The following is a 144,179-nucleotide window of genomic DNA, read 5'->3' as shown; positions in this document are numbered from 1 at the left end:
GGCACACCTGTCTTCAATCACTTCATCTTCCTGTCTACAAAAGCCTGGTCTTCACTCCACTACGCTGCCAGATAATTCCGTCATGTTCGGTAGAGCTCTGTCTTCTTACATTTTGTATCTTGTGCTCAACTTGCTGCATAGCCGTATCTTGCTGCCTATTCTTCTAGTGTTGCTAGAGGTTTTTGTACTTTCTTGTGGTTTTTTCCCTGTTGTACTCAGGTCGTTCTTTGTGCCTCACCGTGTGCCTGAGTTTTTTCAATCCATCCTTCGGTGAATATTCTACGAGCCAGCCAGCTCCCTGCCTCCACCGCCTGCTCTTGTTTTTTCTTATTGTTAATAAACCTTTTTTGTGACTGACCTGCATCAGTATCTGCTTTGGGGTCCAAACAAAACCTGTACCTACCAGAATTATCTGGCCACCATGGACCCCGCAGATATTGAGAGGATCAAGCAGGCAATATCCTCTCAAGGAGCCCTTGTAGGGCAGCACGAACAAGCCCTACAGGAGATTGTGGACACTCTTCGCAACCTTACCACCAGTGTGACTCAGCTTGGCGGCCGTATGGACCAAGTCTCCACTCCTCTCACCACACTGACAGCTCCAGCTCCCCCAGCTCCCCCAGCTCCTCCAGCTCCTCCAGCTCCAGCTCTTCCAGACATCCAGCCCAGCCACCCCCGTGAACCCTTCATCCCCACACCTGTCAGGTATTCAGGAGAGTTAGGGTCATGCCGTCAGTTCCTTCACCAGTGTTCTCTTGTGTTTGATCAGCAGCCATTAACGTATTCTACTGATAAATCTAAGATTGCTTTTATTATGAGCTTGTTAATTGAGAAGGCATCAGCTTGGGCGGTGGCTATGGCTAACAGTAACTCACCCATTAGTCAGTCTTTTCAGTCACTTACTGCTGAGATGCTGAGAGTTTTTGACCATCCGCTACAGGGTAGGGAGGCCAGTAACCGGCTTCTTTCTTTACGTCAGGGCTCAGATTCTGTTGCTAGTTACTCCATTGATTTCCGCATTCTTGCAGCTGAGAGCGGGTGGGATGAGAAAGCCTTACAAGGGGTGTTCCTTCGTGGCTTAAGTGAGGAGTTAAAGGATGAGCTAGCTGCTCGGGATGAAACCTCCTCCTTAGAAGAGTTAATTTCTTTGGCCATTCGCTTAGATAACCGCCTCCGTGAGAGGCGTAGGGAGAGAACAGGCAGGCAGAGTTTCCCTTTTCCCCTCTCGAAGCCCAAGTCTCCCCGGCAGCTGGCACCATCTGCGTCTCTGGAGCCACCTTCCTGCAGTGTTTCTCCGCCTACGGTCTCATCACCTCACAGCAGCGAGGAGCCCATGCAGCTGGGGAGGATGAGGCTCACCCCTGCAGAGCGTCAACGCCGTTTCCACCAGAGGCTCTGCATTTACTGTGGCCAGGCTGGCCACATCCTAGCCAACTGTCCCACTCTGCCAAAAGAACAGGCTCATCAGCCACAGGGGGGGCGGTGGTGAGCAATGCATCTGTCGTTTCTCCCCCCTCCAATCGCATTCAGCTTAAGGGTACTGTGTCATGGTCACAAGTTTCTCTACCTCTCCAAGTCTTGGTTGATTCTGGTGCTGATGACAATTTTATTGACTTTGATTTTGTTCTGCAGTCTGACTTACCCACAGAGCCCCTTCCTGAACCCAAGGACGTTTTTTCCCTCGATGGAAAGCTTCTCGCCCGTGTCACTCACCGTACTGCCCCAGTTTCACTGCTACTTTCTGGTAATCATCACGAGACTCTTTCACTCTACATCATTTCATCGCCCACTTACCTGCTAGTGTTAGGTCTCCCTTGGCTTAAGTTACACAATCCACACATAGATTGGTCTACCTCATCCATCACCAATTGGAGTCTGTTTTGTCACTCACATTGCTTACACTCAGCCATCCCCACCACTGCCACCATCACACCAGTTCCTCCCAAGCTTGTTAACCTCACCTCTGTCCCTGTTGAGTATCACGACCTCCAGGAGGTTTTTAACAAGGATCGTGCCTTGTCTCTACCTCCTCACAGGCCTTATGACTGTAGCATTGACTTGCTCCCTGGCGCCCCCTTACCTTCCAGCAAACTGTATAATCTCTCCAGGCCCGAAAAGGAGGCCATGGAGACTTACATAACTGACTCCCTTGCTGCTGGAATCATTCGTCCCTCTTCCTCACCGTTGGGCGCGGGGTTTTTCTTTGTTGATAAGAAGGACAAGACTCTACGCCCCTGTATTGACTTCAGAGGTTTGAATGACATAACTGTTAAAAACAAATATCCCCTTCCACTCATTGACTCAGCCTTCGGTCCCCTCCACCAGGCCACTGTTTTTTCCAAGTTGGACCTCCGCAATGCCTACCACCTGGTGAGAATAAAGGAGGGGGATGAGTGGAAGACTGCCTTTAACACTCCTCTGGGTCATTTTGAGTACCTTGTAATGCCTTTTGGATTAACCAATGCACCAGCAGTTTTTCAGGCACTCATTAACAATGTCCTGCGTGACATGCTCAACAGATTTGTGTTTGTTTATTTAGACGACATCTTAATTTTCTCTCGCTCTCTCCAAGAACATGTCCAGCATGTTAGATTGGTGCTGCAAAGATTGTTAGAGAACAGACTCTGTTAAAGCCGAGAAGTGTGAATTTCATGTTTCATCTGTTAGTTTTCTGGGTTTCGTGGTGGAGAAAGGGCAGATCAAGACCGACCCTGCCAAGGTTCAGGCAGTGGCTGAATGGCCCACTCCTACAACTAGAAAGCAACTTCAGAGGTTTCTGGGGTTTGCAAATTTTTACCGCCGGTTTATCCGTGACTATAGTCGAATTGCTGCTCCACTAACCAAACTTACTTCTGTGAAATCTCCCTTTGTGTGGTCACCTGCAGCCGAAGCTGCATTTGTGAAGTTAAAGTGCATGTTTTCTTCTGCCCCTGTGTTGTCTCACCCTGATCCTGCAGCTCAGTTTGTGGTAGAGGTTGATGCCTCGGACTCTGGTGTTGGGGCAGTCCTCTCCCAGCGCTCCACCTCGGACCAGAAGCTGCATCCCTGCGCATTCTTCTCCCGCCGACTCACCCCGGCGGAAAAGAATTATGATGTTGGGAACCGAGAACTGCTGGCGGTAGTTTTAGCCCTCCAAGAATGGAGGCACTGGCTGGAGGGCGCTATTCACCCATTTGTTGTATGGACTGATCATAAGAACTTGTCTTATCTCCATTCCGCCCGCAGGCTCAACTCACGCCAGGCTCGGTGGGCCCTGTTCCTGGGCCGGTTCAACTTCACGCTCACCTACCGGCCGGGATCCAGGAATGTCAAGCCTGATGCCTTGTCACGTCAGTTCGCCCCTCCAGTTGAGGAGTCATCTGAGGAAACCATCCTGCCATCTTCCTGTGTGGTGGGAGCAGCCAGGTGGGAGATTGAAGGGGTGGTCCAGGAGGCCCAAGAGGATCATCCGACTCCCGAGGATTGTCCACCAGACCGGCTGTTCGTGCCTCCGTCTGCCAGATCTCCTGTGCTCCAGTGGGGACATGGCTCCAAGTTTGCTTGCCATCCAGGTTTTCATCGGACCCTGGCCCTTCTTCAGCAGCGCTTCTGGTGGCCCTCCATGTCCGCTGATACGAGGGAGTACGTCTCCGCCTGCGCCGTGTGCGCTCGCAGCAAGGCATCTCACCGTGCCCCCGCTGGCCTTCTTCGCCCCCTTCCCATTCCTCACCGACCTTGGTCTCACATCGCCGTGGATTTTGTCACCGGCCTGCCTCCATCGGAAGGTAACACCACTATCTTAACTATTGTTGACCGTTTTTCCAAGGCTGTGCACTTCATTCCCCTGCCTAAACTACCTTCTGCTCTCGAGACTGCTACTCTGCTCATCCAGCATGTCTTCAGACTTCATGGCATTCCACAGGACATAGTGTCAGACAGGGGTCCACAGTTCTCCTCCCGGGTATGGAGAGCCTTTTGCCAGGCATTGGGGGCGTCGGCCAGCCTGTCGTCAGGTTACCACCCACAAACTAACGGTCAGACGGAGCGGGCGAATCAGGACCTGGAGGCAGCCCTTCGATGTGTCACCTCATCACCCGGTTTCCTGGTCCACCCACCTTCCCTGGGTTGAATATGCCCACAACTCCCTGGTTTGCTCCGCCACAGGTATGTCTCCATTCATGGCTTCTAATGGTTTCCAACCCCCACTGTTCCCAGCCCAGGAGACGGACGTGGCAGTTCCCTCAGTGCTGGGGCATCTCCGGCGTGCCCGCCGAGTCTGGCGTGAAGCCCAGACAGCTCTCATCCGCACTGCTGCACCGCACCAGAGACTGGCAGACCGCCACCGCACTCCAGCCCCAGATTACCAGCCTGGTCAGAAGGTCTGGTTATCCTCCCGTGACCTCCCACTTCAAACCGAATCCTGGAAACTGGCACCCAGGTACATTGGCCCTTTTGAAATTGATCACATTATTAATCCCAGTGTGGTTAAGATAAAGCTGCCTCCCTCCTTGAATGTCCACCCGTCGTTTCACGTGTCTCTCCTAAAGCCAGTTTCCACTAGTCCTCTGAGCCCTCCGGCCGAACCCCCTCCACCCCCCCGGATCATTGACAACCACCCTGCATTCACTGTCCGGCGGGTGTTGGATGTACGTAGGCGGGGCCAGGGTTTCCAGTATTTGGTAGATTGGGAGGGGTATGGGCCAGAGGAGCATTCTTGGATCTCTCGCTCCCTCATTTTGGACCCTGATCTCCTCAGACTTTTACTCCCAGCACCCAGACAAGCCTGGTAGGCCGCCAGGAGGCGTCCCTTGAGGAGGGGGTACTGTGATGATTTCGGTTCCTGTGGTATGTTTTTGTGTTTGTTCTCTCTCTCCCTCCCCCTTTCTTCTGTTCTGCAGTGCATGTGTGTGTCAGGGGGCGTGGCTGGCTTCTCCTGCAGCAGCAGATGAGGCACACCTGTCTTCAATCACCTCATCTTCCTGTCTACAAAAGCCTGGTCTTCACTCCACTACGCTGCCAGATAATTCCGTCATGTTCGGTAGAGCTCTGTCTTCTTACATTTTGTATCTTGTGCTCAACTTGCTGCATAGCCGTATCTTGCTGCCTATTCTAGTGTTGCTAGAGGTTTTTGTACTTTCTTGTGGTTTTTTCCCTGTTGTACTCAGGTCGTTCTTTGTGCCTCACCGTGTGCCTGAGTTTTTTCAATCCATCCTTCGGTGAATATTCTACGAGCCAGCCAGCTCCCTGCCTCCACCGCCTGCTCTTGTTTTTTCTTATTGTTAATAAACCTTTTTTGTGACTGACCTGCATCAGTATCTGCTTTGGGGTCCAAACAAAACCTGTACCTAACAGAAATGAACCAACCAAGAGTACATGTTTCCCTGACATTAGCATGTAGCTAAATGTAGCAGTGTACTTGCTGCAGGAAAATGATCGTGTGGAGCAGCTCTTTCTCCCATTAAAAAAAAAAAAGTAAATAAAAGCTTCTAAATCCAACTGGACATATTCCAGCGAGAATAGGACCCGAAACTAGGAAGAAATTTACAACATCAGCAAGCAGGATTACGTTTCTCTGATGTTAGCATGTAGCTATATGGAGCAGTGTACTTGCATCCAGGGAATGACTATAACAGTGTATAGCTGCACTTTTCCTTGTTAAAAATCAAAAATAAAAGCTTCTAAACACTACAGTATACTTTCCTGCAGAAATATGATCCCAAATTGGTGAGAAATTAACAATAGCAAAACTTGGCAACCAAGTTTACATTTCCCTGACATTAGCATGTAGCTACAGCAGTGTACTTGCAGTCAGAGAATGACTGTGTATATCGGTACTTCTACTGTTAAAAATCACGCCAAACGGACATACTCCAGCAGGAATATGATGCAAAAATTGAGAAATTTACAACATTAGCAACCAAATTTACATGTTTCAGTGACTTTGGGATGTGGCTACATGTAGCAGTGTACTTGCTGCTAGGGAATGACTGTGGTACTTTCTCCTGTTAGAAGTAGTCAATAAAAGCTTCTTTACACAATTGGACACACTGCAGTAGGAATATGTGCTGAAAATGGGGAGAAATTTATAACATCAGCAAATAAGATTACATGTAACCCTGACGTTAGCATGTAACAACATGTAGCAGTGAGCTTGCAGTTGATTGTATAGAGTGTAGGGATCCTTTTTAACATGACAAATCACCATTAAAATCTCCTAAACCAAAATCTTCACATGTATCTAAATGTGGAAGTGTACACTATGTAATGTAAACTCTGGCAGTGTGCCTGGAGCAGATGCCCATAAAAAAATCTGTCACAAGCTGATGTAAACATGTAGCCAAAATCAAGAAAAAAAATTGGAAATAGATTATTCACAGTGGTCTGCAGCTTGAGGTCTTTGCTCACAGGGATTACTTTCATATACAGTCAGGTCCATAATTATTTGGACAATGATAAAACACCCAAAACACAAGCAAGAAGTGCAGACGGCTGCAGTAAAGGGCTGGCAGAGCATCACCAGGGAAGAAACCCAGCATCTGATGATGCCTATGTGTCCAACACTTCAGGCAGTCATTGACTGTAAAGGATTTGCAACCAAGTATTAAAACTGACTGTTTAATTGATGATTATGTTAGTTTGTCCAAATACTTATGAGCCCTTAAAGTCGGGGGACTGTGTGAAGAAATGGTTGTAATTCGTACACGGTTCATACTACATTTTTGAAAAAAGCCTTAAATGAAAGCTGAGAGTCTGCACTTTAAGCAGGTATTCATTGTTTCATTTAAAACCCATTGTGGTGGTGTACAGAGCTAAAATGATAACTGTATCATTGTCCAAATAATTATGGACCTGACTGTACATTTACTTCATTATTTGAAACCTTGGCCACATCTAGTATGAACATCGGACATAAGGGGCTCTATTTAGATGGTCTAAAGCGGACGGCGGACGGCATGCGGCGCATGGGCATGTCCCAGTCACTTGCTAGTTAGACAGCGCATTTTCAGACTGTGTGCCATGGCGGAGAGTCTAAAAGGGCTGGACTTACTCTGTGAATTAGTCATGGGTGTGTTTTGGGCGTATCATTCCATAAGCCAATCAGAGTGTCACCTCTCATTCCCTTTAAGAGAGGTGCGACTGGAGCACACGGTGGAGAGCTAGTTAGATGGCGGACCTACCAACTGGAAAGAGTGAGCGTTTTACAGCTGAGGAGATGATAAATGTATCTCTATATCGACTGTCCCGTCACATCTGATGACAGATCAAAGGGGATTGGCACCGTTTGGCACGTTTGGCACGCGTAATGGAAACCCAACCTGATTTGATTAACACAGCTGCAAACTAATAAGTTCACATCCCTCTCAGCCAACCACAAACAGCCACAGCATCAGATAGGGAGTATATATTCAGCATATGTCATCTTAGAAAAGTCAGAAGAAAAGAAACAGAGTGAGACTGCGAGAGAGAAAGAGAGTGCGTGCGTGCACACGAGAGAAACACTGTTAAGTTATTCAATTTTATTTTAACCCGGGAGGTTAGAGAGCACAGCTCCCTCTCCAGCATCCTGAACCCCCCCACCTGAAGGTGCAGGAAGGGCTGGTCCCGTGGCTGCACCCGGGCCGTCTGGTCTGGCTGTGCGCGGGCTGCGGAGCTTCCCCCGGGTGCCCCCGGCTGTGTGGCGGGCTGTGCGGCCGCTGTGCATCCTCATCCTCCTCCTCCTCCTCCTCCTCCTCCTCCTCCTCACAAGATGATCTTCAGTTTTACGTTCTAAAAGCTTTTTTTTAAATATACATTTGTACTTGTAGGGCTACAAGTTTACGTTTTTAGTTCACAGAAGCTGGTTATTGTTGTGTTTATGTCAAAATAAAGTTTATGAAACGTTTTCACATCTTTGATTTTGTGATTTACATACCAAAATGATCACAATTCATTTGGGAAAGACAAGTTCATTTTACAGGCTATGCATCATCAGCCCGTGGAGGTCTGCTCGCAGTTCCATATATTCGGACACTGCAGCTTGGACCTCCCGGATTATGATGATCATTATTACTGTGATTAGATCATTCTGATTAATGACTGGCCATTAAGACGTGTTTCTGATAAATATTTTAATGTGCACAATAATAACCTTCCACACTGTAATCATATTTTTATTTGTTATCTTTTGCATATGTGTGGCTGCTCCGTGTGTGTCTGAGCAGAGTGCACGTGCGTTGTGCACCCGCCTAGAGACGCATATTACTAACTTGTTTAACAGCGAAATACTGCGCCGTTGACTTTAGACCAGGTTTTTGTTGGTCACTAGCGCATTTGCTTTTCCTGTCATCTAACTAGCAATGTGCCATGACTGCGCCTGACCACTCCTGACCACTCTGACCACAACTGCGCCGGCATCTAAATAGCAATGACACTTGAGACATGGATTATGTGCCGTCCGCTGTCCACTTTAGACCATCTAAATAGGGCCCTATATATTTTACAGAACATACGGAAAAGGATAATAGGCCCTCTTTAATTAATGTAGGATCCAGTGTTTTGGAGATTGAATCATACCATGGACTAAAAGTCAGAATAACCTCTCACAATAACTGCAGCACTAAACTGCTGGAATACTCTAAAACCATGTTTTGGTCTGTACATTTTACAGTAGTTTGGAGCATGGCCATTACTAGGGATCATTCAGGACCTTCAGTATGGCTGCAAAAGGTTGCATTACTTCACCTAAAACCCTTGCACAGTAAATTCCTCTGCCGACACCTCAAATCTATAGCTGTGATAACATAGAGAGACATTATAGATGATTAAAATGCTGAAGCTCAAACTCTAGGAGGAATATATGAGAAAAGCAGAGTCTTCAAGTTTTGAAGGTGACTTTTTGAGCTGTGTTAGCTTTTGTTTGCTTCTGAAGGAAAGAGATAATGCTGTGATAAGCATATATTCATAGAGGCTTTGGTCAGACATGTCAAACAGTGGTTGCAAATGATTCTCTGAATTTGGTTTTAAGAGGAAAAGGAACAATGTGGGTGGTGTTTGCCTCCTCAGCACATTCTATTGATTATCTAGATAAGTAGCTGATAAAAAAGATTGCTGAGCTGTAGGGAGTCTGTGGCAATTTTCTGACCTTGGTGCTCAGGGGACAAACCCTTACTGTGTGGTACCTCAACAGAATAATGTGATCATTGACTTCTTCCATAGAGTCCTGAAACCTGGAAATGAGTTAGCGCTTTTGTTTTTGGAGAGATGCCTGAAATAAGGTCTGTGGTTAACAAAAGCTTATGAGACTTACATATATTGTTCTATGGCCTTAAATATGTCTGTCAATACCCCACTTGTGAAATTTGAAGCCTTTATGTGTCTTAAAGGGGCTGTTTGTGAAATTCAGAGTGTAGGCTATGAGCTGTCCAGACACAGGACATGGCACAACATGGGAGTAGCTGAGCAGCTAGAAGCTAACAATGCTAACTCCATAAACAGTGCTAAACAATGGTAACAGTGCTATCAAAGCTAACGGTGTTTACCTGGGGGTAAGTGGAATGTGGGCTCTATGCTTCTGCAGCAACGCAGTCTCAATATAAGTGATAACGGGTGAATGCACGCAGTGAAAAGTGGTTGCAATGAGCTAGCCAGCGAGATACACACATGGGCTAACATGGCTGTACCAGCCTAACACAGCAAACCAGACAAAAGTTCAGACTACAAAACACAAAGAGGCAATGTGACTTCTTTCTCTGCTCATGATGCCATTACTCCACTATATCTTTACATGGCAAATATTGGTTCTCTGCTATATTAATGCTCTGAATGTTGCATACAGAACATTTAAAAAAGAGGTTGCCAACAAGTGGTAAAATAAGACTCCAGAAATTGTCAGGGTCATTAAATGTCACAATGCCAAACACGAATTCAACAAGCTTCAAGGAACAACAACATGCTTTAAGGCCAAATTGACATGATGGTGAAACCATAGCATAACAACTTCTCCCTGTGTCACGTGATGCCATTTGGCCCCAAAAATACTTTTTTCCCATAGATGTACTATTGTGAAAGACATATCTGTAAACCAGTGGATACATTTTTTTGGGAGAGTCACAACCCCCGTGAAATGATTTGTTTCAGTATCAGGATTTGATCCATTTGATCTGATAAAATTTGGAAAGTCTGGAAGAGCCACAAGACTAAATAATTTTCTTCTCAATTCAAGTTAGCTGACACCTATACCGGAAGTCAGACGCTCTGCCGATGAAAGTCTCTAGTGCACCTGCTCAATGGGTACAAAGATGCCAAAGATCCAGGCTTTTTCTAAGTTCAGAAGGCTTCAACACTACCACACTAAGCAACATTCGTAGGAACAATTTTTTCTTGTGGCAATTGCATTTATGCCTCACAAATCATAAAAGTGATTTTCATTTTAAAAGATGAATTGAACAAAACACCTAAGTATCATAAAGTATTGTTTGCCACTTATTTTCAGCAATGATCTGTAATTTTAGTGCTTTTTGGTTTGTCAGATGAAGAACTGAGATAATTAGCTGATTAAGAGGTAGGTCAACCAACAGAAATATAATCTGCAACTACTTTAATAATCTCCAGACAGTTTGCAAACAAAAATGATTAACATCCTGATTCCAGCACCTCAACTGCAAAGATCTGATACTTTTGATCTAGTACTCTAAATTTTGGACATGAACATGAACAAGATTGTGCAGCCTTTGGAGAAGTAAAAGATTTCTTGTTCAGTCAGCGTTGCACAGCAAAGTAGATACAAAAGATAGTATCACAGCCTCCTTCACGGAAATAGATATCTTTATGTAATATATGGATAGAACATATACTTTGTAAACCCAAAGGTTCAGGGCTGTACGAACAGAATTCGCCATCACAATGGAAGCAAGATGTGAAACCTGAATCCTGAGCTGAAAATAATCCATTAGTGAAGGCTGTTCTTTCAATCCATCTGTGAAAAAAAAAGCTCTCTGTACACCCCCAGACTCCCAACCTCATGCACCTGGGCATTTAAACACACATACACACACTATACAGACACACACTTACACACACCTCCAGGAACGCTTTGCTTGAAACTGACATCCATGCATTGATGTCCGCCCACCATCCCCTTCTGTCCTTTCTGTATCCATGTGTGATGGAGAGTGTGTGTGTGTGTTCTTCTGTTGTGTGTATGCACCCTGTGTGTAGTGCAAACTAAATGTGTGCATGTGTTTGTGTGTTGCGGTGTCTGTGTGCGTCTGTCGTTCATTTGTAAATGTGTGTGTGTGTGTGTGTGTGTGTGTGTGTGTCACTCACGCAGCAGATACTCTGCAGCATCTTGGTCGTAGTCTGCATCGTCTGGGAAATGATTGATCTGGGAACACACACCTCGCTTCAAGCCTGAAAAACGACAGAAAAGAAGAGGAGAAGAGGGTGAGGAAGAAGGTAGAAAAAAGGAGAGAATTGACGAGGAGGAGAATAAGAAAGAAATACAGAGTGTATTGTTTTGCTCTTGTCTCCATCTTTTTTCTACCATTGTTGCAAGAATGATAGGGATAAAGAGTGAATGACCAACAATCGTGGAAAGAAAAATAAAAATGGGGGGAAAGGGCTAAAGAAAAGGAGTGGTGATGGGGAGCTAGAGATATGGAGGAAGAGAGCGAAGAAGAAGAAGAAGAAGAAGAAGAAGAAGAAGAAGAAGAAGAAGAAGAAGAAGAAGAAGAAGAAGAAGAAGAAGAAAGGGAAGTAAACAAGCTAACAAATGTAAAGACAAGACGGACAGATGAACTGATGATGAGAAAGTAAAACATGAGTTACAAAATGTGAAAGATGTAGGGAGCAAGAAAGACCTGAGCTCTGAGAGTCTGCAAGAAAAAATAAGTTATTGTACAGTATAATTATTTACGAACATACAGCCGATCAGATAAGCAGTTGCTGAATAGCTGTCAACCAGGATTGTACAACCACACTAGCAGGTCTTTAGGCTGTTTGGTGCTTTGATGCTAGAGTCAGCATTCTCACAGTGACAATGTTAAAACAATACTTCCCCCCCAAAAGACTATTTGTCTGCCAATTACTCACCCCATGTTACATTGAATTTTTTAAGACAGCATTGTCTTTCTTGCATGCCTCCACAGTGAACAAAGAACCAAAAATTGAAAAATTTCTTGATGAATTTAAGTCAAAGGGGTCCACGTTTAATAACAACAAAAACTATGTCAAAGTGTTGGTTTACAAACTCCCACAACTCATGCAGCATAATCAGTCTCATTTATCCAGTTGTATGCTCAGACAGCCCTTTCTGATGAGGAACTGAACGTGAACCTTATTTCTTTAAAAGCCAGACTCCATTGACAAAAACAATAATTTTACCTTGCTGAACACATGAGCTGCTGGTCTACTGCTGCCTCTATCTGTTAATTAGTTTTATTGTGTGACTTTGGTGTTTTAAAGAGTTAGTTTGGATTCATCAAAGTCACACAATAACACAAACATATATTGAACAAGGCAGCAACAGACCAGCAGTGTGTTGCAAGGTGAAATTACTATTTTTGTTAATGGAGTCTGGCTTTGAAGAGAGTACAGACAAGTTTCACTATTAGTTCAGTTCATCTTAGGAGATTGCTGTCTATGTGGGAATTACTGAGCACACTATTGGATGATTGAGACTTGGATTATACCGCATGAGCTATTTAAGAGTCTACACAGATATTTTGACGTAGTTTTGTTGCCAGTAAAAGCAGTTGCCTTTTACTCTAAATCATCAATAATTTTCTCAGTTTTTGGATTCTTCGTTCACCATGCAAGAAATTAACATTTTCTTTACGAGTTCGGCGCAAGACAGGATGAGTGAGTAATACACAAATGGTCATTTGACAGATGAAGCATTCCATTACCATGCTGCAGGTATAATGTTAACCGTGTTCACTATTTTAGGGTTAGCATAAAAGCATGCTAACTGGACAAAGGTACTGGACAAATGAAAATTTTGACTTGATGATGCATGCGAAGGTACAGGATCATCAAAGTTATTAAAATATATCCTTAGGTAGGCATGGATATCTGTACTAAACTTCAGGGCAATGCTTCCAATAGATGTCAAGACATTTCACTCAAAACCCCAAATGTCAACATCACGTTGGTGCTGGAGGAAAAGTCAGGGCTCACCAGAGTGATAGGGAAACATGGTGCGTCTTATTTGTACTGGGGAGTCAGAATTTCCAAGTCCCCAGTTGGAAATTTCAACTGAAACACCCCTTGAAGTCAGATTTCCAACTCAGGAAGTCAAATTTACCTCACCAACCCCAACCTCAAAATCCAATATGGCTGCTCCATGCATCAACAGTGGTTAAAGCTGTAGTAAAATACAGTTCATAGCACTTCGGTCTTATTTGCGTCTCACTAAGACACTCATATGCACAGTCCTGTCCAACTTCTTTCATTGGAAAAGTTGCTAGAGTTTGTATATGCACAATACGTTGTTATCAACTGGTATGGCTAACAATGCCTAAGATGGCTAGAACTGGTATTGCTAACAACATCTTGGCTTTCCGACTTGCTCGACTACATCCCAGTCAACTCAGGTTTGACATCATTCCCAGCTTCGACCTCTGACTTCAAAGGGAAATTAATTTTTTTTTTTTTTTTTAAATAATCTACAATTTAAAAGCATGGTAATCTTTATGATATTATTGTCAAATCAAGTGAATGGAGACATTCTAATTTGTTTTGATCTTTCACAATAAATCAAATCAGCAATTACAATCTGTAATTTTCTTGAGAACATATTATATTATTATTGTTATATGTCGTCTTTCTCTCTTCTGTATGGCAACAGACACTAAGTGGGCTTTTCACTGCCTCCACCGTGTGCCATTACCAGACTCACTGAAAGCTTTAGTTGTGAAAAAACAGCAGCCTGCTCCTGTTTTGTTCTTGTAAATCATAACAGAAACTGCATCGGTATGCTTAGATTTCTTTTTGAGAGGAAACGTTTGTTTACCTTGACAGCTATTTGTGCATTTCATGAAAAAAATAAATAAACATCAAGAGGAGAAGAGTGATCCCATGTTCCTCTTGCAATAAAGTGAGAGATAGAAAAAAATAAAATAAAATAAAGAATGTGAAAAGGACACTTCACACACACGTGCAAATAAACAAAAGTCAACCAAGAAAAAGCAAAATCAGATATTTTCAAGACAGACTATGGCATACAACATGGCCGCTATAGGACAGAATTATTTATCCTATGGGACCGGGAACTTATAGACAGAAGCGGGATCCATAAATGGGCTGAATAGACTGGCAGATTGGCAAAGGACAGAGTATCTGTCTGACACCTGGGATGATTTCTGAAAAACAACAAAAAATCTTTCTAAATGAAAAAGCTTTCAAAATCAAACTATTAAACCTGATAAACTACTTCTGGATGAAACTTCTGAAGCTCCATCAAATTTCCTTTCATGTCAGATGTGATTGCACACAGCGGAAAACGCAGCGAAAAGGCTGCTGTTCTCTTGTTTATGATAATTATACTACTGCCTCAAAATGAATGTGGTAATTTACTGGTGTTAAAATGCAACTTGTCACGCCTTTAACTAAAACACAAGAACCTTTATTATAGATAGCCGCGGCCTGTAAACCTCATCTTGTATATTTGTGAGCGTGTTGTGTGTGTCCTGTCCTATTAAATCTGTCTGTCAGCTGCAGCAACGCAGGAAAACTACTTAATCATACACTGGATGAGTCACCACTCATATCTGAGCTCCGGGGCATTGTGATGAGTTTTATGTTGAATGCATAGTATGAGTGTGTACTGTATATGTAAGGGTTAGTGTGTGCCTTTGCATGGAAAAACAAGTGCCAAATTAAATACCAGAATAAGTAATGGCATTGTAGATTTCTGCAAACCATGGATATGTTACATTTGTATGTTATTATGTAGCGGATATCTTAAAACTTTGTTTACTTCCGTTCCAATAACACTGTGGGTAACATTTGGTTAGGTTTAGCCACAAAACCCACTTGGCTATGGTTAGGAAAGATCATGTTTTGGCTACAATATCCGGTTTTGGTGGCACAATCCCAGCTGGGACTGAAGTAAGCTCTTGGCAACTAAAAATGAAGCTCTAGTGAAAGTTCAGACAGGAAGACTGTAATTTTGCATGCTTAGACCTGCAATTTATTCCTCATACCATCTGCCATACAAGCCTTGCATACATGCTTATTCACAGTTTCTTGTTGTCATTGTCTGGGACTGTCAATCAAGATATCAGCGGATGCCAGTTAACCAACAGCACAGCAACACTCCTTCATTGTTACCTTGCTGCTGTCTTTTTAAATGTGATTTATTTGCTGCTTGTGGTATGTTCATGCTGCAGCCTGCACCCTCCACTCCCCCATCATCCCCTGGTCTACACAGATTCATCGGGCTCATCAGCCACATCAGCCTCATTAGCTTCTTCAGCCTATCAGACTCATCAAAGTCACCAGCTACCACCACTAGCATCAGGACTCCATTGGGGATTTATCTTGCTGCTGCTCAAGGCTGATGCCCTTGAATTACAAATTCTCCCTATAGAGTGTAAGTGCCAACATTTCTCTGTCAAGTCTTAATTATCACTTATCATCTATTAAACTGTACACCTGCAATCTGTATTAAACTTTTTTTTTCTCATTCATTCGTCTCTCCTGATCGACCTGTTTTTGGTAGCACGATCTTGGGTGAAATGGAGTGATGTCTCTGGAAAAACCAATTCTTGTGGCAGAACCCCCGGTGAAGCTTTGGGTTACTTAAAAACCCTTGCGTTTGGTGGCTGAAAAGCTGCTGGAAAACACAACAATGACTCAGTAAAAGAACAATCCATTTTGTTGTTAATGGTCTCAAATATAGACAAAGTGATAGTTCCCCAAAAGTGAAGCCAAAACATCTCGATTGCCCCCTGGTGGCTGGCTGCAGTTTAGGTCATAAATGCCTCCAGGTTAGTGGAAGGTACATGGTGTTTTTTTGTTTTTCTTATGAGTTTGGTTTTATTTCTTTGAGTGACAGTCATTGTGCTCGCAATCAACGGTGCTGCTCGCAACTGGTTGGACTTGTGTATTAGCAGGAACTTGACACCATTGAGACTGCGACTGCACAGACTCATGGCTCCGAATGATGTCAGCAGGGCAAGATAGCAGCAGCTGTATCCGTGATATTTTGGGTCCTTTTTTGTACAGTGGGAGTGGTGGAGAAACCTTGTACATCTCCATACACAGTCTATGGTCTTGAACAGGATTCTGCACATCAGCAGATGTTTCACCTAGGTGTCACACCATCCACCATCCCCTCAACCTCTGTAGTATATGAGCTGGCAATGTCAGCTCATATACTACGTCACTTGAATGTTGATATGATACATATGAAATGTACAAATGTAAAATATTTCTGGTTTGCAGAGACATACAATGCAAACATTTTCTTTAAGTGGCTACAAGTGGATCAGGAAAAAATGAGGCAAAGCTCAGATCTATACATGCTGACATCTCGTCTTAATTGTGTGACAATGCCAAGATGCAGCAAAAAAGTAAACACAGGGGATCATATCAGCTTTTCTAATGTCTCACAAGGTCACATAGCTGGAAAAGTTCAACCAGCATCCACTCAGGCTGCTCCTTACCAATTATGAGATGTCACTGACCTCATAACAAATCTGAAAGGTTAACAAGCAGATCAACAAACACTCACGTAAGCAAAACTGGAGCAATTTATCATACTAGCAGCGTGTGTTTGTGAATACGAGCACCTATTTATGTCTGTTCTGATTACACTGACAAACACACTGACCTCAGCAAGACCCTCAAGTGGCCAGCACATGACAGAACAAATACACATTTAACCCCCAACGCATCGAAAGGTTCCCACGGCCTTGCAAACTCATACGCGCACACTCATGCGTGAATGTGCATGCACATATGCAACCAGCTGTACCTTCCAGGCAGCAGATCCTCCAGAGGCCAGAGTGGGTGAGTGCCCCAGGGTCCTTCTTGTCTTTATTGTTGGACTCATCCTGGGAAGAGTTGGCCGTGCTGTTGCAGATGAAGGCGCGGGCATACAGCCAGTAGTCTGTACCGATGGCCACCGTCATCAGGGCAAAGGCCGCAAACGCCCCCATGGTGGTCAGCAGAACCTGGATGCCCCGCTCACACCACACCAGCGCTGGGCGGGGAAGGAAACTGATGTCTGACAAAAACACAGACAGAAAAAAAGTCATGTGTAACACATAAGTTGTTAGTCATTTAAAAGAGTAATCAATTACTTTACTGAATTACTCCCCATAGAAAGTAATGTGTTACACTACTTGTTAATTTACTTTTGCGTTTCTCCACAACAACGACTGAGATGCATTGTCTTGTAACTGCAAGTTAACAATAATATAATATTAAACCTTATACATGCCCACAAATCAGCATCAAACAAAGATCAGGAGAACCAAACTGGCACTGCAGTAGGCTTTAACTGCCTCAAAATAAAACTATATTACATAAAAGAGGTTGGCCTTCACAACACAGCCCAACATAGAAAGATATTAATTGCCTCACAATAATAAAGTAATAGGCCTAAATAGAATAATATAAAGAATGGCCTTCCTAACACTATTAGATGATGACACACTTAAAAGAAAATAAACATGTTTGAATGGCATATGAACTGCATTTAACAGGCCAAACACACTCAAACAAAATCAGTGGAGTTGCTTGCTCACCAAACCGTGGCTTTATAGTTTAGTCCAGCTTATGTTATGTTTTATCACTAAAGCAGTGGTTCTACCTCATGAGATCATCAAATTATTTGTCAGACAACCTGTTCCTCCTCTGAGTCAGCACAAGACTGCCCAGTGTGAAGAGCCAATCACTGAACGCCCACTGTTTGCCTACAAGTTATGCCGGCCTTCCACCAAATGACTTTTCAAGCAGTTTCATTGTCACAGACAATTTCCACTGTCAGACTAAAATCCTGAGTGTTTTACTTTAGTTGATGCATGCTCCTGGGATCTTGATTGCCATGGCGAATTGAGTAAACTCTCATTTAAGGGTGAGGAGAGGGGCTCATTTGATTGGTGTGATGTGAATCGGCTGTGTAAAACCCACTCAACACGCACAGTGTGCCAAACTTGCAAAATCCGCCTGGCCACACCCAGTTGGTGAAGCATGAGTGTGCTGCGCCTCCGCCTCGCCCGGTCGGCGAAACTAGAGGCCTTGGTGTTTAATTCAGTGTGTATCGGATCTACCAACCAACATTTACTGTACTATAGTGAGAATCCTAATTTTTGAATCAGGTCACCTATCATTCCCATGGTCTCCTTCCACTAAAATAGCGCAGCTATCCAACAGAGGCTGGTAGCAAGTGGAAGTGTCAAAATCAAAAACGTGGTTTTCAAGCATAGTTTGGCGAAACTGACAAGAATAGACATATGACACCTTTTGTCTTGTGTATCTAGACTTATATGTTTTTTTTGGACATGTTCTGATCAGGGGTTTGGCATTATATTTTCCACCAGGTGCAGAATGGGGAATAAATTCAAAAGGAATCTAGTTGTAGTACTGCAAATAGTGACCCTGCAAGATCCCCAGCCTTTGCAAAATCTTTAAAACTCACATTGTCTTTAGATGTGAAAAGGGTGTCAGACTTTAGTCTTTTAAAAGTAAATAAAGTATTCTAGTGCATGGTAGGCCTACTGATTTTAAGACTAAACACATATCTAAAGAATCCATTCATTTCAATATTCAGGTTCATGTGAAACTAAATAATCTGTGGTTTCAGTCATTTATTTCCACCAAGGTTAAAAAATGCCTCAAAAGGCTGAAATTAAAAATGAGGTGCTAAAAATAAGACATGTAACCATTTTTGCATTCTGCCCTGTTCACAATTCATGCATTGAACTGTCAAATATTTATGCATTAATAGAAATACTGTCCCCCATGGGCTACTGTGGGTGACTGGTGGGAGCTGCTGATGGGGTTGAGTCTTCCCATTGCATTCTGGGTGAGCAGCACACTGGAGTAGTTTTTAATCAAAAACCAGCGTACACAGCCTAAAGCAGAAAAGAAATGTTGGCAGCAGAGGAACAAAAATGCCGACCTGATAAATCAACAAAAATATGAGACATCAAATATTGTTATAAAAATGAACAGTGAAGGGTGGAAGATGGGGTGCTGGGAAACACAGAGATTCCTCCTTTGTAAGTCTCTCAATGAGTTTCCCTGAAAAAAAAAAAAAAATTCAAATAAAGTTAGAAAATCCAATATTTCATGGATCAGTGGATTCTCTCAGCAGGTAGGAACATTTGAATTCTGACCTTCTTGTCAAAATCTAGATTTCCAATAGACTCACTTTAAGAGGTGTTAATATCAAAAGAGTTTGCTGATACGAAGGGCAATCTTTGGAGTTTATTTGCTGATAAGATCAATAGGACATCAGGTAGAAAAATACTAATAAGCTTAAGTGGAAAAGACGCCGAAGGGCAACTGAAAAAGAGCTAAAAAGAAATGCAAAGCTGAGGTTTATGTAGACATTAATTAGAAAAGGAAGGTAAAAGAGACAAGAGAGGAGTGGATGATGAGACGAGAAGAGATGAGTGCGGAAAAGGAAAGAGGAGAGAAGAGACTGAAATGGAGGCTGAGAGGTGAACAGTGAAATGAAAGACAAGAGAAACAACACATCTGTTGTGCTTTAGGAAACATAAATGAAACATCCAGGGAGAGAAGCAGGGAGGGGGCAGATCTGAATAAACGCACTGCATTCAACCATTTAGTTCCTCAGTAAGATTCCAATCGTTTGACTACACATAGTGGACAAATGCTGGCATGAAAACTCATATCTGGAAAACCCAGACTGCAATTTCCGTTCATGAGATCCACAAACGGGAGCGTTAATGTAAACAATCCATCGCACAGAGAATATCAATCCCAGTGTGGGCTTTTAAACGATATGGCTAATTCAGTGGGCCTGAGGGGTGTTTCCATGGCAACACAAATCCGAAAATAAAAGAGACCACTGGTACATTGACCCTGAAACTGACCCGCCTGCTGCACAAGGTATGTCCAAACAAGACTGCAGAAAGAGATCATTGCACTGGGGGTAACACTTTACTTGAAGGTATCGACATAAGGGTGACATAACACTGTCATAACTATGATATGACACTGTCATGAACTTGTCATAAACATTATGTACATGTCATAAATGTTTATGATTGCTGTCATTAAGTGTCATTCAGTTTTTGTAATGACAAGTTGACATTGTTTGGGTTGTCTTGATTATGACAACTTGACATTAATTAAAGTGACATTTCCAGAAGTTGTCTTTGTCATGACAAGTTGACATTAAATTTGTTTGGGATGTCCTTATAATGACAACTAGACATTAACCACGATGACATTACCAGAAGATGTCTTTGTCATGACAACTTGACATTAACAAGAAATGCACCTCTTTTAGTGTTTATGACAAGTTGACATAATGATTATTATTGTTATGACAAAGACAACTTCTGGTAATGTCACTGTAATTAATGTCAAGTTGTCATAATCAAGACAACCCTAAAATGTCAACTTGTCATCACAAAACCCGAATGACACTTAATGACAGCAGTCATAAACATTTATAACATGTACATAATGTTGATAACAGGTTCATGACTGTGTCATGTCATAGTTAAGACAGTGTCATATCATTCTTATGTAGATACCTTCAAGTAAAGTGTAACTGCACTGGGTGGTAAAGTAACACCATTCAGACAGTGAGTGAATAAATGGATGACAAGATTTTTTTTCCTGAAAATGTGTATTTGGTTTTCCTTTATCAATTCTTTGTAATGCACTTTAACATTATGTCACTTTTTTATACCTCAAAGCTCCAGTGTGTGGGATTTGCAGAAAATGTCTCAAACAGGCCCAACAGCATTGGAGAAACACTGGTTTGTGATGTCAAACTGCTTTATGAAGTGTTTTACCAGTTTTTAATCACTTGGCTCATTTTCCTTTTTCTTTTGGAGAAGAAGAAACCTCTGCAGATAATTCCAGTTCACACTGCTAGATGCCATTATCATCCCCCTAAATCGTACACACTGTTCCTTTAAAATAAAAGCCTCAACATCATTTAGATGGTACACTACCTTGTAATAGTAAGAATGGTCCTGTCATTCCCCCATCCGAGCCCTGAATGTTCTTTCTTTTCCTAGGATGGCCAAGGCATGACTAGCTCTACTATCCCTTTGATTGACTAGTACTCATTGTCTTTGTTGGTTGGGTTGTTTAGGTTAAGGCAAGAGGAGTGAGATTCGTTAGGGTTAGGGTAAGAATGTCAGGGTAATAATCCATAGAAATCCATAGACCAATGACATCTGGTGACATTTCTGAAGAAGATGGAAGACATCCGTCGAAACACGTCAAGGTAAAACAAACCTTATCTTGTCTGATATAAAAGAAAAGAAAAACACTAATGTCAGGGTAAGCCGATTAGAAGCAGAGTAAGGCAGAGTAGGGTGGGTCATGCCTTGGACACTATATATATAAAAAAAACAAAAAACAGAGAACATATGCCCTGAACGCCTGTTCTTGCACTATGTAACTCTCAGGAGTTCCCCTGATGAAAGAGCCTAATGATTTAAAACACTACAACACACACCACTGGTTACGTGTAAGAAGCTAGCTTAGTTTATCTTTTTTTTGTTTTTGTTTTTTTACAACTTTTAGTCTCCTTGGCTTGTTGGTAATTGTCGACTCAAGTGGTGCGTACCAATTGTTGTAAAGTCCTTGTATAATTTGTCTGGTGGATGCTAAAAGAAGCTAATGTTTGCCTCAGAGAAATTAGAGCTTCCCTGCTAAGCCATCAAGAGTAACATTAAGCTAGCTAACTGACTTTTTAGCTAGCTAGCAAAAAACTTAACATTTTGTTAGGGAATACAAAGCAGCTGAAAGTTAAGGGTCTACCCCCTTTTTTACATTCTAGATCCCAACAGCACGGAAATGTATTTCTTTGTAATTAATTCATTCATTTTGAGTAAGCAAGGATCTTCATATTGATTGAACTCTATCTAATTTTGGCAAAACTTCAAACTGAGCCATGCTGATCAAATATGCGCCAAAATTATGTTACTGCAATGTGTATTGCTTGCCTCAAGTGTCTTCAGAAACATTTAAGTGTACTGCTTAGCACTAAAATAAGAATGTTTGTGACCCAGCGGCGAAGTTGGAAATGGTCGACTGAGGCACCAGGTATGGCCCAAAGGCCGGAGCACTTTCTCATTTTACAGCTAAACATTTCACTAAAATATGTTTCTGAGAACACTGAGGTGAGAAATAGGCAATGACGTAACATAATCTTGATCCATGAGCAGCAATTGACATGATTGGCAGCTGTATTAGAGACTCCACAGCTCTGATTGGTTGTTTTCATTCAGCAAGGGTGGATTTTAGCGAATGCCATTAGAGGCAGTAGTAGTTAATTTCACAGACTATCTGTCTCATATCATACTTTGTGTCTGTTGTGACAGTTTCAGCAATTATGACAAAAAGTTATTTTCCTAAAGGTTACCAATTGTAGCTTTAATTTTAAATCTGGATTTTGTCATTTAAAACCTAGTTTTGCTAAGCTCTGAGTAGAACTAATTTTGGATTAAATTCATCTTTGGTGGTGCAACCCAGCCTGAGTGTGTAAATTTACTTCAGTGTGCAGATACAAGCCACTTCAGGCAAAAGTGGGGAATTGAAAAAATATATTTTGTGCTCTTACATATGAAAACACAGCTCAGTTGCATCCAGCGTAGACAATGAAAGGTTGAGTATCCTAGCTTTACTTGAGCCTGATTGGTTAGCCTCATCAAAAAATGTACCAACCAACCAAGGCTGCATTTTGCATTTAAAAAAAAAAAAAAATCTGTTTTCCAGAGTTACGTTGCATGTAAATACAACATAATTAAAACTGAATGACATTTCAAGTTTCACACAGATAATTTCAGTTTTGCAGAGCTGTTCAATTAAACCAACACAAATTAATTTTTCACAGCATGTCAATGAATTATCTTACATGTCAGCACTCCCTCCAGTCATCTCTAAATAAGAACAAACATTGGCTCGGTTACACAAATGCCAGCGCAGATTAATCAAAACCGCTTGCCCTCTGAATCCAAACCTCTGTACACATCTGCACTCCAGTATATGTGTGTGTGTGTGTGTGTGTGTGGTTTCCTGCACAACTGTGTTCACCCATGCTTGTTTGTGTGTTTGAATGTTGCTTGAATATTTATATGCATGTCTCATAAATGTGTGTATGCATAAAAGAATCCACATGTGCATCTGGTGGTTTGCTGCTTGTGTATGCACATGCACGTTCGCCCATGTGTGTGTGTGTGTGTGTGTGTTACCTGAGGGTATGTTTCTGCCTTTCGCCTCCATCTCTCCTCCCCCCCGCTGCTGCTGTTCTTCTTCTTCTTCGTCGGTGAAGAGCGCTCCGTAGCCCCGGTCCGAGCTGCCTCCATCCACCGTTTATTCTTCGCTTTCTCTCCCCTCTTCCCTCTGCCTCTCCCTCTCGTCTTATCCCTTCTTTCTCCCTCTTCTTCTTCTTCCTCTTCTCCTTCTTCTTCTTCTCCCTCTCCTCTCTTTACCTTGAGCACTCCTTCTCTCCTTTCCAGCGAGCGGGGGATACTTCACTTGGCGTCCTCTCCTCTCATTGAATTGTCATGGCAGTCATCTTAGCTACTGAGAGAAGGAAGAAAGAGGCGGAGGGGGGTAAAGAGCAGATGAGAGAGAGAGTGAGAGGAAAGACAGAGAGAGAGGAAGAGAAGCAAAAGACAAGGAGAAGATGAGGAGGAGATAGGAACGAGTGTGAGGAAGAGATGAGAAGAGGAGATGAGGGGGGGCAAAAGGATGGATTCGATTAACGAACGTGACATGAGTCTTGAAACCAGGGGATGCTCCTGTACAGAAGCATCTCCCATGCAAACATGTTGTCTATATGACAATGACGATATGTCTTTGAATAAACAAACAAACAAACATCCAAAACCTGATGCCAACGGGAGAAAACGAGCCCCCGTCAAACAAGAGAAGCTGGTTTGCCTCTACAGAGAGAGAGAGAGAGACATACAGCAACAGAAAAGAACAGGCGATGCGAGAGAGCGTGCTCTATTCCATTGCCATGGCAACAGTGAATTCCAAAGTCTATGGCGGAGCTGGCGAGTGCGTATGTGTGTATATGTGTTTGTGTGTGTGTGTGTTGGGGGAGTAGAGGGATGGATGTAACAGCTGAGAGGATTTTGCTGAGATTAAAAAAAAAATAGTGTGTGAATTCCATTGGTGTGCAGAGGAGCCTGGGTGTCATGCATGACGGATGCAAATACACTCACACACACACACACACACACACACACACGCCCACTTACAGGTTTATGTTCTGGATGTACACAGTTGCATATAGTACATGAGGAATGGCCATTCACAGGAGAGATGACAGATTTGTGAGTCACTGTGGTCACAGTGTCTCGACATGTTTCATCCATCCAACTTTTCCTCCTGTTGGTGCAATGGTTTAATCACAAGCATTTAGTGCTATTTCATGCTTTGAAATGCACAATGCAGATTTCGCACAGCTGAGAGATCCAGAGCAAGCAGGGAGTCGATGCCTTGCTCGAGGGCATTTCACCAGAGCGGCAGCTTTTCCTGCTTGAACTCACATCCCACATTTCAACAAGCAGAGAGTCTTCCTGAAGAGAAAATCCCCGTCGGCATTGACAGAGGGTCAGGCTTTGCTGTTTTTTTTTTTTTTTTTTTTTTTTGCAAGCTGTTGCCGAAACTGCAGGGCACCAAAAACCCACATGAAAGGCATCAACAGCACCACAGCAGGGGATCCCGTCAACAACACATCTCTAAGGCATTTCTGACCACAAACTCCTTTTAGAGATTCCCAAGAAAAACGACAGCATCAGTCCTTTGTTCAAATGCCTCAATACGACAAGTGTTTACGTTTAACTGACAGAGGACCTCCAGCAGACTCATGGATTAGTAGTGACTTTTGTCTGCAACCCAATCGCAAGAAGGAATGTTGGTGTTGCATGTTTCCGCAAAAAATCAACCCGGTCTCACTCCGAAGTTGTCCAAATCAGGTGCTTGGTCAGTGACTTGCGGCATCAGACACTGATGAAAAAGCCAACCATTTAAGTCAGCATGACATGCAGCGTCCCAGAACGTCAACAACCAACGAAGTCAGGGTACCTTGCACGTTGTATCTGGACGTGGAAAGTCCATGACCAAACGTCGATATGCGATGAGGTCAGAGTAAGAATGTGTTGGAACAATGGAAATGTTACATTTGTACATAACTATGTAGTGGATATATTTCTTCATGTTTCAACAATGCTCTGGTTAATGTTAAGTTAGGTTTTGGTTTTGGTTATGGTTAGAAAAAGATCATGTTTTCACTTAAAATCCCCACTTTCAGTGGCACTATCCCCACTGGAACTACAGTGACTGGTAGCTAAAAAGACGAAAGAATGACGATGGCAATGACTCACTAAAACGCAAATGGATATATTGTTTGTTGCTTGGCAGGCGTCTCACCCACTTGACACGGCCATCTAACATCCCCCCTGCCTCCTGGTGACAAATTGAGCTCATACTACCTTATGTTAGAAACACTGAGTATGAAATGTACAAATGTAATGTATCAGTGGTGTGCAGAAATGTACAATGCCAACATATTCTGCTAGCAACTGGCTGTAGTCTCTTAGAAGCAAAGGTAGTGCTAGAGTGACAATTTTATGCAGCTACAAATCTTCACTGAGACAAATTTTGGTAGACAAAATTGGTCAAAGAAGTGTGTGACTTTGACATGGGAGACTATGTATGCCGGTGTAGACCCACTTTCCAACAGACAATCGGCCCTGTTTTTTTTAGCTATTACTGCTGATCTTTTGTAACTAGTGATGGCCAAATGAAGCCTCATGAAGCATTTTCTTTATTTTATGAGCCCACTAGATGGCGCTCTTGGTTTAAAAAGGGAGGCTCAAAGAATGGCAATTCAATGTATTTTCAATCTTTTGTTGAAAAAAAAAAAAGCGCCATCTAGTGGGCTTATAAAATAAAGAAGATGCTTCATTAGGCTTTATTTGGCCATCATTATTTGTAACCCTCACTTTCTCCAGCTGTTTTGGTAGGCAATGAGAAGTGGTATGGTCACGCCAATAAAGGTATCAGATTGCAGAAGGCTATGAACCACTTTGGAAGCCAATTACATGCAACATATTTTGTCATTTAGTTTGGAAGACTTGTTATTATTAAGTAAACTTTACTCGCCCAAAAGTTCTGTACTAACACAAAACAGTTCTTTGGAAAACTTGATGACAAACTTAATGGAGATGCTTATGTTACTACCTGACTCAAAGACACCTGAGGACCATCCAAACCTGTCTGAATTAGAGCTAAGAAAAATTAGGCCAGCTTCTCTGATCAGAGCTTATAGCCACACATGTATTACACATAGTGACACACGGACCAAAAACCCATAGAAATAGAGTGGGGAACCTACAAGGACCTGATTAGACTGAAAACACATTGGATGTGGTTTTGACTTTGGTTTCGCTTTGGGTCTCAGTTACTATAAACCAAGTCGCTAGAATCAGACTGTTCTCATAAACAGTACGTGTGTTTTCCTACAAAAAGTAATGCACACAAATTTATACATATCCAACATATTTTGAAAGGCTGCAATCAAATGACAAATGCGCTGATGGGAGTAAACAAGGAAGAAGTCCCGAGTGGTCTTATAAGGAGGTAGGTTGGGGTGGTGGATGGGTCACAAAAACATGGACTTTTCCAGGGAGATGCATGTTCAGCAGCGTGTAAACTTTGAGTGAACTCTGGGTCATTTTAAGGTACGTTCTAACGACAGTAACTTTACTTGCCTAAAGCTAATCTCTGTGACTTTACGCTAATTATGTAACTGCACGTTAAGGACATAACATGATAAGTGGGGCGCTAATTCGTAGAATACCATACGAACTGTTGTGTCTGCATGATCATAGGACACATAAGGATCACATAAATCTATGAGGAAACGTTACCAGAATAATGTTGGTATTGCACGTTTATGCAAACCACGGACAAACTAAAAACAACCAGTTTTGTTGTCTGTTAGTCTCGAACAGCGGTCTGCAGCTTGGCAGATGTCTCGTCTAGGTGTCAAGCTACATCACTTTAGAAACACTGACATAAAACGAAGAAATACAACATATCCATCGTTTGCAGAAATGGACAGCAACATTGTTTTCTGGCAACTGGACTGAACCACGAGGACCCATAAAGACCTCTTGTCTGTTCTGTTAGTGATAGATTAACAGCAGAGAGGTGTGACATCTGGAAACATTCCCTGCCAGTGCAGCTGTCTCTCCTTTGATGAAATATTAACACTGACGCTCCTGTAGGCAAGATGTGAATAGTTTCAATAAAAAATACAGAACCAGTTTTTCCACAATCAAAAATGATTGATCAAAAACATGGTCAGACAAAAGCTGACAAAATCCCCATGCGATGGTCTCATTATTATGTAAAAACATGCTCAGTTTATTGGACTAAATCACAAACGGGGGGGTTGTGACAGAAAAGAGTCTCCCATCTCATCTCTTTTAAATGAGACCCTGCAGATTCTGCTGTTGTGTGAGTCTAACAGGAACTGTTCTCAGTGAAGAGAAAGTAATGAATCAAAATTACAGGCAGAAATCAAAGCGTTTTATGGCAGCAAATGAGCAAGGAGTCCATCCAGAGAAAACTGTACACACTGACGCTGGCTGAAACTCTTCAACACCTCCACCCCCACCAGAGAATAATAATAAGAAATTTAACGTTGCCTTGCATGATTTTTGGCTGATGAAACTTTCAAACTTCCAAAATGTCCCTGTGAAACTGCCAAAGTGTGAAGTTTGCTCATGTAGCATTTAAACACATCCTTTGCTTGGGGCCCATAGACAGAGAAAAAGCACCGACATGTTGTCTGTGATGTCACTGTCAGGTTACTAAAGAGAAGCTCTGAAGATTGAAGTTTTGGTTTCCTGCTCAGGGATGAGCCTGTTGGCTGCAAAATGAGGGATGAGCAATCAACACAGCCTCACAGGCTGAGACTCATTTCAATAAGGCAAATGCTCTCTCGAACATCTCTTGTTGCCTTGAATTCAAGAGATGAATTCAAGGCAATCTCTTGTTGCCTTGAATTCCATCTCATACCAATCATGGCAAAAGTCTAGATTTTGGTTATTCTATTCTATTCTATTCTATTCTATTCTATTTAATTCAATTGGATTCTATTCTATTCTATTTAATTCAACTGGATTCTATTCTATTCTATCTAATTCAATTGGATTCTATTCTATTCTGTTCTATTCTATTCTATTTGATTCAATTGGATTCTATTCTATTCTGTTCTATTTAATTCAATTGGATTCCATTCTATTCTATTCTATTTGATTCAATTGGATTCTATTGGATTCCATTCTATTCTGTTCTATTCTATTGGATTCTATTCTATTTAATTCAATTGGATTCTATTCTATTCTATTTGATTCAATTGGATTCCATTCTATTCCATTCTATTCTATTCAACTGGATTCTGTTCTATTCTATCTTCTACTTTACTCTGTTCTGTTCTAAAGCATTACTCTGGCATTGTTCCATGATCTCCTCCTCTTCTTCATGCATTTAAGCAAAATTTCTAGACCCATACAAACCTACAGACTGACCGTTGTCAACCTCGTCAAGCTGGTGCTGAAAGTTTATGAACTGATGGCAGCCTTGATTTCGGAAAAAAATCGAGATACTGTCAGGGGAATACTGAGGCTTTTCACAAAATTGAATTCTGCCAAATCTCAATGAGACACTTATGTCAATGTTTCTAAAGTGAGGTAGTATATGAGCTGACTTGAGAAGTCAAGGGGACGGAGGATAGCGCAGCACCCAGGCAAGACGCCTGCCAAGCTGCAGACCACTGTTCGAGACAAACAAACAACAAAAACAGGTGTTTATTAGTGACCAGTAGTCACATTTCCAGCAGAAATCTGTTGCTGCTTCAGTGGCTTTTGTGCCGCCAAATGTGGTGGTTTTTAGCGACCAGTAGCAACTTTTTCAGGAGAGTTTTGCTGCAGAATGTGGATGTTTTTTCACAACTCCTGACCACTTTTCTAGTGGCCTGTGTGTCAGAGATTGTGGGTTTGTTTTAGTGAGCCGTTGTTGCTTTTCTGGCAACTTTTGTGCTACCAAATGTGTTTCTTTATTATTTTTTTTTTAACCACCGGTGGCTACTTTTCCAGTGGCCTTTGTGCCACAGCATGTGGGTAATTACTGACAATCTGTCACCCTGTTTCCAGCATAACTTTGTGCTGCCAAATGTGGGTATTTTAAGCCAAAACATGATCATTACCAAGTGGTTTTTGTGCCTACGTATAACCAGATGTTAATCATAGGGTTTTAAGAAATGTATAATTTTCAGATTGTCTGCTACATAATAATGTAGAAATGAAACTTTTTTGTGGTTTGCAGAAATGTAAAATGCCAACTTTCTTTCTAGTTATTGGGTTGCATGATTACTGATTTATTGTAGTTAAATATATATTGCTGCTCAAACCTTTTGCTCTGAGTTGATATGTGCATCAAAACTTTGCACTATATTCTATGTCCAGTCCATGTCAAATAAACTGTTCAGACCATCTGGACCATGTTTTGTCAAAACAGTAATGCTTCTTCTACCAGTTTGGACACACTGATGTTTTCTGTACCAATAATATGCCGAGTGGAGTAGTAGTTGTTCTGCATTATCAATACAGTAATACAATCTGAGTTTCAAAGGATAACCCATCTAGTGGTCATCAGAAGACCTGCAACAGAAACCAGCTCAGTATTACACTCAGCATCCGTCTGATTGCTGCTTTTTGAGCGCTGTGGAGGACCCCTGGGAGGGCCTGCAATCAGTGACAACAAACAATACATAACAGGATCTCAGACATTGTTATTTTGTGCTCAAAACCCCTAAAATAAACCTGTTTTTCAGGCCAACAGAGCAAATTATGAGGAACATTCCTGCAGCACAACATGGAACAAACACATGCGAGAAGGGCTCGCCGGTGGCGGTGCAGTTGCACAAGACAGAGGATGAAAGTTCAAGGACAAATCAGCCATGCTCTGCATCATGAATTCAGCGACGGTATGAATCCTGCCGTGAATACAGAGCAGCAGCGGAACATGGACGTAGTGGAGGAGCTGGCTGGAGCACTGGTGATGATCACAACAGCAGCAGAACACCATTGTGGCAAGCCACCACCAAAAGCCAAGTCCATAGAGAGAGATCAGGGGCATGATGGTATGATACATGGTCCAGTGTTTGGTCTGTTTACATGTCATAGAATTATACTTACTTAATACTTACTATAATACTGTAAATACTGTATAAAGAAACATTTTGAAATATTTTATGGATACCAAATTACAGAACCACATTATAAGAATATTTTTAAGATTTGGCTTTTATTTTGTGTGTGTGCACTACACTATGTTAATCCCTGTAATATTAAGGGGCACATTGTGTTTTATAACAAATATTTTGAGTTTCACAGGCACACATTCCTGCAAGAGTATTATGCTGACAGCATAGAGATTTTTTTGCACTGTGTTTTCCCCTAAAACTATATTATACAGTAAATAACACTGACAGATTATTTGGCTGTAGTTTCACTCGTATTAAAGTAAAAGGGATGTTCAGAGAGAGAGATCAGTTAAACTTTTCTTATGCATCTTCTTTGTTATGAATCAAAGACAACAGCAAAGTGAAACTGAATAGGCAGGACGCAGGATCACTTTGCTGCTTTTAGCAATATTCAATACTCAGTCTGAGAAATCTAAATCCAGACTCCCGGCTGGAGCCCACACTCTGTACATCCCGCCTGCACAGTGGATCCTACACATACTATAACACAGATTGTTCTCTAACAAAGAACAGAACAAATGAAACATACCCGTCATGCTGATGCTGTGATGTTCTCACACAGTGTTTGCTACAACTAATACTGATTATTTCCTTCAGAGAAAAGCACTGCAGCTATACTAGTCATTCACACACACACGCAGGGTCTGTGGTAACAAGTTTATAGTGACCATTTTGTCTTAAGGGATGTCTGTATCTCCTGCTCCTGCAACATCTCAAACACTTCGCAGTCTTGTAATGATATTGTATCCTTGAATGCATCACACATGCTCTGTTTCCCCCCCTGAGGGTCGCCTTACCTTGCAAAGCGTCTTCACACACAGGTTATCTTCACTTTGCTCTGCGGTTTAGCTTTGTTTGATAAATCCTAAGTACTTACTTTAAATAAACATCAGTGCAATCGGTCGCTCCCAGATGATTTGATCAAGAGTACAATGTGTACATGTACATGTGGTGCGTTGCTCTCCAGCTCTAAGCATGCGTACACCGGTCCGATTGATACGCTGTCATGTCGTCTTTGCATGACAATATGACAGCGGGATAATAGCGATCGGTTTGATACATAGTTTTGATCAGTTATAAGCTTACCTTACGCAGGGGCAACTTTTGCAGCCGGTGCTGATGCAGGTGGCGGCGAGGTGATGGTTCAGAGAGAGGGAGAGGGAGGGAGGGAGGGAGAGGGAGAGGAGAGAGAGAGAGAGAGAGAGAGAGAGAGAGAGAGAGAGAGAGAGAGAGAGAGAGAGAGAGAGAGAGATGTGAGGCTTGTGTTGCTTGTGTTGCTTTGTGCGTGTATGTTTGTGAGTTATCCTCCCATCATATATATATATATATATACACACACACACAAATATATAAAAATAACACTAGAGATATACTATATTTATATTTACTATGTTTATAAATTTACTAATGAAATACAAAAAAAACCTAGTATCACTATAGTATTTCTGTGTTGTTGTTCTGGAGTTGGCTACAGGGGTGTAAATATAGACAGTGCAGGCAGTGTGGTTGGACTGGGGCCTGTGGGGTGGGGGACCTTGCCAGTGATTCAGGTTGCCACATCTGACTAAGCCTTTGTCAAAGAAGATTAAATTAAACATTAAATTAAAAAAAAAAGCCTTTTTTTGTAAAATAGTCAGTAGTAATCTATTACAAGTCAAGTAATCAGCGAGCAGCCATGTTTCTTAAACCAGCACATTTTCACGCCAACCTCGTCACATATTGACATGCTTGGTCATGGACTTTCCACGGGTTTGGGTTTACGCAACAAAAACCATGTGGTTGGCCAGGGTTTGGGGTTAGAATCTTACCGGACGTGGACGCCTCTCTCTTGGATGGAAGTCGGTGTTTGTTTGACCCATCCACCACTCCTCCTGCCCACCCCATGGACATTCGCTGCCTTAACTTTTGTCCTTGTCCTGCCGTGTTTCCCTCTGATGCAGCCAGGCGCCGTTAAACTATAACTGTGACCAGCTGCGTTTCATGCCGACGTTAAAGAACGCCTTTTTTTGTTGGTTTCTGAAGCTGCAAGTCACTGCCCAAGGGCCGGATTTCGACGACTTCAGAGTGAGACCGGGCTGTTTAATCATAGAAGCTGCAACAAGGAAGGACAAGAGGGAAACCAACTGGAGGAAAAAGTAGCAAAGCTCCCTATATTTGATTCCTTTGGCTTTTATGTAAACAGTTGCCAGCAGTGTGTATGCCTTATTACTAGTAACTAGCGTGCATTAGGGCCCTTCACCATAGCGTGCACTGGGGCCTGTCGTAACTACCTTATGCCACTGGTTGGCTTTAAATCTTATAGTAAAATGAAAGTTATACTATAGTGTTTTTATATTATTGCTGTGGTGCTTTCTTTATTATTTCCATTTTTTTCTGTTCTTTTTTGACGCACTATTAACAGTTACTACAGTAATGATATAGAGGTTACTATGGGGATCTTGTCTTTTTTTTTCCTTTTTCCCCCTGTTAAAATTTTTTTGGGGGGGAGTTTTTCCTTATCCGCTGTGAGGGTCCAATGGACAAAGGGATGTCGTATGCTGTAAAGCAAAGGCAAACTGTGATTTGTGATATTGGGCTCTATCAAAAAAATTGACTTGACTTAACTTATAGTGAAATGACAATTATAGTGTATTTCAGTGACGTAAGCAAGTTATGATTGGCCCTAGTGCACACTATCATGCAAGTATTGTCTTTGTTAGGACCAGGTAGGCAGACTCAAAGGCAGAGGCAGATGGCAGTTTGACAGTTTTATTGGAGATTCCAAGGAGTGTGTGAGGCGGATGGAGGCAGGTGGAGCAGAGCAGGATGGTGAGCAGATCCGGCGAAGTGAGGATGGCTGGAGACAGGGCTGAGACTGCAGCAGGAGATCCTGGGCAGAAGAGAAAAGCGAGTAAGAACAGGTTGCAAAAACAAGCGGAACAGAACTGGTAGTAACAAGAGCTGTAGCTAGGCTGACTGTGATAGTGTCTATAATCCAGCACTGACCAAGTGTGGGACAGGAGCTTAAATAGGCGGGAGTAGTGAGATGGCTTGATTAGTGCAGCTGCGCCGCCAGGCTCCCACACCAGGTCCCCATCAGCAATCAGTCCCCTGCACACACACACACCCACACAGGGAGAGAGAAACACAGGGAGAGGGACTAGGGAGCAGAGGGCATGACAGTCTTGACATGAATAGAGACCTGATGTCGACTTATATATTACCCAGCAATCACCATGACATATCTGACTAAAATATCAAAGAAAGTGAGAAATGAATCATTCAGTTAAATAGTTTTTATGGCATATCTATGGATTGTATAGCTTATGTAGAAAAAATATTTAGATAGCTACTGACTATTTAAAAAAGAAGAAGAGAACCATGGCACAGATGGGTTTACCTTTTTAAGGACATATAGCAAATGGCACTCTTTTTCTTATCATTTATCTTTAAACACAGGTATATTTCCAAGTTGGCAATTTGGGTCACATGCAAGGGCTTGTTCTCTCTGTGGGCCCCTCCACCCCCAGTGCCCCAGTGCATTGCACTGCCAACATTGTCTATATTTAGGCCCCTGGTGTTTTTATATTATCGCTATGGTGCTCTCTATATTATTTCCTTTTCTTTCTTTTTTTTGATGGACTGTAGAAAATGACAATTGCAATACTATAGAGCTGGATATGGTGATCTTTAAGTGATCTTATACTGTGACTTTTTATCTCTCTTAAAGGTCCAGTGTGTAGGATTTAGATGTATTGGCAGAAATGGAATATAATATAATAAGTATGTTTTCTTTAGTGTATAATCACCTGAAAATTAGAATTGTGTTTTAGTTACTTCAAAATGAGCCATTTATATCTACATAGAGAGCAGGTTCTCATCTACAGACACAGTGTTGCATCACCATGTTTCTACAGTAGCCCAGAACAGACAAACCAAACACTGGCTCTAGATATGGCCATTTGCATTTTCAGGTCAACCACTGTAGTTAGAAGCCCATCTGTGACAAGCAGCATAAAAAAAAACACTGATTTGTGGTGTGAAACTGCTTTAGTCAATGTTTTTACCAGCTTAAATCAACAGGTACTTTTGTTTTGAAGAGAAAGAGACCTCTGTGGATAATTTGACTCACAGTAAAAACCATCCTAAACCTCTGCTGAGTCAGTACACAACTTCCTGTTCAACACTCTTCTTCTCTTCCTCTCCTGATCAACACCAAAGGAATTCTAACTGGGAGAAGTTTCAGTTGGTTGCAATGTGTAATATCACCACTAGGAAGCTGCTAAATTCTAGTGATGGACAAATGAAGCCTCATGAAGCATTTTTTTTATTATATAAGCCCACTAGATGTCACTCTTGGTTTAAAGAGAGAGACTTAAAGAATGGCAATTCAGTGTGCTTTTTGTTGAAGAAATACCGCCATCTAGTGGGCTCATAAGATGAAGAAAATGCTTCATGAGGCTTCATTTGGCCATCACTACTAAATTCCCCTAAATCTTACACACTGAACCTTTAACCCAGGCTGACGTAAACCAAACATTTTAGTTTAAAGCATTTACAGGTAAAAGTGTAATATTGCCTTAAATATTCATTATAGAAACACCAAATAAAACACTATAGTAATCCTATTACAAACAATAAAGTAATACCATTAAATAAATCGTAGACATACTATACAATTAATATAGAAATACTATATATATATTATAGTAATACTTTTTTTTTTTTTTTTAAAATAGTGGAATGCCACACAGATCTAGATACATAGTGTTAGTAGGCTATTAAAATATTATAGGTACTACTATAGTTGATGAAATAGCATTACAGAACAAAAACTAAAGTATATCATAACTGGTGAAAAATACTATAGAACACTACGTACTTACTATGCGACACTATACAATTCTGATAGTATACTATAGTAATAATGTAGTTCATTTTCATTAGGTGTAATAGGACGTATTGCTGTTTTTGTTGATGTAATCACAGATGTAACACATTGTGACATACTGGAATTATCCCTGAAATATCTGCTTTGGTAGAGGTTTACACCGGCACAGAGAGTGCATTACATAATCTTCTTATTTCTGTACCTGTGAATGTGTTGTAGAGGCTGCAGGCTGAGGAACAGGTGCTTTATTATTAGTTCTTGGCTGAGGTGTGACCAAATTATTGTAATGTTTTCAGACAAAAGTCACAAGATTGGATGAGTCCGTGTCTAGATGTATCTCAGGTCTAAATGTGGGAAATGGGTCAAATCAGCACAAACAACAGGGCACTGCTAGATGTTATGGGTGAAGATTAGAGCCTAAACAAATGGCTACAATCTCCAACATGGTTCAGGGTCCTTGTCTTTCCTTCTCCTGAACAATTCAGACCACAATACCTATCCCCTCCACATCTGTTCTATTAATGTAATATGTGAAATAAAATCAAAACCTGTAGAAATTTACTTTTGCTATATGATGCCATTGGGGTTTTGTTTAGGCTGACCGTCGTCAAATACAGCTGCATGGTCAGTGATTTCCACATCATATACCAAAGCAAAAGGCATCCTTTTACAGCAGTATGATACACAGCCGGGCAGCGTCAGGTCATAACACTACTGGACGGTATCAGTTTGAAACGCTGCTAGATAACAACATAATTTATGGAGCTGGAAAATGCCAAGGGTGTGCGGTAGGGGTGGCAGATGGTCCCAACATACACCAGACTTTCACCCGAGAGCCCGATGTTCACTTCCTGAGTGAACGTAGAACCAAACCATGATGTTTTTTTCTAAACCTAACCTTTTGTTGCATAAGGAAATAAATGTAAATATGATGACTTTTACTGATGTTGTAAGTTTATTTTGAAAAGACTGTACATATCTAGCGAGCAGGAACTGCACACTTCCTGTGAAAATGTTTTTTGAAAAGACGCAATGCATGAAATAGGAATGATTTGATACGGCGTCCCAGAGTGTCAACAACAGATGCACCCAGGATACCTAGTGCATAATATGTAGTCATTTCAGTAGGAACATGTTGACCATGCACTGTTGTTGCCCAAATGATTTCTTCCAAGCTAATAAGGTGTCTCGTTTTCAAGTGCTCTTTAAAATGTTGATGCTATGAGAATATAGAACCCTGTGGAGTTTGCAGTATTTGGGGCTCTTTTTATTGTGCGTAACAATAAAATTCCAAAGCAAAAACACACGATGAAGCCACAGCATTGACAACAGAGGTTCATCTTGAACTTTTTTAATCATATCAATCACCTACGGGGCAATATGTTAACGTTTCGATACATTTAGTGGACAAAACATAAGTAAGACCTACACTTTCTACAAACCAGTAATTTCTGATGTAGCTCACTTCCATTATGAAGAGGAGGTTATGAAGATGAGGGGTGGTTACCTTTGCAAGTCATTTTGACAATCAAGATTTGGATTAAGCACAGTGGGGTGAAACTCCAAAGTAGGTGCCTAATATTTTAAGTGTGTGTCTGCAGGGGGTTGATGATCACTGATGCTGATGCAGGTGCAGAGATTTTGACTCAAACCCAACAAACTTTCTGGATTTTGGGTCACAAACTTTATGGTTTTTAGATTATGTAATCTTCATCTGTATCAGACATGTTTTAGCCTTCACACATCTCGTTCTGTCTGTTCTAAACTATCCACTATGTCATTCATTAAGTGAACTGGTTGATGATAATCATGAATAATCTGGGAATGTTTTATCCACAGGGAGGTAATGGGTGGAATTTGAGGTAATGGGCCCTCAGGCACAGATATGCCAAAGGTGCCACCACTTCTCCTACACAGAAGCAAGACACAGACTTTGTGGTGCTGTTTGTTGTTTTGTATCTGTCTTCTTTTTGTGTTTTTTTGCATCTCTTTAAGGTGACTTTACTGTTGTTTTTGGTTGTTTTGTGTCATTTTGTGTCTATTTGTGATTGTTTTGCCTGTTTAGTTGTTATTTTGCATCTCTTTGTGGTTTCTTTGTGCTCATTTTGAGTCTCCTCCTGGTCGATAATTTGAATGACATTTTGCAAATGAAGGACAGGAGGGCCCCTGACACTTTGAGCCCCTGGGCCTATCCCTCTAATGCCATTTTAATACTCCATCTACAGTATGAGGGAGGTATGCTGGGTGAAAAAAAAAATCCATGCTATGTAAATGCATTTAACATTTGCATCTTGAGCACAACTCTCAAGCAACAGTGCAAGATCCAAGATGGCGCCCCTGGCTGCCAGACTACCCGCCAAAATAAAATGTCACGAACAACCGCAAACAACTTCACCCCTTCCGAAAACAAATGATGTAACAGGAAAAAAAATCCAGTCATCACCGCGGACAAACCTTACATAGATGGACAGTTGTATGTACCTTGACAAGAACATGAGCCCCTGGCTTTTCTGACTTTTTTATTTATTTAATTTAAGCTTAATTTAATCAGGCAAGTCGACCAAGGAGGGTTTTAAGATGAACATGAACCAATGAAGATTACAATGGATGTGATGACAAAGTTGCTTTCTAAGTGTTATCAGTGCTGTGAATGCACAAACAGTGATATAATCTGCACTAATTAAATGAAGTTTTATAACTAAATTCGGGAACAAGACCACGCCTTGAACACATCCCATTTCTGTTCAATAAGTATTTAAGCACACCTCATCCATTTCCTACTCCTCTGACTCAGTTTCCACATCCCTCCCCCCCAAACCCCCATTCTTTTTGTTTCCTTTTCTCTCTTTTGTGTTATTACAGGAACTGGGGGCTCTGATCGTACCCCAGAGATCGAAGAGATGGCTCCCCCACCCAGTCTCAACTTCCTGGTTCCGACCACCAAGCATCGGTCCATCCATCCGTCCATCCACCCATAACCCTCTTTCCTCCTCTCCTACCTTCTCCCCTTCATCCCTCCTTCCCTCGACCCTCATCCCTTCATCCCTTCATCCCTCATCCCTTAATCCTCATCCCCTCATCCCTTCATCCCTCACCCCTAAATCCCTCGACCCTCATCCCTTGACCCTCATCCCTTAATCCCCCAACCCTCTCCTCCTCAGTCTTGACTACTCATCATCCATAACATGTAATAAATTATTCTGAAAATACTATTGGTGTTGTCTTGTTAGTGAATTGTCACTTAAAAATGTAGGGTTTGAACCCCACATCTTGACAAAGCAATTATATTGGTGATATTACACATATCGGTTCATTTCAGGTTAAGCCTTTCCTTTCTTTTAATAATTTTGAGAGGGTTATTCATGCATTTGTCTCCACCCGACTTGATTATTGTAATGCCCTTTATATTGGTGTTTCTCAGGCCTCCCTCTCTCGACTCCAGTTAGTCCAGAATGCTGCTGCTCGGCTATTAACTGGAGCACGCAGGTGAGAGCATATTTCCCCCATATTGGAGTCCCTCCACTGGCTCCCTGTATTTTTTAGAATCCAGTTCAAGATTTTATTGTTTACTTTTAAGGCTTTGAATGGGCTGGCCCCATCCTACCTTTCCGATCTTTTGAAAAAATGTGTTTCATCACGGTCATTGAGATCGGCAACCAGATCACTTCTTGCTGTCCCAAGAACAAGGTTAGCGCAGAGGGGAGACAGAGCCTTTGCAACTGTGGCCCCCAAACTCTGGAATGAGCTGCCCCTCCAGGTTAGACTGGCAGATACCCTCCCTGTTTTTAAATCTCGTTTAAAAACTCACCTGTTTTCGTCGGCCTTCCCTGCCCCTGTATGAGAGTTGGCAGCCTTTTGTTGTCTTATTTTGTGTTTTCTTTCTTGTGTTTTATTTATTGACTTTTGTATATTATATTTGATATACAGCACTTTGGTCAATGCTGTTGTTTTTAAATGTGCTATATAAATAATTTTGTATTGTATTGTATTGTATTGTATTTCAGTATCATTAAATTCATACCTCTACTGCTCTCCCTATACGCATGTAAGTGCACAGCTTTGCCTCAGGCTAACTACTTTCAATACAGGTTAAAGTCAGCAGTTGGCCTTTGATGTTTTCAGTGGAGGCACTTGTGAAATTGTGTTGAAACAGTATAGGGATCAAATTTAAACAGTGATTCCAAATCTGAAAAAGATGAGAAACCTTCAAAAAACCTGATACTCTGAAAAAAACCTGGATGTCACAATGCCCATCAAACTGCTGTGTAACTCTGTCAGTAGGGGTTGCTAAAGCTGAAAACACACCAACACGACCGTGTTGCATCACGTCACGTCAGTTGATGCAAGTTAAGTACTGCCTCCAGCACATGCCAAATGTGTCAGGCTGCAGCTCGTCAACAGGCAACCACACAAAGTTATTGTTACTGAAAGATCTATATCATCCACTCTGCATTTGCTTAGAATCATGTGTGTACATCCACTACTTAAAGTTGATTTCTCATGTGAAGTGCCAATCCCACAGCTATGACTCGCCAGGAAGTATCTTTTTGGTTACTGTCTTTATAATGATGGGATTGTGAGTGGATTGGCTCAGGATATTTCTCAACCTGAACAACAAGTCTCTCTTCATCCAGTCAACAGCAACAGAGTTCTCTTTAGACATCCATGGTGAGGAGAGGAGTCAAGCTGCCATAGGAGCAGAGAAAAAGAGCTGCAATGGGAGCTGGTAGAGAGCAAGTGGGGGGGGGGGGGGGGGGGGGGTGCATTTAATTCCGGGGGCAGCAAGGCTGGAAATAAGACAGTGACGGGAAGTTCTGTGGAGTGGCACAGCTAGGAGCCCAGACGTGCGTCTAGCTGCTGCTGGTGTGGGGATGTACGTTAAAAGTGATAGGGGTGTATTTTTTGATGTGAGCTGTTCGCAACAGAATTGAAACCAACTGCTGGTGTAGAATAGACCAAATTACAATGTTTGTTTAAAATAACTCCTTAGTAGAAAATCCCTGCATCACATCTATAAAATAAACGTTGTTGAGCAAATGCTGCCGTAATTGGTTAGTTTTTAGATGGCCCCTACAAAAATCCAAATCAGTTAAAGTTTATGCCACGTGTATAATATTGTGACAGTTTTACCTTGCTGTCAGATAGCCCTTTCCGACAAGGAACTGGTGCTGTTATCTCAAAATCCCCAGACTTCAGTGTTGTAATTGTTGTTGTTGTCGTGATTGATTAGTGTGTAAGATAAAGTGGAGAAAATATGTCAAATATAGCATAGACTTACATTTTTCTAGGTGGCTTAAATCCGTCCACATCAGTACATTATTTAGCTTCTGTGCCAGTATTAGGTTTATCAAAGAAGCTAGCAAAGCAACACAGGACACGAATAAGCACAGTGGAAACATCAGATAGGTCAAACCACTGTGTTTAACTGCATATCTTTAAATGCTACAGTTGAAAATGACAGTAAATTAACAAGTTGGCAATGTCACATATCTCCAAAATTGCAATCAATTGCCAGTTGTCTGCCCTGTGTTGGTAGTGCAATGTCACAATGATTCGGTCTACAAAAGGATGAACATAATAGTGGTAGGTTTATCTTTTGTGATTAAACAGTGTTGCAGCTATGGATGTCTCAAGTCAGTCAGCAGGATCAGGATAGCTGTTGACCCAAGCCATTTTATTTATTTATTTATTAAGGATTGGTATTGATTACTGGAAGCCTTATCCATTGCCGATCAAGCTGTCAGAAGGTGTAATATGTAGGGAAAAAAAAGAAAATTCCAATATAATGAATATTGGATTGAACTATAGTCTCAGCTGACACAAACATTAAAGATCAGGATTGGATGCAATGTAGGATCACTGCATGGATATGTCATACGTCATGTGCGTAGTTTTGTGATGTTGTCTCTTTCCTTGTTGCCTTTCAGTAAAGAAGACAGAGGCAGAAAAAAAGCATGAAGGGAAGGTGACTAGGAGAGAAGAAAGGAAGGAGAGAAGAATGAGTGTGGAAAGGAGAACAGACAGGTAGAACAAGACGCCTTTACAAGTTTTATAAGGAACAGTGAGGGAGCTAAACTAAGACGGATAGTCAATATGGATCAGAAGGCTGCCAGTGTAGGGTGTGTGTGTGTATGCGTGTGTGTGTGGGTGGGGGTGGGGGAGGTGGTGGTGGTGGTGGTGGTGGTGGTGGGGGGGGGGGGGGGGGGTTATACACAGGAGGGGAGCCAGAGTAATAAAGACAGACGGAGAGGAAATCAATGCCCAGGCCAGCAAGACAAACATTTAGAAATGAAGTGCAGTCCCCCTCTGTAGTGACAGTAAAAGCCAGTCAGCCAGAACTTTCACTGACATTCACAATCCAGTCACATAGCAGATTACACAAGACTGGGGAGACTGTCATAACATAGCAGGCACTGAGAAACTCCTCACTTTGGTAGATGTAAACAAATATTAGCAGTAAAATGAGCCACAGTATCCTAAAGTAAAAGTATGCCTACAATGTGAAAAAGAGTAGTGTTTTGTTGGCACATCTTTTTTCTTGTATATGCCTATCAGGGACCACTATGATGAGCATGGCATGGGTCGCATGGGAAACACAGGACTTGATGAGGCCAAATTCATTGGTTAGCGACCTTTTGGTAACTTTGCTATTCTATTTCAAAACTTGCATTGTAAAATTTAAAGTGATCAAACCAAGCAATGTACTGAATCCTAATGCCAATCAGCAGGGCTGAAAAATGAAGCCATTATAAAAGCGCCAAAAACTGCAGTTCCTCAAATGGCCTTTGGTCTTCCCAACATTGAGATTGTTGTCCTTACACCACTGGACCAGTCGGCTCACCTCACTCCTGTAGTTGGCTTCATCGTTATTGGAAATGAGGCCCACCACAGTTCAGTCGCAAACTTGACGATGTGGTTGGTGCTGTGGGTTGGCACACAGTCATGGGTCAGCAGTGTGAAGAGCAGTGGGCTGAGCACACACCCCTGCAGAGCCCCTGTGCTCAGCGTGATGGTCTTGGAGGTGTTGCTGCCGACCTGCACATTTTGTGTCCTCCCTGTTAGAAAGTCCAGCACCCAGTTACCCAGTTAGGGTTTGATCCACCCTCTCTCTTGCCAAACTCAAATTGATTTCTCCATTTCAATTATGCTGGCAAGAAAAGATCAAAGTCTTGACTTTTAAATTTTTTCACCTCCTGGGCACTGCCAACGTGCCCTTGAGCAAGGCACTGAACCCCCAACTGCTCAGGGCACCTGTCCAAGGCAGCCCCCTCGCTCTGACATCTCTCTATTTAATGCATGTAAAGGTCCTGGGTGTATATGACAACAGAGTGAAAAAAAAGAAGAATTTTCCCTCGGGGGTTAAAAAGTATACTTGTTCTCCTTACAATCTGACAAAGTTGAAGTCTTACCGAATTGACAAAAATGTATATATTAATTTCATAGCAGTGATAGTGATATAATAACCATAATTCTTATTTAGTTTGTATTTAGGAGGGCTACAGAGTTGGCATGTTATGGTTGAGAAACACCCGATAGCAATATCATTTTACATAATAAGATAGAAAGCTTACCAGTACTTGAGCAGCATCCCTGCCTCGTTGGAAACCATAAAGGGAGACAGGAGCTTTTGTGATATGAGCGTTCATAATGTCCAAATGTGTTAGTCTCTCCTGCGTCATGGTGTTGCACAGCCAGGTTTTCAGCCTGTGCAAGGCTGAGAAAGAGCGCTCGGATGCAGGGCAGGGCCAGACAGAGCTTAATGAGCTTCTCCACCTCCGACAGCATGGAGCGGGTTTGGGGCTGCAAGGTTTGCAGGATGGACACAACATCCTGGATGCCAAGGCTACTGTATGTAGTCAGGCAGGTTGCATATTACATCAAAAGCATAGATCTATGCATTAATGATATGAAAGAGATAAATGTAAGTCAGACAAATTGAGTTTAAATTCAGATTCTTTATTTTTTTTAAAGCGTAATGCAGTGGGTAGGGAGGCTGGGGTGCGGGGGTGCGGATGGGGGTCACACCCCCCACACCCCGAGTTCCGACGTCTATGGATATGGCTGATGTTTTTAACAAAGTTTTAAGGAGTTGACAAAAAGCTGAGACACATTTTATAATTCTTTTTAAAGGGCCACATTTTTACAAAAAAAATCTATTTTAAAACAAAGATGATTATAGGTGTTAGAGGTGTTTATAAATGTTTGAATTGTTTGAATTTGTCAGTTCATGTTTGGGACAGATATGTTTTCTGGCATAGAGCAAGTTTAAAATTAGATTATAGCTGCTGCGCAGCGATGGGTCGGGTCCGGGCATTTTTAGACAATTCTGAGCAACCTCTGGAACCTAAGACGGTCATCTACTGCTCTGAGCTAACTGGCAAGTAGCAACTCAACAGTGGCTTCACAAATTGAGTAAGCCATTCACTGTTGTGTAGGAAAGCAGCCATCCGTGCGTGGAAAGGCAGATTTGAAACCACTGTAAAAAATTCAGTTATTAAGACAAAAATCTGAAAATACACATATTGCATCTAGACAGCATGGAGATGTTGGTAATTTGTTTTTAACAATGGTTGATTTGCTCCATAAGTGAAAAACTGATGTTTAAAATTGCCATTTTTACATTGACTCCAATTGTTCACATTAGAGCAAAATTCAAAATGCTGTCAAAAATTCAGTTTTTGAGATAAAATTCTGAAATTTGCCACACATCAACTACCATGACTCTAGAATTTTGTCTTTTTTTTTCATGAACATTGAAGATTTATTTAGCAAGAATTTGCATGTATATGTTTACAGTACCGTTTACAGTCAAACATTTTGATGCACTGTAGGCTCAATTTTTGATAAATCAAAAATCTGAGAAATGTAGTTTTTGTAGGACAGTCTGAAGATGTTCTGTAGTAAGTGTGGTGTCAATTGAGCAAAAATTGTGGGAGGAGATAGGTTTAAGAAGTTTTACAGTTTTTGAAAAAAGCAGAGTGATGGACTTCATAATTTTTAATAGGTTTAAATGTACAAAAGTTTCTTCAGTACTGGGGCTACAGTTTGATGAAAGTTGCGAAGTTGTAGCACGTATGGTTGCTTTGTTATGAATTTTCAAATTTTTGAACTTTAGACGCTTGCTGTAGCGCCACCATCAAGACTATTGGCTTGAGTTTACAGCTGAGGATATCTGGCATGAGACTGGACCTTTGTGCAAAGTTTGGTGAGTTTTCACCCATGGAAAGTATGATTTCCTTGGAAGAAGAAAGAAGAAGAAGAAGAATACCTAGGGTTACAATAGTGTCCTGGCAGCTTAGCTGCCCGGACCCTAAAAAATGACAGCAGATCAAAATATTTCATTAATCATATTTATTTCATATATTTTAATCCTATAAAACAAGATTTCCAGTGTCCAAATTCCTAAGAATAGATGCTTCATAATAGAAACATGTAATGGATACAGTATGTGTAAATTAGCTGTAAATAGGGCCACAGTGTGTCTCCCAGTCAACATCATATTATTTGAACACTATACATGTCATGAGTTTATTTTCTGCTCAGTGGACACCTCTGGTGAGTTTGATGCTCCTACACACCTGATTCCTATCAACTATTCGCCCAGTGACCTGCTCAGCTGACCCTTATTGGCTCATCACGGTGCCCAAAATTGTATAAACAGCTGTTTCTGTTAGGGCTAAGTTGCCTTGATATTCAAGCCACTTTAAATAACTTTGCAAATTGGGACAGACCAGCTGCCCAAATAGGGATCTGTCTCCACAAAATGCTTGAAACTGCCTCCTCTGATCAGAAGAGTCTGTTCCTGCTGCTGAAATGAAAAGTGCAGCTGTGAGCTCAGTGGTGCAGACAGCATTACATCATTCTCACTCCCATGTAACATCAAGTTTGAGAGGAACTTGCAAACTTTATAATTAGTGTCAGGCCACTTATCTGAAATCACAAAGGGATAATAAGGTTGATCCAAAATAAAATTGGACCGGAGAATTTTTGCAACAGCTCCGTTTGATCTTAAACCCCCTGAATACCCATGATGCACCAACACAGGTGCGCTCTGCTATTTGGGCTGATTAGACTTTTTCTCAGGAACATCTAGGTGTGAAAACAACATGCTTGAGTGACATCTCTTTAAATACATTGGAAGATTTGCTGCACTTCCTACGTCAGGGAGGACAAATGGTTCTTCTGACCTCCGCTTATCTGCAGCAGAGACCCGCCCAGGTTCAGACTAAAAAGATGTCTAATTAGCTTTAGTGAAAGCACCTGCAGCACCTTTCATAATGTACCCTGTGGGATTTAATCATGAACACATTTTTTAATTCCCTCACAAATGCTTTATTTGTTAAGCATAGAAAAACACCTTGAATGCATTCAGTACCCAGTGAAACATTTGTCTAATTCATCAAGCCAAGGTGAGTTTGAATGGGGCTATACTACAAGAGGAACATAGCCCCTTTTAGAAACATTAAGTTGAATTGAAAAAGAGATTTGTACATGATTTTTTTTTTGTTTTTTTTCAGGGCAAACATACAAGACAAGTTGCAGAAAATAATATCATGTAATAGCTCTTCTTGTGAATTCACTGTAGTTTGTGAACACACATTTCTTTTCCAGATGGTTAAGTGACAGTAGTCAAGTCGAGAGTACACGCCCTGCAAATAGACATCGAGATACATTACCAGGTTACAGCAACAATGCACTACAGCAAAACTAGAGAATTAGGCTAACTACGAAAATGTTCTGATGCCAAAAGCTCTCTCTCTCTCTCTCTCCCCCTCTCTCTCTCTTGCTGGCTCGCTTGCACACAGGCACGCAGGCACTCGCATGCACACACACACACACACACACACACACACACACACACACACTATTTTCCGGTGTACACACAGACTGGAAAGGTAAAGAAAGGAAAGCAGTAATGCTCCTTTAATAAGAGGTTAGGGCTTGGGCCTATTTGAAGAGCTCATATCGACGGCCTTTCTGGGATGCAATCAGGTTAATCACCAAGTCACTTAAGTCCGATGATTTTTGGATGAGGTCCCGCTCAATAGACAGCATTTAAAATAATCCACCTCGTTCAGCATGATGCTAACGCAATTCGCAAGACTCAACGCTCACTCTCCCACTACAGTAACAGCGGGCAGGCCCTCACTGTACTTCCACGCACTGTCAGTGGCCAAAAGTCAGTGGCCTGGGCTGAATGAATTTATCCCAACTGGACAGTAAATCAGAATCAGAATCAGAATCAGAAATACTTTATTGATCCCCGAGGGGAAATTATTTCACTAAATCAAGGGGGCTGTAAAAAAAAATCAGCCCATTTAGATAAATCTTGCGTTTTTGTGACTATTTTAGTGCTTTTGCTGCTATAGGTTCCACCAAATACAATCAGTTCTAAGGTTCAATAACTAATATTTTAATATTTTCTTTAATTTAATAATTTTCTTGTGTTTATTGTAAAAGATAGGCAGGGCTTAGACCTGCTAGCCCATTCATACCAGCCGTCTCTGGGTACAACATTTAGAAAACAGTCACCAACATTTTTCCCTTCATGCTGTTTGCTTGTTGTAGTGGCTCCATACCTGCATTTGGTGTGAATATACAAAAATACAGGGAGGCTCAAGGTAAAATATTTGCAGGATAAAAAACAAACAAACAAGTATCATAAACATTTCTTTGTTGGAAATTGTATTTTCTGCAGTTAATCCAAAATCAAATAAAAATCCCACTGGCTTTTTGCTGAGTGAACCAAGGTGAAGCTAACTTTTGTGTCAGACAGCATCAAACCATGGCAACAACAGGTGTGTCCCATGTGCATCACTTTTCATGTTCCCCTGCAACAGCTTCCCTTGTGTTGTGAGCCTCTTGCAGCATTTTTTCTATATGTTGCACATGTGTTGCCGTCAAGTTGATGAAGAAGTTTCTTCATTTGTTTGTGTGGTGTCTATTTGCAGTGCTTTTGCTCTTGTCTGCTACTGTATTAAGTGATTAAGTGTCAGTCCAGCAGTAATCAGGACAGCTGCTGACAGTTAATTCCTAAATACCAATGCAAAATCATTTTTACCTCCGTTTACCTCCGTTTACCTCCCTGACTGACAACTGGAGTAGCAGCGTCAGACAACAGGTCATCTACCCCCCTTTCATATATCACATATCCATCACCTACTGTAACAATCACTATACTCTGATAAATAAATGATGGCATGTGCAATGGTATGTTTTGTTATATAAATTACAATAATTCCATATCACTTAATATTCCACAAACATACAATCTCAAAGGTGGTCATTTAGTAAGCAAATGTGTTATTGAAAAACTGAGTCATGCTTTATAATGCAACATAGTGCATTTCATTTTCAGATCAGCGATTGTTACATAAGAGCTGGTATCGACACATGCAAATATGGTTTTGAACTAATCTATCTGTGACTCACTGTGTAACCTGTTCTTTGTTTTCATTTGAGACACAACCCATGTACTCGGAGGGTAAGTCACATGGTTAATGATACAATGTAAAATATTGAAAATGAATTACCGTCAACCTACATGCTCAGTTTCTGTTCTCATGGGAACCAGTTGAGCAATTTGAGTAATTAATGGGTAGGAATAAATGTGGGGCATCTCTTATGAAGAGCAACACTGTGACCCTGATGTAGTTCTCTGAGTACTTAAACCATGTCATTACGCCAATTATTAAAATGAATCAATTTAATTCTAATTAATAGAATAAGAATTAAATTGAATAGGTTAAAAGTACCTCATATCCCCCACAATGCATTTTGTAAAACATGCAGTGTTATTATGACTCTCAAGCAGGACCATCATACCATAACCTTGAAAAAAACAGTCCCTGGAGGAGAAAAACAAAACAAGATGTTGCTGTATTTTTCTTTCCCAAAATTGATTCTGTAACAAAAGTATTTTTAATTTCTCCTATGAGCTGCCATCTCCATCTATTTAACTTATTCAAAGGTCTCAGTGTGTAGTATTTATGGGGATATATTAGCAGAAATGGAATACTATATAGCAAGTACTAGTGTATAATCACCTAAAATAAAAATCTTTGTGTTTTCTTTACCATAGAATAAACCATTTTATATAGGAAGTGGGTCCTCGTGTATGGAGTCTACCATGTTCCACTGCCATGTTTCTACAGTAGCCAAGAACTGGATAAACCAAACACTGGCTCTAAATAGGGCCATTCACTTTTTTGTGTTGGCTACCATTGTTAGCAGCCCCTTCACGGCAAGAGCATTGGAAAAACATTTTAGCATAAACTGCTATACTCACTGTTTTTTTTACCTGTTTAAATCACCAGATTTGTTTGTTTTTAGAGAGGAAAAACGTTTGGATCTTAAGTTATCAGAGAAAAAATGGTGCACACATTATTAGCAGTTGCTAGTCTAGTGACCTTTCTCCGACATGCCAAACACCTCTGACTTGTCAGGTAAAAGTGCTTTATTCATGGCTTTAATGATTTAAATCACCAGGTCCTTTTGTTTTGGAGAGGAAGAGACCTTTGCGAATAATGTGTCGTGTGGACTTGAGTCAAATGACTTGGACTTCAGTCTCATTCGCGTCCGAAATTTGATGACTTTAGATTGGATGTGACAGAATTATAAAAGACTTTTTAAACTTGACCTGGACTTTTAACACCAATGACTCATGACTGCACTTGGACTTGAGCCTTTTGACTTAGAAATACTTGATACCTTTCCACAAGCCAATTTGGGAAGAGAACGTTATGGACATTTTTCAAGTATGAGATGAGTTTCAGGCCTACAAGACAGGACGGAAACATTCAAAATTCACTCTGTTGTGGTAAGGATGTCTATGAGGTTAAAGCTATAGTGCGTAACTTCTGTCGCCTCCCAGCGGATAATGCGTTATTACAACTAATAAGCCGGCGGCACTTCCATGTACACAGAGTAACACTCGCCACACACCGTACACAGAGTAACACTCGCCAGTCGCCACACACTGTACACAGAGTAACACTTGCCTTTGTGGTAGGATCCACTTCTGAACCGTGTCTCGGCTGCTTCTCCGCCATGTTGCTTTCTCTTTCTACCTGCGCTCTACGTCTTGCTATGACACTCTGCGCTCTTCCTCCCCCTCCCTTCTTGTTGTGAGGAAGCAATACCGCGAGATGTTAGAGGAGCCAATCGGCTTAATCAGCATTGTGTCATCTCCTCTAGTAGTGGCTTGGGTGAAACGGACATTTACGGACGGAGAAGTTACACACTATAGCTTTAAGTGCTATACTCTGTGAAAATGCAATGTCAGCACTACTGTTTTTATGGTACTGTCAGCTGCACTTGTTTTATCAAACTTTTTTAAAACAAATAAAATTTTTAAAAAGCATTCATTATTTTTGTAGATTTGGTATATAATTACTCTGTTGTTAAAATAGGACTACATATGGTGAAGAGCACATTATGACTTGTTTAGGACTCGAACGTTTAGGACTTGTGCTTTGACCTGAGACTTGCCTGTCTTGACTTGGGAAATGAATTGGGATTGGAGTGCAAAGACTGCAGACTTACTTGTAACTTGGAAAGCAATGACTTTGTCCCACCTCTGGTAAAAACCTGCTGAACTTCAGACTGATCAGAAATAAGCTGAGCACACTTCAGCAGGTGCTGGAAGAGTGGCCTGTCTGCGACATGCCAAACAACAAATGAGAAACACTGGTTTGTACCATGAAACTGTTTTATTCAGTGTTTTCATCAGTTTTAATGATTTAGCCTGTTTGTTTTAAATAAGAAGAGTCCTCTGTGGATAATTTGGCTCCTGATAAAAACCTCCTGAACAATGAAATTCTTACCAGCAGAAGTTTCAGCTGGTTGCAATCTGCAATTCTCACTACTAGATGTTCATTTAAGAACAGAATTTAGCACTGAAGCGCTGAATTATGCACAAACATACTTTGTAATTACTGCTTTAATTCCCACAAGTGTTAAGTTAGCAAATACAATAAATAAACAAATAGGAGACTGGAACCAGGCAAGCTTTATTGGTTTTAAACTTAACAAAACACCGCTGGCAGATAAAAACCACACTCCCGCAAAGAGCACGTTTGCAGGTATTATGAAAAGAAAGTCACATGAATTGTACTGTCTTTTTTTTGTTGTTGTTGTTGTTGTTGACAGGTATTGAGTCGGTCAAATCATCATTGTACTCAAAACATGTATGACCATGTAAACTTTATAATTTCTCTACCGTGATAATGTAAACACATTTTTGGGTCGACTGCATATAGCGTGTTCAGTATGAATATTTACACCCTAATCACAGTTTGAAGAAATGTCTGCACTGAACAAAGGAAGTAAACATTTCAAAAAGCGGTTCACTGCATCAGAGCTCTACGTCTCTGCTGTGATGTCAGAAACACGGTTGGATCTGATTCGTTTGTATCAGAGAACAGAAAATAACTCCTCAGAAGTCAGCTACATAAATATATCTTTGTGTATACCAGTGTGTGTGTTTGTGTGTGTGTGTGCGTGTGTGTGTGTGTGTGCTCACTACACGGCATGAATGCTCAGCTTTGGCAATTAAAATAAACATCTCAAAACATCAGCAAAAGCTCTCATACTCAGCTGCTAAATGATTTCCTATTTAAATTTCACAGAGCAAATATTCATAAAAGATTTTAACACCGCAGTTAATTTGCTACACTGTTTTTCTCTTAACAGTACCACAGTTTGTAAGCATAACATTTCCCCCCATAGGTCTAAAAATGGCTACAAACAATGCCCTATGCTGGGCACAATTGTTAATATGCTACAAAAACAAGCAGTCTCTAAGTTTGTCACTTTAAGTCACTGTGCAACATGAGAACTTCAATGGGAGTCAAACTGAAAATCTGTTGTCAATGTCTTTTTTCTGTGCCTACAAAATGGCAATCAACGTATGCAAAAATATGTGGACACCCCAAACTGTTTAGTCAGCTGCCATTTCAAGGTCAAGAATGAACATTTAACCTCAACTGTTGAGTCAATGGGAGTAGGAGGTGCTAGAGGTACTCAGAATTAAGGATCATAACAGTTTCATAAAGCCTAGCTTAATATTTTAATGAAGGCCATGGGATTTGGCTAAAAACTCCAGTAAGAGGAGCTTGAGTTGAAAATGTTGTTATTTAATATTCAGTTAAAGTTAGGGAAAGAATGCTGTCCCACAATCTCCGGTGTCTTATGTCAAAGTGACTCTGTATGCACTTTCTAAACTAAGAGTATCACATGACTTCCTGCCATAGCCTTAAAGGGATAGTGCACCCAAAAATGATAATCCAGCCATTATCGACTTACCCATATGCCAAGGGAGGCTCAGGTGAAGTGCGCACACCTTAGCGCAGTGCCCAGAGAGGCAGTTAGAGCTACAGGATACAGTGAGGCTAAAAACAGAGTTTAAATGATGTTTTTCCAAACAACTTTTTAAGTCGGGGCTTCAGGACACTTGGATCACTATGGATGAGCAGTATGGAGATATTTTGTGGTTTCAATTATGTGTTTTTGGACGTTTGAATCTGGGGCGCCGTAAGCCTCCATTAGGTGGAGTTGTGTTGCTACCCCCTCTCCCCTGGGATCTCCTCAAGTGTTGTGAGGACTCTAAAACTTCACCTGGGCCTCCCTCGGCATATGGGCGAGTAGATAATGGCTGAATTTCATTTTTGGTCGCACTATCCCTTTAACAGAAATGATTTGAAGTTGCTGGGAAAAAAATACTGAGAATATTTTTTATTTTTTCTCAGCCCAGTTGCTTGAAGAAAATGTTGGCATTGTATGTTTCTGCAGACCACAGAAATGTTAAATTTGCAGACCACCACTCGAAACCAGCAAACACCAAAACTGGTTGTCCTCACTCTGTTTCCAGTGGCTTTTTAGCCACCAAAATTTGGTGTTTTTTAGCAACTCATCACTGTGTTTCTACCAGGGATAATGCCACAAAAAATGCTTGTATTTTACAGACTTTACCAGCAGGTTTTGTGACACTAAAAACTGGTATTTCAAGCCAAAAGGTGTCCATTTCCAAACTATAAATTAGTGCTTTTTGTGCCTAAACCTAAATACGCATTAACCACAGCATTGTTGAAATGTAAATTTTCAATGTCTGCTATGTAATGGCATATAAATTCAACATATCCATGAAAAATATACTGCCAACATTTATTCTGGTGATTGGTTTATGTTTTCTGGAGTCTCGTATGTGGACTATCCAGGGGTCAGATGTGCAAAACACATACGTGCTGCTAATGTAAAGGTGTAAAGCCAACTGAAGCCTGACTAGCTAAATAGACTGGACTAGACTGGACATTTCTTCTCTGCTTGTTGTATTTTAAGGTAAAAGGAGAGATTAAAATGTCAGTCTCATTTAAAAGAAAATTGAATTGTTTTGAAATAACTGACTTGACCTTTTGTGCTTTGTAATCATATTTAGTATGCAAAACAGAATATGGCTTAGATGGATCTATAGCGTTGGATTTGGAAAGGGTTTTCGGAGATTCCATCTCTGTCACTACAAGGCTAGTTAGTAGCCACGAGCTTATTTGAAATTGCTTGTGTTGGTATTTGAGCAAACCGAGGGCATTTCAAAAATGTAAAATGTGAATACAAGATGCACTTTCCTTTTAGTCTGGCGCTCCATTCTGTCAATGAGCTTTAGCGCCACATTTTAAACCATAAGTTCAAAAGTGGGTTGTGAGTCCATTCTGAATGGACCAGGAGTGACTCGCAAACATGTAATTTGTAAAGAAAAAACAAAAAAGAACAAAAAAAACCTCTTTATTTTGAAGTGCCATGAATTTCAAACACCTTCTATTTTGAAGTGCCATTTCCTGCTGTAGACTGGTGACTAACAAAAAAATGCTTACCAGACACAGCAAACCAGCTCAAAGATATGGCCAAACGCAAGTATGATGCTGAGTGTATTAAATTGTGTGGACCCTGAACTAATGACTCAGAGAAATTTGGACCCTGTGGCTGGACCAGTTGGGAACCACTTATTTAGAGGATGTGGAATTTTGGTGTTTTGTGTTGCAAATGTCTTTCCTTTTATTTTCTTTCAGCGTTGCTGACAGACAGCTGGCTAGACACATTAATATGCAGAAACATGGTGCCCATTGCCCATCGTCCAGTCTCCAATGGTTAGCTAGCCTTGGCTACTCTACACTGCACACCATTTGGGTCAGGTGGTGTCCCTTCCCACGGCACTGTGGAAACATGGTAGTCCCCTGTAGCCCTGGTGAGTAAGAGGCTTCATTTTTAGCCGCAAAAACCTTCTGCATTATCAACTTATGTATGTTAGTACCACTAGCTGTGCTGACACAGCTAACAATGCCAACACAGTTAACAATGCTAAAGGGGTAAAAAATTAAGCTACTTACTCAGGGCAACCTGGGGGGAGATCAGTACAATGTTTCTGCAGCAAAGTCGTCCCGCCACCATGGTTTGGCCCTGCAATAGCCCCCATGCAATCCAGGTGGTGCACTGTTTGGAGCAGTCAAGGCTCGCTTACCAGTGTAACATGATTACCTCATTAGCTTTGTTCTTAATGTGGTAGCAAAGCATAGTTCTAGGACTACTACTAAGCTGAAAAGTAGCAAACTTAACCTGTAGACCAATATGTAATTGGTTAACAATTGTCTCAGTAGTTAAACGTAGTGATGGCCAAATGAAGCCTCATGAAGCATTTTCTTTATTTTATAAGCCCACTAGATGGCGCTTTTTTTCAACAAAAGATTGAAAATACATTGAATTGCCATTCTTTGAGCCTCCCTTTTTAAACCAAGTGCGCCATCTAGTGGGCTCATAAAATAAAGAAAATGCTTCATGAGGCTTCATTTGGCCATCACTAGTTAAACATAGACATCACTTCCTAGGGCAAACCAGGGGTCTGTAATATAATTTTACCTGGGGCCCTGTAGTGGATTAATCTAACCACGGTCTTGAAAAGTTTTCATTGGCTCATCAGACACTGAAGAGTGACCAAACTTTTCCTTGCACCAGCCCTGCTCCAATTGGCCAAACTCAGGGATTTTAATCAAATAGTACATTTCTTGAAGTAATCTTTCAGCTTATCACCAGACAAAGGGTCTTTTGCCTCTGAAGTAAATGTGATAAGGAATTGTCTGCACCCAAAAGATATTTGAGAAAAAAAAAACAACCTCTTACTTGAACTAATGGCAACTGAGCTACTGACCTTACTAAATGATTAAACCAGGTGATAAATTGGAATGCAAAGACATCTGTCACAGTATACTCAGGTTTTTAGTTTGTTTCCCATGTAAGCTCGTGTTCATCAAAGTGCCATTCCTATATTTCCATCTATTCTTTATATAAACCTCATATAGCCTATTCTTATGTAAAACCAGGAAGAGTTGGTCTCCATTTTAAATCTGTCAATTCAGGAAGTCATTCAAATAAACAAAAACAAAAAAAGGAATTATTCTGAACTGTTGGAAATAACGTCCATGTTGGAAATTAGCTAAGCTATAAAATATCAACTGAATGGATTCAAATGAAGTGCCATCTGAACCTGGCTTTAAGAGGTCTGGTTTCTTATATCAATATGTACAAACCTAAGAAATTTAATTCTCACTTCCAACAGCATCTCCAAGGCAGCCATTTTGATTGTACTGGTGATCACCGTGGAAACAGACAGTATCTGTTTGGTCAGTGCTTACGTTGCAGAAACCTCCTAAAGCTCCAACAGAAGCTTTCCAACTGCGCTCGGCACTTTATAAAGTCTCTCAATTTTGTCTTAAATTTCATCCCACAAAATGTTGAACATTCATCCCCAAAGCTTCCCTCTCAAAGTACAAACAGCTTAGAAAATTCAATAGCTAAAACACCTAAAACATACTGTGATATTTACACCCCATGGTCAACGTTCGGGATTAAGGTTTTGTAATATTTGTTTAAGCATGAGGAGGAGGAAGAATTTCTATACAGCTGAAGTATTAACCTCTATGCCTATACAGTTAACCTCTGATTGTGTATACAATAGTTGTGTTTGTAGGTCACCGTACATGAGCAACAGTTGTAAGCAATGTTGATTATTAATAACATGGACATTCTTTATAATATTAGCATTTTTCCAGTTATTTTTTAAACACAGTTTTTCATGAACAGGGTTGGGAACTTATACATGATGTCAAGTTTTAATCTTGAAATAAATATGGCGATTTGACGATAATGTAATTGTTACTAATTAAGCCATAAGTTACACTCACACAATGTTGGGAAACATGGGCTAAAAGTAAAATCTTGATATGTTTTCAACTACAATAATGTTTTCTTACACAACATTTATAAATGAATAAAATGAAGTGAATAAACAATTTAAATTTGAGCACATTAAAATGTGATGGTACTGATTGTTGTTTGATTATAGATTTGGTATCTGTGCTGTATATTGGCAGGTGTTTTTGTTTTTTTATCCATCAACTATGCTCTTTCAGTCCAGTCACAAGAAGAAAATGTAGGCACTGTATGTTTCTATAAAACATTGATATGTTACATTTGTACTTTTTATACATATCATATCAATGTTTTTAAAGTGATGTAGTATATGAGCTGACTTTGGCATTGGAAGGCAGGCTCTTCTCATGTAGTCTTCATACATTTTCCCATGAAAAGTAATGCACCAAAATTCATGCATAACCCACATATATGGGAAGTTTGCAATCACGTGATTAAAGTGCTTAACTTTACTTGCCCAGACCTAACCTTCATAACTTTATATTTAATTATGTAACTGTACGTTAAGGATGTAACGTAATTCCCCGGTGCTAATTTGTAGGCTATCATACAAACTGCTGCATGAGGATGAATTTGTATGTGTGCCTACCTAAAAGTAATTCACTAGAATGTATATATAACCCACGTAATCATAAAGGCTGTGATCATGCAACAAATGTGCTGAAGTGAGAAAGGAAGGAAGTAGTATAAAGAGCAAAATACGAAGGTTGAGGAGGTGGATGGACGAAACAAATACAGTACTTTCCCTCAGGAGACAGGGGTTTGTGTCCTGTGTGAAACCAAATGAACCAACCATGTATGTAACTTTAAGTACGTAACGTGATGATGCCCAACCATGATTCTTTTTCTAAACCCAAGCTAACCAGTGGGGAGGCTAATTTGTTGGGTGCTAATTTGTTAGATATCATACAAACCATTCATAAGATATCGTACAAACTGTTGTATAAGGATACATTGTGGGAAGCCGAGGTGAAAGTGGATGGCGTGACACCTAGACAAGATGCCTAACCAAGCTGCAGACCACTGTTCAAGACCAACAAACAACAAAACCAGGTCTTTTTTTTAACATGTCATTGCTGTTGCCACAAAAGGACATTGTTTTTGACCAAATGTTACCATGAAAAGTGATTGTTTTTACTGAGACAGTGCTGTGTTTCCAGCCAGGATAGTGCCACCAAAACTGGGTATTTAAAGCCAAAACATGATGTTTATCTAACTATAACCAAGTGATCTTTGTGCCTTTACATAACACACATTAACCACAGCATACATAATAATGTGCAAATGTAACATATTCATGCAGAAAAGTACAATGCCAGCATTTATTCTGGTGATTGGGTTGACTCATTCTTGGACACAAAAGCCACAGAAACAGCAGTCTATCTTTTAATTAATACTTCTGTCTTATTCATATGGGTTGCTCTCATGGTTTCAACATCTATTGACAAAGTAATTAAGAGATAATGAGGTAAGTTTCCCAACCATGTTCATGGAATTACAAAAAAGCTGTCAGATATTTTTTTGAATGTTTTTCAAGCAGGTATTCTTAGTCCTTGTTTAATGAAAATATAAAACATCTATTGCCCGATATACAGTTTAACTGTTTGTTCTTTTTGTCAGTGGAGTTTTGGAAATGATTCAGCTTCCTGTTTCCTGTGCTGCTTCACCCTGTTGCCTGTGTATCACAGCCCTGATGATGAATGTACCCATCAGAAACCCCACAAACATCTTGTTGCTACTAATCATCATATCCCTCACTCCTCCCCTCCCATGTTCCCTCCCAGCATGTTAAAAGTTTTGTTAAGTGTCTGTCTCCGTCTCGGGCTTGGCATCAGCAGTGAGTCATCCCCACCACCCACCTACTTCTCCTCCCCTCCTTCCCTCTTTTCTTTCCTCTTCTTTCCTCTTTTTGATCTCCTTAAACCTCACTCCTTCATCCACTCTGCTGCATGCCTCCTCCCACACGCTTCAAGGATACACGATTTGTGTTTGTGTGTTTGTGTATGTTGTCTTGTGGTGTTTAAGAGCTGTAACAGAGCCAATCTAATCCCCCCAGTTGTGTCCCCCCCCCCCTTTTCTGCGTATGTAGCCTAGCATGGTGAAGCGCTCATTCGCATGTGCGTGTGATAGCGAGGAGGAGGCACAGCTGAGGGTGGTGCCCCCATGGGCATTGACTGAGGCGGGGGCCCGCTTGGATGGGGATGGGGCTGAGGGTGGCCGTGGCCGTGGGATGCCCTGGGTAGGGTGGAGGTGGCGGCCAGGTGGAGGGGATGTGGGTAAGAGGAGGAGGTGGATGAGGAGGAGGCCGGCTGGAGCTGGTAGCTGGCTGCTGATGAAGGCCCAGAGGAAGAGGGTGTAGGCTGGGAGCTGCTCCCCCCCTTGGGTTGTGCCTGCGAAGGTGGGGTCTGGTTGAGCTGGATGGAGATGTCAGAGGAGACGTCAGAGGCGCTACGGCCACGCTGTGGTGGAGGCCAAGAGTCTGGATGGAGGAACTGGCCGCTGTAGTCACTGCATTCGGACATGCGGGGTCGGTAGAGGGCGGGATGAGGCCTGTACAGCTCCTCCTCGGCATAACGCTTCATGAAGAGATAGACGGACATCACTCCTGCACCCTGGGGGACATTGACACATGCAAAGATGCAGTGGTTACTGCAAGATCATATATAGTATGTTAAGTAAAAAAGGAGTATGTGCCAGTGCCATCTTGCGCAATTACGCATGAGGGTCACCACAGTATTTATATGTTTATGGCAATAAGTCTGATCAGACACCTGGCCTGAATTACAGCATGAACCAGTGGTATCCCTGTCCCAGAATACAATGTGTAATTTGAAATACTATTAAAAGATGAAAGTGTAATAGGCGAACACATTTCTTCATGCCGGTTTTGTCATGAACAGCACATGTCTAAGTAGGGCTGATGAAATGAGTGTAACGGTTGTGTTTAATGGCTGTATTTTGAGACATGATAAAAGCAATGGAAATATTTAGCTAAATAAATAAATATATTCCATGCAGTCGCGCCATCCTCTCCCCCTCCTGCGCTCACAGAGTGGACAATGAGACGTTAGAGGCAGTGCGGATTAAATACGTATTTAGAAAGAATTTCAATTTAGGATTTGAGTTGGATTTTACAACGTTTTTATGAAACAATTATCACTCACTCCAAGCGCAAAATAGGGCTGCTGGATTTAATTTCAATGATAACGTGGATCTAAGGTGGATATAGCGTGGCATTAAATTTGTGTGAGACATCAATAAAAATCTGACTCCACTTCTCCACCTCACCGTCTGCGTCGCCACTTCCCAGTGTCTCCAAAATGTGCGCACGCATGACTCAGAGTTTGCTTACAGGTGCGCACATTCTCCCGCTAAGTTTATTTTTATAAATCACAACCTTTGCGTGGTAAGTGGCGTATGCCACTTTCAAGCCCCGTTTTGTGCGTAAGCAGGCTTTATAAATGAGGCCCCAGGTCATTTTAAAATCTTTATCAACAAGGCAAATACATTTGTGGGTTTCTTCTGTGTCATTTGGCTGCTGATTTCCACAGTAGGTTTGGAGTGTGCCTCTGAAGAAGCTCACTTTGGAGGGCCATGTACCCCCTGATTCTGTGTTTACAAGGAATCAGGCAAATGGTAGCAGGCACACAGCCAATACCTTCTGGTCAGCACAGGGAAAACAAACAAACAGTCCAATGGGAGACCCTGAAGAAGACTTTGGTCGATATGCGTAGGTCTGTTTTGTTGCCTTTGCTCAAATAAAGTTACTTTATATATTTTTACCTGAAGATGGAGTGCCTCAGCATTTTTTCCTTGGTTGTCTGCATTTTTTACAAACAGCAGGACCTCCTTGGTTTTTCTTCCAAAACAGTCCAATGGATTGGCAGGATGGTAATATGAAACATGCATGACAATATGTTGCAATGGTGATGTCGAATGGAATAAAGTATATATATATGTTGTTGTTATAAATTAATGTAATTATTCTAGTAATGTCTAGTAATTCAGCTGCAGAGGGCAAAAAGTAAAAATGCCATCTACCGTTACCAGTGCCAGAATTCTCTACTGTCTTCACCTAATTTTACCACCCTGCTCTCGACCATGAAATTACATCTGGTTTGCTGCCTTCATCTGCCGGATTCCATCTGAACATGAGTAACGCGTCGTCCCACCCCTCTATATAAACAAGAATCAGGACACCCTATCCTTAGGGTGCATCTCATTTCCACCCCTTCCCCTTGGTTTTGCACATTCACGTGAGGGGTAGGGGTGTCTCAATTCTCATTTGGAGTAAGGGCTAGTGCCAAGACCGAGGGCAACATAGCCCTTGAAAAGATTCTGGAGGACCACACTTGAAAGAAAGGGGTTTTGAGGAATTTCGGATCATCCACTGCATAACCATCAAACAGACGGCCGGCAAAAGTTTTTTTTATGTAGCAATGGCTTTTCGATCTCCCAGAGAATCGCACAAATGTAAGTATTTTCAGCATTCTAATTGATATTACAATTACGGCACTCATGTTTCATGATACAATTGATACAATGTGAGACCCCTGCATTTTCATTTGTTTTTTGTCAACTCTTGTCACTTCTGCTGACGTAGCAGCCAGCTTGCGGGAAGGTATGATGACGCAAACGGTAATCGAGCGGTGTCTCATTTCTTAGGGGAACGTTTCTACCCTTAGCCTGCTCAACTCTGTACAGAGGGGCAAGGGGAAGATGCAAATGAAGGGGGAGGGGGAGGAGGAGAGGTAGGAATGAGAATTGAGATTCACCCTGAGACATCAATGCACAACACGGAGGGGTAAGGGCTGAGTAGGATGGGCGAGGGGACTGGGCTTTCACCACGCCCATCAGTGATGTCATTGTGTACTGACACACCATGCTGTACTCTTCTATTTCATTGCAGCAAGATGGGGAGTTAAATCAGTGACAGTCAGCATACACAAGAGTTTCAGGAGACAATAATTTGCTCTGTCAACTTTACACATGAAATTTAGTTTACTCAGCCTGTGGAAAGAACTGTGGCCCTCAGAGGAACTTTCTAAAGTCTGAGCAAATCACCCTGATGATGTCATCATTGGGCTTGAAGATTTCAAGTTTATAACAGAGAGCCAGTTGAAAACTGTAGGAATGTCTGAAAGTGGCAGGCATTTACCAATGAGAAGAGTGAAAGATGCCAATGAGGTGCACTATGGGAAATTTAGGATCCTGCATTTTTGGAGTTTGACCCATACAAGGGACTAAAAATAATTATTTTCTAACTTGTCACTCATAAATCCAACAACTTTTTTGAGGTGCAATACTAATTTTAAATAAACAAACATTTAAACATTTCCATCAATTAAATATGTTTAGAGGATTGTGAATCCCAGGAGAAGGTCTGGGTTCTTTTGAGTGCTTTGGAGTTTTTATTACTGATTTTATGTTGCTTTTATGCACTGAATGGGTTTCTATTTGTGTGTATCCCTCTTGGATTTTATTACTCACTCCGGCGGGCACTTCATATTTCACAAAACATTTATGGTTTTGTTATGCTCTTATTTTGTGTTGTGTTATTTTTTTAGTATATTGACAGCAGGTAGATACTATATTCCAAAACAAGAGACCATAAAGTTATCTTCTTAAAATGTGTCAGTATTATACATGTTTTCAAATCAAATAAATAGATAGACCCCTATTAGCTACTGGCTATAATTTTGTTTGAAATTGGAGATATTATAAACAGTTATGGAGTTTATGATAGATACTCTGCAAATAAATTGGATCCGATAAAGAAATGAAGACATCAAACAGGGCTGAGAGTGTCTGCTGGGGAACAGAAATTGAGACAGGGAGAGAGGGAGAGAGGGAGAGAGAGAGAGAGAGAGAGAGAGAGAGAGAGAGAGAGAGAGAGAGAGAGAGAGAAGAAACCACAGTCTATTTTCATCAATGAAAACACAACACGAGCAAATCAAGCTGCAGATTTCTCAGCATATTCCCTGATGCAAAGGGCTTTTATAAAACATCAGAATCAGCCTCCCTAAACTGCAACACACTGCCATCAGGAGGGGAGAAAATTAAATAAATCCATAAGAAATGTTACAGAGAGTTGACAAAAAGGCTCGGCGCTCGGCGGTGGAATGAGCCATTATCAAAAATGTATTCATGTTTTCACCCGGGCATCCGCTGAGCATTCACAGCTCATTCACTATTCATCCACAACATCATTGCTACAACGGCCCTGAAACTTTAGATGCTGATGAATGTGTTTGTGTATCTGAGTGGGTGTGTGTGAGAGCGAAGTAGTGTTTTTAAATGGGTGTTTGTGGAGAAAAAAAAATCATGTTTTGTCGCTCCAGTACAGATTAGAAGAAGTGAAGAAAACCAGAAAAAAGAAGGAGGAGGAGGAGACGGGAGGAGACAAGAGAAGACAAGAGCGGATTGATAGGAAACAAAGGGAACAGAATAGGAGAGGAGGGACGACATTAAAAAAAGGAGGGGAAGAAAGATGAAAGAACATAGGAGATAAAAGAAGAAGAAAAGAGAAACAATAATCAAGGATTAGAGAGTGGAGGATGAAAGAAGAGAAGACACCACCAGAGGATAAGAGGGGGAGACTGAAGTAAGATAGGAGGATATAAGACAAGGAGAGAAGGGAGGAGGTGATAAGACAAAAGGAGAAAGAGGAGAGAGATGGAGGAGATACATGAGTACAGTGAGGAAAGAAAAGAGGATTTGTAACAAAACAGTAAAGAAGAAGAAGAGAAAAGATAAAAATAGACAGTGAAGATAAATATGCAACTTTATTGGCATGGAAGAGGAGAGAAGAGAGGGAAGGAGAGAGAGAGAGGACAAAAGACAACATTGGAAATAAAAGGGCAGGAAAAGAAAAGGTGAGGAGAAGGAAGAGGAAAGGAGAAGTAATGTAAATGTGGAAGAGGTAAAGAAAAGATGAATATAGATGATCAAGAAAAATTGGCAACTTCATAGGGATGGAAGAGGAGAAAAGTGTTGGGATTCACAGGACCACAGATGATTTATCATTTGGTAAAATCTAAACTGGAGATTTAAAGGCTTTTTCCTCTGCATGCTCTTTGTTCTCCAAACAAAGAGAGCTATGTGACACCCATCTCCACAGGAGATCTCACCTCACACCTCAGTGAGACTCAAGTCCCAAAACTTGATTGGACAGGACCTTTACAGTGGCACGTGACTCTGATGTCACAGGCATCTGTAGATCTGTGCTCCCTTCCAACAGATCTCTCTCTTGCTCTCCAGTTGTTGAACAGCTAACACCTCTTTCCGGCTGGGCCTGGAACAGCAGAGGCCCAGACCTCTGCTCCATAGCCCCAAACCACTAAAGGGAGGGCAATTGATCACAGACTCTCTTGCAAACACAAGGTTTGCAACTAGCTTTCCAGCAACAAGGAACTAAGTGAGTTAGCACCCAGCGTCTAACTCTGCTAAACCCTGAGTGACCAGCTTCCTCGGAGTTTCACCTTTGGAACAAAGGATGCAACAAAGACTGCATCTTGAACCATCTTCCCAGTCTTCTTCTGCCGGCTAACAAAGCAGTACACCACCAAGTGACTCTTTCTCCCATCCATTCAAGGATCGGTATCGTAGCAACTGGGCATAGCTTATCACAGCTTTACAGGCTAAGCAAGACTGTTTAACTTGTTGTATGTGATTTGATGCTGTTTACTGAGTTATTGTTGTGATAGTTTGCAGTTGGGTCATTGATTAGTTGGCTTCGCCAAAGCTAAGTGTTTAGTTTGCTAATACTGTTCACAAACAGATTCTTGCACCCAACTAAACAATCTCTGCACTAATCCAGACCGTCTGCAACACATGTCACATTGACATAGACTCATTAACAAACAGGCTTTCAACAGAGCTGCACCCAAACAGGCATCTCAAAGTTCCCGCTTCTTTTCCTTTGTCTTTGTCCTGACCACACGGTCAGACAAATACTCCCCCGACCTGAAGCCAGCCTTGATTCGGCCATTTTGGTAGTTCTCTGTTGTCAGCCATTTTGTTTTGTAGGCCAAACGCCTCCTTGATCACCACACCCGCCTTTGTCTTTCTTTCTCTTTTCGCTCTCTCACACACACAACATACATATACACACCAAGCTTGTATATAGTTAGTTAGAATTTGTGTGTTTTGGTTTGCTTTGCTAATTTGTGAATAAATATAATTCTTTGGAATCATACCTGCTGTCTGTTTAATGTTGCACAAGAGCGAATGAATAGTCAACCTCTGCTGCGTCAAGAACTCTGAAATCCTTCAGGCGTTACTGTTAATTCTGGTTGTTGTCATTAATTTAATTATTAATCAAAACTCCAAATTAATAGTTTAGCCTATTTTATGAGACTGATATCTTTAACTGGCTATCATTTTTCCCTTTACGGGAATGGTGCCCCACCAGGTGATTTAATGTTAATTAAGTCACATTATTTAACATGAGTATTAATTATTAATAATAATTATTTCCGATAGCCAATTAAATCCCTACATATTTGTTGTCCCTTGGTGAGACCTAATATATTGATCCCAACATATTTGGTGCCGCCATGTGGCCGCCAAATGGGATACTTAAAAGAAACAGGAAGGGAACAGAAGAAGTAAAGTAAATATTGAGGACAAAAAAAAGACAAAAGTTGAGTGAGGAAATAAAGAACAAAAGAAGGGAAGCAGATATGAAAGAGGAGGAGAGAGGAAAAAAAGGAGGGGCCAGGAGATAAGATTACAGGAGGGCCGAAGAGGAGGAGATACAAGAAGAAGACAAAAGAAGAGGGGGGAAAACAGGATTGCAGAGAGGAGGAGATAAAGGGAGAAATGCTACAAGATGAAGAGAGGAGAGGAGAGGAGAGGAGAGGAGCATAAAACAAAGAGAGACAAAGAGGAGATAAGATGAAAGGACAAGAAAAAAGGCAGGAGGCCAGCGGAGGAGATAAGAGAAAAAGAAAAGAAAAGAAAAGAAAAGAAAAGAAAAGAAAAGAAAAGGGGAAGGGACAACAGAGGATTAAAAAACTGCGGATAAAAGAAAAAGAGTAGAGACAAGATAAAAGCAGAGGACATAGAGAGAGAGAAGCTGCAGAGAAGAGACAGGAGGAGGAAAGAGGGGAGCTAGGAGAGGAAGAATGAAGGAGCAGAGCCTGCCCCCCCAAAGCAGGGAACATTCTGCTGCATGTGAAGCTGTGCTGCGACAGAGCTGCTGCCCTCAAGTATTCAAGCTATTAACATTTATGAATATTGATGCAGGCAGGATGACGGGCTCCTACGCAGGCACTTTTTAAATGTGCGTTTGTGTGTGTGAGTGTGTGTGTGTGTGTGTGTGTGTGTGTTTAGCTGAATACGTCTGCATTTCAGCAAGCTACAAGTACTTTTGTGTGTCTGTGTTTGTGCACATGCTCGAGTGTGTTTAGCTAAGTGGTGGCTGGTTGACATCCAAGACAGATTCCAAACAATCTGTATGCGTGTGTGTGTGTGTGTGTGTGTGTATGTGTGTGTGTGTGTGTACGTTATCTCTTTTGTCAGTTGCATAACATCAGTAAATGTTAAGCATCAGTATATATTAGTGTCACTGTGAACTGCTCTGTGTGTGCTTGTGCCTGTGTGTTTTCTTGAGCACAGCCGCAGAGTGTGTGTTTTGTCCACATGCACATCCGACGTGTCATTACTTGCACGTCTTTTATTCATGTCTCTGTCTGTGTTCAAACACTGAAATGTTTATGCATGACCACAACCAAGTGTAGGCCAATGTGTTTGTGGTTGTGTGTGTGTGTATGTGTGTGTGTGTGTGTTGTTCTTCGATTACCTCTTTAAGCAGGAAGGAGGAGGCAGCAAAGGCGAAGGACCAGCCATAGCGGTAGTGGAAGAACTGCTCTGGCTCCCTGGGTCGGTTCATCACCTCGTCATTAATACTGGAGATATACAGGACCAGACCAACCACCAGACTGAGACCTGCACACACACACACAAACACACACATATAGTATTCATAAACTCTTCAAAATAAGGGTTCCAAAAGAGTTCTTCCTGAGGAGCTGACGTCCTTGAATCCTTTTTCAAGAGGTTCTTTGTAAGACTAATGGTTCCATTAGAAACCCTTTTCATTCAAAGAAATGTGTGAACTATGACTGATGTGGGTTGTGCTAAACCACATCAGCTCCAGCTTTTTAGGAGCCTCATGAAGCCCAAGGCTGCTGGATGTGGCTCCCCTGGCCCCAGGCTAACCTGTTAAACTAAAACCAGGATATGTGGGGGAGAGATCTGTGGGTATGGCTGCTGCTCTTTCTCTTTGAGTTAGCTGCTAAGAGATGGCTGTGGCTCAGAAGGTAGAGTGCATTGTCCACTAATCGGAAGATCAGCAGTTCAATCCCTGGCTCCTCCAGTCTGCATGTCAAAGTATCCTTGAGCAAGATACTGAACCCCAAGTTGCTCCTGATGGCTGCTCCATAGTGAGTGTGTTAGAAACTGAGTAGCAGGTGGCACCTTGTAGTCTCAGCCACCAGTGTATGAACGTGTGTGTGAATGGGTGAATGTGACTCGAAGTGTAAAAAGGGCTTTGAGTTTTAAGGCGCTATACAAGTGCAGGTCCATTTCCCATTTCCCAAGTGCTACCACCCACTTTTTCAATCTCCTAACTTCACACTTGTCCTGCCAATGATCCCATCCTGCTAAATGTGTCAATTTAAAGGTGAAATAACTCTTACCCCCATTCCACAATTGTACCTTATTGCAGCAGAGCAAGGCGGCATAATGGCACGATATTCCTGCCTTGAACAGGCAGTGTAAAAAGAGCTCATTACCTTTTTTGAGCCCCCGGGGTAGACTCTCTAAATGGGCTTTTATTAGCCACCTTAAAAGGAGGAAAGGTTCTGGATAAACCCCCAGAGATGGCTCTGGGTGGAACAGACCATAGACGGTTCTCCAGAAGAAGTAGAACCTCTCATAGGGGGTTCTGGGTGGAACCTTTTGTAGATGGTTGGAGGCATGTTGAGTTCTAGGTAGTAGCCTTTGAAAGATTTCCAGGTGGAAGCTTCATTTAAAGGTTCTACCAGGAGCCAAAAAAGGGTTCTAGGACAAAAATCCTATATGGCTCCAGTGAGCATGTTTATTTCTAAGAGTACTGTTATCACTACATATATTGACCCCCCCACCCCCCGAGTTTGCCTCTCATTTGTGTCAAAGGTGGCTTTTAATAGGCGACACAGCCTCTATCAACAGTGTTGAATCTATTGTGGCCCCAGAGTACTGTGACTCCTTTAGGATTACGCTGACTACGCATCTATCCTCACAACCAAGTATCGTAGTAATTCAAGGCATTACTCAACTCATATACAGTCAGGTCCATAATTATTTGGACAGTGATACAGTTGTCATCATTTTGGCTCTGTACACCACCACAATGAGTTTTAAATGAAACAATGAATACCTGCTTAAAGTGCAGACTCTCAGCTTTCATTTAAGGCTTTTTTCAAAAATGTAGTATGAACCGTGTAGGAATTACAACCATTTCTTCACACAGTCCCCCGACTTTAAGGGCTCATAAGTATTTGGACAAACTAACATAATCATCAATTAAACAGTCAGTTTTAATACTTGGTTGCAAATCCTTTACAGTCAATGACTGCCTGAAATGTTGGACACATAGACATCATCAGATGCTGAGTTTCTTCCCTGGTGATGCTCTGCCAGCCCTTTACTGCAGCCGTCTGCACTTCCTGCTTGTGTTTTGGGTGTTTTGCCCTCAGTTTTGGCTTCAGCAAGAGAAACGCATGCTCAATTGGATTCAGGTCAGATAATATGACTTGGCCATTGCAGAACATTCCACTTCTTTGCCTTAAAAATGTCTTTGGTTGCTTTTGCAATATGCTTCAGGTCAATGTCCATCTGCACTGTGAAGCATCATCCAATGAGTTTTGAAGCATTTAGTTGAATCTGAGCAGATAATGGTGCCCCAAACACTTCAGCTTTCATCCTGCTGCTCTTGTAAGCAAGACAAGACTTCACTAGAATAAATACAGAGGGTTTATCACAAGATGCAAACCATTGGTTAGCCTTAAAAATGGAAGGCCAGATTAGAGTTTGTCAAAAACCATCTAAAAAGCCTGTACAGTTGTGGAACAGCATACTATGGACAGATAAAACAAAGATCAACTACCAGAATGATGGGAAGACAAGAGAAGGAAGAAGGGAAGGAACTGCTCATGATCCAAAGCACACCACCTCATCAGTGAAGCATGGTGGAGGTACTGTTATGTCATGGCCATGTATGGCTCCCAGTGGAACTGGTTCTCTTGTATTTATTGATGATGTGACTGCTGACAAGAGCAGCAGGATGAAAGCTGAAGTGTTTGGGGCACCATTATCTGCTCAGATTCAACCAAATGCTTCAAAACTCATTGGACGATGCTTCACAGTGCAGATGGACATTGACCTGAAGCATACTGCAAAAGCAACCAAAGACATTTTTAAGGCAAAGAAGTGGAATGTTCTGTAATGGCCAAGTCATATCATCTGACCTGAATCCAACTGAGCATGCGTTTCTCTTGCTGAAGCCAAAACTGAGGGCAAAACACCCAAAACACAAGCAGGAAGTGCAGACGGCTACAGTAAAGGGCTGGCAGAGCATCACCAGGGAAGAAACCCAGCATCTGATGATGCCTATGTGTCCAACACTTCAGGCAGTCATTGACTGTAAAGGATTTGCAACCAAGTATTAAAACTGACTGTTTAATTGATGATTATGTTAGTTTGTCCAAATACTTATGAGCCCTTAAAGTTGGGGGACTGTGTGAAGAAATGGTTGTCATTCCTACACGGTTCATACTACATTTTTGAAAAAAGCCTTAAATGAAAGCTGAGAGTCTGCACTTTAAGCAGGTATTCATTGTTTCATTTAAAACCCATTGTGGTGGTGTACAGAGCCAAAATGACGACAACTGTATCATTGTCCAAATAATTATGGACCTGACTGTAAACTCTCTCTGCAATCTACTAAGATCTTGTGCCTGTGAGATGATGTCTGTGACTCTAAAAGAAAAAGTCTATTTAGCTGTGTTTTTCCAACAGTATCTCCATGTTTACACACCTGATTTAAATGTTAGCTAACAGCCAGATATCTGTCTCGTCAGCTTGCAGAAGGTCAAAGAGAAATTCATACGGAAACTTTTAATTAAAAATCACTGTAGTAGTTACACTTTAAACCACAAACTCTTCTCGGTGTTCAACTCAGTGTTTTGGAGCAGAGTCTAATTTACTTTCCGAAAATGAGAGTGATGTGTCAGCGGCCTGGAGGTCAACCGAATGCGGAGGAAGAGGATGAGAGATTATGATATTTAATTATTTTTGTCCGTTCCATCGCTCACAAATGCTTAACAGCTCTACAAACTATGAATAACCAGCAAAACCAGGAGGTGCAAGGCTAATGTTGCATTACCCTTGTTACCCTGTAATACAAATCTCATTTGAATGGGCCTTTAGTCTCTTTGTATTGGTGTGTCTGTGCGTGTGTGTGTGCGTGTTTGTGTGTGCGTGTGTGCTTTGTAGTTGGAATAGCTAATGATAACGTGTCCTGGTTGTACTGTAAATAGGCTGAGAAAACCCCAACAACAGGCTGTGCTGTGGTACAGAGATAAACAAGGACAGTCTCTCAAACACACACACACACACACACACACACACACACAATAATATGCACCAGCAGTCAAAGAAACACACACTTAAGTATACAAAACCTCACTGACTTGTGCGTGTACACACACACACACACACACACCAACAGAGTGAACCCTCATTAGGAGTGTGTCAGTGCTTCCTCCCCTGTCGGCAGACTGCAGCTGACCTCCAAAGTCTTCCAGCAGTGAAACTCTGACACACTAAACACTACAAAGATGCTTCCCTTTAAAAAAACACCTTACAGCTCTCCCACTCTCAGATCATATCATTGAAACCTTAAGATACAACACTAACTTACTCAGGGATGAGATAACTAAGCACTAGCCAACATGGACTTTCATTTGAAAAAATGTTAAGCCGGATTTAAGCTTCTGCGTCAGGGTGTCGCAGAGGCTCTGTGGCTCTGCAGAGCTGATGCGCTCCTCCTAAATAATGCCGCTACATGTCAAGGCTGCAGAGATACAACATGTTAACTTGTTGCCAGGCTTTTGACTTAGGCCAGGAAATATGATCCCATTTCACCAATCCAGGCCTCCATACACTGGCTTTCTTACATATGTTGCTTTTAAAGTTGATTTCAAGGTGTCGTTGACTTACAAAGCCCTAAGAAGCCTCCCTCCAAGTTACTTATTTGATTTCTTATTGTCCTATCTACACCCTGAGATATCTAGATGCATCACTTCTTGTCCTTCTGAACTACTGAGTTACAGCCAGGAAAATATAATGTTTGGGCTTAAAATACCCAATTGGGTTAGGGTTAGGGTAAGGGGTTGGGCTTCAGGGTTTGGTGGTTGCATTAGCAACAATGTCTCAATTAAAACCAGCCAGTTTTCATGGCATTATCCCCTGTGGAAAAACAGCATCAGGTTACTGCAAAACACCCACATTTGTTACTGGAAACAATGGCAAGGAATCACTACATAGCAAGCATTTTTTTTGCTGTTTTTTGGAATGACCTGTCTGAGATCAGGGCTGCAAACCCTGTGTCATTCTTTAAATCTTTTTTTTTCTTTTAGTAACACCCTAAATTTGATTTTGTGATTGGCAAAGCCGTTTCCAGTGCAAACTTTTCCTCACTACATGTCACTCTCTTTTATGAACTCAAAGACAGAATATAAAATACAATCACTACCACAGTCTCCTGTTTCTGTAGCAAAGTGATGCTGTTTTATGAGTCATACAGTCACTTCTGTAAGACTTGTACAGTGGAGTCAATATTGTATGTATCTGCCACCATTTTTGTGGCCATTTTTCATTCACTATATTGAATGTAGGTAGGAAGTTACAGTAACTGTAGAAGGAAGGCGTCTTCATTTTAAATACTGCCTACAAAACTTGGCCCAGTTGCCAGAGGAAAATTTTCTGAAAACCATGGTTCAGTGACTTCCAGTGTCAGACACTGATGAAAAAAGCCATCTTTTTACAGTGGAAAGATACTTTTCTGTCAGAAACCAGTGGATTGCCCTCATCGGGTTGGGGGAGAGTTACTACCTCAAGCAAGGGAGTTCAAGTATCTTGGGGTCTTGTTCACAAGTGAGGGTAGAATGGAGCGTGAGATGGATCAGCTGGTCAGTGCGGCTTCTGCAGTGATGTGGGCGCTGCGCCGGTCCGTTGTGGTGAAGAAGGAGCTGAGCCGGAAAGCAAAGCTTTCAATTTACTGGTCCATCTACGTCCCAACCCTCGCCTATGGTCATGAACTCTGGGTAGTGACCGAAAGAATGAGATCGTGGATACCAGCAGTAGAAATGAGTTTCCTCTGTGGGGTGGCTGGGCAGCCCTAGAGATAGGGTGAGGAGCTTGTACATCTGGAGGGAGCTTGGAGTAGAGCCGCTGCTTGCGTTGAAAGGGGTCAGTTGAGGTGGACCCAGAACACGCTGGAGGGATTCCATATCTCATCTGGCCTGGGAATGCCTTGGGGTCCCCCCAGGAGGAGCTGGAAAGCGTTGCCGGGGAGAGGGATGTCTGGGGTGCTTTGCTCGGCCTGCTGCCCCCACGACCCCGCCCCGAATAAACGGATGAAAATGGATGGATGTATAGATGATACGCAGCTGGCCCAGCAGTGTCAGGGGGAAATGCAGCAGGACAACAAAGAAAGTTAAGGCAGTGGAAGTCCGAGTAAGACAGGTGGAAGCAGTGGTGGATGGGTCCAACAACCACCATCTCTCACTCTCTCTCACCAATATCCGCTTCCCATAAAACCCTGTTCTTTTTTTCTAAACCCAACCACATGCTTTTGTCGCCTAAACCCAGCCATGTGTCTCTGCAAAATGTAAACACATGCGTTTGCTGTTGAAGAAAAAAAAACTGTAAATATGCAGTGCTGTACCAATGTAGTGCGTTTATTTTGACAGAGACTGTATGAAAACTGTACATTTCCTTTGGAAACAGCAGTGTACTTAGAAAACAGACACTGCATGTAACAGGCAGAACTTGACTCGGCATCCCAGAATGTCAACAACCAACATACCCAGCGTACCTTGCACATCAAATCTCGGTGTGGAAAGTCCATGTCCTAACATAGATATGTGACAAGGCTGGAGTGAGAATGTGTTGATACAATACACATGTAAGTTTCATATGTATCATATCAGTGTTTCTAAAATGATGTAGTAGGCTATATGAGCTGACTTTGTCATTGGGAGATGGAGGGGATGGTAGATGGGGTGATATCCAGGTGAAATGCTTGCCAAGCTGCAGGTCACTGTTCAAGACCAACGGACAACCGGCTGTTTTTTTGCCACTAATCATCATTTCAAGCGACTTTTAAGCCCATCAAACCTTAAGCAGTCTGTTGCTTTATTTTTATTGTGCCACAAAAAATGGTTGTTAAACAATAATGGCATACTGGCCACGTATTAAGTCAACATAGACTTTAATCGTTGATGTCTGATGCCAGAAGTCACTGACCAAGTGCCAGTATTAGACGACTTCAGAGTGAGACCGGGTTGACTTGCGCACTCTACTGAAAAGAGAATGGAAGTAATGGGGGTCAATAGGGGGCCCCTGAAACATTTAAACCTTGGCCCCAAAGTTTTTCTGGCCCTAGCTGCGGGATTCAGAACCTACTTCCATCTGTAAAATGACTTACACTTAGACTGACCTTTATTATCATTCAGATACACACCTTACAATGCACATCAGAACGAAAATTCGTTACATGAAATACTGAACCTGAGTGAAGACATGACATCTCAAAACAAAGATGCACAAACACGGTGAAAATCCATCTAGAACAGCACAGAAAAACAAGTGCTGTTATAACAAACAGAAAAGCTTTATCTGAAAACACATTAGCAGAGCACCATCTGCTCCTAATTGGAAATACCTGTTCATCGAGACTGTTTGGAGTCACAGCTGTGTAAAATGGGACTAATCAAAGCAGCAGACACAGAAACCTGAAAGAGGCGCGCAGGGGATTTGTTTAATATAAGTGTTGGAACAAACATGTCCTGTGAGTTGAGACACCTCGAGGAAACCAGGCAGAGGAGAGATGGAGCACTGAGGCGCTAACAGGCTGCAGTTGCAGTAATAACCTGTGACATTTTAATATAGACACGTTTCTGTTTCACTGCTCTTTATCCAGACAGGATGATGTGACAAAAACACTGAAGAAGATACTCAGTTACATAAAAGCTTTCAGATTTTATGGAAAATTAAATCCTTTGTCCTTTTTATGATTGATACTTGTCTATATCATTGTGCACTTTACATAATTTATATTTGTCCTGAGACAGTAATTTAAAAATCAAACTCTGGAAACATAGTCTCTATTTTGTGTCAACTTAAATTCAGTGTTATCCATCTTTTCCATTATTCTAAATATGAAGAATCAGTCAAACTGGTAGATTTATTGGTGAGAATTGGGGAGACAAAAAAATGAGACAGAGTTGTAATTGTCTGTAGTGGCCATCAGATGGCAGTGTTGCGGCTAAAAGCTGGTCTCAGTTCTCTTGTGTGTGCACCACATGTGTTTGAACGTGCACGCATACACATTCAAAGAGGGAAAAAGAGAGAGAGAGAGAGAGAGAGAGGGTACAATCTCCAGAGACATAAAAAAGAGACAGAATTGGGAAAGAGAAGTTACTGGAAGAGGGACAGACAGGAGAAATGGGAGAAAACAGCTGGTCCGCAGCCACCATGTTGTAACCACAGGGTGCTCTGTGACTGATGGGCAGTTTCCATGACAAAAGCACTCACATGCTGACTGAGACAAACACTTTTTTGCTGCGAAATCATTCTAAAATACCACTGATTGTGGTGTTTTTCTCTGACGTCCCTGCTGTGTGAGGAATAATTGCAGCGCTGCCTTTGGAAAACATTCTCTTTCATGGTAAACAACAAGACAAAAACACAAGTAAACAATAGAAATCCAGTGTGAATGTTGTCATTTTGCTGCTGCAGAGGTGAAAATGGCAAAAATCCATCTCTAGGCTCAATTTTGTCTTTGTGTTATGAACCATCAGACGAAAATAACTCACTATTTCTGACAGGGAGAGGGTTTTTCAATCATCACAAAAGATGCTCAGCAATTACTAGATATTGAAGTAACTTAATAAATAATAGAAATACTACAAAAGCACGTTCATTCTCTGATTGTGTCTCTGCACTTATCTCTTTCTGTATAAGAATTTGCTGTTGCCAATATTATTTTTTTGTGTAATTCTTCTCGATTTAAACATGGTCAAATCTGTAACTTTTCTCACATTACTAACATTTTTGTCATTTATAATGAGCTATTACAACAAATATAATATGAACAAATGTAGCCATGTGTCTCAAAAATAAATGTCACATGTGGGAACAACACATTAATTCATTTCTGTAATCGCTTATCCTGTTAGGGGCCGCAGGGAGGCTGGAGCCTTTCCCGGCTGACATAGGGCGAGAGGCGGGGTACACCCTGGACAGGTCACCAGACTATCACGGGGCTGACACATAGAGACAGACAACCATTCACACTCACATTTACACCTACAGGCAATTTAGAGTCACCTATTGACCTTCATGTCTTTGGACTGTGGGAGGAAAGTGAAGTACCTGGAGAAAAACATGCAAACTCTACAGTGAAGGGCTCCCCCACCCTATGGGTTATGAACCACGAACCCTCTTGCTTACATGTTACAGGAACAGAGGATTTAGTTGCATCTAGCAGTGAGGACTGCGGATTCAAACCAGCTGAAACTTCTCCCTGTTATAATTCCTACAGTGTTTATTTTTCAGGAGGCTTTTACTGAAGGCCGAATTATCTGCAGAGGTCTCTTTCTCTCCATAATAAACAGACCAGGTGTTTTAAACCAGAACAAAAAAGACTGAATAAGTTTCAGTGTTTTTCCGATGCTGCTTGTCACAGAGAGGTTACTAACTACAATGACCAATGCAAAATCACAAAATGGCCCTAGTTAGAGCCAGTGTTTGGTTTGTCTGTTCTGGGCCACTGTAGGAACAAGGCAGTGCAACATGGTGATCTCTGTAGACGAGGACCTGCTCCCTATAAATGACTCATTGTAATGTCATCTACCAATATATCCCCCTAAATCCTCCACACTGGACCTTTAGGTGTGATACTACATGTGAAACGAATGTTTTCACATGACAAATATCTGAAAATCACATGTGCCTATATGTTCTGTCTTCACAGCGTATGTATAATTTTTCACATTGATAAAACAAATCAACCCACTCAGCAAAATTCATGTAGAAGTTGCACATTTCTGCGAACCACAAATACCTTACATTTGTACATTATCACTTTGTGGATATGTTGAAAGCAGTGTCCAAAATTAAGTTTTTGACTCACCAGCCAAAGAGACTAGTAGATGAAAAAATCCAATGGCCACGTATATTTTTTTCCCGGCCAAAATTATACATTATATATTACATAAGACATATATATATACATATATAAGACATATATAATATTGCCTTTTTGTGTCATATATGCATTTGTTTTGGTAGATTTAATTGATAGTAGACACTATTTTATTGAATACAAACGTAAAGAAGAGGCCAGAGCAAAATCTGCAAGATGTTTTAAATACATTTAACAACTCATCACCACAGCCTAAGCATGTGAATAAGTTTCCTCTGGTAAGCAGAATATGTCTAATATTTGTGCTCTGAACGGCAAAAATGGAAGCAGTGAAGTTGTAGTGTGATGCAGTTGACAATGTGATGGCATTGAAGAGTTGCCGTCTTGGTTAAAACTACAGAGCTTGAGTGTTCCCCTCTGGGGGATTAATAAAGTATATAAAATTAAAAATTAAAATTAAATTAAATCAAATTATTATTACGATTAATTACAATCATAAGTATCGAAGGAACTCAGAACTCAGAACGGAAGCTAGCAGCACACCAGCTGCAAGTGATATTTTAGCAAATCCGCTGACGTCCTGTCCTGTAAACAGTGCCGCAAAAAAGAGCGCTTGAGACAATCAGGTCACAGCACCGTTTAGACTTGCTAAAAAACACAGTAGTGTATTTGTATGTGTGTGTGTGTCTGTGAAATTCCAACACTGACACAGAAGAGCCACAGAGCAGCGTGCCCCTAAATGATGTCAAAACACAGCAGAGGCTCAGCTTAGTTTTTTTTACTACATGACAACTTTAGTACAAACATTTACCTACCAGTGTGGCAGGTAGCTCTCTGAGATTTACTCACCAAATGGAAAATCTACCCACATTCTGGCATTTGGCGGGTGTTAATTTTAGACCCTGGTTGAAACTGTATGTTTCTTTATGCGTCAGTATTGTTGTGGTTAAAGTGTGGTTAGGTCTAGGCACAAAAGATCATGTTTTGGCTTAAAATAGGCTAACTGCTTTGGTGGCACAATATCTGCTGGAAACACAGCGATGGGTTGCTAAAAGTCAACTGGCTTGGTTGTTTGTTGGTTTCTAACAGTGGTCTGCAGCTGCGCAGGTATCTGGCCTAAGTGAGACACCATCCACCATCCCCTTCACCTCCCAATGACAAAGTCAGTTTATATAATAGTCACTTTAGAAACACTGACATGATATGTATGAAAACTGCAATTGTAGTGCATCAGCGGTTTGCAGAAACATGCAATTCCACATTTTCTTCTGGCAACTGAGCTGAAGAAATAACATTATGAATATAATAGATATATAATATATAAACAACCACTACACATGCTTCTCTGTCTTAGTGGACAGGGTGCTTTTTCAGTATTTTGCGGGTTGTTTTATCTGCACACATGCATTTATCTGATCTGTGTCTGAGTTTGTATGGTCATGTATGTGTTTTTCTCCATCTTGGCTGTGTGGCATTCCCATGACATCATGATTATCACGTTTGTCCAAGTGTCCACTCAGCAGTCCACCATGCTAAGTTAGCATCTGTGTGAGGTAAAGCTCACTCATGCAGAAAAAAAAGAGAGGCTGAAACAGGAAGGTGATGTCATCCTGTCTGCTCAGAAAAAGGGTGAGAGAGACTAACGAGGTCCAAAAAAATCGCTCGACCCTGAACTCAAGGTAACCGACCAGAAACGTCACCCAGCTGTCCTGCAGCCACACGAGAAAGTGATGTCATCCTGTTGACTTCAGCAACTCTCCTTCCCACTAGGAGTCTGATAGAAATGAAACAGAGAGCTCAGTGAAAGATTTCACTGCTCAGTGACGTGACAGAGGACTTTGTTTAGTTAAGTGTTAATCCTCAGTGAAACAGGAAGATGGATTACAGGTGCAAACTTTGTTCTGAGAGTTTTCTTTGTCGTCCTTTTCATTTAATTCAAAGTACACCAGCCCTGTAAACAAACTCACATATCTTCAATACATAACTTGTTTATTAGACAGCTTTAGTGACCAGTTTTATTGTTGGGATCATATCTATAAAATTCCAACTTATCATTACAAAGACTAAAGACACATCACATTTTCTACGCAAGGCTTTTCTCCAAGCTTTTAGTTAACTGATGAAGGGCTGATGTGGATTACTTTTGACAGTGATAGTGATGCCATTAACCCCACCTAACATCTTTTAACACTTGCCCCCTGTAAATGTTAAATGGCAGTGATGGCCAAACGAAGCCTCATGAAGCATTTTCTTTATTTTATGAGCCCACTAGATGGCGCTCTTGGTTTGAATAAAGAGACTCAGAGAATGGCAATTCAGTGTGCTTTCAACTTTTTACTGAAGAAAAAGCACCATCTAGTGGGCTCATAAAATGAAGAAAATGCGTCATGAGGCTTCATTTGGCCATCACTACTAAACAGACATCATATATAAAGCACTTCTAGTCCTAGCAACCACTCAAAGTGCTTTAAAGCACAAGCTCCATTCACACACATTTATACACTGGTGGCTGATGCTACCGTACAAGGTGCTGCTAATCAGATAAACATTCACACACACTCACATGGCATAGCCATCTGGAGTAATTCAGGGTTTAGTATCTCGTCCAAGGACACTTCGACATGTGGACTGCATGGGCCAGGGATCGAACCATTAACCTTGCGATTGGTAGATACTTTATCTCCTGAGCCACAGCTGCTGTAGGCTCAGCAGGTGGCTGTAAGAAGTTTGCAGCTTGCTTACTAAATATGGGGTCACCTCAACATATCTATAAAAATATCTTAAAGCACTGTGGCTGCACACTCATAAACACTAAGCCTTTCTTTCTGTGTCCAAAAACACGACTTTTAAAATCTACCAAAATAGTATAACCATTGAGTAATATTTCTGTCGCTGTTTTATGATGCTGTGATTGTGATATGGTCTGTTTTTCTTTGTTTGCACAACAAGGCCTTTTAAAAACTTCTGTACACTCTCATAATGTGTTTTAGTTCCCAGTTATGTAAGTCATTAAATGCTGATTTATAGTTTTTATAGCCTACTGTAGCCTACGGAAGTGGCCTACACCACTTATACAAGCCATTTATACTATATTTATACTTTACACTGCATTGCTCTGCATTTACACCTCCAAAACACTAGTTGGCAGTGGAGTTTCTATGCCACTGTATTGTGTACACACATGAAACACAGATAAAACATGGCTTAATTGCGACAACATTAAACAAAAGTACAAACTTGGCTCCATTATGACTCACAATGTTCACAAACAAAACACATTAGCTCATGACATTTCTCATTGCATAAATTAGCTTAGCAGCTAACGGACTTTACCTCCACTCATAATGCCAGGAAAAATCTCACACAAGAATTCAAATGCTATGTGCTGAGGGCTTCATTGTCTTTGCAATTTTTTATTTCATATCTGTGCTATTTTAAGGAAATGGTTTTCAGTTTAAAATAATAAACAGGAAGTTTGCATCACCACAATGTGTTGTTACATTCCTGGGAAGGTGCACATCAGGGTACGGTGTAGGGTACACATCTACGCAGAGTCTACACAGTCTTCGCTGTAGATATAGCATCAGTTAAAAGCAGAAGTACAAACCCCACTTGAGCAATGTTCTTGTTTGTCTGTAGAACCAATTTTAGACCCTCTTTGTGCAGATTTTAGTTTTTAATTTTGGGTTTTCTTGTGTGTATTGCTGAGGCCTATCAAATCTGTTCAGTTCTAAAAAAGTACGCAAGCCCATTATTTAAAAATATTTCAAAACCAGCCCTGTTTACATCAGTGTTTACAGTTTTCTTCTTCCCTTCTGCCGGCCCATTCCTGTGATTTTTTTGGCACGTTAACACCACAGACTGTCATGTAGTGGAAACCATTGGCAGGAATATTAAGTGCCACTTGCGTACTCATGCCCGTGCATATGCTTACTCATGCATGTGAATGAGATAACAACAAAATGGGGACCTGCTCAGACAAACATTGATCCATCACCTTAGGACAAACACTGTGGCCAAAAGTATGTGGATACCTAGGCATTACATCCACATTGATAAACATCAGGAAAGCATCCCAACATTAAACTGGGCATTAAACTGCTGCTATGACAGACTCTTCCTGTTTCAGACTTTCCATTAGATTGTGGAACTGCAGGAATTTTTAGCCACCAGCATCAATGAGGTCCAACACTGACTAAAGGACCTCAGACACTGGGGGCATTTCTTTTGTGTGTGATTATTCACACATCGATTTATCTTTCTAAAATGTCATAATTTTTATCGAAACAACATTGTTTTTTGAGTTCTTGCGCCACAAATAAAGGCATCAACAAATCCCATTGTACCTATAAATATGTTTTATGACTATAAAACAACAACACTGAGGTTCCGTAGTACAGCCAGGACTGCAAACTTTACTGTTCCTATTAATCCTTCCCACCTTGACAAAGGTACATATACAAGATCAACTCCTGCTGTTCTTCCCTTTCACAATAAAAGCCTACACTGCAGAACTGGTGACAAGAGGGAACTCATATTCCCTCAGAGCTTTAAGTTAAAAGGAAACACAATAAAATAGCTTAGAGTAGCTTAAACAACTATAAGCTATACAACAACTTACTTAAGACTAAGGATGTCACAATACCAAAAATTCAGTAGTCGGTGCCGATACCAGTAAAATTACACGATTCTCGATACCAAAGTCGATACCACGGTAAAAAAAAAAAAGAAAAATCCTAAGATCCTATGTACTTAAACAAGAAATACTTTATTAACATATTTGCAATTAAATTCTTGCCGGTACTATTACGAAAACCTTCATTGCTTCATATTGTTCACCTCTCCTCGCTTCATTGATTTTTAAAAAGCAAAGTCAAAAACCAAACAAACAAATAAAAACATCTCAGTATTTTACTGTACCTGTATGGAGTAGAAAGAAATTAGAAACACTTCGCAACGTGTATAGTAAAAGATTTGTTTTAATATTTAGGGTGCTGACATGTATGAAACCTTAATGAACACTTAAAACCATGCATGTCATTTTTTTCTTTTTCTCTTTTCCTCTTTACCTATTTTTCGTTGTAAAAAACATTGATCAACATGCGCAATAAACTCAATGAACAATTTAAATATTTACTATTTAAATCACGCTGACAGCGTTGGAGCCAACCACAAGAATGTGTGGAATTATGTTGGTTTCATTTATTGTTTGTCCTGTCCCGGTGCAAACGGCGTTTTTTGACGTCTGTGGTCCAGTTGTGGAAAAATCAAACACCGCTGTGTTTCGGAAGTAGATGCACATGCGCAGTCATGTACTGCTGAGAGCATTCTCGGAACCCATTGGCTATATATGCGGCGTCTGACTTCTGGCAGACGGCGATACAGCCTCTGGGGGCAGACCCCCGATTTTTTGGCATTCCGGTTTGAGGAAGCGAATTTCCGTTTCCGACTTCCGTTTATATATAAGTAAATGTGATGAGCCATTGCAATGGATTCAGAGTTTGCAGTGATGCCAATTATGTTCCGCCTCGTTAGTTGACCGCACGGAGCGTTTAACTTGGCAACAACTGCAGCTGGCTCAAACGTGATTGATCAATATCACGTGGACTACAAACAGCCTACAACCGGAAACCAGGGGTCTTCCGCTCTTCAAGATCAGGGGTTTGCCTACAGACTCTACATTCACTGAATGTAGAGTCTGTTTATAGAGACTATGCTGAGAGTGAAATCCCTGATCGTTAGCTCAAACGCAGCTTGTTCAAGCTGTTCTCTGTGTTGTTGAAATTAAAGACAATAACATGGAACATATCTGCTTATTATGCTACTGATTTTAATTGGGATATTTCTTGATGAACTGAATGACATTTAACGAGTGTTGCACGTCTCGAAGGCTGGGCTCATAGGAGACCACCGGACTCTCTCCCAGGGGAGGGGCTGGGGGAGAGAGGGAGATGTCTGGTGTACAAGGCTCCGTCCAGCATGGACCAAAACACAGCACGGACGGTTCAGAAGCAATTCGGAATGAGTTAAAAGCAATTAATAAACAGACAAAGTGGTGTTTAAAACTGCATATATTGCTAGCAGATCTATTTTCTGGCCTAAAGTGCGGCCGTGACTGGCTCTGAATGTGGGCTTTAGCAGGCAGCCGCTCTGTCCTCTTTCTCGTCACCCCCTCGCTCTGAATGTAGGCATGGACTGTAACGCTATATGGCGTATACTGCCCCCATCAGTTCTGGAAGAGTCATAGCACCAATTCTTACGCTGGTATTGGTTCTTCCGGTTTTTCAAGAAAATGAGTATCGCTGGTTTCGTTTCTTCATCATGGAATCAAAAGGTATCGCGACTATCAGTTCTCATAACATCACTAACTAAGACAGACTGACAAACGCTGCTCTGGGCCGGTAGAATCCCAGTAAGCTAAACTTGCATCACTGTCAGCAAAACTACGCTACTTGCCTCAAAAACTTTAATTGAACAAGTGTTGGGACTGTCGCAAATTTGCATCACTGCTATTACGATTAGTCTTGATGTGAAATACTTGTGGGCGAGTATTCCATTTACGTTTCTCTTTAACTTATATATCACAGTCAGTGTTCCAGATAATCCCAAAGGCGCTGGATTAGGGTTGCGTTCAGAACCCAGTGAAGGCCAGTCAAGATCTTTATGGAGCTGACTTTGTGCACAGGATGATCATTATGTTGAATCAGGAAAGGAAAGCAAACAGTTTTCAAATAGCTGGAAGCACACCATTGTTTAAATATAAGTGCGTGCTTCAGCATTGAGCTTTTCCTTTATTGGAACTAAGGGACCAACCAAGAAACATGGGTGGTGTGACGGGGTATCCACCTACTTAAGATCATATTGTGTAATTTGGATGGATTTAATACACTGAAAGGTGAGTCTCTCTTTTTTATTGAACTGCCATGTTGGTCTATAAAAGAAATGAGTGTGATCAAACCTGTCATCCAGTAACTTTCCACTCAGCCCTTGAGGCTCTCTGCTACGTGGCTGGAATAGAATTTGACTGCACTGAAGGTTGGTGTCCAATGCAGTGAGATAATGTCAGACCAAAAAGGTGTCATCCTGAAGAAAACCGCCTTCCTCATTACCTAACTTTCCAACTGATATGCAATACTAAAACAAAGTCGCCTTCCAGACTTTCTGGTTTTAAGTTTTAACTTTTTACCAAAAGCCTGCAGCAAAACATCAAATCACTGGTGCCCTGCAGCTTCCTCGGCAGAGAGCAATTATTTGGAATTAAATCCCATTCACTGTTCAGCCAGCAGCACGAACAAGGTAAGGTCTGACAAGCTGTCAGCTGGGAGAAGGAAATGAGAGCTGCAGAGTCTTCCATCCACTGGGCTCTCTTTTTATCATTAACCTTGAAGAATGTTGACTTTTAACAAGCTTGCTTCTCTTCTTCTGCTCAGCTGCTTTTGAATGTCTCATATAGGCGGACAGGTGAGGGAGGAGTTGGACACTGTCACACAGGTCTTATTCCTCAGCCTCTATGCTTGTTTCTACAGGCCTGATGAACCAGGGTCACATGGCTTTCTCAACATAGATCCTGTTGTAATAACTCTTAAGGAGTGTATTCCTTCTTCTTCCGAGGAAATCCTACTTCCCATATGCCAAAAATCACCAAACTTTGCTCAAAGGTCCAGTCCTATGCTGGATTTGCTCAGCTGCAAAAACAGGCCAATAGTCCTGATGGTGGCGCTACAGCAAGCCTCTAAAGTTCAAAATTTTGAAAATTCACAACAAATCAACCATATGTGCTACAGATTTGAAACTTTCACCAAACTGTAGCCCCAATACTGAAGAAACTTTTGTACATTTAAATCTAATGCAAATTATGAAGTCCATCACTCTGTTTTTTTCAAAAACTGTAAAACGTATTAAACCTATCTCCTCCTACAATTTTTGCTCAATTGACACCAAACTTGCTACAGAGCATCTTCAGACTGTCCTACACAAACGATCCACACAGATTTTTGATTGATCAAAAATTGAGCCTACAGTGCATCAAGATGTTTGACTGTAAACAGTACTGTAAACATATACTTGCAAATTCATGTTAAATAAGTTTTTAATGTTCATGAAAAAAAATGACAAAACTTTGGAGTCATGATAGATGATGGCTGGCCAATATCAGAATTTTATATCAAGAACTGAATTTTTGACAGCATTTTCAGCAATGGGAATAGAGCATCTTTACACATCAGTTTTTCACTTATGGAGTAAATCAATCATTGTTAAAAACAAATTAACAACATCTCCATGCTGTCTAGATGCAAGATGTGGGTTTTCTTCAGATTTTTGTCTTGATAACTGAATTTATGACAGCCTTGACAGCTGCTGTCATCCTGGTGGCTGACTTAGTCAATTTGTGAAGCCACAGATGAGCTGTCACTTGCTAATTAGCTCAGTGAAATAGAAAATGCTCCTTGGTGTCAGAGGTTGTGAGTTCAAGCCTCAAGTGATGAAAAATGTACATTGTAATGGCAACTTTCTTGTCTTTCTATTCTGCCTCTTGTCGCTCAGAATTGCCTAAATTTGCCTAAAATTGCCCAGCCCCAACCATTGCTGCGCAGCATCTATAATTAGATTTATGTTTTGGAGGAAACACTGTTTTTTGTTTTTCTTTTAATCAAGAAAGTGTGACTACTTACATGGCGTACAATTGATAAAGAGGAGGCTGGATTGTTGGACATACAAAGCAATGACCAAAGTTGATGTTCTGCATCCCACATGTTGCCATATCATAATATGGTTAAGGTTAGGGAAAAGTTATTGCTTTGTCAAATACTGAAAAGGTTTATGCATCCCATTTCATCCTTTAAGTTAGCACATGGGCTTCAATACATTTTTTTGCAGGTGCTAGGTAAAAAAAAATGCTGCCAAGTTGTTCCCAAAATTAGTCCCTGGTGTTAGTAGTCAAATAGTCAGCTTCAGTTTGAAACTGCATGTAAAATAGAAAAAAGGAATTGGGTGAGACAGCAGTGTGAGCATATATTTTCTTTTCAAATAATACCAGAAGTTATAAAGCCCACAATCTTGCCACAAAATGTTTTTAGCTCGTCTCTTTTGATCGACAAAACATCAAGTTAATGCTTTACTGTGCCTTCTACTGCTTTTTTGTTTTTCTTTTTTCCAAAATTTTCATTTTTTAATGCAGCATTTATCACTTAGGATGTTAGATATGTGGGTGTTATTCCTTTTCTTAGGAGCATTTTTTGGGCAAGCGCACAGCACATGCGCTTTAAACGTGTTTAACAGCAGTTTGTGACACACAGCCTTTTGCCTGTTTATGGTCATGGATACACTGTACACAAGCCAACTCTCAAACATTTCTGATTAGGAGAAACACACCTACATTTTATTTTATTTTATTTTTTTGACAGTTTTTACAGTTTGTTTTTTTGTGGATATGCATACATTTCATAACACTGACTTTTTAAAGAAGGTGGTCAAAGAAATGAAAGGGGGAGGCTGTCTGTAGTGATGGCCAAATGAAGCCGCATTTTCTTTATTTTATGAGCCCTCTAGATGGTGCTCTTGGTTTAAAAAGGGAGGCTCAAAGAATGGCAATTCAATGTGTTTTCAATCTTTTGCTGAAAAAAAGCGCCATCTAGTGGGCTTATAAAATAAAGAAAATGCTTCATGAGGCTTCATTTGGCCACCACTAGCTGTCACCAGTGGGAAACATTGGAAAAAAAAATCCTATTTTGATGCACAGAAGCAAAATGGCACAAGCGGCTACAGCTGTTTCACTTTTCCACAGTTTAACATGAAAAACATCAAGTTAGGGCACGCACACAGGGCTGCATGTAAACAGGAATATTAGTGGAATACTCATTTTCATTAGTCATGTAAATAGCTTAGTAGGAATATTGTCTTTTTTCCAGGATATGGGCAAAAACATTTTGTGCAAGAAAATGTCACTGTTTTACGCTCTTTGCACTTATTAAATGACCTTTTGTTGGATTAAAGTGTGCTTCTTCAGAAGGTTCAACAAATTTCCTTTTGCACACTGTGTTTATTGTGGTAACTGTTGCAGTGTTGTTTGTTCTTCAGTAAATATATCTGCTCTTCAAGGACAACCTAAATAAAAGGCTGAAACGCTCCAAACAGTTTGAGTGGCTGCAGAACATAAAAGAAAATTCCTCTACAACAAGGCAACAAAAAGTTTGTGGACAGGAAGGTCAAAAAGTAATACTGGAAAAAGTAACCTCAGCCATTTTCCAATCTCTGATACGCTATTTCTAAAGCCTTATTATCTATAGTAGCGGAACAAGTTTTAAGTCTTCGCCATCATCGTGCCAAACTGTACAGCCTGCAATTTAAAAAGCGACCCGAGAACAGCCGTGGAGAGTTCACGGTTGAGTTTAATCACTCGATCATAAACCTTTGAGAATGGCTACAAGAAGTCCAGCCAAAAGACAGAAAAACATTCCTCACAGGAGGTGTATCTGTCCAATTAGTTGGACTGAGCTTACTTTATTTTACCTTTGGCATAAATACACTGAGCAAGTTTTGCATTTTGTATTCCAAGAAAATGTGTTAGTTCTCCACAGAGCTTCCATCCACAGACGACCGCTGTGTACAGAAGTTTGTCTCGCAGGCTGCTTTGCAATGACTACAAGAGGCACAGCAGAGTAATTGGAAAATTTGGAGACAAACCGTGACAAGAAAAGCCTGGAGTCTGTAGTTATTTCACAAGAGTATAAAATTTATGTTCTGTGAGTGTTTGCAAACCTTGTTCCTGTTCACTCAAACAAGATCTGTACGAACAATCTCACTTTATGAACAAGGCTCACTGTGCAGGGACAGAGGATGTCTTTTATGACTTAAAACTTTGTTCACAGTGTTCATGTTCAATCTGTGTGCATGGTACCTGACAGTATGAAGAATATTCCAGAAACAAAGGCGAGGATGGTGCGCTGCGGCCGGATGTGTCCGATGTTGCTGATGACAAAGGCGGTGAAGACGAAGAGCAGGGAGACCATGGGGAAGGGAGTAGCAGTTCGGACCATTTCTAGAAGACAGGGAGAATAGTGGGAGAGGGTAAGAGAAGGACGGATGTGATTAAAAAGGGATTATGAGGACGTTAGCTTGGGGGGATATATTTACAAATGAACCTCTAAATTAATTACAGAAAGGAGTGACAGAATACTGGGAGTTGCTGTAATTGAGTTTTTTTTTTCTTTTTCCTGGCATGCGTTTTAACACTTTTATTTGAAATATAATCCTCCCATTAAAGAGTCAAGTTTGTTATTGTATGTCCAAGATGCAGCAGCCATAAAAAACTTGAAAACCTTGAGAAAGTTTACAGTGAATGATGAATAATTTAATATTTTAAGAAGTTTTGAAAAATAATATAATATAATAATGAATAAAATATTAAATGTGTCAATGTTAGTGAATAAATAATTATTATTATCATTAATAACAAAATAATAATAATAATAATAATAATAATAATAATATATCATTGTTATTATTATTATTATTATTATTATTAATTAATTAATTAATTAATTACATTATTATCTGGTAAATCCAAAAATTGGTCACATCAACCTTTTATGAGCTCTAATCATTTTGCATACAATTGCATACATTAGATTGTATGATTTTGTTTCTACCCTCAAACTTAAGAATCTTCCTTTCTCAATGATACCATTGAAGCATATGAAGTCAGTATAGCATGTACTGAAATGATTGGAGCTGAGTTCTTAAAGAAGCAGTAATTCAGGTTTGGAAACTGGGGGGCATAAGAGCAAGGTCAAAACACAAGGGGTAAATTATTAACTTCAAGTGGAAATAGAGAAGGTTTTGCTTTAACTTATTATTGTAAAGTAAATGCTGATTGCACAATGTACTGGCCATAGATTAATGACATCATCTGTGTTAACATTGCCACCAGGTACCATCTCCCGTGAAAATAAAGGCTTGATTTATGAAACAAATCCTGGTAGCTATTGGTAGCTATACCCAGCTACCAAAGAGTAACAAGAAATGGTGCACAGTGAAAAATCTGAAGTAACTGTGGAAACTATCTTGCGAAAGAAAAAGAACCCCGATGCAAGGCCCTGAGAAAAATGGAAAGCAATCTGGTTATCTTTGCAATTTCACAATAACTTCACCAAGTGGAAACAATGAGGGCAAAAAAGCTGTCTGTTTCCACTTTGAAACTCAACACTTAAGACTTAAGAATTTAAGTCCAATATTCAATCTTATTTTAGCTCAATTCCTGAGAGAAACGTCTGGCTGCTAAATGCTTGTCTATGTTCATAAGCAAATTGCCAACTTTGTCAGCCATTTTTAGAGCATTTTTTAGTTGACCAATTTTTAGAAACTGAACAGAGAACCGAGTCAAACCTGTGAAGTTTCCAGATGTAAAACCATGAAAATGAGCTCAGCTGAAAGACCCTAAAATGCTCTATTGCACTGATAGAAACTCATTGACTGGATTGAATAATGGATGTAGCCACCATGAGGTCATGCGCTGGTTTGTGGCCTCGAGTTTTGAAGCGTGAAGTACAGAATTTTAGCTGTTGCCATCTTGGAGCCAGAAATGACTCTATTCAGATTACAGGTTGGAGCTAATCCTGTTGCTAGCTTGGTTAGCACTGTACATTTACAGCTATGGTTAACTTTTTAAATTTTTGCTAGGGAAAAAAACAGGCTAAAAAACTTGTGGACATTGTGGAACATTACATAAAAGACTATCTGGTAGTAAATGTGTGTTACCGAGAGTTAGCATTGCAGCATGCTTGTGTGAAGACACTGCATTATCCTTACCTTATAATTTTCACCATGAACTTACATAGAAATCATAACATGTTTGTGTTGCAGAGTTTTAGTTTCCTAGAGCAAGAATTTGGAGATGCAGAAGTTTTTTTCTGGCAAATCATGACCATGACATGAAAAATGTACAAAATCTAACACATCTTTTCTGATGACAGTTTTTGTCTTTTGTTTGGTGTTTCAATACACCGAAGCTCATAAAATATATTTCATTGTATACTTAGAACCAGAGGTTTCCTGGAGCTCACTCGGGGTACTGTTGAGCAAGGCAGTGAATGATTTATTCAGCATTCTCTCACTGTAGTGCTACTACAGTGTTATGACTTGTGCGTCTACCTGAGGACATTCATCTAGCATTAAACGGACCAAACGTCTTCCCCCTGGTGTCTCCAGCAACAGTGTGTGCTTTACTTCAAAGAGATAGAGCAAACTGCGGCGGGCAGAGCACTTTGAAGCCAGTTCACAGTGTCAACATCTTAAATCATTAAAACAGCTCAGAGACAAAATAGCTCTGTGGGGAGATTCAGCAAGCTTTCAACATTCATTTAATATTTGACCAAAAAAAAAAAAACCTAAACAAAAAAAACATGTATACACAGGATTCTTTAAAAATAAATAAAGTCCTTCACAGGTTCTCTGGTTAGCACTGGGACTTCAGGTAGCTTCCATGTTAGACTCCATGCTGCCTCTCCAAACTGGGGGCGTCCCCACTGACATACTATGTATAATTACTGTCTGCAAGTACCCTATACAACCCCAATTGAAAAAAACAGAACTATCCCTTTTAGTCAGTCCTAGGGTTGGAGGAGTAGTTGTTGGCAGGTGGAGACAGGGGCCTGATTAGACGATCAATGATACCTGATCCCTATAAAGTTTCACTGACTATATGTGAAGTTCAATCCTGTCTTGTCCTGCCAGTAGGTAGACAAGACACTGGGAGATGCAGGAAATGCAGGCTACTGAGGCCCAAAACAGAAACATACAGGGAATAAGCACTGGACAATTTAGGGCGGGACAAAGACCATTTGGAAAAGATGGGTCTTTGTTGTCTTTAGAACATTTCTAAAGGGGCCGCAGACTCTAAACCTAATGGAAGAGAGTTCCATAATGTTGAAGCCATGACTTCAAAGACATAATCACCTTTTGTTTTCAGTCTGGAGTGGGAGACTGCCAGTAGGTCCTGGGGTCCGTTTCACAAAGCAGGTTTAGTGAAGAGTCTGTTATCCCTGAAATGAGGGAAACTCTGAGTTTTCCTTTTCAAAAAGGGAGGTAACTCAAACCAGAGAAAGAGGGGTAACTCTGGCCTGTTTCAGAGAGAGAGGTAACTTAAGCTCTCGGTCAGTTACCGTAGTAACAGACTCTATGAACCTAACCTGGTCGGGACCAGGTTTTTCTCAATGAACCTCGAGTTTCTCTCTGTCTCCGCCCTCTTTCAGAGCCACACACTCCATTTGATTTCCTCATTCATTCAGTCAGCGGGCGAGTTTTGGCGTAGCCTAGTTCTGCCGTCTGTCATTTAAAAAAAAAAATCAGAGTCAGTAGCCTATATTAGAAGTCCATGTAGGCACAGTAGGTGCCGACTTTTTTCACTAACATGGCATGTCCTTTTGATAACGATCCCGTGGATGAAGGTGCAGCATTACTGTGCAGAGAATTAAATATTCGTTGGGAGATGGTTATCAGACCGCGCATAGATGTTTTAGCATTTCCACACAATTATCTTTTTGAGCGGTACCGTTTCACGTCACAGTCCATCATCTACATACACAACCTAATCCGTCCTTACATTTGCAACATTACCAATTGTAGTCATGCTCTCACATCCCAGCAGATATTGTGTGTTGCGCTGCGTTTCTTTGCAAATGGAAGTTTTTTGTACAATGTCGGAGACGCTGAGCACTTGAGTAAGGCAACTGTATGCAGGGCGGTCAGAAAAGTGTGCTCGTTTTACGGGCATCTGCCTTCTTTCTGTTGGCTGAGTAGAAGTCTGTGTTAGTTTAAATAGGCTTAATTATTTAACAGAACATGATATAGATGAGAAGACATTTATGTGTGTGAAAACAGCATCATGTTGGGGATAAAACAACTGCACAGTCAAACAGCCACTTAATATTTACTTTACAATGTAAAACATGATCAAAATGAGGTACCCCCATGAGATTATGCCGAGGTCTTACCTGTTCGAACAATGTTTTTATATTTCATCCTAAACTGCTGCCAAGTGCGCTTCTCCCCCGCGGGATTACACCTAAATGAAATAAATTAATAAGCTACCATTCAAGCAGTTTTCCCCTGTAATATTATTGTGATTGCAAAGGACTACATTTAAACTTATGCATTCTCCCACGCCGTCTCCCTCTCTTTTGCAGCTGCAGCGGTGTTGCACTTCTTTTTGAAAATGTGTTCAAACTCGCCGTATGAGCGCATTAAGATTTCTAATTCTTGTGGGGTGAAAAACGCAGCCCTGCTCTTCCCCGTTGCCATGGTGACTTGTCGAATCGGGGCTCCATTGATGCTGGCTTTTTATAGTTGTGGGGCACACGCTTAACTCCAGGTGAAACTACTCCGAGTTGATTAAACTGATTAAACTTCTGGTTCGCCAGAAGCACAGCTCCAAGTCAAAGCCCACGGCTCACCACCAGCCTGTTCACGTTTCCAACCGCTTTTCCCCACTCAGCGACACACCCGCTGAGGATAAAACTCTGGTTATTGGCAGCTCTATTCTGAGAAACGTGAAGTTAGCAACACCAGCGGCCATAGTCAAATGTATCCCTGGGGCCAGAGCGGGCGACATTGAATCAAATTTAAAACTGCTGGCTAAAGCTAAACGTAGATTCAGTAAGATTGTTATTCACGTCGGTGGCAGTGACACCTGGTTACACCAATCGGAGGTCACTAAAATTAATATTGCCTCGGTGTGTGAATATGCAAAAACGATGTCGGACTCCGTAGTTTTCTCTGGACCCCTCCCAAATCTGACCAGTGATGACATGTTTAGCCGCATGTCATCATTTAATCGCTGGCTGTCCAGGTGGTGTCCAGCAAACGATGTGGGTTTCGTTAATAATTGGCAAACTTTCTGGGGAAAACCTGGTCTTATTAGGAGAGACGGCATTCATCCCACTTTGGATGGAGCTGCTCTCATTTCTAGGAACCTGGCAAACTTTATTAGTAAATCAAATCCCTGACAACCCAGAGTTGAGATCAGGACTCAGAGACGCAGTCCTATACGCCTCTCTGAGCTTCTAGTTCAGTTACCCAGCCATAGTTTTCATAGTTTTATACAAACGGTGTCTGTCCCCCGACCACCTAAATTATTTAAATCTAAAATTAAACAAAGAGGAGTTGTGCATAACAACCTCATAAAAATTAAAACCTCTTCTGTGACAGAAAGACAAAACAGGAGAATTAAATGTGGACTGTTAAATATCAGGTCTCTATCGTCTAAAGCAGTGTTAGTAAACAAATTAATATCAGATAATCATATTGATTTACTCAGTCTCACTGAAACCTGGCTGTGTCAAGATGAATATGTCAGTCTCAATGAATCCACTCCTCCCAGTCATAATAATACCCACATTCCTCGAGGCAGCGGCCGAGGAGGGGGAGTTGCAGCCATTTTTAACTCTAGTCTGTTAATCAGCCCTAAACCTAAACTAGATTATAATTCATTTGAAAGCCTCGTTCTTAGTCTTTTACATCCGACCTGGAAAACCTCGCAGCCACTTTTATTTGTTATAGTGTACTGTGCTCCTGGCCCGTATTCTGAATTTGTATCTGAATTCTCAGAGTTTTTATCCAGTTTAGTTCTTAAATCAGATAAAGTTATTATTGTAGGTGATTTTAACATTCATGTCGACGTTGATAATGACTCCCTGGCTACCGCGTTTATCTCATTATTAGACTCCATTGGCTTCAGTCAGGGTGTACATGAACCCACTCATTGTTTTAACCATACCCTCGATCTAGTTCTGACGTATGGAATTGAAATTGATAACCTAAAAGTCTTTCCACAGAATCCCTCACTATCGGATCATTATCTGATTACTTTTGATTTCTTTTTACTCAATTACACACCACTCAGCAACAGTTACTGTACTAGATGTTTATCAGATAGTGCTGTCGCAAAATTTAAGGAAAAGATTACTCTGTCGTTAAATTCAATACCAAGTCCCTCAGTAACAGAGGTTTCCTGTACCGACTTTGATCATTTTGTCGATAGTGCCGTAGGCGCGCTGCGAACAACACTTGACTCTGTAGCTCCTCTTAAAAAGAAGTTAAAAAAGCAAAGAAAGTTCGCTCCATGGTATAACTCTCAAACCCGTAAGTTAAAACAAATATCGCGAAAATTTGAAAGGAACTGGCGATTAACCAAACTGGAAGAATCTCGTTTAATCTGGACAGACAGTCTCAAAACTTATAAGAGGGGCCTCCGCAATGCCAGAGCAAACTATTACTCAGCATTAATAGAAGACAATAAGAACAACCCCAGGTTTCTTTTCAGCACTGTAGCCAGGCTGACTGAGAGTCAAAGCTCTATTGAGCCTTGTATTCCTTTAGCCCTTAGCAGTAATGATTTTATGAGCTTTTTTAATGACAAAATTCTAACTATTAGAGGCAAAATTCATGACCTCCTGTCCTCAGATAGTAGGCCTACCTATCTAACCTCAAACACAGCTGTAAGACCTAATATATATTTAGATTGCTTCTCCCCAATTTCTCTTCAAGAATTGGCCGCAGTGATTTCTTCATCTAAATCATCAACGTGTCTCTTAGACCCCATCCCAGCTAGACTACTTAAGGAGGTCTTTCCTTTAGTTAACACTCATATATTAGATATGATCAATATATCCTTATTAACAGGCTATGTACCACAGTCTTTTAAGGTAGCTGTAATTAAACCTCTACTAAAAAAGCCCACCCTGGATCCAGAGGTGTTAGCCAACTATAGACCAATATCTAATCTTCCCTTTATGTCAAAGATCCTTGAGAAAGTAGTCGCAGACCAGCTGTGTGATTTTCTCCATGATAATAATTTATTTGAGGAATTTCAGTCAGGATTTAGAGTGCATCATAGCACTGAGACAACACTAGTTAAAATTACAAATGACCTTCTGATTGCTTCAGACAAAGGACTTGTCTCTGTACTTGTTTTATTAGATCTTAGTGCGGCGTTTGACACAATTGACCATCAAATTCTACTGCAGAGACTGGAACACTTAATTGGCCTAAAAGGTTCTGCACTAAGCTGGTTTGAATCTTATTTATCTGATCGTTTTCAGTTTGTTGACGTTCATAATGAATCATCCTGACGTACCAAAGTTTGTTTTGGAGTTCTGCAAGGTTCTGTGCTCGGACCAATCCTATTTACTCTATATATGCTTCCTTTAGGTAACATCATTAGAAATCACTCTAGAAATTTCCACTGTTATGCGGATGATACTCAGTTGTATTTATCGATGAAGCCAGAAGAAAGTAATCAATTAATTAAACTCCATAACTGCCTTAAAGACATAAAAACTTGGATGAGCACCAATTTCCTGATGTTAAATTCAGACAAATCTGAAGTTATTGTTCTTGGCCCCAAACAACTCAGAGACTCTTTATCTGATGACATAGTTTCTCTAGATGGCATTGCTCTGGCCTCTAGCACTACTGTAAGAAACCTCGGAGTAATATTTGATCAAGATTTGTCTTTTAATTCTCATTTAAAACAAACCTCACGGACTGCATTTTTTCATCTGCGTAATATTGTGAAAATTAGGCCTATCCTGACCCGAAAAGATGCAGAAAAATTGGTCCACGCTTTTGTTACCTCTAGGCTGGATTACTGTAACTCTCTATTATCAGGTAGCTCTAGTAAGTCCTTAAAAACTCTCCAGCTAATTCAGAATGCAGCAGCACGTGTACTAACAGGAACTAAGAAACGTGATCATATTTCTCCTGTTTTAGCTTCTCTGCACTGGCTCCCTGTAAAATCCAGAATTGAATTTAAAATCCTACTGTTAACTTAAAAAGCTCTAAATGGTCAAGCTCCGTCATATCTTAGTGAGCTCATAGTGCCATATTATCCCACCAGAACACTGCGCTCTGAGAACGCAGGGTTACTCGTGGTCCCTAAAGTCTCCAAAAGTAGATCAGGAGCTAGAGCCTTCAGCTATCATGCTCCTCTCCTGTGGAATCATCTTCCTGTTATGGTCCGGGAGGCAGACACCGTCTCCACATTTAAGACTAGACTTAAGACTTTCCTCTTTGATAAAGCTTATAGTTAGGGCTGGCTCAGGCTTGCCCTAAGGCCTTGCCTTTGTGCTCCACTGTCTCTCAGATTAACTTATATTGCAGCGGTGCCTGGACAGCGTGACGTGTGTGGTTTTGCTGCTGCCGTGGTCCTGCCAGATGCCTCCTGCTGCTGCTGCCATCATTAGTCATTAGTCATACTTCTACTGTTATTGTACACATATGACTATTGTCACACATGTATACTGCCAGATATTAATACATACTTTTAACATATTGTACCACAGTAGCCAGAACTATAACTATAATATTATTACTTCCAATAATGTTGTTGTAAGCTACTGTCATTACCTGCATCTCTCTCTCTCTCTCTCTCTCTCCCTCTCTCTCTCTCTCTCTGTCTCATTGTGTCATACAGATTACTGTTAATTTATTATGCTGATCTGTTCTGTACGACATCTATTGCACGTCTGTCCGTCCTGGAATAGGGATCCCTCCTCAGTTGCTCTTCCTGAGGTTTCTACCGTTTTTTCCCCCGTTATAGGGTTTTTTTGGGGAGTTTTTCCTTATCCGCTGCGAGGGTCATAAGGACAGAGGGATGTTGTATGCTGTAAAGCCCTGTGAGGCAAATTGTGATTTGTGATATTGGGCTTTATAAATAAAATTGATTGAAATTGATTGATTGATTCAAATCAGCTGTTCTGGAACCAGAAAATCAGAGTTTCCTATCTCAGACTAGATCAACTCAGAGTTCAGGATTAGACTCAGAGTTTGTTGAACCTGCTTTGTGAAACGGACCCCTGGTCTAAAGACCTAAGGGACCTACTGATGATATATGGATGGAGGAGATCACTGATGTATTCAGGTGCCTGACCGTGGAGGGCTCTAAACTTGAGAACACGTATCTTAAAGTAAATCCTGAACCTGATGGGAAGCCAGTATAAAAAGGCACTAAAATGGGAGTGATGTGTGTTGACCTGTTGGACCTGGTTAACAGTCTAGCAGCAGCGCTCTGGATTATTTTAAGACAATTCAGAGAAGATTTGTTTAGACAAGTAAAAAAAAGGGTTACAGTAGTCGAGTCAATGAAAACAAAAGCATGCATAATCATCTCTAGCTCAGGTCGAGACACCACAGACCTGAGCTTGGGATTATTTCTTGGCTGAATAAAACAAGTGCATGTCAATGATTTACCATTATGATCAAAATGCATTAAAAAGCAATCAATGTACACACATCTCCTAGGACCTTCAGCTCTTGATTTTGTGTCTTTGTAGTTTCAAAACATTATTTAGTATTATACTGTTAGAGCATTAAGAGAGTAACCTTTCAAAAAACTTCACAGACAGACTGTAAAAACATGATTGCTATGCTTTGAATCATTTGAATCATATAGTCACAATAGGGCAGAAAGCTTGTTTGTTCAAAAGCTTTCACTTTTCAGGAAATGGGGGAAAAAAAACTGTTGCAAACTGTTGCACAATCCGCCTGGCCACACCCAGCTGGCGAAGCCTTGCCCGGTCTGCGAAACTAGAGGCCAAAGGGTGACGAATAGCATTGATTATTTAAAAAAAACAAAAACAAAAACAAAACAATGACATATGGAAATACAACGCTTCCACCCGACAGTATCAATACAAGTTCTACATGTCAGATGGACCTACCCAGATATGGTAACACTGAATAAATTACACAGTGTATTTGTTTAAGTTTCAAAGAATAAACTAGAATTACCGCCTCTCGGCTGATGCTCTCGGTCGTGGATGCCTCACACACATCTTCAAGATTATGATGTCACAGCAGAGTTGAACTTTGACCTTTTGTATACAAAATTTTCATCTCCATCATAGTTTTACTGTTAGACATTTGTGTGAAATTTTGTCATAATAAGCGTATGAATTATTCAGTTATGACTAAAACATGTTTCATGTGGTCACAGTGACCTTTGACCAGCAAATTCTAATCAGTTCATCTTTGAGTCCAAGTAGATGTTTATCGCATTCAGGAGAATGAGTTGGACAACATTACAGTGACCTTTGACCTTTGAACACTAAAAGCCAATCAGGTTATCGTTGAGTCCAAGTGGACGTTTGTGCCATGTTTGAAAAAAAATCCCTCAAGGTGCTCTTGAGATTTCTTCTTTATGAGAATGAGACAGACAAGGTCACAGTGATCTTGAGCTTTGGCCATTGATCACCAAAATTGACTCAATTCATTGCTGAGTTCAAGTGGACGATTGTGCCAAAATTTCTTGAGACATTTTTGAGATGTCGTGCTCATGAGAACAGGAAAGACAGATGGGTGGACGGACGGACAGAAGTTATGGCAGCTATAAGGTTCTCAGCATAATCTTCTCTAAGAGCATCATGGGAATGACAAATGTTAAAAGTATTTCACTTAAATGTGATCTAATCTATAAAGTTTATGTTTGTGGGGATGTGACTTACTGAGTATGTTGGCTGTATTTTCTGTTGTGATCTCTATCTCCGGCTCGGTGAAATACTCTGACGCCACGCATCTGCCCTTCTCTGGTCCTGAGGGACAGAAAAAAAGATAACAGATTGAGAAAGAAAGAATGAACAGAGAGATGAGTGGGCGAGCAGCTGAGTGGGAGGTAAGAGTTTCTTCTGTGGGTCACAAACAATATGGAATATCTCCATAAGAAAATAAAAGGCAGAATAAACAAACAAGAAAACAGACATTAAAAAACATAGAGAAAGGGCAGATGGAGAAACCGAGACTTAGCAGTGGCAAGTAAATAGATTTCCAAAGGACAAATGAAAAGAGGTGAGAGAGGATAGAGAAGCAGAGAGATTATGAAAAGGGAGAAATGGGGAAGCAAAGAATGGGAGTGAGAGAAAAAGTGAATTAGAGGCAGAGACAGATGGAGGTCAGGAGGTTCAGGAGAAAACAAGGTCTGAGCTGAGGGAGAGAGGAGCTGAATACAGACACAACAATTAACCTCAAACTGGAGGCACAGAGAGGACACAAACACACACAACACATATATACACCGAAATACGTCAACAAAATGATGCATACATGTACAGACAGACAAACAGTATTTCTTTTTTCTCCTCTCTCTCTCAGTCACATGCACACACACACACACACACACACACACACACACACACAGCCGTTCCAAATGCCACCAGCTTTTCCCTCCTCTGACCTTTTGTACCAGGCGTCAGACAACAGGGAAACACAAACATGGCCACCTCCCCAGAGCAACACCATCATGACCCGAAACACAGAGACAGCTACTGCAATAAGGACAGTTATTTGTATCTGTGGTGTCCTCCCTGCTGTGTCAGTTTGTGTGTGTGTGTGTGTGTGTGTGTGTGTGTGTGTGTTTTGTGTCTGAATGCATGAATGAACATCTTTTTTTTTCTTATTGGGGCACCATGATCTTTAAAGGCAAAATTCCACCAGAGATGACACACTGCTTCACTGACTCTCACACTTTATTCATTCTCAAATAATCTTTGGCTCTAACTCCCCCAACATTAGATGTGATGTTAGGGTTCAGGGGTCATGATGGTCATCTAATGCCAGTGGGTCTGGCAATTCAACAACATGCGTGTTCTGTTTAAAATCAGTGGTGTGAACAGTGCTTTAAAATGATCTTCTGAGTCTTCCTGCACTCATATTTCTTTTTCACCAACATAGAACAGGCTCCATTTGGGTTAACTCACCTAATTTTGAACCATTCGGAGCATTTTGACCAAGAATAAATTGATTTGGATTGAGAAAAGTTGGTTACCACCAGGAACCAAAAAATCAGAAGGTTTTCCTTGCCCAAGGTGTGAATTGTGGCATCAGTGGGTGTGTTCTACTCTACAGGTTGAAAAGAGAGCATGGAGAAAGCAGTAATGGAAAATTCAAGTGAGAAATTGTCAGAACTAGAATTATCGCTCGCAGTTTTTATGTCTCTGCACAACAGTCAGGTTACAATTACACATCTTCTTGGCAGCACAGAAGATCTATACAGACAGCACAGTTTAAAGGTGGTAACCAAGATAAGAGTCACCAATTCAGTATCTGAGCAAATGTCTTCACATGTGTTCCTGAGTTATGACAATGAGTAATGGCTAGAAATGTGTTTTTGCAGAACATGATGATGTCAAAGAGAGCGTGCCCTTTGACCTTTTAGATTTATAATCTCATCACTTCATCATTTTATCCTATTAGACATTTGTATGACATTTTGTAATAATAAGCATATGAATTCTTACGTTATGGCCAAAAACATGTTTTGTGAGGTCACAGTGACCTTGACCTTTGACTTTCAACCACCAAATTCTAATAATTCCATCACTGGGTCCAAGTGGATATTTGTGCCAAATTTGTAGAAACTCCCTTAAGGCCCCCTTGAGATATTGTGTTCATGAGAATGAGACAAATGCAAGGTCATCGTGACCTTGACCTTTGACCACTGATCCTAACCAGTTAATTGTTGAGTCCAAGGGAATGTTACCAGATTTGAAAAAAAAATCCCTCAAGGTGTTCTTGAAATAGTGCGTTCACAAGACTGAGACAGATGGGGGTAGTGACCTTGACCTTTAATTTATGACCACCAAAATCTAAAATAGAAGTTGGTGCCAAATTTAAAGAGGATCATTTTTTAGATTGTTGTTTTTCTTAAAGCAGTATCATCAGCGGGTAGTCAGTGAAATCCACCATCTTGCTTCAACTGTTTAAACACACTTTTGATTACAATGGTACCACTCAAAACTGGTGGAAACATGGACTGGTTTTCAAGATAGCACAAAGGTTTTGAGAATTCTGGATCAAGAACCAGAGCTCGAAAAGTGGTTTAAGTGCCTGACTGGTTCCTGTCAAACTCAGTAAACAATCTGTACTCTCACAGAAATAACATTCATGTCACCTGTCCATTGAAACAGTTGTCCATCTGGCAATGATGGTAAAACAGTCATACTTTGACAGAAGAACTGTAAATCATTTGTAGATTATAATTACAACCATGAGTATAAAGGAGGAGAAGTGGGCTTATGTGGAAGTGGGACTTAGACAAACAAGTGCATTGTGAAAATGGCCTCAGACTTGCATGTTGGTCTGCATAATGTTTCAGGGGTTTTCCTTTTTGTGATACAAAATACCAATCTCTGCAACACAGACAAATAATGGCATTAAATTAACATTTGTACCTGAAAAAACAAGATAAATCAACAAACACCCAAACATAATCAGCAGAGAGTGACATAAAATGGTTACCAACCTGCAACAAAGCAGACCCTCCAAAGGCCAGAGTGCAGCGCCATCTTGACCTCAGTGGTCTGGTTTTGCTGCAGAACGATTCCCTCCTCCATCAGCAGCCAGTAGTCTGTTGACACGGCAACACCCACCAACAGCAAACCACAGGCCCCGAAAACCGACGAGAGCAGCGTCAGAGCCCTCGTACTGAACGAACTCATCTGGAGAAAAAGAAAACAATGGTGTTGGTTAGATGATGGCACAGACTGCACGCTGAAGACGAGAGTACATTTATAAATGTGTTGGATTTAAAAGAATAAACATAAGGAGCGGATAAAAGAAGTGGATGGAATAAAAAAAAAACAAAAAAAACAAGCCGAGATGTGAGAGAGAAGAGGTGAGGAGAGGACAAAGATTGATTTAATTTATTGATTTTTAAACCTTAAAATATGCATAAGCAGATCAGAAAGGAATGGAAAAGATGAGTGAGGAGCCTCTGATTTAAATCTTTCTTGACTTTCACTGACTCCAGCTGTTAAATATGTATGTAGCATTGGACAGCAGTTGAGATGAAACGAGAGGAGAGGAGAGGAGAGGAGAGGAGAGGAGAGGAGATCCACTGAGAGAAGAAGAGGAGAACAACCTTGGATGAACTGAGCCATTTTCATGCTGAAAATATCAAAGCATTAAACAGCTTCCCATAACATTTCTGAGGTTTCGAGGTGTTTTTCTTCACGTATTAAGGGACTATGATTAAAAGCGTTTGCAAAAAGCATGAGGTGCCGGTAAAATGAAAGAAATGAGAGACAGAGAGCAGATTCTAATCACACAAAAAGTGGGACTGAAAAGACACAAGGTAGAGAAGGAAGCTATGATAAACATGATGTTCTGAATCTAAGAAATGTTGGGAATTCAACAAAAGGTTTTCAGATGAAAAACAAACCACGAGGAAGCTCAAGTGCACACTTCAACAGGAGGTTTAGGACTGTATAGAGTGGTGCAGTAATAAGTCCCAAAACCTGCAATTTAGTTAGCATTTTAGCACTCCCAATCTCCACGTCTCAAAGTCAATAATTCTTTTTTTATTGATTTTTGGTTAGGTGCCTGAAATAAGGTCTGTTGTTAACACAAGCCTAAAAGATTTTTACATACTTCTGTGACATAAAACATACATCAATAAATACTCAACTCATGAATTTTAGAGCTTTTGGGTGTCTTTAAAAAGGCTGTTGCTAACATGTGGCTAAATTAGACATCTTGCTGGACCACGACAAGCAGGGCTTTACAGCCTTGTTGTGGTGACGATGTTGAAGTAATGCAATCATGGTGTAGTTTGTTTAGAGCCTAACGTTAGTTTTTTACTTCTTGCAATTGCATTTGTGCTTCAACGATTATAAAAGTGATGATTATCTTGCTGAGCAACACGTGAGTATCATAAATCTGTGTTTGCCACAGAGCTTATTTTCTGCAATAAACCAAAATCCATTGTAAAAAAAACCCATTGGCTTTTTGTTGATTTGTATTCAAGGCATTGTTTATTTTCATGTTGGCCTACAAATAAACGTTATCCCTACCGCACTCTATAAAATATTGGACGCAGCCACCGTGACATCACCCATTGATTTGTGGAGTCTCATTCTGAAGCATAAATTTTGCCATTTTGGCCGTCACAGTCTTAAACATTTGGAGCCAGAAGTGACCGAATACAGACAATAGGGTGAAACTACCCCTAATGCTAGCTGCTAGCTTGATTAGCATAGTGCATATACAACTGTGGTTAACTGGGATAGTTTTCTCAAGTGTAAAACATACTTCCACCATCCGACTCCTTAAAGGGTCTTTTAGTACAACCCAATGCTTAAAATGAACTTCTAAGAACTGAAAGCACACTGGCATGGTGATAGCTATGGCTACCCCTATACTCTGTGAATCTGGGGTTACACCATCTTTACGTTATGTGACCAACATTGTCAGTGTGGTAGCGTCTTGTTAACACATGGCATCCAATATCACTCAAAGCAACCACGTCTTAAATTTGTGTAATTTTAAGCCTAATAAAATGTAAACAGGTGAGTTATACAATAATTCGCCCCTTGTACAGTTTTCACGAAGAAGGAAATGAGCTATAGAAACCAAAACATTTTTCGTGCCAGGCTGTAAATATGTTTATTTCTGCTGTAAAGTTGTGCATGTCAACATGGGGGTCTATGGGGATTAACTGGCTTCTGGAGCCAGCCTCAAGTGGCAACTAGAGGAACTGCATTTTTTTTTGTAGGCCTACTACTGTGTTGGCTTAATTTGTTAGCCCCTCACTTTACCAGATGGGAGGTACAGAAGTAAAAAAAAAAAAAAAAAAAAAAAAAAAAACAGCCATAATGTAACTACAAGTCACTCAGAAAGCACAGACCTCAGCTAAGGCCAAATGCCCCACCTCATAATGCTAACAAAAGTGAAAAATAATTCATGTATCTGCCTCATGATTGGGATTGGCTCCAAAATGATATGGATTCTTTTTTGGCCCATGTTACGACCTTCCACTAAGTCAAATGAAATGCCACTAGCTTTTCCATAATCCTGCTGACAAACAACCAAACTGAAAACATATTCTCCCTAGCTGAGCTAATGAAGGCAGAGAAAGTAAAGGAGGAAGACCAAACATGATCAAATGTATCATTATCAGTGAGCAGGGTGAATCTGGAGAAAAACACAGATAAATTTTCAAACCCACTTCAGAATGGACAAACAATATTTAGTTTCTATAATGGAGGAAGAAGGCGGAGGAGGAGGGGGAGGATTTGAAAAGCAGGAGGTAAATCTTCCAAGAATAAAATAAGACATATTGGAAAACAGTAAGCTGGACCCCGACACCAAATGACATTCTACAGAGGGCAAAGAATAATAAGTATTTACTTTAAACATACAGCTAACTGAATGGGAACCCTGTTGGCTCAAGACTGACAGAATATGACTCAGGTGCTTTTCTTTTGGGGCAGGGGCATCATAATGGGGGTTAAAGTGGGACTGCAGAGCCCCAGTGGGAGGGGGGGTTGCTAAAAAAGCCTGAGTGAAAGGTTTGGTGTTTGTCTTTTTAAATCTGAAATACTTGGTGAAATGATTTAATTCAAATTGGCTGAAGTAATCAGTTGACAGACTAAACTTTGTACTAAAAAGAAGTGGAAGATCTCTGTGGACCCTCTCACCGCTTCACTGCAAAGTAGTTAAGTCCGCCCCGCACTATGATTAGCAAACGCGACAAGAACTGAGTGAGTTACTGCCTATACAGCTGGAGCATCAACTGAAATTGGGGTTCCAAAAAATACAAGAGGAAGAAATGAAAGGGAAAGAGAGCAAGCTGACTTTGAAAAAAAAAGTTTTAAAAGGTGCGTGACAGAGACACAGATCAGGAGATGAAGGGCAGGGGGGTGCACAAAGAACTCCTTTGCATAGGGCCCAGAATTTGGTGCTACGTCCCTGCTTTTAGGAGTCATAGTTAGAGTTATTTCAAACCTGCATGCAAAGCAGAGTAAGCTCTGGGTGCAGGTATTAATCAATAATCAATCCTCTTTTGACAAAAACAGCATTTTTGTTTATAGTTAAATCAGAGAATAATCCAGAAACAAGAAATATGTTAATAAATAGCTATTCATATAGCATATTAATACACTATGTATATAAAACAGTGCTAACATGCTTTGAAATATGTCCAGCAGTGATGTCAGGCATACAGCATTTCTTTGAAAAGGGAATATGAATGGAGTCTGGTGTGGTCAGAAAATGTTTTAAATCTTCAGGAGAGTTTTAGGTTTTGCGCATTTGAAACTACAAATATGATGCCTTTGGCCATGATTCCAGTCCCGGTGGGTGTCCCTAGTGATCATCTAATGAGCCCCTGCTGGTCTCCAGCAGGCCGACAAGTCTGTCAGGCTTCCAGGTAACATGCAGTGCAGTTTGACACTCACTAGGTGGCAGAAACACTGCCTCTGCCATGCATCATTTCAGCTGTTGACACACTGAGAAACATCCCCAATCTCTCTCTCTCTCTCTCTCTCTCTCTCTCACACACACACACACACACACACACACACACACACACACAACCTCGCTCACACAGCGCCTCATCCATCCAGTCAAAATGGAGGTCACTTTCACCATGCTGTGGTGTCTGTAAGTGAAGCAGGCGTGAAATATCATGGACTGCTAACAAAAACACAGACCCAAAATGCTGCTATGCTGTGGTCAGACACAGGGTGGACTGATTATTATCTGTCACGTCCAACTATTTTCATTTCAACACAAAATATTTTACGGTCAAATAACCTGCCTGTCTCTGCTATGAGCCTGTATACAGTTTACTCAAAGCCAGACGACATGCAGCTGAAATCACCTGCAGCCACAGTGCAAACTATTAATTAAAGCTGAAGTTGAACCGTGTTAATAAAGTTCAGTAAAACATGCCGTGGGCAAATACTGACACGTGTACATTTTGAGCTTTTAATGTACAAGCTGTACTTCTGGCAACACATGAGCCAAAAAACTGGGGTGTCAAAATATGTCACTATGTTATTAACACCATTTTCAATGCCTAAACTGAACTGTGATTCCATAGTCTTTGCTTGCCTCATGCAGTGTTTCATGTTATTATTGAAGACGCCAACCAACACATGCCTAATAATGTACTGTGTAAAGGAGTTAAGGCAGGCGCCAGTGCACGCTGTTAGTAATCATCAAGTCTCCTGTAGTGGAATTAACATCATATCACGCATGCATACTCTTATAATGATGGCACATTTGCAGATGGAGACATGACACAGATTGCTTATCAATGTATGTAATATTCATTCATTGTGCAAAATAAGAAAAAGCATGTCGGCCGATTCTAATAGTTCATTTCAAACCTGATATCTGCCGATAGCGAAGACGTGCCGATATTACTGTGCATTCCTACTTCTCTGTTTAAAAATGCATCACAGCTTACTGGACTTGCAGATGTGCTCAGCTTGTCAGTCTCGACAGATTTTTCTGCCTAAACTAGCTGCCAGATCATAGCACGTCGAAAAATGATAGATCAAATAGAGACTTGACAATAGGCACCATCAACATACATGTTACCCAACAGTCATCATTGCATACCTGTATACTGCAAAGATCATGACAGACTTGGGTTTGCATTTGGCATCATTTTTTTTAATGAACGTTTTTTGTTTTTTTTAATAAACATAGGTGTAGTTCAGCGGTGGCCATCTAAATCATTCACAAGGGCCCCCACCCCAAGGGCCCGGGTGCAACTGAACTGCCTGCACTGTCTATATCTATGCCCCTTGAATGTACTAAAGAAGCTGAACATTTCTAATTAAATTTATAGCTGATTGTTTTGATGATGAGATTGAAGTGATGAAGTGTTGTCTTTTGGGTTTTTATTTAGGGGATGTTTTATGTGATTTTCTGTCTCTAAATCTGTAGATGCTTCTAAATGAAATCTTAAGATACCCTAACTCTTGAGTTCAGTCCCCAGAAAAAAATGTTATATGTTTCTGCAAACAACAAATATGTTGCATTGTTTCAAAAAGTGTAAGTTGACTTTCATTGGGAGGTGGAGGGGATGGTAGATGTCATGACACCTAATTGAGATGCGTGCCAAGCTGCAGACCACTGTTTGAGAGCAACAAACAGCCAAACCTGGTGTGTTTTAGTGAGTCATTGCTGTTTCCAGCAGCTTTTTGGCCACCAAACATGATTGTTTTGTTGCAACCCTTTGCTGTTTTTCCACAAGGGGATAGTGCTACAGAAATCAACTGGTTTTCTACTGAGACATCAGTGTGTTTCCAGCATGGACTGTGCCACCAAGAGCAAGTAATTCAAGCCAAAACATGATCTGTCCTAACTTGGTTTTTGTACTTCAATCTAACCAAATGCTAATCACAGTGTTGTTGAAACAAAGAAATAAAAAGTTCAGCATATCCATTATAAAATATCTGCACAAGTACCCGTAGTTTGCAGAAACCCCTCTCGAACATTGCTTTCTTTCAAAATGTTTTATCTTCTAATTTCTGGGCAGCAAATATTTTTTATTGTCTATCATCATCTAACTTTAGTTGCAAATTAAGTCAATCGTATTCTATAGAGAATATGACGACCCCTGACTAAGTAATATATTTTATAGATATTTGAGATTATATTCAGCATTTAACAGTACAGTACAGAACTAATGATAAACTGTACAATTAACCCAAATAGTGGATACAACAACTGCAGGAAGTTTGTGTGAAATGAGCTCCGGATGGATTTTGAGCACATTATTCATTTTAAATATTACATCAGAGATCAGTTTTCCTGATATTTTTTTTTAACTTCTTTTATTCAGTTTTTTTTTTTTTAACAAACATTCTAAATATGAATCTTCTTCTTTTTTTCTTCACAAATTCAGTGTTAAGAGTCTGAATATAGATGGTGTTCAGGTGTTCATCATGCCTTTATCCTGTGAGATTTCATGAGAAGCTCATATCTTGAATGATAATCTAAACTAAGATTAACAATTGCATTTAGTTTACTTCACAGACATGATAAAAATGCTGAGATATAGGCCTACTCACAACCAGGTGTCAAGAGAAGCCAACACATTCTCACTCGGACCTCGTCACAGATCGACCTTTGGTCATGGACTTTCCACATCGAGATATGACGTGCAAGGTACCCTGGGGGTGTTGGTTGTTGATGTTTTGGGAAACTGTGTTAATTTCTGCCTGTTACATGCATTGTGTGTTTTCTAAATACACTTCTGTTTTCACAGGAAAAGTACAGTTTGCATACAGTCTCTTTTACAATAGATGCACTTCGTTGGTACAACACTGCAAATTGACGATTTTTCCTTCAACACAAACACACATGGTCACGTTCAGCCAACAAATGCATGTGGTACGGTTTTATGTTTTGCAAAGTTTGGCTTTGCAATCACTTGGGCACGAACACCGGCTTCCCGGGTGAAAGTCGGTGGTTGTTGGACCCATCCACCACCCCTTTCACCTGCCCTACTTGGACTTCCGCCACCTTTACCTGCTGTCCCCCTGCATTCCCTCCTGACGCCACCGGGCGGTGGAAAAGAATAACAGCAACCGGTCGTGTATCATAAAGACGTGAAAGGATGGCTATTTTCATCAGAATCTAAAAATCTAATCACTGACCAACTGCCAGTTTTCGACAACTTCTAAGTGAGACAATTTATTTTTAGTGGCCACTTGTGGTATTGCACCAAATCTCCTGCGGCCCAAAAAACATTTTCCCCAGGCCACCATTGTAAAAGACATGTACTGCTGACAGGACACCTAAAACTGCAAACAAGTCAGTTATAATTCTTTTTATACTGAATGTTTGATCCAGGGAGGTTTTGTATTTGTAAAACTTTCCTCAGGCCAAAAAAAGCAATTTAAAAATTTGTGATGTCATCACGATGTAAAGTCTGTAAGCGAGCAGGAACTCAGGGGCGGGATCAGCAGAAGAAACACTACTGCGCATATTCAGCGGGCGGCAGCCTGCAGAAGTAAATCTGAAAGCTAAAAACTTTTTTTGATGTGTGCGCCTCGTGAGCAAATCCATTAGAATGAACAGGCACCATATTGGCATCCAGTATCTAGTTATTATTATAAATCTTTGCTCACGACCACCCTGTGAGGCTTTGGTGACCCAAAGGTTGGGAACCAGTATTTAAAACAGTTTTAAAAAGATAAACAGCATTTTAAAGACTGTCCTAAAACTTATTATTTGTATTCATTCTAAAATGTAAAAACCTCCAAAGAGAGCACACAGGTTAATTTGTTGGCTTGAAATAAAGAGAAGTGTGAGAAGAGTCAGAGAGGCTCCAGCAGCTCGAGGGCTACAGGTCGTTTTAGGGCACATTAAGACCAACTCACTTTTTTGCACAGAAACGTACATTTCTATGTATTAATTAACCCTAGTAAAGCAGAGATATACAACATGCATACAGGAGGATGGTTGCCTGTATAAAAAAGATATTCACTGAAAGCAATTCTTTATGCTCACTACGAATAACTGACATTTGAAACACAATGTTGAAGGAGGTTCAGTGACTTTTAAAATGTTGTTTATATGGCTGAGAAAGAGCGTAGCCGAGACGATAAGAGAACAGCCGAGAACAAAATGAACTCAGCAGACAAGATCAGAAGTGAACAGATAAGAAGCAAAAAGAAAGTCGCTGTCAGGCAGGAAGAGGGTGAGGAGTGACCTCATCACTCAAGCGAGACGCTGCAGAGCAGATTCAGCGGTGTCAGAGAGCATTCGCTCACTCACACGTGAGTCACGCGTTACAAATATTTGATATGGTAAAACACCCCTTGCCTCAGGTGAACCCTGCTGATCAAAACCCCTGGCAGGGATAATGGAGGACACATCAGGTATGTGGTGGTGTGCATGTGAATACCCACGTGTTCACATGTGACAATACAGGCAAAGAAATCACATTTAGAAAGTAGTGGAAATCTCATCTTTGACTTTAAGATCTAAATAATAGTTGAGGTATGGTATGACCTTGACCAAAGACCATGTAAGAGTCTCAATACTTGCTTGCAGATGAGTAATAAATATTTAAAAGTCATAAGAAGGGTATGTGTGTGTGTGTGTGTGTGTGTGTGTGTGTGTGTGGGAGCTGGACCGTGCAACTTTTTCAGGTAACATGAATTTTAAAGCGGGGCCTACAACTCAAGACGGTCCTCAAAATATATCAAAACTGCAGCAGGGCATGGAAAAGTTTCAGGAGTTGGCGTGCTGTAAAAGTGCAGAAAGAGGGAAGAGCATGCCGTGACTTGTATCCTGTCCGCAGAGTCAAACATAGAGACGTCACCGAAAGACGTCCGACACTTTGCGAGACGTCAGCACCTTGGAAAGTCACATCCTCTGAATAAGACAAAGGTGATTTGTGCTTGGCTCGTGTAAATAAGCATCAGTCTTAGTGCTGGAAATGTCAGGCTCAACATGAGAGGCAGTCAGACGCTCAGAGCTGCTGAGTCAAAACACACAAATCCATCCTCCACTTAGAACGGAGGAGACACAGCTGAATACCTGCAGGACTCAGAAAACGGTCTCACCCTGTGGGCTCTAAGATTGCTTAATTCACGCTGTTTCACATTCTCTTCACTAAAACATACACAGTGTAGACTTATGGCAGGGCACTACAGATAAGAGTGGTTGTTTTGGTTGAATTGTTACATTTCTGCTTCTCTGAAATGAAACTGTGCTATCTTACAAAAGGCAAACAGCAGTAATTACAGACAAACTTTGGACCACAAACTGGTTGTAATGTCTTCATTTTATGCCTTTTAATGCTGCTTTCTTCTAAAGAAATCAATCCCAATATAACCTACGTACTGTAATACCTACAGATACCACAAACTTTCTATGAATATTATCCATACTCCAACAAGACTGTAAAGTACACAACAAATACATTCTAAGAGAATGTAAGGAGAAAATGCACCAACAAACAACTAGTTGAACTGGAGCCCACCCCCCATCCTTACATGGTTAACACTGTTAGCTCTGTTAGTACCATTGCCAGAGTAAGCACTGTTATCTGCTAGCTGCCACTTAAGCCCCCGCCTTGTTGAGAACTGTGTGCAGACAAGTCATAGATCTGAATTTCACATGGAGCCCCTTTAAGAAAGCTGCTATGATAGACATTAATCTCTCTCTCTCTCTCTCTCACAATATATATTGTATATATACATCTATCTATCTATATATATTAGGGCTGGGACTTTAAGGCGTTAATTTCGATTAATTAATTACAGAAAAAATAATACGCATTAAAAATAATAACGCATTTTATCGCAGCTTTCTCAGTTCCCTAATTTCTGGCACACCAGTAACACTGATGCACACACTCCAGCCCAGTAGGTGGCGGTAATGCACCTAAGGATGCACAGGATGCACTGAGTGACATCAGCGCACAAGAAAGTTTGGTGAACAGTGATGGAAGACGAGACCACACTGCTTGGCTTGATGGCAGCTTGGATAAGAGCACGGCTGTGTGCAAACTGTGCAACAAAGACTTTTCTTATCACCGCAGCACTTGAAGCCTACAGTATCACCTCAATGCAAAACATGTTGCTGCGAGCGCAGACACCAGAGCTAACGTTAGCTACAGCAGTCCTGGTGCAGGCCCACAATAGACCAGATGAGGGGGTTTAGAGCCAAAATAAGTAAGTCTACGTCTGACAAATTGACAAACTCTCTGGTGAAATGGATTGCAGGGGACTGTAGACCACTTTCGGTGGTACAGGATAAGGGGCTACAAATAGTGTTGTCTGAAAAAAAAGCGATTAATTCATTACAAAGCCTTTAACTGATTAGATTAATCGTGTCCCACCACTGATATATATATATATATATATATATATATATATTTGTGTGAGCTGGCTCATGCTTAATCACTGTACGGGACTTATCCATAACGGTGAGGTGAACTACTTAGCCAACACTTATGTACTATTGAGATATGCTGGCCAGTAATCTGTAGTTTTATATCAAGTGCGTTCTTGTGAGCCACAACAGGTCATTTTATATCTATTCGAGCCAAGGACTCTGACACACCTCGCTAACTATCGCTCAAAGTGCAGAGGGTGAGGCTATCTCACCTAACCATGCTGCAACTGCTGCTGACTTAGCAGCTACAGGCAAGTGTAAATGAGACTGGGGGTCCCAGCTCCGTCTTTCTTTCAGTTAAGGGGTCCTTCAACCAAAAAACGTTAGAGATCCCTGATGATTAAAGGAGCAGTACTGCACTACAATAAAAAAATCACTACTATTCTAGTGTCACAAGCTGAAATGGCAGTTACTGCTACTCTGCTAAGCTAAGAAAATGTAACAGGAGCTCACAAAGATTCAAAGATCATGCTACTGTGGTGTAGTTTGTCTACAGTTAGCTTTTTTGCTTCTGGCAATTGCATTCAGGCTTCAAAAATCATACAAGTGGTCGTCATTTGTGAAGATTATCTTGATAAACAAAATTTGTAAATATATTAAATGTTTGTTTTCTGCAGAGCTTTTTTTCTGCAATAATCGAAAATTCAGTGGAAAAATCCGATTGGCTTTTTGACATGGGAACCTAGGCGATGCTAACTTCCATGTTGGCCAATAGAAAAACGTCATACCTGGAGTACTCTTTTGTGTAAGCTTTCTAGTTGGCTGTCTCTCAGTTTATGTTACAATTTTATTTGGCCTCAAACCTTTGTACATAATGGCAAACCATGTTAACTGTTAACACATGTTGATCAATATGGTACAATGTTACAATATAATCATGTTAAATGTTTTCTTGTACTGTGGCAGTAAAATTACAGAAATACAGAGGCCTGAAGAAAATGTGAGTTTGGAGGACAAGAACTGTTGTGATGGGTCAGCGCACCAAGTATTTTAGAGAGCTACACACACACACACACACACACACACACACACTAAACTAGGCCTGTGTTTGCTGAGATAGCTGACAACAAATGGGCTGGGATGAGGTTCTCTTTGTAGTTTAAGCCTTGAGAATATAACCACAATTCCCAGGTCGCACCAGCCGCTAACTAACTCAGTGTGTGCGCTGGGAGAATCCAGGAGCAGAGGCGATGTAATGAATTACAGATGAATGGAGCAGCGGTGCTTAGGAACAAACACTCACAGGTAATGATGTGGGGAAGAAGGAGTGAGGGAAGGTGGAGGAAGAAAGTGGAGGATGAGGAGAGCAGGTGTATGCTTGCGAGGAAGGATTCAGGAGAAGAGAGGAGGAGAGAAATGAGAGAGTGGAAAAGGATGAAAAGAGGTGAGAGGAGAGAAGATGATGGATGGAGGAAAAGAGGAGTTGGAAAAGTAAGAGGAGGAGCAATGAGTTGAGGATTGAAAGGAAGGAGGGAGAGAGGGTTGACAGGAGTAGGGGGGAAGGAAGGAGGGAGGACATGAACGTATTAGGAGGGAAAGTCAGAAAATTGGAGGAGAGCTCTGAAGGAAGGTAAGGGGGTGTAAGGAGGAAGAAATTAGGAAGGAGTATGGATAGGAAGCAGGTAGAAAAGGAAGGAAGTAAGGTATGAAGAAAGGTTAAATAAACTGAAAACGCAAGGCTAAATCTGCCAGATGTTTTGAATCTGTCGTCTTCTCTGTAGAAACCATAGACTGAAACACAAATGGAGAAACATTCGGAGGAGAGTTCAGCAGTGATCGGCAGGCTGGGGAGCTGTTCACCACCGTGGTGCTGAAATCCTCGCTACTGCTGTTAAAATACACTCTCTCTGTCAGTCATTTCATTTTTCTCTCTCTTTCTCTCTACCACCGTCAGACATGTGCTCCCCTTCGGCTTTTTATTGCGCTTCGCCCATTAGTTTGTTTGTGTTCAAAACTGGAAAGGCAAAATGGTGATCACTGTTTTAGATTTTGAAGAAGGAATGCATTGGCGGTTAAAATGTCTCCTGTTGATGTTTCCTTGACCCATTTTCTTTGAGACAGTCCTTGTTTGTTCAAAGAGTTAAAAGACCTGTTTACCTTCACCTGAGAAGGAGCTCTTGTAGCTGTGTGAATACTGACTGTTGACTTTGTAAAGAAACGGAGGGAGCAGCATGATGTTGTCATGGCACCACAAAACCTCTCAGGAAGGACACTGGGAAGGAGAGATCGGTCAACAAAGCTGCCGACTTTAATACGGGAGACTGCTGTTAGCATCCTGTCTTCTGACAACTGTCAATGTTGTTTTTCCAAATTTTAAAAAACGTCACACTTTTCAATGCACACCTTACATTTACAATCACATTTACACATGACATTTTCCTGTCATGATGGAATTGGAGGTCAGAGGTCAGGGTCAGCTGCGATGCAATGTCTTGGAGAGGAAAAACACGGGATTTGACCAGGGCGGTTGTGGTTTTACAAGACATAGCAGTGCATGCCTTGGCGAGCTCAGTGACCACCTCAGCCTCAGTGCATGTTCCTACTTTATTTGATAACCTGCGTGAATGAATGCAGGACAAAAATCCTGAATGATTTCAGTTTGATGAAAGTAAAGAGTTAAACAGAGTGGCAAGGCTCTGACTAAGTTTATTTGTAAAGCTTGAAAAATTTGAAAAAATATTGACATACTAAGGCACGCTACAAGAATGAGGGCATAGAGAATATACCACTTATGTTGTCCTATAATTTGTATATTTTGTATTAAGTACTATTTGGACGGGAGTCATTTTTCACTAGGGATATGGACAAATGTCAGTAACTCGGTTTGCGCCCTGGCGTCACCTCCCTGTCGGCATGTGCGTGCTACGTTGCTTCCTGTAAGCATCAGCTGAAGGATAATTATAATTAATGATTATCCCAATATGAAATATTGTCCATGATCAGGATTGTGTGTACACAATGATTAGCAATATGGATTTATATTAGGCCTACCATAAGTCTCGTGGCTCTGAAAAGTGCTTTCTTCTCGACCTTTATGATTGGTCTCCCACGTAGGGCTATGCGATCATTAGAAGAATGTCCACTATCACGACTGCCGACAACACCGAATGCTTCTTCAAGCACCTCCATCATTGAAATCATACGTAAAACTAACTAACTAGGTTAATCAACAACTCTTTAGGTTGCGGTTTTGCTACTTTATCCAAGAAGCGATGAGACGATCCAGTGTGAGCCAACAAGAACGTGCACAAGGCTCACGACACTTTGTGTGATGCAGGGCGTACGCCACCATCCCCCAGCTCAACTTTGTGTTTTTAGGGAGTCCCCTTGGAGAAGACAGTGCCTATTTTCAGCAGCACAAACACTCACTGCTGCTAATTTCATTAAATCTGTCTCTCTTCCTGCTGGTGCCTGTCATCTTCTTATGTATCAAAATCTGAACATTAGTTTTCTCTGTTAACCAACTATACAACAGCACGCTGAGCGACTTTACATAATCACGCACCTGAAGCATTGTTAGCCAGTCAGCTGCACCCCTTCAGCACAGTTTCTAAAAGTAAAAAAGAACATCGCCGAGGGTTAAATTTAATCCACTGTCTTGCTTCTTCATTACAAAGCAACAGGCCCGACATAATAGTCCTCGGCACAATTTAAATTTTTATTTGGATTCATTATTAATTCTGTTTAATTTTATGGGAGGCTTAGAAGCACCCTCGATGAAGTCCAACTTAATGAATGAGTGTGCGTTGCTAATTAAGGCATTAAAGCGGGGTTGTCAGTGTAGGAGTGCTAATAAGTTCCCTTAATCAGGAGCTTTGTACATATGAATTAATTTCCGGAAATAGGCCATTTACCTAAGAAAGAGCCCATTGTGTGGTACAGTGTGAGAGATGGTTTTATCTATTATCAACAAGCCCCTTTATTAGTGATTATTGTGTTAGTAACTGTGAGTCTCACTTAATGAATAAAGGCACAGGTTTAGCCCTGTCGGAGGGTAAAAATGGAGCAATAATAAAGGATTAATATGGGATACAAACAATTGTGACACATTAAAAAAAGTGGGAGTTATTATAACAAAACAAGACCACAGAATAAACTTTACCTCTCCAAAACTTATTTTGAGTGACATAATCCTACTTGAACAAGCTTTTCCCTACAAAATGAAATCAGTTCTGTGTTCCTTTTTTTTTCTTGTTGTTCTTTCGTGTTTTTTCTCACTAGTTTTAAGTTGGTAAAGCTCTGCTGGAAAAAGTTGATGCCACATATTCATGTGCAACAACCTGGATTGAGACATATTTTAATCAGATCATATTCTTTGTCTTTAGGTAATGTTTGACCACATTTAACTGACACTGACCAAACATCCCAACTTTCATTAGATACAGAGTTTTTGAGCTCTTCATCAGTCAGTAAATAAATATATAAAATTAATTACCAAAGGCAATTATTTTTTTTAAGTCTTTCACAAAAACTTTTTTTTTGTGATCTGTTTTCCTACAACAAAAACTCTGACACCAATATCAATCACTATTTAAGCAGTCTTCTGACTTCTAGGAAACTTGCTATAACAGGCACCCTCAGAGAATTAAAACCTTGGCTCCCAAATGAAGGAGTGGCGAAGAAATAAAGAAAAAAGGGAAATCAGATGAAACAGAGATGAAAGACTCTGCACCAAACGGCGGGTCAATATGAAGCAGGGCAAAGCAACTGCTGAGCACCATGAAACTACACGTCCCATGGTGCCGGGCGTGGCTCCACAGATGGCGTTCCCAGGTTAGCTTGCTAGCAATTGAGGAAGGGGGGGTAGTTTTTTTCTGTTGAGAAGGCAATATGTCCCTCTGTCAGCAGTGAGAGGCTCGTGCCAACTGGCAGGAAAATAGATGGATATTTAAAGATGGGAAGAATGGGAGACAAGATGAAGAGACGAGGGGAGTCATGCAGGAGGGGATGATTAAAGGAAGGACAGAGAGAGTAAATAAAGAATGAAGGAGAGATACAACAGCAGAAGGAGTGGGGAGGACAAGGAGGTCACATACATCTACGGGATGAAAGAACTCCTGATTGATTGTAAAAGGGCAGCCCAACTGCCAGAATTAGATTTTGGTATTGTACGTTTCTGCAAAGCACCGATATGTAACATTTGCACATTTAATATGTATCAAATCAACATTTCAAAAGTGGAGTAGTTCAGATTATGAGTATCAGTATATGAGCTGGGTTTCTGATGAGGAGAAGGAGGGGACTGTGGTTGGTATGAGAACAAGGCAAGAAGGCTGCCAAGCAGGCGGCCAGGGAGGAGACCAGTGCTCAAGACCAGTGACAAACTCCAGCTGTGTCTCAATGAGACAACAGGATATTTCCAGTCATATTTGTGCAACCAAACCATATTTAGACGTGACTTTTTTAGCTGTGTTTGTGGCTACCAATAGCACTGGGAAATTTCCAGCCATGTTTCTGACAACAAATCCCGGTATTTTGAAATGAATCACTGGGACATTTCCAGACATATTTGTTGTGAACAAACTGGGTATCTTACTATATGATGACGAAAACTCTGTCTGTCTGTGGATGTGTCTGTTCCACGTTTTTCTACTCACTGACGTGGTCAATCCATGTGAAATTTGGCACAAATTGGCCAAAGGGGGGCGCTATAGCAACCGATTGAAATTGCAAACTGTGAATGGGCATATCTCATGCCACGTATGTCGTAGAGACATGAAACTTTGCACAGAGATGCCTCTCCTCATGAGGAACAAATTTGCCTCAAGAACCCATAACTTCCGGTTTGATAGATTTTCCGCCATTTTGAATTTTTTTGAAAAACACTTCAAATCGATCTCTTCCTAGGAAGTTTGACCGATCTGCATGAAACTCGGTGAACATAATCTAGGGACCAATATCTAAAGTTCCCTCTTGGCAAAAGTTGGAAAACTTACTAAAACTGAGCTTCTATAAGGCAATGACTTTAACTATCTGCCTTTCAATGTGCTACCTCAACTGCTAATGCACAGTTTTAGCCCACTAACTATCCCACTATTGGTAATGGTACTACCGTGCCTTTAATGAAGCAATCGTACTATCAAATTCACAAAAACTCTGTCTGAATACATTGCTCTTCTTAATGGGTTCAGTTGACTATTTAATCTGCAATTTCCTATGACCTGTATCCCAAACACACACCATGTGAAACTGTACGTGGGCAACTGTGCACTCAATGGGTATGGGCTCGTTTTTTAATGAGATTTTGGGACATTTCCAGTGGTGTTGTGATGACCAAACCCTTTATTTTTTTATGTCTTTTCCAGATGTATCTGTGGCTACCAGAATGGATATTTTTTAATGAGATGTTGGGAAATTTCCAGCTCTGAGTGTGACAACAAAATCAGGTAATTTAACAGTGACACAGAGACATTTTCCAGCCTTGTCTGCAGCAACTAAATTGTGTATTTTAAAAAGAAGTTGGGACATTTCTTGCTGTTTTTGTGGTGACCAAATCAGATATCTTTTAATGAGACAGCAGGACATTTCCAGCTGTGTTTGTGGCCAAAAAGAAAGGGTATTTTCTTATTTAAGACATCAGGACATTTCATGTTGTGATTTTGGCAACCAAACCAGGTATTTTCTAACAAGACATCAGGACATTTCCAATGTCAATGCTTGTAGCAACAACAAAAAAAAAAACAACTGGGTACTGGGTAATGAGATGTAGCAATGGCCAAATGAAGCCTCATGAAGCATTTTCTTGATTTTATGAGCCCACTAGATGGCGCTTTTTCTTCAACAAAAAGTTGAAAGCACACTGAATTGCCATTCTTTGAGTCTCTCTCTTTAAACCAAGAGCGCCATCTAGTGGGCTCATAAAATAAAGAAAATGCTTCATGAGGCTTCATTTGGCCATCACTAATGAGATGTTGGAAAATTTTGGACTGTGTTTGTGATGGCCAGACTGTTTTGTTTAACCCTAACTAATTGTCTAAACCTAATCACACATTAACCACAGCATTGTCACAACATAAAATTGAAAATTGAAACATAAAGACATGATAGGTTTCCGTACATATGAAATGTATATATTTAACATATTCGTAGTTTGCTTTAAAATACAATGCTGGCACTTATTCTGGCAAATGGGAAGAAAATGGAATAAAGACTGATTGAAGGGTAGGATGCTTTGAGACATAATAACTGCTCAAAGGGATTATGGGAAGTAAGAATAGGGTAAAGTTAGTAATAAATAAGGAAATAAAGAGGCAGAGGACAAAAAGGACAAACAGAGAAAGAAGAGTGATGGAGGAGGTTAAGTGCCGTTCAAGGAAAAAACATTTGCCTCGAAAATGCCAAAAACAAATTATGTTTTAAAATAGCATCAAAATTCTCAAGACGAGCCATTCCTAGTAACGATGCAGAACCACGTTCACTTCTCTGGGAGCAGCAAGAAGACTCTCATTTCTCAAAGCGGTACTTAAGACGATGAAAGCTTTGGGAAACAAACCCTCGTCCTGTAGTCTGTAGAACGACTGCTGGGCTGATAAAGATAATTAGCTTATGCAGTGGGTAAGAAAACACACACACACCCATACACACACACACACACACACACACACACGGTGGAGCAAACAAGGGTAGGCCTGCAAGAGTCTGTTAATGTGCTGAGGAGAGGTTAAAGGGAGAGATAAGCAGAGATACATTGGGGGAATAACAGAGGAAGGGAGAAGAAAAGGAAAGGGAGCTTACAGGGAAAGACCTTGGCCCGAAAATGGAGGAAAGTCCTTGTGCCACACACACACATACTGTACGTCACACAGAGACACACATATGCACAAGGCTGGCAGGCAGGCAGTGTAAAGTGTGACACATCCTACATGCCTGTGAACATGCAGAGCAGTATTCACAAAAGCCTTAAAATAAAAACTCTTCACCACCCAGTCACACACATTCATTCACCTTCATTCTGTTTGAATGTTGTATAATTTGAGGTCACATTTGGCTTTGGCCAGAGGGGGAATCGACCTAAACTGTGCATGATACAAACACTGAAAATGTATCACTGCTTGGGTGGAAAGCTAGCTTCCCCAAAATGTCTGCTTGTTAGAAAAAAAACTGCTTTGTTTCCTGGTCGACTGCACTGGTTTATTTTTAGTTTAGGTTTTGATATTCAGTTTGAACCTGGAAGGACTCGATCCAATGGGTGAATCCAGGACAGGTTGCATAAAGGCAGATTTGACTATTGCTCACGTCTAACACATGGTACTGGAAGCATTGGAAACCTCCTCCCCTTGCACTTTTACAACAATCAGAATTCTGGGTCTATGCCTGACAATTGCTGTAAAACTAACAATTTCTTTTGATTGTCTCGGTCTGTGGAGGAGAGGAAAATATGCAGGAGTATATCTTTTCTCTCTAACTCTCTTTCATCATTCCTCACACGACTACTGTACTTCTGTAACTTTTTGCGTGTAAAACCGAGTACAAAATTATGAATGGCTTTGAGGAGAGACTATGAAAGTGTGCTCCCTTATCCCCATTGGTAGGATTAATTGTGTTGAGACATCAAAAATGCCAAACAGGCAGCTCTTGGAAGGAGATCGGAAAGGCAGTGTGATGCAGCCAAAAGAATTCTGTGCTCTGCATTCAAGTGTGGCCATTCAGACCATAAAACACTTTTATCTTTAAATGTACATGGTATTAATTTGATTCAAGCACACTGAGCCCTTATCTAGAAAGTCTTTCAAATCAAGTAATCTCTTGTCGGTTTTTCTTTACTGACTGAATAAAATAAAAAATGTAGCCACCATGATGTCACCCATTGGTTTGTGGACTCATGTTTTGAAGCCTCAGGTTTCGCTGTCTTGTTTTTTTGTTTTTTTGGAGCCAGAAGTGGCCGTATTAGACAAAAGGTGGTGATGGGGAGGAGCTAGGACAGTACTGTGGCAGTGACTTGTCGATCACTAGGTAGCTACGCCTTAAAGCATATCCTGCTCTCCTGCTCTATTGTCTATTTTACTCTAAATGCGACCATAATGGACAAAGTGAACATCATGTTGTATTGAAGAAAAGTTGAAGAAGTGATTAAGACCTTAAACTCATGAGAAAATGTTTACTGAGGTAATAAATCAAGTGAGAAGTAGGGCCATTTTCTTGTAGATTTCTATAAAATTGGATTTCCTTTAGCAGCCAGTGGAGCTGCCTCCTGCTGACTGAGAGAAAGAATGAAGGTTTAAGGCATTTTCAAATTTGAAACGAAGTCCTTTATACAGTCAATAGTTCCTTTTAAAATTGTTTTTAAAAAATCACACACTACCACCTTATACACAGAGATCGCCAATAGGGTCGCGAGGTGGAGTGACCGCAGAACATTCCTGCCTTGGACAGTGTAAAAGGGGCTCCTGACTAAACTTATCTGTCCACCCCACCTCATGCTTAGAGAGGCAACAGATAGGATTCGGGTTTTTTTAGCTTGGCGCCACCTAGCATCAGTGATGTTGCTCGCACTGTCGCAACAACCAAATTGACTGTGGGGATCAGAGATAATCAATAAAATGTAGGCTGTAAAGCCACCGGTATACCTCTGTGTATATGTAGAATGAGAAGGTGTGTGGACACTCTACTAAATAAATGAGTAAAGAGACCGAGCAACAATTATCAGATTAATCTGAAGAAAAAACAAATAGTAATGCAAATAATTATACCAGAATGCACAGTACCAGTACAAACAACTCACAGTAAATTATACCAATATGTACAGTACCAGTACAAACAACTCACAGTAAATTATACCAATATACACAGTACCAGTACAAACAACTCACAGTAAATTATACCAATATGCACAGTACCAGTACAAACAACTCACAGTAAATTATACCAATATACACAGTACCAGTACAAACAACTCACAGTAAATTATACCAATATGCACAGTACCAGTACAAACAACTCACAGTAAATTATACCAATATGCACAGTACCAGTACAAACAACTCACAGTAAATTATACCAATATACACAGTATCAGTACAAACAACTCACAGTAAATTATACCAATATGTACAGTACCAGTACAAACAGCTCACAGTAAATTATACCAATATGCACAGTACCAGTACAAACAACTCACAGTAAATTATACCAATATGTACAGTATCAGTACAAACAACTCACAGTAAATTATACCAATATGTACAGTACCAGTACAAACAACTCACAGTAAATTATACCAATATGTACAGTACCAGTACAAACAACTCACAGTAAATTATACCAATATGCACAGTACCAGTACAAACAACTCACAGTAAATTATACCAATATGCACAGTACCAGTACAAACAGCTCACAGTAAATTATACCAATATGCACAGTACCAGTACAAACAACTCACAGTAAATTATACCAATATGTACAGTATCAGTACAAACAACTCACAGTAAATTATACCAATATGTACAGTACCAGTACAAACAACTCACAGTAAATTATACCAATATGTACAGTACCAGTACAAACAACTCACAGTAAATTATACCAATATGTACAGTACCAGTACAAACAACTCACAGTAAATTATACCAATATGCACAGTATCAGTACAAACAACTCACAGTAAATTATACCAATATGTACAGTATCAGTACAAACAGCTCACAGTAAATTATACCAATATGCACAGTATCAGTACAAACAGCTCACAGTAAATTATACCAATATGCACAGTACCAGTACAAACAACTCACAGTAAATTATATCAATATGTACAGTACCAGTACAAACAACTCACAGTAAATTATACCAATATGCACAGTATCAGTACAAACAACTCACAGTAAATTATACCAATATGTACAGTATCAGTACAAACAGCTCACAGTAAATTATACCAATATGCACAGTACCAGTACAAACAGCTCACAGTAAATTATACCAATATGCACAGTATCAGTACAAACAACAGTAGAAACAATGGAATTATACCAATATGCACATGTAAACAGTCCTGATTCTAGAATAAACGGTACCGTGTGGAAACGATGCGGCTGGTTGGAGCTCAAATTGAATGGGAAACAAAGTCCAGTGTTCACTTAGCTGGCTGTAACCTAGCTGGGCGATATCTGTCGATAGCTGCCTCTGTGAGAAGAGAACAGAAGGAAGAGAGGGGGCATCACTGTCCAAGGGCTGCCATAGAATGGCAACAAGGATGTCAGCCGACCAACACTCGCTACCCGTTCCCTGGTTGTGGCAATTTGCGATGCTGGCCAGATAGGAATGAACTAGCAGCCAGTACAGTACAGTCCTCTCTCGTCTAGCTAACATTTAGCCGTGTTACTTACTGATCCATTAGAAAGAAAGCTAGCTGGACATCGGTTTTGAAGCCTCTTTGGTCACGGAGCTCCCTCCATCTCTTGAACGCCTGACTGAGGTTCACTCTTTTCCTCTTCTTTTATCACTCTCCTTTTTGCTCTTCTTTCCCTCCTCTGACAGAGGAGCTCGTTTTCTTGTGCTAGGCTGTTTTTCACTTGTCTCCAAACTTTGTCCGTCTGCCATTGTGCTCGTGACTCAACTATCTCATGCCCAAATCCTCATAAGGACTTGCTCCAGTCCCTGATTGGCTGACCGACCAATTTCGCAATACACAACGCGTTTCCTGCCGTAAAGCAGATTTTTTCTGTGAAATTTCGGCACCGGTGGCAGAAGCTTATTGCAAAGATTGCAAAGCCACCAAGTAACCTTTGTAAATGCTGATGGTCTGATTTTACTGCGGCCACTACCCCGTGCAACCCACATTATTTTCATAATGATATATTTAGTAAAAGATGCTATCTGTTGCCTCTTTAAGGGGCTAAGACAGGTTTATAATTGCCATAGTGTCCCTTGTGTGAGGAAAATGACATAATCACCCCTTTCATATTGTGCATGAAAGCTCTGAAAGTTGTTGTGGTCCTTGATCATTCATCACTGAATGTTTGTTAATGTATACCATGTATGCATGCTGAGCTTTTCAGTTCAACAGGGAAAACTGGCTAAGCAGATTCACCTGGACAGACATCTCTACGAGCCTGTGACCACAGGGACAGTCAGAGGTCTTATATTTTAGAAAAGAAGTACCCTAAGACATGAGGGAAAGGAGAGGCCTTTTGCAGCAGGGTGTGGAAGAACATGCTGTACAAGCTGAAAAACACGGCCACATGGAGAAAGAAACGTGGTATAAAATAATTTCAATTCGCAGGTAATCAACAGCAATAATTTCAGTGCACATATGAGAGGCTGTGGTTTTCCACTAATTGGAGGATCGGAAGAACTGAGTAGCAGGTAGCACCTTGTATAGTAGCCAGTAGTGCATGAATGTTTGTATGACTGGGTGAATGTCACATGTAGTGTCAGCACTTTGAGTAGTCGGAATACAGGAAAGCTGCGACACAAATGCAAGTCCATTGAAGGGACCAAATGCAATGTTGGTGGCACAGTACGTCTGTGTTTACACCTGGCATCCCAATTTTCCAGTTTAAAGTTTTCCTAGTATAACTTGCTGACTTCTTGCTTATCCACAGAATATCTTCTTTGTACATCACCTGGTGTTTTGGAGCGTACTGCAACGAACAATGCATTGAGCATCATACTCATCTAGAGAGGCTTGTGCCATGGTATGTAGCATTAAGACTTTGTCAAGCTACTTCATTATTAACACAACCACATGAGGTTGCTTTTCAGAATAAATTCAAAATACCATATGGCTGTGTTAAAACAGGGTTCCCTGCACATCACCCAGCAGCATGCAGCCAAGTCAGAGCCTCTCAGCTCAAGGACAGAGATCTTCCAAATGGGAAGAAAATTCTGGAACACTTTGATCAATTTACAGCCTTCGATAGAGCAAAAAGACCATATGGCTAATTTAAGTGTTTGAAGAAACACCAATGCTGTTGATTTTCTAATTTAGTAATTTAAGACTCTTGGAACTAAAAGACATAGCAGACAGAGCAAAAGCTTCCAGCATCATCTCCTTGGACAAACCCAATCAATCGATCATTTCTGCATTGCTGTATGGCTCCAAGTCTCCTCTCGTTGGCTTCTCCTTAATACAATTATCCAATCATACATTATGAGCCATGTTTTTCCTCTTTAGATCCATTTGTCATTGCTTTAATAGAATCACAGCTCTCCATTCTGAGACATAACGTGAAAAAGTGACTGTCACCATATATTCTCATATGATCTATTAGGTACCTTTGCAGCATATTATTTGGTGCTTCCTCTTAATATTTATTTGTTTTGAAAATAGCGTTTAACAATGGTAAAATTTAAATTTAAGGGCATTCTTCACCTAATAATCTCATTATTATCAGTGAAGCTTAAAACCTGATACCTGACTGCAATGCACAGAAACAAAGAATCTACAATTAACTGTTTTTTCAGTAGAAAGTCAGGGTTATAGTGAAAGTTTGTATATTAATAATCATCAGGTTTATTTGGGTCAGACTCAAACACATCACAGCCAGACTACTTTTTGATTGATTTTGTTCTTGACATGCTTGACGAGATCCAGATTAAAAACAGAACCAGTACTGCTTAAAATGTGGTTATAGGACACATTTAAATTCTTTGTTTCATCAGAGTTAGAGTTGATAATTCCTCTCAACCATATCACCCTGTTGCTGACCTTGCTGTAATCTGGAGTCATAAGATATTAACATGACGGCAGAGATGTGTTGTTATCTCTCCGATGGACAAATGTATCTCAAGGACTTTACAGTACCTTGAGTAACCCCGGTGGGAACTGAAGCACTGATCCTGCCATCGCTGGTGACTCACATCATCAATCAGCCGTTTAAACAACTGAAGTTAGCGTGTGATTCATTTCTCCTCACCTCAGAGAGCTGCAATCCAACTGATAATAATGACACTTCACTTCTTATACAACCTGAGCACAGATCTATGAACATCTCTGCAGTGAATTAAATGGTTGAATATTATACATGACCTTCAAGCTTGCAATGCCATTACCCCACTCTTATTTCCAAAAGGAACTGCTACATAGTGAGCATGACTCTTAATGGGTAAACCCACTTTCTCGAAACCTACCTTGTCTACAATTCTGCTGAGGGCTGTACCCAGCTCAGAATTATGTAAGTTGAATAAAATTTGGCTGTTCAATCCAAATATTTGTATTTGTATCTTTTTTTTTCATACCCTAACGGGGTTTAGCATGACGTTCAGTGGGACAGTGATGTTCACATAATATAGTAATCAAGCACACTACTCTTAGTCTGGAAATCCAGACTCAAATCTAGTCTGGCCCTCACCGATACACCCTTCCTACCCAAGGGGCAGCACTAACTGAGGCATATTAAATGCCACTGCACACAAATTGGATAGCACGATAGCCAATCAGAGCAAAAAACAAGGTGACGTGTTCATTGCACTAAGCCCCATTGGTTTGCCGAAAAGTGGGGCTAACTGATATATTATTTGCCATATCCCAACGGCAAAATGGCAAGAATGTCCTTCCTGGAAACGAAGGCTTCTAGGGCAGTTTTCTGTTCCTCTCTCTCAAAAAAAAAAGACACGTGTAGTTGGCTTAGCGTTTCTCCCAAAGCTAAATTGAGTGGACGCGGTCCTTCGGCAGCTGCCATCTTGGCTGTTTACTTTTCGACTCTTAGGGCACAGCACTGTCGTCATCATGTTACGCCCACCCAGAGCACGCCTCTGTCATATACACTGATCTGATTGGTCCGATGGTGATTCAACAGGCTCTGCTCGTTGGGGCCAGATCCCCCTGCAGAGCAAATTCAAATTTGTTAGGGGCGGGGCATCTGGATTTCCAGGTTACACTACGCTAACAACGAGTTGTAAATGTTCAACATTCTTTGCTGACACTAGATATAAAAAAACTAGAGATTGTATTATATTAAGTTGCTGTGAGATGTAAATTCACCATCTCGCAGAAGATAAGTGCCTTATGATGCAAAGCCTCTCCTCCACCAGGCATCTGCACTGTGTCTGCAGCTGCCTGTATCAAAGAGCAATGTCAAAGTGAAGAGCACTCACTCTGCAGCAAAATAATAAAAGTTGCCTAGTCCGCTTATTATAATCATCTCTGGGCTTGTTTTCCTGTAAAGTTGCATAAAAATATTGGTAGTTGCAGGTTGCAAGGGGTCTTTGGGCTTATTTCTATGTTTCCTGTCTTCCCTCACCATACATCTCTAGTTTGTCTTGTTGCCGGATCCAGTCCAGTTGCCAGAAGAAAATGCTGGCATTGTAAATTTCTGCAAACCAGGAATACATTACATTGGTACATTTCATATGGGTCATATTAACATTTTTAAAGAGATGTATTAAATGAGCTGACTTTGTCACTGGGAGGTTGAGGGGATGGTGAATGGCGTGACACATAGATGGCACGCCTGCCAAGCTGCAGACCACTGCACACCAACAAACAACAGCGAGTCATTGCAGCATTTTCAGTGGCTTTTTAGCCTCAAACATGGGTGTTTTTTAGTAAGCCATTGTTGTGTTTCTAAGTGGGACAGTGCCACCTTTTACTAACCATAACCAAGTGGTTTTTGTGCCTAAATCTAGCCACATGTTCACCAAAACGTTGTTGAAATGTTAAGTTTTAACGTATCTGCAACCAGCCTGTACTCATTCCCAACCCGTCAAATACCACTGCTCTGTCAATGATCTTGGTGTGACATACCAAAGCATTAAAACACCTTTCGCAGTGGAATGATTTACACTGGGCAGCAGCAGTTATGAACACAGTGGGCAACAACTGAACATATCCAATATGTCAATTTGTCAGTGGATGTCCGCCTCAGATACAAACGCACAAAGGCACCTTTCTCAGCCTTATGAAACTGTCAACTCCCATATAATAAGGAGCAAGAAAAGTCCCCATAGAGCAGGTGGGAGGGGAGGTCGATGGATCAAACAAACTCCAGAGCTTGCTGTCTGCTTCCTCTAAGAAACCAAAAGTCAGTGGAGTTATTTCAACATATGTTACGATAGTGACATATGTCCCATGACACGACGCATTATGTTACATGGTGCTAGTAACAACTGTACTTACTTAAAGCCAAACCATGAGGTTTTTTTTCCACACCTAACCATGGACTTGGTTTCCTAAACTTACGGAGATAAATGTAAAAACAAGGTGTTTTACCTGTGTTGTAAGTTTATCTTAAAAAAAGACTACATGGTTGTAACAAACAGAGACTGTAAATTTCCTGTGAAAAAGGAGGTGTATTTTGAAAGGACACAATTTGAGTGCAAATTGACACGCCAACACATTCTCAGTCTGACCCCATCACATATCAATGTTTAGTCATGGACTTTCCATGTCCAGATACAATGTGCAAGGGACCATGGGTGCGTTGGCTGTTGATGTTTTGGAACACCATGTCAAGTTCTGCCTGTTACACGCATTGACTTAATTGGAAATACACTTCCATTTTCACAGGAAATTTAACATTTACATACAGTCTCTTAGAAAATAAAGGCACTATGTCGGTACACCGCAAACTGGCGTTTCTTTTCTCCTTCAACAACACACGCACATGGTTGAGTTTAGGCAACAAAAGCATGTAGCTGGGTTTAGGAAAAAAGAACAGGGTTTGGCTTTAAAATCTTATGGGAAGCAAACACCGCTCTCCTGGGTGAAAGTTGCCGTTTGTTGGACCCGTTCACCACCCCTCCTGCCCACCCCAGTCGGACTTTCGTTCTTGTCGTTTCCACTGATACTGCCGTTGAAATGTACCGCGACTGACTACCAATCATGCTGACATTAAAGGACGGCTTTTTCATCTGTGCCTGATGCCGAAAGTTACTGCCCAAGCGCCAGATTTTGGAGGGAGACCAGGTTGGACACCCTGTCCCAGAACATCCAAAACTGGTGCAAGAGGGTACCTAACGCATCATATTTTGACGTTTATGTCCGCTGAGAAAGTGTCAATATCTTACAAGTTCGGATGAGAATGTGTTGCTGCTACATAATAACGTACAAATAAACCTGTGGTGTGCAGAAATGTATATTGGGTTAAATCATTTCAATTTAAATTCAACTTATTTATTTTCATTTCAAGAAAAATGGTAAATTACAAGCTACAGTATTTCTTTTAAATGGTTTCTTATGCACTGCAAAATAAATTCATATATTCAAACTGGTCAAGTGGCCTGTCTCTCGACTATTTTTTTTTTAATTTACTGCTTCTTTGCGTCTTGTGTTCATAGACCCAGTTGCTTGTTTCTCTCGTGAGATCTGGCACCACCAGTCACTGCCTACCATTCCAAATGACTTTAATGCAGCATTAGAACAGCTAATGCACAAGCTGTCACATACTAAAGGTTAAACCACTCTATTGTGATATATATCTGTGGGAGGCACTAAGACATATTTTACAAACATGCCATTATAAGGTGTCCTTTAACTCCCTAAAAGCTGTTTGAAATGACATGATTTACAGTTATATTACAGCCTCTAAAATGGTCCTATCATTATGTGCTGCACTGTGCAATCTCTGCAGATTCCCCTCATCTTTAACAAATACACTGGTTCACTTTAATTACCAGAATGAAGAACTGGATATAGCTGGAAATTAAAAACAAAAAAGGGGCTCTCACTCCTGTCAGCTTTTTATCCCTTTTTGGTGACAACACACACACACACACACACACACACACACACACACATTATGCATATAGATGTACAGTAAGGATAGTGAGATGGACCTAGTATGAAGTGCTGCAGTCTGCTGGAACAGTATCACAGGATGGGTTCCCCAAAAAGCAGCCAAGACTTTTTAGAGCACACACACACGCACACACACATATGTGCACACGGTCTCACCCTCACACGTTTGCCTCACTCCTATTCTCTCCTCCCTGTCCCCCCCTCTCTCTCTAACACACATGTACTGTAGTGACACAATCACATCATCCACACACACTTTTCCTCCCCTCCCCTTCGTCACCCTCCCTCCCTCTCTCTCTCTCCTCTTCTCCACGCGCCGCTGGGAGCGACGCGGGTCTAACCGTGCCGTTCTCCAGACTCTATACTGACTGCACGGCGTTACAGCGGCGCGCTCCTTCCAAATGCGCCACACTAATCACTGTACAGTACATTCCTCCGCTAACAGACCAGCAAACAGCCGTGCACACACGCTCATCAGCTGTCAACAAAACGGCGCACGTCCCCTCAAACCGAGGGGAGCAGAAAGACTTGAGGCTCCTCTCTTACACAACATCCCTGGCTATTTTTTTTAGGGAGGTTAAACATTTCCTGTCAACACAGTCACATGCATGAGCATCATTTCTCATCCCTGCAGCCGAAACAGAAGTCCTGACGTGCGCAACCGAAGAAGCGGAGCTCGCCTCAACAAGCCCTAAAGAGTGCGAGCGGCTTTAGAACAGATGCGAGAGACGGGGGAGTGAGGTGAGATGGTACGGTGAGGGATACATGGGTGGAATGGAGGGGTTTGGTGAGTCGCAGTTAAACATAAGGCAGCAGAAGCTTTACTCACCCTGCGGAGCGGAGAGCTGCTCGGACGGTGCAGCCGACGAGAGATGAGTGCGCACTGGGAAGCCTGGGCACCAAATTTACAGTTTCCCCTTATCTCTCTCTCTTTCTCTCTTTCCTGCTCTCGCTGCACACACACACATACACACACTCTCTCTCTCTGTCTTTCGTGTTTCCCCGTATCTCCCCTCTTCTCCTCTCTTCCCCCCTCTTTCACTCCTCCTCCTTCTCCTTCTTTACTTCCCACTGCTCTTTCAGCACTGCGGAGAATCGCTTGAATGGGCTTCACTGTAGTTTGGGTATAGGGAGGTGGGACCGGTGTGTGTATGTGTGAGGGAGAGGAGAGGGGTGGGGGGTGGGTGGGTTACAGTGATGTAGGCTTGAGGGAGAAGAAGACACGCGCGCCCCCCCCCCCCCCCCCCCCCCCCCCACACACACACACACAATCGCGCGCGCAAAGACAGCATGGCATAAGAGCGTGCTGGCTGGAATTGAGGCCACATCATACGAGCTGACAGCATGACTGAATCAAACATACAGCAACAATTAGCATCGTCTAAGTCATTAATAAACACAGCACCTAAACATGGATCTGTACTGTGAGTGTGCATTTATTTCTTCTATTAACTGAGTAAAATGATTGACAGCAGTAAGTAAATCTTCAGCAGGGAGCCAGAGGAATGAAATGAACTGATGGTTTGATCTGAAACAGTTTTGTTTCCCCATTAAGCTAGGAAAATCAAACTTGTCACACTGTGGGAAAATGTCCCTCTGCAGGAGAAAACCAATCATCAGGAACATAATGACAGCTTTGTACGTTTCTGCAAGGCATACATAACGTTTACTGAGTGTGTTTACAGATGTGTTAAAACTTTACATTTCAACAAGGCTGTGGTAACATATGTTTAGGTTTCGCCAAAAAAAAAAAATATTTGGTCATGGTTTACGTAGCACTATATCTGCAGGAAACAAAGCAATGTCCTCATAGAAAAATAATCATTGTTCTTGGCACAGTCCGTCTCAGAAAACAGTGACAGGTAGCTACCGGACACCCACATTTGCTGCCTAAAAAGCCACTGGAAACACAGCAATGACTTTCTAAATCACAACTGGTTTTGTTGTCGGTGGTCTCAAAGAGTGGTCTGCAGCTTGGCAGATGTTTTGCCAGAAGTGACACGCCTTCTGCCATCCCATTCACCTCCAAATGACAAAGTCAGCTCATATTCTACGTCACTTTAGAAACGTTGATATGATACCTGTGAAAGGCACAAATATAACATATTTGTGGCTAAAAGGAAGGAGATGTGCCGCCTAGTCCAGGAGGAGGTGAGAGCAGCAGTCGAGGAGGAGAGGTCTTGCAGGACAGTGGGAGTGCGGCAACAAGGCACTTGGACAGGGTGGGAGAGCGCAATCGCGAGGAAGGTGACTTGGGCCGAGATGTGGAAGGCTGAGCCACAGCGGATCACGTTTCTCATCCAGGTAGTTTATGATGTGCTTCCCAGTCCATCAAACCTACACCTCTGGGCAAAGTGGAATCACCAGCATGTCCACTCTGCTCCCAGTGTGGAACCCTACAGCACATTCTGAGCAGCTGCTCAAAGGCACTAGGAGAGGGAAGGTACAGATGGAGGCATGACCAGGTCCTGAAGGCCATTGCTGAAGCCATCGGCGCAGGAGTTCAGTGGGCCAAGCGTTCCCCCCCCAAGCAAGCCATCACTTTCATCAGAGCTGGGGAGCAGCCTGCAAAAGCATCTGCATGCACTCTGGCCTCTGCAAGAGACTGGCAGTTGTTGGTGGACCTTGAGCAGCAACTGAAGTTCCCCAACCACATTGCGACCACCACCCTAAGACCAGATGTTGTTCTCCTGTCTAAGTCCACCAAACAGGTGGTTCTGCTGGAGTTAACAGTCCCTTGGGAAGACCGCTTGGAGGAGGCCTTTGAAAGGAAGCTCGCCAAGTACGAGGAACTGGTCAGCAAGTGTCAACAAGCCGGTTGGAGAGCGAGGTGTCTCCCAATAGAGGTCGGATGCAGGGGCTTTGCAGCTCAATCCCTGTCCAGAGCCTTCAGTTTGTTGGGCATCCATGGAGTGAGGAAGAGGAGAGCCATCTGCAACACCACCAAAGCAGCAGAGAAAGCCTCAAGATGGCTATGGCTCAAGAGAGGAGATCAATGGAGTCAGAATAGCTAGAAAAGCCATCTGGACACAAGCCGAGGTCTGATCAGCCTCAGCTGGGTTGCCTGGAGGAGGGTGTATGATGTTGAAAGACCCGAAACACCCGATGATTCCAGGGACATCACTGAAGATGTGTCTGGAAGCATCGGTAGATGTACTTACACTATGATCCTGTTTCTCCGCAACATTTGTACATTTGTACAGACCACTGTGCGAGTGATTGTGGAGAGATGATTGAGAGTGAGTGTGTCATCCTGGACAGTACATTGTCCTTTGAGGCCCACATTAATAACGTTGATTGGTCTGTATACTTTCATCTACGTAATATGAATCATCTTTGCCTGTCACTTACACCTCATGGCACCACGAATCTCGTTCACTCTTTGGTTATGTCCCGTATTGATTATTGTAATTCTGTGTCAACTGGAGTGTCTTCATAAACTCCAATTGGTATGGAATTTAGCCACCTGTAACATTACTAGAACCCAGGGACGTAATTATAGACAGTGTAGGCAGTGCAGTTGCACTCAGACCCATGAAGTGGGGGGCCCATAGAGAGAGTGGGCCCTCTAACAATGCGTTGGGTGGAGAATGGGCCCTTTTGAGTAAGTGCCAGCTTGGAAATATGCCTGTGTTCAAAGAACTCACATTGAATCAAAAACAGCGCCATTTGCTATTTTTGCCCCTGAAAAAGGCAAACCCACCTCTGTCATGTTTATTTTTTATTTTGTTGTAATATAGTCAACAGCATTTTTAACAAAATTATGCTTTTTCTATTACTAGAAAGCATCTATTAAAATTGTTATATTAAACTTTTAATATATTCTTTGGTATTTTTTTTGTCATATACAGATATGCAGTGATGACTGCAGGGTAATATGTATGTTGATGTTATCCAGTGTCAAGTTTCTGATCATGTGACAAAGATGATATGTATATGACAGTGTGTGCTGGAGCCGTCATAATGGCGGTAAACGCCACTGCTAGCCCCCTCCATAGATCATATCACTCCTGTTCTCCAGCAACTTTACTGGCTTCCTGTTAAATATCACATCGGTTTCAAGATTCTGCTTCTCACCTGGCCCTTAATAATCAAGCCCCCTTCTACCTGTCTGGACTCCTTCATATCTGCACACCCTCCCGTATTCTTAGATCCTCTTCTGCAATGTAACTCACATCACCAGCTGCCCGCTTGACAACCATGGGCACTAGAGCCTTCATCTGTTCTGCCCCCCCCGCCTTTGAAACTCTTTCCCCCACGACATTCCCAATATTGACTCCCTTTCGACCTTTAAATCCCATGTGAAAACACACCTTTTCAAGCTGACAGTCTGATTTAATGGTGACACGCACATTTAGACTTGCACTGATGATGACTTTATGAATACCTAATTTTTATAATAATGATTTAAGTGTATTATTATAGTCTAAAGAGGGAGTAAGATACAAGACCCAGATATACCTGTCCATCCTCCTTAAACCAGCAATGCACCTGACAACAGTAATTAGCGCTGTGTATTTAATCATTAAATATGTGCGTAAAAGATGCATTTGTGATTTAAATTATCAATCTATTCTAAAACAAATGAATGTAATGAATTTACAAAAGAACATGTATCAAAACATGTATCCATTGAACAAGTGACAGTGAAATAAAGAAACATGTCAAAATGTAAGATTAGACAACTGGGGATTGTTATGTAATATATGCCATTACATATTTTTAAGTGATGATGATGTAATATTGATAATGAGCAATAATGCAATATTGTGTAAGAATAAGAGGAAAGTAATAACTTACATTGGTGAATGTCACTATTGCATCATCAGATGAAAACATATATGAAAGAGCAATTGATGATTATAGGCCTAACTGAACCTGAAGGGACTTAAGAACAGTAATTCAAAGGGTGACTGGGCCCTGACCCCTGAAGGGACTGAAGGCTTCAGGCTCAGTCTCACTATTGGCCTCAGCTCAGTTTTATAAGAAGGCTCCATAGCATTATTTTCTTTCAGAATTGCATTTTCAAATCTCTTTTTACTCAGGATTGATTTAAGACTGAGTCCTGCCAGGCTTTGACCTTGACTAGCCCAACCACTCACATAATCAGTGTTTCTGCCAAACATCTTGCATTTGAACGTGAACTTTCTGAAGACATAAACATACAATCTTTAAATCATACAAGAGAGAAAGAGAGAGAGAGCAAGAACAGGATGTCACATATTAGAAAAAAAATGTGTGCATGTGTCTCCCTGTGCTTTTGCATGTGATATTGTGTATGTGTGAGCATGTGTGTAAGTGTGTTTGTGTGCTTGTCTGTTATGCCTCTATACCCTCTTTCATGGTTGAGTGGCCCCATCAGCCCCTGGCGACCCACAGACTGATACAGTAGGCTGTTTTGCCCTGTGACTCACTCAGTGTGTGTCTGTGTATGTGCGTGTGTGTGTAGATGTATGAGTACATGTGTGGGCAACAAGGGAATTCATCCCACCTGCCAACTTCAAACACACAGACACACACACACAAGGACCAACTACTTGTACCGAGACAAAGATATTTGCTGGTTAGTTTGTATTTGCCATGGACTGTAGAATAGATAATGGACATAGCCACCATGATATCACCCACTGTTTTGTGGACTGCTGTTCTGAACCTTCTAGTTTGGCATTTTGAACAACACCATCTTGATTTTTTATAGTCATCAGTGACCATATTTGGACGAGAAGGTGGAACATAAAGCGACCACATCCTTAATTTTTTTGGCATTGCCGCACTGGCTTCATGTACTAGCCCCTGAGGCTGCTGCTTGGTTTTTGGCAATTTGAGCAACATCCTGGGCTGAAACTGTGATTGGCTGATTAAAGAACAGAATTATAATCACACTCTACTGGAGCACTATTATACTAATTCAATTCAAGGATGTTAAATACATATTCATTTATAATTTCAGCTTGAAGTTAATCACAAAAGAGGTATTTTATGCACTTATTTTGAGCCAGGGCTCATGTTTACAAAATTTAATTTTACCATAACCAAATAAAAATAATTTAACCAAATGAAATGTTAATAAAATCAGTACCAGTGAATAAAGCTGAGTTTCTCTGGTTTCTTCATTGTTACAACTTTTTGACCCTACGCAACTGTCGAATAAACCAGTGCAGAAAAATTGTCCTAATTGTAACCTATCCTGAAATGAAAAAGCAAACAAAACAACAATGAACAAAAATTACAAAATTTAACGAGACAGCTGTCGGGGCAATTTGGTCAATAAGGTCATGACTTCACACAGAGGGTCTTAGATGAATATTTTTGCTCTTCAAATGACATGATGCAAAACAACACTAAAAGGTAGCACTGATGGTTTAGATACCAGAGATATACTTCAATTAAATGTCACTGTTGCTGTGCTACCAAGAAACAGAAGTAGTAACACTGTCTCCATTTCACCAGTTAGCTGTCTCAGTTCCGAGACAAGAACATAAGTGGTTGACAACTTTTGAACCTCCAGATTATGTTCAGCAACAACATTTTATTGCCCAATGCCAATGTTTTTAACATTATGAATTTCAACAAGATGTTTTGGAAACTATGGCACAGTTGATGCTGGATAATCACTGTGGGTAAACCAAATAAAATATGGTAAATGTATGGCTAAGGCTAGGCAACTAAAAGAACTTGATGTGGTTAGGGAAAGATTGTCACTGCAATAAATGAAAAAGCTAACATGAAGGAGGGTGGTGGATGGGTCCACGAAATCTCAGACTGTCACCGAGAGCCTGGTGTTTGCGCCCTTTATAAATGTAGAGCCAAACCATGATGTTTTTCTAAACCTTACCATGTGCTTTTGTTGCCTAAACCTTTGTTGACATCCTGACATTGGTAGCAGCACCCCGGAACATCAACAGCAGATGCAGAGGGATACCTAGAGCGTAATATATAGATGTGAAAGGCCACTGCAAAAAGCAGCGACATATGTGACAACTTGGGATGAGAATGCGTTGAAGTTTTGTAAAATATCTAACAAGTAACAAATGCTGTTGTCACATTACATACTTAGGGCCGGATCTACTAAGATCCCAATTTGCGTGTACTAATTTGCCTGCGCAATCTAGAATTTTGCGTGTATAGGGCTGAACTGCGGTTTGCGGGTGATTTACTAAGAGTGATTGCGCAAATGACAACAGGTGCAAACGTGTTGGAGACTCCCTATTTAAATGAGGGTTTTTGCGTGTTTTATGGTGTGCAACATGGCGAGTTTGGAGAGAAAGCGCAAAGTGAAATTCGACCCTATGGAATTAGAGGTGTTGGTAGATGAGGCCAATAAACACTTAAATGAGCTACAGCAAAGAAACCTGACTGTCTCACAAAGGAACGCTACATGGGAAGAAATCTGTGACCAACAGACAGGGACCTGAGAGGGAGGAGAGGTGCCACGGTGCGCAAGTTCCACCTGCGTAAAAGGAAACACAAATAATACACTCAACTGTCACGTTTAAGTTTTCTTATATTGGCTATGAATATTCATTTTGTGTAAAATAGGCTATACGATAAAGAACTGTTTAGCATCCTCAGGCATGGCATTATGCTCCAGCCCGTGTTGCTTGGTGATGTTATGTAGCATGCAGCAGGTCACTACAATCTGGGCCACTTTTTCTGGCCTGTACAGCAGTGCTCCTCCAGCGCAATTCAAACAACGGAACCTGCTCTTTAGGATTACAAAGGTGCGCTCCACAATATTCCGTGTGCGGATATGGGCCTCGTTGTATCTTATCTCTCTGGCAGTGGTCGAGTTGTGAACAGGTGTCAGGAGGAAGGGGTGTAGGGGGTATGCACTATCACCTTAAAAAACATATGAATCAATATGAAACATGCTCTTGTTTTTAATGTAATTATTTTACAAAGGATTTTACAAATTGACTCACCTACAAGCCAGCCATCTCCAAACTCGCCATCTCTAATTACGCATACAAACTGTTTGTACCTCCCTTTGACACGTGTTAAATATAGACGCAGCTTCTATGAGCAAAATTGCTTTCAGGTTTGATAAATCACTTTGCGTGTGCTAAATTAATATATTTACATTTTCTCCTCCCAGCACACGCACAATTGCGTGTAAACGCCCCATATTGCACATTCATTGCAGCAAACATACTAACTGGATGCAGACGTGCTATTTTGCACCTTTGAAAGACGCAACCCTTAGTGCGCTCTGTTAGTAAATCAGTTTGTACATTTTTTTGCGTGTGCAATGAGTTTGCAGATGTTTTTATACACGCAAACCTTAAGTAGATCCGCACCATACGCCCGCCGCGAGCCATTCAGCACCGCGGACAGTCGGACTAATGGGATGTCGAACCAATGGGCTGTCGAACCAATGACATGGACCCATGTAAAGTTACATAGGTTAGGTTTGGGCAAGTGCAGTTATGATGTCAAGTTTACAAAAAGATTTGGCATTGTGCAGTTATGTAGGTAAGGCTGAAGTATAGAAATATGATGATAACATGACTTAAAAAAACCAAAGCTTACTTAGTTTCACATGGAATACAAACACTAGTCTCCTTGGGGAAAGTTTTGTGTCCATTTGACCCATCCACCACCTCAACCTGCCTCCCTATGCGAACTTTTGCTCTTTACGCTATTTCCTTCTTTACTCCCATCAGTGAATTACTGATGTGATCACAGCCTTCCCAACTACTCCCAAGTGGGTTATTCACAGATTACTGGCTCATGATAATGTGTTATATAGTAATTGTGGTGCATTACTTTTTATAGGTTAACGTTCAAACAATGCATGAGAACAGCCATACAAAACTAAACACGAATGTGGAACCAACTTTAATCTAATTTCATAAGAGGTTGATCTTTAAAAAAAAAAGGGGAAGATATGTACTGTCATCCATATTTGCAGTGTTGCTGTTACACTGAAGAACATTTCTTGCAGGACTAACAGAGCATGGATGCAACTGAAGGACTCCTGCGATGACACACAGCATAGCAGCCAGTGATGCATCGGCAAATGTCATGAGGAAATCTATATCATCTTTAAAAAAAAAAAAAATGCGCGCGCCTAGCCCTCTATATCATCATCCCTTTAAGTGCAATGAGAGCCTGATGTGAGCTGACATGTGCCATGTGGTCTCTATAGGGTACAGCATCAATGGTAATCACATTCTTCAGTACATGGTGACGCTTCACAGCCACTGGCCTACATTCTCACACATTTCAATAGTGTCTGGCGTCAGATTGGTTTACCTTCAAAATGGGTCGTCCCCAATTCAGGTAGGCTCTCATCCCCTCAGCGTTACAGGACTAGCAATCTGCTTCCATAAGTCCCATTCCCAGGGGAGAACTATAAACTCCTTATACAGGGATGAGAAAGTGTGTGAGCTGGAGGGAAGATGGTTTCATTATCTGCACAGCTCAGGCTGTATGGAAAGTGTTGTCTGTAGTTACTGCAGCTGCGTTTTTCTTTGACCAATGATTTGTTGGTATCTTTAGACTCTGGTAAGGCTTTAGTTAAAAATCTTTTGATACAATCGATAATTATATTTTCTTGGATGGTTAACCAATACAAAAGTCTCTGTCAAAATGCAGTTTTTCTACTGCGGAGTATAACACGGTTCCATTTTAGGTCCTATTTAATCATCTTTAACCACTGGGCCATCCCTTAAAAGGATAGTGCATCCAAAAATGAAAATGCAGTCATTATCTACTCACCCATATGCCAATGGAGGCTCAGGTGAAGTTTTAGAGTCCTCACAACACTTGCGGAGATCCAAGGGGAGAAGGGGTAGGGAGATATGAGGACTCTAAAACTTCACCTGAGCCTCCCTCGGCATATGGGTGTGTAGGTAATGGCTGAATTTTCATTTTTGGGTGCACTATCCCTTTAAGAAAACACAACATCCATTTTCACAGTTATGCTGATGATCCTCCGCTGTACCTTCCACTGGAACTGGGCGATGCCAAATGTTTTCTGTCCTCTGGTTATCACCTTGAATAAGTCAAATGCCAAATGGCTAAAAATCTTTCTCACACTGAATGAGAGTTATACTGAAGTCCTCACTGTTCAGCCCAGTTGCCAGAAGAAATGTCAGCACTGTATATTTCTGCAAACCATCAATACATTACATTTGTATGTTTCATATGTACCATATCAACTTTTCTAAAGTGAAGTGAGTGGACTGAGTACATGAGCTGATTTTGTCAAAGGGAAGTGGAGGGAATGGTGGATTTCGTGTCACTTAGGCGAGACACCTACCATGCTGATAGCTATGTGAGACCAATAAACAACTGTTTGGCTGTTTTTTAATATGTCATCACTGCACTGCAGGAACTTTTTAGCCACCAAACATGGGTGTTTATTTAGCAACTCGTTGGTGTGTTTCCACGGAGTGTAGTGCCAGGAAAAGTGGTTGTTTTTTACCAAGGCATCATTGCATTTCCTGGCAGGATGATGCCACAAAAAACGGTTGTTTTTACTAAGCCATTGCTGCATTTTCTACAGGGATATTTCTATGAAAAGCAGTTGTTTGTTATCAAGAAATCACCATTTCCAATGAGGATCGTGCCACCAAAAGCAAGTATTTTAAGCCAAAACATGATCTTTTCCCAACCATAACTAAATGTTTTTGGTGCCTGAACCTAATTACACATAAACCACAGCATTGTAGAAACTTAAAATGTATCCGGCCCATAATAAGATATGTATAATAATGTAACATGCCAACATTTATTCTGGCAACTGGATTGCACTGTTTATCTCCATAGATTCCCACCAGTAGTCAAATGAACACTGTTTTTAAAATATTCTGTTCTCACTAAGCGTCACATGAGGAAAATGGTGTTGACGTAAGTTTTGAAATTAAACAAATTAACAAATTACCTCTAAATATATGTTCTATCCTAAAACTATTAAATATTCAAATCATTTCTCCTCGGTATGAATCTAGAGAGTGTTCTACATCATATTATTTTGTTATTTTGTTATCATTTGTTCTGCAATGATAATTTGTCTTATAGGTTATATTGATCACTTGTGTTTCTGTAGTCCTTTGTGTAAATTTAAATTAAAAATGTGCCATATCTTCATGCAATTTTAACTTCTTTGTACAGCACATAAGTTTTCAAATGCTTTCAAAATAAATGTATTTTCAACAATGTTGGTACTGAAAATACACTTTGATTCTCAACACTCACACAGTTTTTATGTCTAATTTTAGACATCCTAGATTATTTTCCTGTTATTGTAGCCTGCTTTGAATATGGGCAAATTATAGCCTACATTTTCAATTTTAAGTCAATGGATTACAGTGTTCTAAAGTTAAGTTGTTTTTTGCTTTCATGGTGAAAAGCTCAAACAGAGTTGAACATCAAGTGGAACTCAGCTTCCCAGTGAAAACACTTCTAATGAGGCCCAGAACAGCAGAGGGTTAAGGAACCTCCTGCCATTTATGGAGTAATGTGTGACTCATAATCACAAACATGGTAATAGCGAGGGAGCACATGGCCTATTTAACTGGTTATTCCCGAGTCAGGCCAACTGGTCCTGAGTCAAATTGCCTTCTGCTGCTGCACAGATCAGGGAAAAAATAACTACTGGTGCAGCCATCAGACTTTGCTGCAGTCTTACTGTTTCACAACTGCTCCAAATCCAAAGTATCTGTATAGAAACTTTCACACTTTTAGCCATCGTGAGGGATATAAATAGTTCCCAGCACCCAGTTGTTTGCAATCAATTTTGCAAATGGAAGTGAGGAGTACTGTTTAAAAGTTGGGGAATATGCAGAAATCATAGACAGTGGTGGCATTAAAGTGTGTTCTATTTTAAATGTCTTCTGTTTAGTTTCAAGGGGTGAAGGCTCAGCTGTTAGAGGTGGCTTACCTAAGAGCTTCTCTGCTTTTTTATTACAAAGTTTAAATAACACTATACACTGTAAAATGTAAATCTACAGTTCCTAACAGACTCCAATAATAAAAGCTTTAAGCAAAAACAATACATTTACAATGACTGAAAACAGGAAAAATATGTGCACCTGAGTTTAAAATGTCACCAATTCAAATATGAAAATGGGCAATGCATTCAATGGGTGCAGTTACACGATGGCTTCTCATTCGGAATGAAATAAATCTGAATGAAATCATTCGGAATTAAAGTCTTTCCAGGTAGTTTACATGGGAAATATTCATTCCGAATGAGAGTTTACACGGGAGATCAGTTTAATCGCCTTTATTCAGGTCCACGCAAGATTTGGGGCAGGGAACGTTTCTGATTGGATAGGGGGTGGGGCGGATGTTACGTGTTTACGTTTACCGGAAGAAAACACCGTAGTCCTTGTTCCGGATAACAAGATGCTTGACGACACCGTTCTTAGTGCCTTTTTCGGGCTTGTTTTGCTTATATTCTTGAAGCAGCAGTATGACAACAACCTTGTTCTGCTAATGCTTCATCTGTTGAGGAGGAGAAGGGAGGGGTCCATGTCATTGGTTCGACATCCCATTAGTCCGACTGTCCGCGGTGTTGAACGGCTCGCGGCGGGCGTATGGTGCGCCGCGACCAGCTTGAGGCGGAGCAGGCTGACGGCTTATGAGTTTGTCACTTTCTTTTTCATTTTAACCCACACCATGATCTTTTTCTAACCCTAACCAAGTGGTTTTTGTGCCTAAACCTAACCAGACCTTAACCACAGGGCATCATGATGATTTCGGAAAGGACTTCGGAACAATGGGTTCAATATGGTTGGAACAATGGGATGTCGGACCAATGGGCTGTCGGACCAATGGGCAGTTCCCGAAGGGATGTAGAAGGTCGAAGAGGGGAGATAGAAGACCGTGCTTTGGCGAATGGAAACCGGTGAGTGCAACGAGTCCGACTGCTCTATCTCAGCCTGTTGCTATGCGTGCTATATACGTCATCGCGCCAGAAGGGCAAGGAAACGAGCATGCGCAGAAAGACCGGAATGATCTTAAAGAGGAATGAGTGTATACAAGTGCGAGAAATTCTTTCATTCAGAATTAGAAACGGAATATTAATAGTAAGTGGAGTGCTAAACCTGAGGTCAGCCGTTCAGCCAGCGGAAGTTAGCTGCTCGGCTGCACTCAGCCACAGTAATCTCGCTCTATTATGGAGCTTTATCCCTATCTTTATTCAAGAGAGTGGTCTATCAGTTTGAGAGCATTATTTATTGATTTCACGTTCAAAAACCCTGCCCTTGCACTCAAATAGCCTCTGCTTGCTCTTGGATCTACTCTGTTTCTGCTCAAACTGTGTGCTCGCACTCAGATACCATGTTGCTTGCACTCAGATACTATGTTGCATGCACTCAGATACCATGTTGCTCGCACAGATTTCCTGCTCGAGCTTCGGCTTTTCTCCTCGCGCTCAAACTGTTTCTGTGCACTTGTGGAATTTCTGCTCTCAGATTTCTGCCCTGCGCTTGGATTTTTTTTTGTGTAACAACCCTGTCAAAATCCCCCAACCAATAGAATGCCAGATTTACTGTTGACCAATGAAATGATCCCTGCCTTCTTGTGGGCGTGCTCGCCTTAGTTTTACAGCGTCCTGGCCAGGCAGGTACTCTTTAACCGGGTTCATCCACTCCCACCCTCCAGGGAAAGCCCTGTAAATTAAATGTTCTTCTCTTGCTTTCTTTACCACTTTTGAAATAAAGCTCATCAAACGTCTCTGTTACGTCGGCTTTGGGTCGACCCAGTGCCATAGAATATACCCGCCCACATACGGAAGTCGCCACAGAAGGCAGAATTTCATCTCCGCGGTGTTTGTTTGGAACTGAGCTAGCAGGACACAGCATCTCATCGCAGTTGGTTTCAGGTAAGCTAACTGGAATAAATTGGCAGAAAATAGCTATGTTGTTTATTCTGTGACCGTTAAAAGAGGTTCCTGGTGAGTGGCAAGGCACGACTGGGTGTATATAGCACAGGTCCCCACCAGCTAATGTTATCTTTCGTTAGCTGTTAGCTAGTTTAGCTCATGTTAGCTAACAGGCTACAACTGTGGTGTTTTCATTTTATTTTCCCTAGCTGACGTTATCTGCTCATCTGGTTATCGTGAGCACTTTTTTTGGGTTAAAGTGGAAGGGCCCGGAGCTGCCACCCACTGTCCCGGGCAGGGCTCGAGACTTGGGATCCACTCACCCATGGTCCCGCCCGGGCCTGACCTCCGCGGCCTGGACGGATGCTCAAGTGCGGCTTAGAGGAGTGGAGAGGAGCGCGGAGGTCAGGCAGGGTAGGCCCGCACTGAGTATCCTAGGACGGGTGCTCAATTGTGGGTGAGAGGAATGGAGAGGACCACGGAGGTCAAATAGTGAAATTTAAGGATGTCTTCGGTATGTTGTTAATGTGATTTTATGGGCAGTTTATCAGTTGAGGTCTCCTCCTCTGCAAAGCAAACTGACCCGGTGGCTACAGGTAATAGTGCAGTTTTGAAACCACTGTTTTTCTGAGATGAAGGACCGATTGTTGAGCTGCTGTTAACAGTTAATGGAGTTTACGCTGGATCCCGTTATTTAACAGTTTCAACAATAAATCAAGCAGAGTGACGGACCCAAAGCCTTCAATCTGGCTAAAATACAGCTAAAATGCTAACAAAAAAAAAATAAATACAGTGGTGAAGTTGGGATTTGTTTCTTGAAGTTATGTGCTCATTGTCTTTTCTGTCTCTTGCAGGCTGCCAGGAGAAGTGGACTGGCCATCAGATATTGTTTGTGGAAATTTGAAAATAAAGTTGGTCAAATTGACTTTTGTCTCTTCATTGTGCACACTTACACACGAAATATGGTAACAGTCAAGCTAGTTTTGAATGTTAGCATTGATTTCTCAAATTGAATGGTGAAATAGCCTATTTGTAGTTTGAAAAGTCCGATGTAAATGAATAATGGTCGTAGTTAACGAAGCACATGAATACGTTTGAACATCACCTGGTGGTCATTTTCGATTAAAGGCCGCGTCTCAGCGATGTCTTGGCAATGAGCAAACGTTCTCCCTGTTATGTGTTAACGATCTAAACTTGATACATCGGGCCGACATCGGCCAGATGTGCTATCTGGGGTGAGTGCTGATATAGAGTATAACATCACTGGGACATGTAGCTAACAGTAAAATTATTCCGCTCACAGGTGTTATAAATATAAATACAACCGTTAATTAACCAACTGTCACACTCGTTACATTGACACAAACTGACACTAGCATTACGCCAAGAAGATGGATATTTCCCCCAAAATTACATTTGAATTAAATTATGAGTGGTCGTCAGGAGAGGACCAGGAAAAGGAAAGCCAGGACTCTTCTGTGCAGACCTCCAGGTGTGTTTGAATCGGTCCCAACATCCAGGTTTGCCAACGTTTCATCAGCCGAACTGGACGAAGTTACACAGTTGCAGATCAATGTAAATACAAAGTAGCTTGTGAGTTCCTGGCGCGTGTGCTGCGTTGCCTGGCAACAGACTGGGGGAACTTTTTTTTTTTTGCAGAGCTACATAACATAATTAAATCATTTATTTCATCACCTTTTATTAACATTTCCTTACTCAGCATTGCTGTTTAAGCTGTTGTTGAACTGTTGTATAAAAGCAATATCACATGAGAGGTCGTGACGTTGTACTGTTATATCATCACGGCTGTAATTGTCTTCGACACTCGGCCTGCAGCCTCGTGCCACAGTGCCCATGACCGAATCACAGCCGTGACGATATATAGTATTACTCCCTCTCGTGAGATATTGCTTTATATATATATATATATGTATGTATGTGTGTGTGTGTGTGTGTGTGTGTGTAAGGGATAATGTATAGTCAGCCAGTGACTGTTGAAAAATAACTCCCGACATGGGAAGAGGGTGGGAGTGGATGAACCCGGTTAAAGAGTACCCGCCCTGCTGGGACGCTGTAAAACTAAGGCGAGCGCGCCCACAAGGAGGCAGGGATCATTTCATTGGTCAACAGTAAATCTAGCATTCTATTGGTTGGAGGATTTTGACAGGGTTGTTACATTGCACTCGTACAGTGGCTACCACTGATATCAGTGTGGCAGAAGCGAGTGAGTATAGCACCCACCCTCCAGTTGCCCTCTGGTTAGCACTGTTGCTGTTGTTTAGTGCTGTTTATGGAGCACGTTTAGCTGCTAGCCACCAGTTCTTGTTGAGAACCATGTGTAGACAACTCAGACACTCTAAAATTTGCATAGTCACCGTCCACCACTGTCAGCAGTCACTGTGGACTAAAATAAACTTAATTATTTCCAATAGTGCTAAAATCATGTGTTTAGTGTTGTAAACGATCTCTCCGTTTGTTAGAAGCTCTGTTTTAAAACCAGTGGAAATGGAGCCCTGGAAATATTAAATGATTCTACTTACCTATAACAGCATATAGGCTCTTCTTTTTTACCTGACACTCCAGACTTTCATTCATACTTTTTTCTTCAGTAATCTGATTGGTCAGATCTCGGGGTATTGACAGGTTGTGATCCAATACCCTGAAGTTAACCTGTTCCGGAGCAGGTTAGCTGTTCAGCACAAGATGCCACAGTGAGTTATTCCAGTAAAAAGAGAACCAGCTTTGTAGTATTGAAAACCCAGAGTTAACCCAGAAGTTACCTCGCTAACGCCAAATCCTGCTTCACAGTACAGGTCTCTAATTGGTCGTATTTGTTTAACTGTCAGAGTTTTGTATTGTTAGCTGGTTAATTCTACTGAGCTTACACCAAGGAAG

The 144,179-nt window shown here is 41.1% G+C and overlaps 2 protein-coding genes across 5 annotated transcripts in view; both read right to left on the bottom strand.

Annotated features, from left to right (window-relative positions):
- cacng8a (calcium channel, voltage-dependent, gamma subunit 8a) overlaps window positions 1-31,637 on the bottom strand; it is a 35,262-nt gene extending 3,625 nt beyond the window's left edge. Inside the window, exons 1-4 of one of the 4 annotated variants that reach the window (XM_078175913.1) lie at window positions 31,556-31,637; window positions 23,373-23,706; window positions 16,937-17,188; window positions 11,284-11,367 (exon numbers count right to left, since the gene is read on the bottom strand). In XM_078175913.1, coding sequence (XP_078032039.1) covers window positions 11,284-11,367; window positions 16,937-17,188; window positions 23,373-23,403 — 367 coding nt within the window. In that variant the 5' untranslated portion in view covers window positions 23,404-23,706; window positions 31,556-31,637. Of the gene's footprint in view, window positions 1-11,283; window positions 11,368-16,936; window positions 17,189-23,372; window positions 23,707-31,266; window positions 31,447-31,555 lie in introns of those variants that run through there. The other 3 variants (XM_078175914.1, XM_078175912.1, XM_033637431.2) reach the window with 3 other exon arrangements.
- Window positions 31,638-57,198: 25,561 nt separating this feature from the next.
- On the bottom strand, window positions 57,199-128,556 carry cacng7a (calcium channel, voltage-dependent, gamma subunit 7a). Its single transcript, XM_033636257.2, has 6 exons — window positions 128,280-128,556; window positions 99,365-99,560; window positions 96,573-96,659; window positions 85,973-86,113; window positions 65,401-65,546; window positions 57,199-58,207 (listed from the first exon to the last, which is right to left on the bottom strand). Exons 2-6 carry the CDS (start codon window positions 99,558-99,560, stop codon window positions 57,686-57,688), a joined length of 1,092 nt encoding a protein of 363 aa, XP_033492148.1. The 5' UTR covers window positions 128,280-128,556; the 3' UTR covers window positions 57,199-57,685.
- Window positions 128,557-144,179: the final 15,623 nt, after the last annotated feature.

This window comes from Epinephelus lanceolatus, chromosome 16, assembly GCF_041903045.1.
Source record: "Epinephelus lanceolatus isolate andai-2023 chromosome 16, ASM4190304v1, whole genome shotgun sequence".
NCBI classification, from domain to species: Eukaryota; Metazoa; Chordata; class Actinopteri; order Perciformes; family Serranidae; genus Epinephelus; species Epinephelus lanceolatus.
Note: the sequence above shows the minus strand (reverse complement) of the source record. Positions and strands in the feature narration are given on the sequence as shown.

Excerpts from the sequence above, each read along its gene's own strand:
- cacng7a (XM_033636257.2), bottom strand. The coding sequence starts at position 99,560 with ATGAGTTCGTTCAGTACGAGGGCTCTGACGCTGCTCTCGTCGGTTTTC. Across the intron at positions 96,660-99,364 it reads GAGGGTCTGCTTTGTTGCAG|GACCAGAGAAGGGCAGATGC; the intron begins GTTGGTAACCAT and ends TCTGTCCCTCAG. Across the intron at positions 86,114-96,572 it reads AAATACAGCCAACATACTCA|AAATGGTCCGAACTGCTACT; the intron begins GTAAGTCACATC and ends CCTGTCTTCTAG.